Below are 144,179 nucleotides of genomic sequence, written 5' to 3'. Positions count from 1 at the left end.
CACAAGTCTTGGATTTCATCTCTAAAACAGACAAGCTGAATGGGAGGTGAGGGCAAAGCAGTGGCCAAAATAGCCAAGTCAAATTGTGAAAAACATAGGGTGCCGTTTCCTGCCAAAGGGTTGCATCTGCAGGCAAAGTTTCCAACAGGAAACCATTCCAGAAAATCACGGCTGTAGAGGTTTCCAGCAGAGCAGCATTGAGGGATTCTCAGTAGGAGAAGAAGAGAAGACTACCTTTGCAACCACATTCGAGGTGTCAGCCCAGCTCTCACAGAGGCAGCCAAGGGCTCTAACTGAGGACTGGCGCAGGGCCATCCGTGCTGGGAACCCCCCACCAGAACAGGCACTGTGTGAGCTCCCCCGGGGAAGACTCCTGAGTGAGACCAGTATATTAGAGAGTTTTCCCAGGGAAGCAGGTAGAAGGAAGACATCTTTGCATTTTTCCCCTGACGAGATTTAAAGCAAAAATACCAAATTTCCACACCCACTGTCCAAGGCAACTATGGTACATGTAACAAAAGCTATGCTAGTGCAACTGATCTCCCATACGTCTCTTGTGCACAAGTCAAGGCGTCATCAGAGCCATCCTCCAGACCATACTCTTTGCTGAGGGGGTGTCAAGAAGATTCCCATTTCAAAACTGGTCTCTTTTTCCCCTTTGAAAGACATTGCAAGAAGATGTCTATATTTAAAATGTTTTTTCAGGAGTAATTTCAAAATCGGGACATTTTTGTGCATTCTGTAGAGGAGCAGCTGTTGATGCCAAAGTTCATTTTTAAATTATTGCTGCAGCCAAACACAAACTTTTGTACTCAAGTACTTTGTACTTTGGAGTTCAATCTCAAGCGGAGAGTGGCAGCCCAAGCACCCCATTTCTGTGCCAAGAGCACCACCCTGTGGCCTCTCCGGCCATGGCTCTCTCTCCCCCAGAAACCATAATAAAATTGAAACATTTTAAGGGGAAGGAAAAATCAAAAGCCTATAGCTGTGCACAGAGCTGTATGGATAAACTCGTTATAATCTCTAGTGTGCTTATTGAATGAAACTCCACAAATTAAAAAATCCTGCATTACAGGTGTGTTGAAGAAGAGGGAAGAGCCACAGGGTGGCTTTTTCTGGGACCAGGTGAATGTGCAGGGCTGCAGAGGCTTTGACAGAGCAAGCTATGGTCCTACTATAGCTGGCACTTACCTCCTCCTCCTCTGGCACCCCGCCTCCCAGGACAACAGCTCTGCTGCTCATAAGGGGTGAGTAGCAGCATCCCAAAAGTGCTGCATTGTACAGCAGTTGTCCCTTCTCCCTGCACAGCTCTCTGCACTCTCAGCAAGCTAAGACAGGTCTGGTATTGCTCACCTGAGCAGTAATGGGCCACCACCTCCCATTTTCTACCCTCCCATCACTATCCGTTCACTTCTATCCAGTGTGTTTCACAGGGGCACTGAAAGTTTTTCTGAAGCCTCGATGATCCTGAGGCCTAAAAGTGAGGACTTAACAAGTGTTCATGAATATTTTCCCATATACTCTTCATAGGCTTTGGCTGGGGTTGCGCACTTACTGGGTTCCCTGGGGCATGCTCATCAGAGAAGACCTCCCTGAGCACTGTGGGGTTTCTGTGTGTATCCTCCTGCTGCTTGAAGCAGGAATATATTAAACAATTCAGTCCTGGAAAGGAAGACAGCCCTGTGAGAAGCAATTTATACAAGTGCTATTGGCTGTTAATGGAAATCTTTGGGAAGTAAAAGAAAATGTACACTTCTATTAAGATGAAAAAGGATGTGTCCATATAACAAATAATTCCCAGTACCTATGCCTCGAGGCCCATGTGCAAAGGATAAGAAAGGTCCATTGCTTTTAGTAGTCTGTTCTGAAGGTTTTATGTAAGAGCTGAATGGATCAGAGGGAAGTTGAGGAAGGTTGAAGAAAGTCATGCTCTGCCTGGCGCTAAAGACCTTGTCAAGCAGGCAAGTGAAGTCACCAGTTACCAGAAGTATTAACAAATAAAAAGAACACACAACATGAGTGTGAAGGAGGCAAGGGTCAGACATGGCTAATTTGGGAGTGAACAGCCTACACCAAACACCTGTGGGCCCAGCCTGGCAGCACAGCCTGATGTGTATGATCAGGTCACCCAAGGCACCTTTAGCTCATGCTAAACCATGGTTCCATTCACAGGAACCATGACAAAAGCCTCCTGTTAGCTTCACCTCTCTTCCTCTCATTTCTTTTTGCTTTCCTGTCCTTTCCACTTTCATTTTCCCTTACAGGTTTAGGAAGAGCACTTTCTCTCATCTCCAGACAGACCAGCTGGCAGGTCACACAGCCATAGCTCTGGCAAATACTACACATGTGGGATGAATACATAGAGCATATACTTGTTCTCTTTATCTTCTGGATGTCACTTTGCCTAAATACAGTCACACCATGAGAGGTGTTTTCTTGTTAAAATATCAAAGTTTCTTTAGTAAAGATAATATTACTGAAAAGGTTCTTCACTTCAAGAGACACTTCAGGACACCACAGCACTGTAAATCTTTATCATTTTGGTTTATAGAAAAATCAAGTGTCTTGTACTGCGAGCAGTATAGTTTCTGGGACAAGCCAGTATCACTGGAAAAAATGAGGTAAGTACACATGCATGAACATGTTGTTAACAAAACGTAGTGTCACTTTCATTTCCTAGAATTGCAAGGGCCCAATTTTATTGAGAGACACTGAAAATTGAAGCCCATACTAATTAGAAACTTTGAGTAATACTACCTGTGTACATACTTTTTTCCAGGTTTAGCAGATGTTTGATGAACATCATCTAAATTGCCTGTTTTATGCTTAAAGCTCTTTGGAAAGGTATTTTTTGCTTCAAACCACCCTTCCTTTGTTCATAAGAAATGGGTGAAAAAAAAAGGAACATCTGTGTTTAAAACATAGTAACATTATTGGATTTTATTTTGACCTAAAGGTTCTTGATGTTAACACTTGCAAAGCAACACTTTTCACCAGTTAATACAGCTTCTGGAGTCATGTCATTTTGTAGACATCTTTTTTCAAATTTTCTTCTTTTTTTCTGTCTGAAATGAATTTCATATTGCAATCCTTGTCAACTTGAAACTACAGCCATATCTCTTTTTCAAAGCTGTTTGCAGATTGTAGAAAGGGATGCAGGCAAGAAGATGGTTTTTTGCAGCAACTGCAGAAAAATTACCTACTATTTACTTTCACTGTGGATTTCTACAAGGATTGCTTTCAGTAGTGAAATTTTGAAGAATGGCATTGGATTTTTTGTTTGTTTCTAAGTAGCTCTTTAGACTCTACTTATACATCACCTACCACAACAAAGAAGGTCTCTGCATGCTGCTCCAGAGAAGATATTTTCAACAGTCTTTGTAGACCTCCATCTTCTTTAAACCTCATAGCACTCATCTAAGAAAAGTAGCTAAAATATTCATATAAAGTACCACGAAAATTGAGGCCTCAGAAGTATTTCTCCAGCAGCAATGTCCCAAGTAATAAAGGTTTGCTTGTACTTGAAGCCACACAGAAGGGAATAAGACTTGTGCAAAGTAGGAGGAAAGACCCAATCTGGAAAGTAGCTGACACACAGCTCTGTAATGAAGTATGGATAGTGAAGGAGAATGAAACATTGTCTTGGATTGAAAGACAGGTGTTTGCTAAGGAAAGCAGAAGCTTCCCTTTGGACTGAAAAAAAAAAACCGTGATTCTTCCAATTATTATAATTTTGGAATTAAGAGAGCTCTCAGGCAAAGATATGGGGGTAGGAATAACAGTTCTTTACTAGTATATCTAACAAGACAAACAAGAACAACAACAGCTATGAAATTACCCACAAACAGAACAGTAACTCAGTCCCAGTGTTTTTTGGCTGCAGGCACCTTTTCCCTGAGCTGCAGTTACCGGTGCTGGGGGCGGGCGGGTCCCACAGAGCCGCAGGAGGGCTGGGGGTGGTGGCAGCGCTGTCCCATGGGGAGAGACAGATGGAGAGAGAGCCCTCCGCTCACGGTGTCGGTCCCGGTGCTCAGCAGAATGCTGGATGGTGGTAGTTCACAGCGAGAAGACAGCCGGACAGGGTCCGATAGTGGTTTCCCGACATGGGGATGGCAGGGATGGGACACCAACGGCGATCGTCCTTCTCGTCCGAACTCCGCGGGGGAAATGGAGTGAGGCCCAGCCTTCTGCTTCCTCTTCTGGCTGTTTGAATCTCGCGGGGTTTCCCTCTTTCCTCCCGTCCACTCCCCCTTGTCACCAGGACCCAGTCAACAGGTATCTTAGCATGACAATGGGGAAAATTCCACAGAGGGAAAAAGGGAGAGAACTAACCCTCAACATTATCCACCCCGAATTTTCCCCTACCATCATGCCAAATCAAATTAAGATCTTCAAATTATAGACATCCATACAGTTACAGATACAGGCACAGTATTGTAGGTAGTTCACCCTAAAACAAGTTTTCCTTGGGGTATGCATCTGGTCTTTCCATCCCTTTGCATCACCCACCAGGTACACCCTGGCCCTTGAGCAAAAACCACCCCACGAATTGGATTGTCTTTGCTGGAGGCAGGGTTCACCCAAACAGTTTTTCCTAGCATACCTCTCATATGCACCACTGGAACCTTGTCCCCATCTGGTGTTCTCAAGGGCTCAGACTGGGCAGGGCCTGCTCGATTAGTGGAACCTCGGGTGTTCACTAACCATGTGGCCTTTGGTAGATTAATATCCCAGTTCTTGAAAGTCCCTCCACCCAGTGCCTTCATGATGGTTTTAAGCAGCCCATTGCACCGTTCCACTTTCCCAGCCGTTGGTGCGTGATAAGGAATGTGGTACACCCACTCGATGCCGTGTTCTCTGGCCCAGGTGTTTATGAGGCTGTTCTTGAAATGAATCCCATTGTCTGACTCAATTCTCTCAGGGGTACCATGTCTCCAAAGGACTTGTTTTTCCAGGCCCAGGATGGTGTTGTGGGCAGTGGCATGAGGCACAGGGTAGGTCTCCAACCATCCAGTGGTGGCTTCCACCATGGTCAGCACGTAGCACTTGCCTTGGCGTGTCTGAGGCAGTGTGATGTAGTCAATCTGCCAGGCCTCCCCATACTTATATTTGGACCACCGCCCCCCATACCAGAGGGGCTTCACTCGCTTGGCTTGCTTAATGGCAGCACACGTCTCACAGTCATGGATAACCTGGGAAATACTGTCCATGGTGAGATCCACCCCTCGGTCTCGTGCCCACTTATAGGTAGCATCTCTGCCTTGGTGACCTGAGGCATCGTGGGCCCATCGAGCCAGGAACAACTCTCCCTTGTGTTGCCAGTCTAAGTCTATCTGTGACACCTCTATCCTTGCAGCCTGATATACTTGCTCATTGTGTTGGTGCTCCTCATTAGCCCGACTCTTGGGGACATGGGCATCTACATGACGGACCTTTACGGGTAGCTTCTCTACCCGAGTGGCAATGTCTTTCCACTCATCAGCAGCCCAGATTGGTTTTCCCCTACGTTGCCAGTTAGCTTTTTTCCATCTTTCCAGCCAGCCCCACAGAGCATTGGCTACCATCCATGAATCAGTGTAAAGGTAAAGCTTTGGCCACTTCTCTCTTTCAGCAATGTCCAGGGCCAGCTGAACAGCTTTGAGTTCAGCAAGTTGACTTGATCCACCTTCTCCTTCAGTAGCTTGTGCAACCTGTCATGTGGGGCTCCATACGGCTGCTTTCCACTTCCGGTTCATCCCCACGATGCGACAGGAACCGTCAGTGAAAAGAGCGTAGCGAGTTTCATCTGCTGGCAGTTGGTTGTATGGCGGGGCTTCATCAGCCCGGGTCACTTGTTCTTGCTCCTCTTCATCGGCAAGACCAAAATTTTCACCTTCTGGCCAGTTTGTAATTATTTCCAAAATCCCAGGGCGATTTGGGTTTCCGATACGGGCGCGCTGTGTGATGAGGGCAATCCACTTGCTCCATGTGGCATCGGTGGCGTGGTGGGTAGAGGGGACCTTCCCTTTAAACATCCACCCCAGCACTGGTAGTCGGGGTGCCAGGAGGAGCTGTGCTTCTGTGCCAATCACCTCTGAGGCAGCTTGAACTCCTTCATAAGCAGCCAAGATCTCCTTCTCTGTTGGGGTGTAGTTGGCTTCAGACCCTCTGGAACTTCGGCTCCAGAATCCTAGAATTCAGCCTCGAGTCTCACCAGGTACCTTCTGCCAAAGGCTCCAGGACAAGCCCTTGTTCCCGGCTGCAGAGTAGAGCACATTCTTCACCTCTGGTCCCATCCTGACTGGGCCGAGGGCTACAGCATGAGCGATCTCCTGCTTGATCTGGGCAAAAGCTTGCTGCTGCTCAGGGCCCCAGTGGAATTCGTTCTTCTTGCGGGTGACCAGGTAGAGAGGGCTCACGATCTGGCTGTACTCAGGAATGTGCATTCTCCAAAAGCCTATGGCACCTAGGAAAGCTTGTGTTTCCTTCTTGTTGGTTGGTGGAGACATCGCGGTGATCTTATTGATGACCTCAGTGGGGATTTGGCGCCGCCCGTCTTGCCACTTTACTCCCAGGAACTGGATCTCTCGGGCAGGACCTTTGACTTTGCTCCTCTTGATGGCGAAACCGGCTCCCAGCAGAATCTGGATGATCTTCTCTCCTTTCTCAAATACTTTCATTGCTGTATTCTCCCACACAATGATGTCATCGATGTATTGCAGATGTTCTGGAGCTTCACCCTTTTCCAGTGCAGCCTGGATCAGTCCATGGCAGATGGTGGGGTTGTGTTTCCACCCCTGGAGCAGTTGGTTCCAGGTGTACTTGACGCCCCTCCACGTGAAAGCAAACTGAGGCCAGCACTCCGCTGCCAGAGGAATGGAGAAAAATGCATTGGCAATGTCAATGGTGGCGTACCACTTTGCTGCCTTGGACTCCAGCTAGTACTGGAGTTCCAGCATATCCAGCACGGCAGCGCTCAGCGGTGGAGTCACTTCATTCAATGCACGATAGTCCACAGTCAACCTCCATTCTCCATCAGACTTGCGCACAGGCCAGATGGGGCTGTTGAAGGGTGAATGGGTTTTGCTGACCACCCCTTGGCCCTCCAGCTCATGGATCATCTTGTGGATGGGGATCACGGCATCTCGATTTGTCCTGTACTGCCTGTGGTGCACTGTCGAGGTGGCAATTGGCACTTGCTGCTCCTTCACCTTCAGGAGTCCCACTACAGATGGGTTCTCTGACAGTCCAAGCAAGGTGTTCAGTTGCTTAATGTTTTCTGCCTCTACAGCAGCTATTCCAAAAGCCCACCTGAGTCCCTTTGGGTCTTTGTAATAGCCATTCCTCAGGAAGTCTATGCCTAGAATACATGGTGCCTCTGGGCCAGTCACAACTGGATGCTTCTGCCACTCCTTCCCAGTCAGGCTCACCTCAGCCTCCACCAAAGTCAATTCCTGTGATCCCCCTGTCACCCCAGCAATAGAAACAGGCTCTTCCCCCACATGTACTGATGGTATTAGGGTGCACTGTGAACCAGTATCAACTAATGCCCTATGTTTTTGTGGCTCTGATGTGCCAGGCCATCAGATCCACACCGTCCAAAAGACCCGGTTTTCCCGTGCCTCTCCCTGGCTAGAGGCAGGGCCCCTCTAGCACTGGTTATTATTTCCTTCCTGGGCATACATGTTGGAGGTTCCCTCAAGGGGATCTGACAAATCATCCTCCCTTTTGTAGTAGCCTACATCTTGGTTATGGGAAGTTGAGGCTACCTTCACTTTAGTGGAGCTCCTTTGGTTAGTGTTTCCCTCCCTGAGTTGACGCACCCGTGCTGCCAGGGCAGAAATGGGTTTCCCATCCCACCTCCTCATGTCTTCCCCATGGTCACGCAGAAAGAACCACAGGTCAGCTGGTGGGGTGTATCCTCTCTCCTTAGCTGGGTGGCGTTTGGCTCTAACTCTGGCATCTGTGACTCGCACTGGTGCTGTACTGACCTTCTTCATCTCCTCCCTCATCTCTCTCATCTCCTCTTCGAGTTCCCTAATCACAGCAGAGACTTGAGCCTGCATTGGTCCGTTCATTATACTCTCAAAATTCCTGAGCCTATTGGCAACAGAACCCACTGTCTTGTGGTTGGTGTCAGCATTAATGGCTGCAATGAATGTGGTTTATTGAGATGGCCCCAGGTGTGCCAGATTCCACAACATCTGCCCTGTGCACCTGACCTTGTCGGGGTCATTGTCATGTTGTCCACCCCTCCCAAAGAGTACCTCCAGTATTGCCACTTCTCTCAGCTGTTGGATCCCCTCCTCAGTGGTCTTCCAGTGCATTCTATGGTGGTGCTCCTGCATTCTCTCTCTATGGACAAACCTCTCTCTTACACTCATTAAAAGCCACTCCCAGAGGGAAAGGGGGCCTGGTTCCCTTACGAATATGTGATCCACACCTGAGTCCTGGGTCAGGGGTCCCAAATTCCTTGCCTCAGTACCATCCAGCTGCACACCTGTACCCATAAGGTCCCAGACCCGCAGTAACCAAGTTGTAAAAGCCTCACGGCCCCTTCTTTCAACGTCTTTACACAGATTACGGAGACTCTCGTATGACAGGGACTCCATGACGATCTCAACCTCTGGCTCCCCTGCTGGTTGTGAGGGCCCTGCTTTCTGATCCTTATTATCCAGGTGCTTTGTTTTCACCTTAGACTTTCTAGTTTCCACAGGAGCAACTACTGCTGGCTGTGAGTTCCCTTGCAGTTCAGCTGGAACCTGGTGAGATGTAACATCTGTGGGTTCCACTGCTGCACCATCAGGTTCTCCCTCTTTAAGGCAGGGGGAGAGTTTCTCAAGAGCTGGGGAAAGGTACTCCTTCAGCATTTGGCCTATCTCCTTCACTAGAAACCCCACCCACTCTGGATGGTTCCTTTCTGAGGTGAGCTCTGGGGCAGAATCAGGCTCAGGGGCAACATCCTTAGCCTCTGGGGCAGAATCCTTAGTCTCTGTGGCAGGGGCAGGGTCAGGCTCTGGGGCAGGATCCCTATTCCTTGGGGGATGTATCAGGGTTGTCATCCAAGTCAATCTCCCCTCATCTCGGAATGTTAAATAGAACAGGTTTACAAGGCCTATTAGCAATGTCAGCCACTGTATGATATCATTACTACTTAGAAGAGATTTGAACCCCTCAAAAGCTGGTGGAGCAGACCCAAAAAACTGTCTAAGGGGTTGGGACAAAATTTTCCCTGGTGTCATATCCTCACAGTATGTACCATTATTAAAGTAACCCCAAAAACATACAGTTAGAGTGTGATAGCTCCGAATCCATGTGCCCACTTTCCAGAGGAAGTTAAAAATCCATGAATTTCTCACTTTATCAGCCCACAAAAGGAACTGGATAATAGCTACAGCAGCCTGAGTTATAGGACCCATGTTCAAGTAAGGGATTGCAAATGGGAGAGATAAAGCTGTGGCCACATGGAGCCCAAACCACGGTAAGCTGGACAACATGATGCCACCTAACACAAAACGGAGGTAACTCAAGAACTGTTATTCCTTTTTCACCCTTTTCTCTCAATGCCCTCGGGCCCCACATTGGGCGCCAAAATCTGTCTTGGTTTGAAAGACAGGTGTTTGCTAAGGAAAGCAGAAGCTTCCCTTTGGACTGAAAAAAGAAATGTGATTCTTCCGATTATTATAATTTTGGAATTAAGAGAGCTCTCAGGCAAAGATATGGGGGTAGGAATAACAGTTCTTTACTAGTATATCTAACACGACAAACAAGAACAACAACAGCTATGAAATTACCCACAAACAGAACAGTAACTCAGTCCAAGTGTTTTTTGGCTGCAGGCACCTTTTCCCTGAGCTGCAGTTCCCGGTGCTGGGGGCGGGCGGGTCCCACAGAGCCGCAGGAGGGCTGGGGGTGGTGGCAGCGCTGTCCCAGGGGGAGAGAGAGATGGAGAGAGAGCCCTCCGCTCACGGTGTGGGTCCCGGTGCTCAGCAGAATGCTGGATGGTGGTAGTTCACAGCGAGAAGACAGCCAGACAGGGTCTGATAGTGGTTTCCCGACGCTGGGACTGCAGGTATGGGACACAGGCGGCGATCGTCCTTCTCGTCCGAACTCCGCGGGGGAAATGGGCCGAGACCCAGCGGACTTCCGCTTCCTCTTCTGGCTGTTTGAATCTCGCGGGGTTTCCCTCTTCCCTCCCGTCCCCTCCCCCTTGTCACCAGGACCCAGTCAACAGGTATCTTAGCATGACAATGGGGAAAATTCCACAGAGGGAAAAAGGGAGAGAACTAACCCTCAACAAACATGTACTCCAGCACAGACAGCAGTCCCGCTCTAGCCTTGATCAACACAAGCCATTGTCAATGACTGAGAAAAGGACAGGATCCTTTTCCTTAAGCTTTTAAACATCAGGCTTGACAGTGGCCATAAGGAAGGCCACAGGAATCTTACCTTGGAAGAAGATAGAGGTGTGACTTCCTAAAACACTTGCTAGTCCCCTGAAGTTTCAGTGAAAATATCTGGAGGAGACCATAGCACAGAAGACCACAGCACAACATCTCTTTGAGCTTGGGTGTTTCCCTTTGCAACACCTCTCAACTCAGGTCAACCATTTGTAACTTCTTCCCCTTCTCCACACCCCCATGGCAACCTGGGCCTGCAGCACACTTGGACACTAACTACCATTCAACACCACAGTAAGAAGTGTTAGAATCACAGAATGGTTTGGGTCAGAAGGGCTCTCTAAAGTCACCTATTTTCAAAAGGCCAAACTCCTGCAAGATGCAGAGGGCAGCTGTCATTCTTTATACAAAGTACAGATGAGAGTCAGAACTCATGCCCAGAGTAGCCTCCCTCAGTCCTTCACTACTCTTCTGATACTAGTACTCATTGCTGCTACTAGGGATTTTCTCTTTGAATTTCTTCTTTTGAAACCAAGCCATTTATAAAGAGTGTTTAATTCTAGGTTATTTGAGCCTCTTTGAAGATACTTTGCAGCATGGAAATGAAGAGGAGAGGAACGCAGGAGTCAAGAGATGAATCCTCATGGAGATATGATCAAAGCTCCGTTTATTATGTGCTAACAGTAACAATGTATAGAAAAGTCCAGGGTACCTTTGATGCTTGGCATACAATGATTGGATAAAGGCAGCTGTCCACATGCTTGCAGAATACATACGATTGGCTATAGCTCATTGTTCACGTGCTTTTATGGCATCTTCCCACCCCTTGACTCAAGCAGTCTAGTAGCCTAGTCTAGTCACATCCGTTCTACCTGTTTGCTACTTTGCTGTACTTTCCCTGCACGTCTATCTATTTATTTGCTACTTTAATGTACCTTCCCATCTGCTTACTGTTGTTAATGTTCTTTCCCATCTGCTTACTGTTGTTACTTTATGGTTCTTTCCCACATATTTCATTCAGGGATAGCTCAGTGTCACCATTCTCCCAGTCATATACAGGGTTGTGCATTTTAGTCTCAATGAGGATATTATGTCCTTGTTCGGCCATAATTTTCTCTACATGGAAAAATAGCTCCCATCTCCCCAGCTGCTTTTAAACCCATCACTAACAGTTGTCCTTGCCTTTCCTTGGCTAAAGGTTTCCTCTTGCAATGTTTTTCTCCCCAGCATAAGAGAGGAGGCATAAGCCTCTTCCCAAGGCTAACCTTTCTTAAACAGAACTTGTTTGTGGGAATCTACACTATTAGACAATTAAATCAATTAGGCTGATGGACAAGAGGATTAAGTCTAGCATATTCTTTCTAGCATATTCTTGATTGCAGACACAAACACCCAGCTGGAATAAATACCTGCCTCATAAGGACTTGCTGAGGCTTAATTAGTTGATGTTTGTGAAGAGCTTTGAACTTATGAAGTGCTGTACCTTCACTGTCATTCTCTCAATTCCTAGTAATGGAGGCTTCAAATTTGGACATGGCAAAAACAAGGACAGATGGAGACTGTGACTCAAGGCTACTGGGGACCACAACTACAGGGGAGGACACTGATATCTGTCAGGGCTTTGCTCTAACTAAACATCACTGCTGCTCTGTGCTCACAAAGCCTCTCATTCCTCTGCAGAATGGCAGCAGCCCTGACCTCCAGACTTCACAACTTTTCCCCACACTGGAACCACACCAGCATCAGATCAGCAGGCAGGGCATGAGTGAATTCTGAATCCCAGTTGTTCTGCACCCTGTTCTCCAGCATTCTGCTCAGGAAGGAATTCAGGTTGTTTGTGCTTTTAAAGAAATGCCATTCATTAAGGCATCAAGGCACTCACTCCTAATTAATAAACAAGAGCTCAAGTTCATGAATGCGTTTGAGGCTGCCCAAAGGCAGCACTGATATTATTAAGAGCTAACACACACCTAGGAAATCTTCACATTAACAGAAAATGTCCACACACATCAGAAATACAAAGGATCTCTTTTCAAAGAAGCATACATAAAGGGTCACCCTGAGAACCGAAATTTCTCTGGTTGTATGGGGTTAAATACAGATTCAGTTTTGCAAGTTGTATGTTTCACCAAAAAAGACTACACCTGAAAATCAGTAAAATAACTAAGTATATTAACTAATATACCAATTAAAGTAAGTAATTTTTTTCAGCCCACACAGAACTGTCCTACTCAATTTGCAAACGTGTGCACACATGTGAACTGAAAAACTCTAACAAACTCACAAAATATAGTTTGGATGGGCATCAAAAAATAAAATCCTCAGAATCCAAATTATTGTAGACTGCCAGTAAGGAGGTTTCCAACTGAAAAACAAAGCTATCCCATGCTTACCTTTCCTCTTTCAGCCGATTTGACATTGAAACGTCATTGAAAAACAGTCAATCCTAAAGATTTACCTTGCCAGAATGAAGCTGCTGAATTATTTGTCTGTCCACCTCCCAGAATGCTTTGTATAGGATCCGTCCAAAAGTACATCCAAAGTATCTTCCTGATAAAGGCTCTTTAGTTTCTAGTACAATTCATAGCAGCCCCATCATTAATGCATTAAAGCAATGACATGATGACGGTATTTTTGCCAGCACATTTTGAATAAGCTTAGGTTTTCTTTCTGCTGTGTGGAGAAGTACCTACACTGGCAGTGTTTTTCATGGTCATTAATGGATTTATCTGTACATCGTTGTTCATTTTCCTCATATATCCTGCTTCCTTTCCCCAGGTAACTCTGTACCTAAACAGTGGTTTTGGAAATTCTGATTTTATAACCTTACCAGTTATTAGCCAATAGTATATGTAAGGCTTCAGCTGTTAGGAGGAGTTTATTACTGTCATATTCTAACATCCAGCTCTAACTTCTGTCCCTTGAATATTAACCGTGTGAGTTATGAACGCACGGAAAAATAAACTTCAATAAAATTCTCCTGTGGATGAATACTTGCTCCAAGTTACTTACATGATGGAGCAGTTTTGCTTTTATTTCTTTTAAGGGATTCTTCTCCTGTCCTGTCACTAGAAAACTATGATCCAGGTGAGATAATCTAGTGGTTGCCATAGTATCTGCTTGGAATCAGCTAAGTAACTGGGGAAACACCACAGGAATGTTACACATCAGGAAAGATTTTTGATTTCACTGATAAAGCTCTGTTAGATTTGTCTAGAGTATTGATTTACTTAAAAAAATAAAACATTTTGAAAAAAATGCTATGTTTTCCTTCAGCTTTTCCTCCTCTTATTTCCCACTTTTTTCTGTCAGAATATTTTTTGTTTGTTTCAAATCACAAGGGGCTACTTAATATGGTGTCTCTCCCTCTTTATTTGAAGAAATACCACCTTACCAGGACACATGCTGGCTTTTAGCCAAACAGCCAACATGCTCTCAATTTCAAAAACAATTCTATGCTTTCATTGGAAATACTGGTCAATAATATAATTTTCATTCCCCACTCACCATGTGAACAATATTCTGGCCAGTATGTTTCCAGGCAAGCTGTAATTAATAAAATGTATTCAACTCATTTAGTTCCAGCCTTACACTAGGCACAAATGTTTTCCCCGAGCTGTTAAATACAAATTTTTTTTGCTGTTGCAGTGAAATGTCATTGAAAGCCTCAACATTGCAAGTTGGGTAGTTGCAAATGCTTAGGATCACAAAATTATACTCTTTTTGAAACTCCAGCAATAAGGTTTTCTTGACAACTTACCATAGGGGTTAACAATCATACACTTCCATTCTCTAGGCAAATCATCTTCATTGCTGGAATCCTTTATGTTAAACATAACCTAAAATGTTCTATGCAATTCTTCATGGAAAATGCCTTCTTATGGCCCAGTGATTGCTATTGAAATTTAGAAAGCCTTATAAACACAGCAATGACAATACAGGATTAATCTTTTATGATTCAATACATTTTTTCAGTGGTTATAAGGAGCACCCCTTTTTCAGACCTACACTCCTTATCCAATCTAGCAATCTCACACAGCTCCTGTTGCAGCATCTGCTCAGACCTACCAAGGTACTTCATGTTCTCACTGCACCAAACATTTTTACTATTTTAATAGCTGAAACACTCCGGGAATAATTCTTGTATTTCCCTGGGTTTTAAAATACTTCCAGCTCTTCATGTCAGTTTCTGAATTTGGAAAACAAAATGTATTTCCAATGACAGTTTATTTGCTTTAGTTTTTCTGATTTTCCAATTGCTACTTTGTCAAAACAGTTCTAATTTAAAAAGAAAATAATCTGCAAGAATATAATGTCTGACTTTAATGATAATCACACAAATTCATTGCACTGCTGGACTCTGCCTTCAACTACTTCTGACACAGGAAACACATCTGAATCCCACTCCTAACAGCAAAGTATTAAATCAGATTTAATTGGCTGCCTATACAAATTGTTAAAATTAGGTGCAATAAATTTGTGTGATTATCATAAAAGTCATTCCAAAGAGTTTACAGTTATTCTTAGAGTAATGAGGAGGCTGCGATGTCTTTAAGGACCAATATGCAATAAACTTTTATTACTGGTAGCCACTTTTATCACACATGCTCATATGAAGAGAAGGTAGCTTCTTCAAAAATACCTTCAATATCCTAGACACAATTTTATTCCCACTGCTTCAGATGATACTTCAGGCCCCTGGGAAAATACCATTTTTAATAACAGAACTGAAATATGCACATGCTACTAAGAAACAGTCTCCTTTGAAAAAGCCACTTTTTACAAGCAACTCAATTTCAAATAGAATGCCTGTTTCCATGAAAAAAACAAACCTTTTTCTAAACAAAATCAAATTTTACAGAAAAAGATTTAATGATAGGAGAAATCAGTCCTGTGTGCATTAAGCATAAGTGAAGCTAAGTTTGCTTGTTATGATCACTCTAACATCACAGCATATATGACTAAAACAATACAGGGCAAAAAAATGGTAGAATAAATCTCAGCTCCAGTTCTGCAAAGACTTGAGCATTAGAATGGGTTCTGCTCCTATATGAAGGTACACAGAATACTTACTGAAATTGCAAACATTTTGGAAAAAAACAACCAAACAAACAAAAAAACAAACTCAAAATACTTGGCCACGCATTTATTTCCTAATTTATTGGAAAGAACTGAAATATAACATTTACTGTATAATTAACCTTTATTGGAGATACACAGGAGGAATAACAGCTTTTCTGCTGAAGTCTACAATGTATTTTAATTTAGAAAATTACACCTTCAGCCTAGTTATAAATAAACCATGTTGGAGAACAAACAGTGCTATTATACACTGTAAGCCCAGTTAAAGTGCCCATAATTCCTTTCAGGAACAAGAATATCAACAGCAAACTATTACTAGTGGACTTAGAAAAGACAGAAAAACACATGCCCAGAAACATAAAAAGCATTTTCCTAACATTGCTTAAATTAAAAGAAATCCAGGTGACAGAAGAAATTATAGGAAAAATATTTAAAAGTGATACTTATGTTTCTTTTGGAAGATCACTTCATAAGCACAGCAAATTTACTGTATTTTCAAGAAGGCTGTATATATCTCCCCAAATCTGGGTACTTGCCAAAAAGCAAGCAGTCAACTCCTGAAAGTTCACTTAAACAAGAGGACCAAAATCCAAGAGCCAAAGCTCAAGGGAATAACATTCTGTTATCCCTCCATCACTCTACAGACAAAAATGCAGTAACAGAGATTTAGGAAATCCACCTGTAATTCCAGTCCAAAGCAAGCTGGCAGATTTGATGCTGTTTGAGTCCAGCTATTCCATACAGCTGTTAAAGAACCTTCAATTAAGAAGGTCCCTGAACAAAAGAAGTTAAAGTGTCTATGTCTCAGAGGAAACAGTCTCTGCTGTACTGCCTTCAATCACAAGTCTCCTGGGCACACATTTTTAAGTATTAGGAGACTAAATATATGAGCAATAACCAAATTCCCATTGTTCATTTTCAGGCAGTTATGCACCATGCAGCATGAAGCACCAATTTTTTGCACAGTTTCACATGGCTAAACACTTCCAAAATATTTTGCTCATTCCCATTTCTAAGGCCAGAATTTCCTGAAGAAAAACTTATTAATATGTGAAGATTTAACCATGTTTCAATAATGGGAGTGATCCAAGGGGATAAGAGGCCAATGACAGTAGGCAGATGACAGGTGATAGAAAATATGTAGGCAAGGTCTACGACCAATGAAATGCAATAGCATATGGGAAAGTAAAGAAGTTGACCTTGGTGGCAAATGGACAGGATATCCAGGGACCACTTTATCTTCAGGCAGCTGAAAAGCTAAAAAAGCAACTCTGTCTATTACACACGTGTTTCACTACAAAATGAAATATTGATGACTTGATTCTATATGCTTGGATCTTTGTGCTTGCTTCAAGTCTGAGAAATATTACATTTAGGGTATGAAAATACACAAACATACTTAAAAGTTGCAACAAACTAAAGAAGAGGCAAGTCAATGATTAAAGATGATGGAGAGCCTCTGGTTTCTAAAAGGAGATTATTTTTTTAATAGTTAATACCAGATAGTAAAGAATTAACCCTGAAATAACTAGAACTTGATCAGGATCTCCATTATGAGTTAGGAACCAAACAATATCTTTTAAGAGGCTTGGAAGGATTCCTACTCAGCTGATTTGCTAAAGCTTGCCGTAAACAAACAGGTTCTCACCTTCTATTGCCTTAGACCCAGCAAATCCTCTAAAAGTGGAACTTTCCTGTTGAGGTCTGCAATAATTTGCACTTAGCTCTTGGGGGGAAGGTTGTTTTTCTTGGTGATATATTCAGACTCTCTTCACTGTTAGCATTTAAAGAGATGAGGACACCATAACTTGTTTTATTTTCAGTGGAATATAAAGCCATATGAGAGTCTAATCCATAAAGACTTAAATAAGAGCAATTTGTTCTGAGTCTATAATCTCTCCCAGCTTTGAGCTTCCTCAGAGTTACTGTAGAGAAAGGAACCATTCAAGAAATGAAAACATTAAGGGGAAGATGGCTCCAGAACCCAAGGATACAAACCTCAGGAAAGGAAGAACAGTGATAATTCTCAACCACAGAGTGTGAACATGGTTCATATATTAGAAACCCTCTTACAGAGCATAAATATCAGGTCTGGAATGTCACACAAAGGGAAAAGAAAAGACATTAGGGGATGAGAGGGGATTTTCACCATTTTTTGTCTTAGTTCTGCCTAATATTACTTTCAACATCAACAAGCAAAGCTTGAGGCTGAGCTCTCCAAAATCCTATGGGTTTTCATTGCTACAAGTAACATAAACCATAATGTTTGGGGACCTGGACTCCCTTGGTCAACACAGAGACGAAGCAAGAATACTGGAAGCAACAAGAGAAAAGAAGGAATAACGCAGTAGGAAAGAAAGAGGTAAAAACCCTGAGAAGCACCTGGAAGCTTTTTCAGCCTCTAACCTGAAGGAGGAGGGCCTAATGCCACACGTCTATTAGCAACAGTGACAAATCCATGCCTCAGCACTGCCACAGCAGCATCTGTACTTAAAGGTGCCATGCAGTGACCCCCTGGCACAGTCCGTTTATCCTGTCTGGAACACAGAGAACTTGAAAGAAAAACAAAATTATTGAAAAAATAACTATTTCTGTAATCATTACAAGCAAATTCTCCATCTTTTGCACTATGAATATGGCTGCAGATAGGTTCTTAAAGGTGAAAAAGGCAACTTGTTACACAATCTCCAAACTTTCAGATTCAGTGTTGATCACATATTTTTTGTCACTTCAGACTTTATTCCTAAACAACTATATTAAAAATAAGGTAATTACAAAATATAGTATTGCCCATCAGAAGCCATTTTTCCACAATTTCCTATCCAAAATAGACTTAAATTAACAGAGGATGCATTATTACTAGTACTCAAATACAATGTAATGTTTTTATAATAGTAGGTTACATTAGGTTACCTTAACTCAGGGAAGCACTTAAATCCATTCTTGTTTTCAGGAAAAGGAAAAGTTTTCCTGACTCAGAGACTCCAAAGCAGAATTATGAGATATCATAAAGCTACTACTTGGGCATACAGTAAAGATTTGATTGGTTTGTTTCACCAGTTCTTGAACTCCACAGCAAGTCTTATTCCAGTAAGTATTAGAAATAGGGCAATTCAATTTAAACTGCAATTCTCTTTTAAGAGTCAAGTGATCTCTACTTTTATACATAAATTTTGCACAAAAGTCACAAGATGAAACAGAAACATGATGACATCACCCTACACTTTTTTGTTATTCAGCAAGTTCACACAAAATATTAGCACTCACCAAAAATAATATTCTGGTTCATACAGTTGTGAAAATGTTCCACTAATTCTGAAATGCTTCTGACATTTCTCATTATGAAATACATAGGCAGAGCAGCAGTTCTCCAAGTGTACAATACTCCATTTCTATAGGCTGTGTATTCAATGCCAACACCACTGATATTCTAACATCAATTATTATTTGCTTGCCTATGAAACTTGAGAACAAAGAATTATAAAATGGAAAACTCAAGTGCTTTTTGAATTTAATTAGTTAATCAAAAATTCTGAGATTCAAAAGCTGGTCTAGGTCATGGCCCCTCTCTGGGCTGTATTTTTCCCCCACAGGATTTCTTTAAAACTGCATCCAATAAAGATATTAAAAAACACATGCAATAGAGCATGATGATTCCCTGGAGAGACCTTTCCACAGATAACAAGTTGTTTCTTCCCAAGCTGGATTTTAGTCTACTTTTACCCCATAGTACACAGCACCACCTTCTTGCAATAGGAACATAGTACCATCTATTACCCTGCACAACCAATGAAAGATGTTGCCAAGGGAGATATCATAAAACATCAGATTTAGTCAATAAGGATTTGTATTCTCTCACAATTTAATAAATACAGTATTTGGCTTCTTATTTAATATTTCCTACAGCTAAAGAATATATTTACTTTTTATTCTTCCTACTCTGTGACTAGAAGGAATTAGTGAAAAGACTGGTTAAAGAATTAGGGCAAGATGTGTATGCAGATAGCTATTTTGAAAACATTACAAACACAAAACTCCTGGAGGATATCATAAAAAAAGGATGAGAGAAGACTCATCACTGGTGTCAAACACAGAAGCAAACATTTGTAAAAGACGTAAAAGTACTTAAAGAAAAGTATTTAAAGAAAAATAATAAACATCCTCCAGAAGTTATCTAGTCCCCACTGCTCTCAACAGAGAGACTGCCAACATCAGAGGAAGTGGATGTGAATTTGATCTCTGTCCTTCAGAATCTCAGAATCAAAAAAAAGGCATGGCAATAGCCACCAATAGCTACATATTAAATTCCCAATTCATTAAGAAAAGAAAACAAAAATGATTTGTTGATCAATAAAAAGAAGACAAAATGAGCTTGAAAGATTTCATGTGTCCTCATCAACAACTTCCCTTCGGCGCTGGGCCCGGAAATGGCGCTCAATGTTTATTGTCACTTCCCTCTGCAAATTCCTGCCGTTAGTTTTCCCAGCTGTTCTGATCCAAGGGTGCTGAAGTACTTGACGTGCTGTGTAGCGCTTCTGGGGATCTACTATCAACAGCCTGGTGATGAGGTCTTTTGCTGCTATTATGGAAGAAATCAAAGGAGATATGGGTGAAGCACAGTGGTGTGCAATGTGCTCTAGGATGTGCAATCCTGTGCAATGTGATCTACAATGACCCTGCTCAAGAAGGGTGAAACACATCACCCACCATGTTCACTTCCAGCCTTACCCATTCTGTTATCATGACAGTTACACCCACATAAAATGTCCTTCTTATTTTTTACATCAGTTTTATAATGGTTTTTGTAACTATCCCCATGAGCTATTCTAAAAACTGCAGTTACTGACAGTTACTGACAGAAAATATTCAATCTCCATGCTTGATGCCATTCTCCTGCTCAGAAACAAAAGAAAAAGTGAAGGGAATTTAATCTCAAGTATGCTGAAGGCATCACGCTAAGTGTTCACATTCATAGGAATGAGTGCTGGGTGTCTTATCCCTTAAGGGGCATGAATGTTGTAAAATGCTGTGGAACATGTTCTTTAAAAGACTGTACAGGGAGTAAAGGAGTTTTAGAGTTTCTGATTTTGAAGAGTGCACAAAAGACACTGACCTAGTCTGTGAGAAAGAAAAAAAACTACTACATGCAGACCCCATTGTCAACAGGAAATCAACATGGTGTTCTGAAGGGCAAGGATTTCGTTCTCATCTTTTGCGATTTTTTAAAACATCTTTAAATCTAATCTTGAGATTATTTTGAAACCTTTTTCTACAGAGACACATAAACAAGATGAGGAAAATCCTTGCTTTTGCTTCAAAAGGAAATAAATAACTGATGACTCCATTAAAGCATTCAGAACTAATACACAGAAACATAGCCATCCATAGTACCGGAGGACTAAATTCACATTTAAAGCATTAAAGATTCACACAAGAGAGACCTATAAAACACCCCAAGTTGATCAAACTCACTGCCCTGAAAAAAGATTTTTTCCTACTTCAGGGAAGAAGACTGCCACTTCTCAGATCTGCTATAAGTGCAGAATCTTACCTGCAGAAATATTGTCCCAGTAAGGGGATAGGAACTCATAGTGACCCAGCTGTATGATTTGAAACAGCTCCTCTTGATCACGGTCCTGACTGCGGAAGGGGGGGAAACCACAGAGCAGGATGTAAAGGATCACACCAACTGCCCACATATCTACTTCGAGGCCATAGCCTAAGGAAGAAGGGACAAACTGTAAGTCTTATTTTAGAAAGAAAACTCACAAATGCAAGGGAATTTTGCATTGTTTCTTGGAAATAGAATGAAAAAGAAATGCAGAATCTCTGCTCAGTTCCTCAAGAAGATGAGGTGAGCAAAAGAATGAGTGGCTGGTACACCATGCTTAAAAGCTGCCCGTTATTAACTACAGCTCTCAGAGAGTCTCTTTTCCACAACTTGTTTTACAAACACTGTCTCACAAGGCTAGTGTCAACTGGAGACTAATTGAGAAAAGAAAGAATATATTTCTAAAATAGCCATCCTCAGATTGTCTTCACAAAAGAACTAAGAGTGCCAAGTTTTTATTGAAATTGGATATAACTGGAGATGTGCAACCCAGCTCCACAGAACAAAAACCAGAAACAGATTCACTTGAGTCACCAACAAAACTGACTTCTTTCCAGGTCTGAATATTTTTTCAGATGAAATCTTCAAAATTCCTTGTGATGTGAAACATGTTTTGAATTGTTACATAAATTTAACGTACATGTTCATAACAACTTTGCATCATCAGGGGCTGTGGAAAGTTGTTTGGATTAGAGTAATGAAATGGGACTGGCTACTCTTAGGTTGCAACATGAACTTTTGGTCATTTCCCATCTTCAGCTGTTATTATCTATGATATTTTATGGCTTATCTGTTTGGAAGTCAGTGATATATTAGCACAGATGCTAATAATGTAAATAGAACTGATGTCATGCTTGTGTTAAAAACTAAGAGGTTTCCTTTCCCAAATTACACTGCTAGCCAACCTCTTATCTTGAAAAGATATTTGAGTAGGTTTAAACATTCTGGACTATTTCCATTATTAGAAAGTTCAGCATAATTAAAAGATTTATGAAAAATTAAAAACATATATACTCACCCTTCTCAGCAAGTATTTCAGGAGCAACATATGTTGGTGTTCCACAGACAGTAAATATGGGTTTTGTAACCTGCTTAGCAAGACCAAAATCTGCCAATTTCAGTGTAGTAGATTTATCTGCATTGTGCTGAACCTATATCCAAAAAAAAATATATATATATAAATATATATGCATATATGTGTTTAGTCCAGATGTATTTTCAAGCAGCTAAATATAAAGGAAGCAGAAAATAAAACAGGAGGGAGTTCTAATAATAGTACTAATAATGGAAACAGTCTTTAGAACATGGTTCTTTTCCCCATACACTAAGAGGGTGCATTTATTTAAGAGGATAAGAAATTATGGAAAAAAGAAAACTTTGCTCTACAAACTCTGGTGCAATTTCCAAGAAATTAGTAGAAGGAACACAAAAATAATCAAGAGTCAATTAAATATTATTATTTCCTCTTGAGAAAAGAAATGGGTTTTTTTTCCCTGGAAAAGCAAAGAGGAATGCTGTGCATGTCCTTATGCTTGAATGCAATGAGCCCAGGTAAACTACTGAATTTATCTTTGTGTTTTAACCCCAGATAGGAACTAAGTACCACACAACTGCTCAGCCACATATCCCCCATCTGCCCACAGTGGGATGGGAAGGAGAATCTGAAAAAACAGTATGTTAAGAACAATTTAATAATTGAAATAAAAGTGTAATAATAATAACAACAGTAGGAATGGTAACAACTATAATGTGAAGGGGGATGGGGAGAGGGAGCGAGAGCAAGAGAGAGAAAGGACTAAAACCCAAGAAAAACAAGTTCTGCAAAATACTGTTCACTGCCCACTGCCCCCAGCCCAGCCCAGATCATTCCCCACCACAGAACAGCAACTCCTGACCAGCTCTCCTCAGTTTATTTACTGAGCATAATGTTCCATGGCATGGAATATCCTTTTGGGTCAGCTGCCCTGGCCATGCTCTCTCCCAGCTTTTGGCACGCCCACTACCTGGCAGAGCATGGGACACTGAGAATTCCTTGACTTAGGATAAGCAGTGCTCAGCAACAACCAAAACAAAACTGTGTTATCAATGTTATTTTCATACTAAATCCAAAGTACAGCACTGTACCAGCTAAAACCAAGACATGTGGAAAGTGTATCTCCATCATACTGGTCTAACAACAAAGTACAAATCAACAAAAGCTTTACGTTCTTTCCAAATTACTCTGCTAATCTACCTGCTGCCCTGAAACTAGATTAGTAATGGTCACCACACAGCAAGAGTTGTAGAAATAGGTCCATGTAGAATCACCTCCTAACTGGGCCTTTTCAGCAGTTCTCATCTCCTACCTCCACTGGGAAAGTAGTCAAAACACTTTCTCCAATTCTGATTTTGTATGCAGGGGTCTTTAGCTTTACTTTATAATGCAGTTAATGAAGGGTTATTTTAAGACATGAAATATGTTAATGACAGTGGGATTGAGCAGACCCTCAGCAAGCTGGCAGGCAGCACCAGGCTGAGTGATGAGTTAGACATGTCTGAAGGATGTGATGTCATCCAGAGGCAGCTGAACAAGCTCAAGAAGGTTGAGGCTCATGAGGTTCAACAAGGAAAAGTGCAGGGTCCTACACCTGAGCTGGGGCAATCCCTGGTATCAATACAGACTGGGTTATGGACTGACAGCAGCCCTGTGAAGAGCAATTTGGGGTAGCTGGTGGATGAAAAACTGGAACGAGCTACCAATGTGCATTTGCAGCATTCTGCATTGCAGAAAGCCAACTATATCCTGGGCTGCATCCAAAGCAGTGTGGCCAGCCAGGCAAGGGAGGTGATTCTGCCCGTCTGCTCTGCTGAGAGCCCACCTGCAGTGTAGCATCCAGAACTGGGATCCCAGCACAGGAAGGACATGGACCTGTTGGAGCAAGTCCAAAGGAGGGCCAGGAAAGAGGGATGGAGGACCTCTCCCATGAGGAAAGGCTGGGAGAATTGTGGTTGCTCAGCCTGAAGAATAGAAGATTCCAGATAGATCTTACTGTGGCCTTTCAATAATTAAAGGGGGCTTAAAAATAAGATGGGGACAGGATTTTTAGCAGGGCCTGCAGCAACAGAACCAGGGGCAGTAACTTTAAACTGAAGGAGAGTAGATTGGGACTAGCTAATAAAAATAAATGTTTTATGATGAGGGTAGCAAAACACCAGTTGCTCACAGAGGTAGAGGATATTCTGTCCCTGGGAACATTCAAAGTCAGGTTGGATAGGGCTCTGAGCAACCTGGTCTAGTTGAGATGCCCCTGCTCATTACAAGGGTTTGGACCAGATGACATTTAAAGGTCCCTTTCAACCCAAACCATTCTAGGATTCCATATTCAAAGGCTAAGTCATAAACAATGCAGCAGTATAATTAAATAAATCAGCATGCTTAGTGACTGACACCCAAATATTCTTTTAGAGGTAAAAAAAGTCATTAATTTCCTTTAAATGAAAAATTGTTTGTCCCTGGAACTACGGAGAACAGATCAGCAGCTAAAATGCCTACAAATAAGTCAAGTAAACCTGGACTTAGTTTTGAATGGACTAACTGGAATATAATGATACAGGTATACTCTGTGCTTTAACAACTCATACTTTGCCATCAGATATCACTTAAGAAAGCCAAAAATTCAGGATGGCCTCTATTACCAGAAAACTAAAAGCACAGATGTGACAAAATTTGCTTTTGTACATTACAGTTGACCAATACCCATTAATCATCATTAAGCAAAATGGGTTTGGAGTTTTTAGTGAGGTCTTTTTTTTTTAAACAAAAAGTATTGCATTACAAAATAATACAGTAAATCCTAATAATCCCTTTTCACCTTCTTTATAAAAAAATGCACAAAACTGGGAGGAGTGACTGATGCCCCAGAATGCTATGCTGCCATTTAGAACTATCTCAACCAACCTGAGAGACAGGCAAGCCAGAACCTTTTGAAATTTAACAGACAAGTGTAGGGTCCAAAACCTGGGCAGGAATAACCCATGCATCAGTACAGGCTAGAGACTGACCAGATAGAATGCAGATAAGGAGCCATGGCTCCTGGGGAACAACAAGTTGTTCGTGAACCAGCAGTGCCCTTATGCACTCTTCTAATTTTCATTAAGTAAAATACTTGGGGGAGTTTTTTTTTTGCTCTTCCACAAAAAAATATTTTTCAGTATGAAACTGGAAATAAAGTTTACTACAACCATGCAGTCAAAACTTCTGCAAGAAGCTAAAATGCCCAGCCATTTTCTCTATTATATGAGGCAAACTATGTGACAATCTTCTGCCATCATGCGCTGTGGACACAAACTGAAAAAAATGACAAAAAAAATTATAAAAGCATCACTTGCTTTAGAGAACAACATCTATCTATAGAATTTATATTCTAACAATAGGGATAATAGTGGCAAGATGTTACAAAAATTCACAATTTAAGTGCTCAATTTTATAAGCAACACAAAAACATAAGCATGAAAGTATTTTCCTATTCTATATATATGTTTTTAATTATATATTAAAAGTATGTCACATGGAATTTTAATTACCCTGCATGCTACTGTACTAAGACAAAAAATACTGAAAGATTTATATACATTTTCAGAAAACAGTGGGGTGGTGGAAAGGGTGGAGAACACAGTGGTCTTAATCCCAGTCCCAAAATTTTCAGGAGATTTCTTGCTTTGTAAAATGGACTGTTGCACTTCTTTTCTCAGGATGCCAGACTCCTAATTTCCCATTACAGCACAAGGTGGCAACACAGCACCATCTGTTCTTTCAGGACAAAACCACTGAGCTTCCACTTTACTTAGCAACGGAGCAGGTAGGAGCAGCAGGCACGGTGGGTATATTTTCACAGCTTGGTGACAATCAATTCAGAGACAGCATGTAACCTGTCAGCAAGCCTGGAAACCTCAGCCCAGAACTTCTCAGCAGCTTCACTAACACTGTGCTCAGAACAACTCAGTCAGCTCAGAGAATTCCCTTCATCCCCAGCTTCCTACTGTCCCATCTACCTTTCCATCACCTGGCTTCACCTTGAGCATGCAAATACACTTCCCTGTAGAAACAAAAGCTTCTCATGTTCTTTTTAATCATTCCTGAGGCCAGACTACTTCCTCATAGCAGTATTGCAGAAATGTACAACCTGCTCAAGAGAAATCTAACTTCTGACATCTACAGTATGTATTCCATGCAATGGTGAGAACAAAGCAAAAATAATGCTGCCTGCCTATAGACTTAATTGAGGTAAGAAAGAGCATTACACTTCAATACACTTTCTATAGACAGTCAATTTAGGCCATACAAATACTTGCCCTTCAAATTCCAGCATCTGGTGGTCTTGGACTAAAGGCAGTCAATTCCACACTACTTCCTCAAATACAGATGACATGTCAGAATATTAGAATATTGTCTGAGGATTTCTAGCTATCCCAGCCATACAACCAGAAGATTTTAATATAAGGCCAAATTCATCTTCAAAAGGAAAAAAAAAAAAAATCTTTCTCCTTCTCTCCTGTCTGTGGATGACTCCCAGTACTTTATGCTCTTATTTGAGTTTGTATCTACCTTGTGTAATCCATCAGTGTGTTTAAGATGATGATTTACAACATTAGTATTTCTGTGTAACCGCCTGTATATGGTAGCACAGATTCTTCTTATGGGCATCATGAAGGCCAGTTAGCCCATGTGACATTGTGTATATGGGAAATAGAACTTAAGAAAAATTACTGCTTATACTTTTTTGTTTCAGACATCCCTTAAAGCTTGCCAGAAGAATCTCTATGAAAATTCCGGAAGTTATGACAGGTAAGTGGTTAAACAGGAGTTCAACTCACATGCACTCAGAAAATTGGCAGTGCTTTGTATATATGTAAATAGCGTCAGAAAATTGATAGTCCTTTGTATATTTGTAAATAGTGTCACAAAGGGCAGAAAGGCTACACTTGTTCTCACACGTACATGAAAACTTGAGAGATGGAAAAACGGGCTGGGGGGTAATCTCAAATGCATAAAAAGCTATAATATTTATGAAGATGAGTGTTGAAAAATTACCACGTTAACATGTGAGGGAAATGCACAAGGAGATGAGTACACAGCCACAAATTGGAAGGAGCCCTCTCCTTTCCCCCAGCAAGAGGTGACTTTATGTTTTTTACAGTTACAACCTGGAAAAACACCACCACATTTTGAGCATTAATTTCTCACTCACAAGTGAAGAAATGCCAGCAGCTGTAGAATTAAACAGTCCCTTACCAGCAAATCTTGTTCCACGAGGTAGCATGAAAGAAGTGACTGGCTTCATTTGTGAGACCAAACACACCACATTGCCCATCGTCAGCAGCAAAGGTTTCCTTGCTGAACACCTAGTCCTAAATTAGGTGATTCTGTTAGCAGATGGGAGGGAGTTGTAGCATCTGTCTTCACACCAGCTGTCAAACAGACTTTGTTTTTGTAGTGCAAGTCTACAGAACTTCTGCCTCACAGCTATGCTACAAGGAGCCTGATCAATGTGGGCAGACACAGCAGTGAAAGAGGGAGGGGGAAAAGCAGAAAGGATGATGGTGTCCCAGTAGAGAAGTTTATAACTAGAGGACTATTCCATTAGAGAAACTGAAGTGCAGAGGACTAATAGTTAAACCAGATTTCCAACTTTCTCCTTTGTCAATAATTTTACAATTTACTAGATATCAAAGTATATTTCTACCTTTTCTTCCGTGGGGACAGAAACTGCTTTCTTTCTTTCTTTCCCCAGTTGCCTATTTTCATGAAACTTAGAGAAATATTTTTTTTTCCCAAACTGCCACTTCTTTGTCATCTCTTATGACAATTAGCCAATGTGTTTAAAAGTCATTAAGAACAGGGTTAGATTCTCACACAAAGCAGGTTCAGAGTAGAAACACATATTTCCTTAGTAAAATAGACAAAGGATCCTTTCTCTTCCATTTCCCATTTTCTTGAAGGGGAAAAACAGTAGATAAAGATTACAAGGTTCACCTGACCAAAAGAAGACACAAAGTAGGCCGAACAAGTCAATAGCCTAAAAGTACATACCTGAATTTTGACCTCTGTGTACAAAGTCCAGGTAGAGTAACTCTGATTTAAACATCCTCACTGTAACAAGAGGTATTCCACAAACAGGGACATCTCTGCAGGATACTGGAACTTGAAGCACTTTGCTTCATCTCCTGATGCTCCTGCTCTATCAACAGCCAATGATCCCATGAAATTTGCTTCAATACTGTTAGTTACTGTTTAGCACTGACTGATGCTAAGACTAGTGGCAGCTCTCCTTCCTTCCTACCTTGCTGCCCCCGACACTCTAAACAGACAGAGGCAGCATACTAAAAAGACAGAAACCCCAGAATCTTGCTCAGTTGGCCAGTATTTATAGGAATACTTACTAGATAGTAGGTGACCTATTCAATACTATCAGGACCTTAAACTCATTTGCATGGTTAAACAGACTTGCTTCTCAAAAGGATTCTTTTGTATGGTATCTAATACTGGTGTGCACAGAAAATTAACAGCAAGTTGAAACTAGAAAAGGTAAAATTTTATTTCCTGCAGTGTTTAGGTAACAGTGTTCTTGTATGACAAAATACCTACAGTCTGGGAGCTGCTCTGCCCCAGAGTGAAAAATGTATTCTGACTTTCAGAATGGGCAACATGATTATTTCAGAGCTACTGCCCAGCATTCTCTGTTTTGCGGTTCTGTGAACTAAAAGTGAAAACAACCAGAACAGACCTTTATCTTGCCCTTCTTTGCTTACCTACATCACTGTGAGGATTACTCATTATAGAGGGAAATGAAGCATCAGATCTCAGGTGTTTCACATGCACTAGCTTATTTTCAGCAAATAGGAAGGAGCAGGATCTGGTTTATAATGAAAAATCAGCTTCTGGAAAAAGCCATGCAGTTCTACGTGAAGTTTTGTTCAAACTTGGTGCAAACAGAGCACAAAGGCAGGGCCTACAAGCCCACTTCTTCCTGCAAACCAGCCAACTGCATTCACTGCATTCAGAATTGCATTCATTCTTTTACTTACACAGAGATCACAGAACAAAGATTTTCATGAAACTAAGCAGGATCCATAGCAGGACCTAATAAAGATGTTACTGCTTAAAGGCTCGGGAGCAAACTGTTCCAGCCCAGCCTTGTGCAACCTCTGCACTATCCTTGAGGCGACACTGCTGCTTTTCTCCAGAAATTCATCTCTGTGCAAAATTAATTCTCTTAAAAGCACTGAATGGCCCACAGGACTAAATAATCTATTACTTTTTTTGTTTGGTTAACCCTGAATTTCCACAAAAGCTGATAAAATCCAATTTGTTAGAGACTGGCAAATATTTGCTATTTATCTGTTTATTAGGAAATCTGGATCCCTAGTACAAGAGTGTAACACACACTTAGCAAGGGAGAAGTGTTTACTGTTACAGTTCTGCAATAGGTATCTTGTGGAGTGTCAATACTACAAACATTTCTATGCATATTCAGACATGTCAGTAACTCTACTGACTTCAGTGCTGGATGCAAAGAATGCAGCCTCAGAAATGTGATGAAAACAATAATTTTTCTCTTTGGCATGATGTTACTATTTGAGCTGACTTTAATGCTGTATTCACCAAAACATTTTACTATCAGATTATTTCAATCAACTGCATAATACTTCTGCTTCTAAGCAAAGAAATTATCACAAGATAGAAATCACTCTAGTAGAGGACTAGCACGCCTATAAGTCAGATGCTAAGGAACAGGTCTGATTTCTGAAAAATGCTAATGCTCAGTACCCCTTGAAAGTCTGATAATTTTTACCTGAATTCCTTTCTGCAACCACTGCTATCTTCAATGTACAGCAGATCTATGTAAAGCAAACTGCAACTGTAATTTCACTTCAAAATTGTACCCATTTTTTCAAACAGTCCTGTCACAGCACATTATTTTTGCATGGGATTTGCTTAAAACAATTGAAAGAACCATAATTTAAAGGAAAATCAATTCCTGCACAAATGCAAATGTTTCATGATACTTACCAAAAGATTCTCTGGTTTGAGGTCCCTGTGAACAATGTTCTTGCTGTGAATATAAACCAGTGCTTCACACAGATCAGTGATCATGACAGCAGCATCATGCTCCGTGAACTTCACACTTTCTATGATTGCATCAAATAAATCCCCTCCTGGGACATACTCTAAGATTAAGTAGATCTCCGCTTCTGTCTCATACACCTCAATTAAGCTTACTATATTAGGATGAGAGAGACTCCGAATAATCAGGATTTCACTTTCCATCATGTCCTCCTTGCCTTTCAGCTTGGATTTATCGACAATTTTCATTGCATAGATCTGACTGGAATCACAGTGGCGACATTCCTTCACCACTGCAAAGTTCCCATCCCCAATAGTTCTGCCAATCTCATAATGTTTTTCTACATCAGTTCTGCTTTTAATGGCATGCCTCTGGCTTGTGCTTTCCAATCCCTGAGCTTTATTGTCTTCTTTATTCACGCTCCACTCCCCTGTTTTTCCTCGTCGAGTCATGTCACTCTCTCTACATATGGCATTCCCTTCTCTTTTGGCAGCTTCCTCTTTAGCCCTTTGTCCCTCTCTGCCCTCCCTATATGTTTTAGACATTTTCGCAGCATCCCTCAGAGTGTCTTTCTTTAGCCAACCACTTTGGTTCATTATACAGCTATTTCCATTATCTCCCTTCACTTCATGAGATAGCTGGAGCCCTTCTACAGCATTCTTCCTGAATTTTACTACTTCCTTCCCATGATTTTCATGCTTCTCCACATCCCTTTCTTTCTTAATGCTCCTTGTTTGCTTCTCCAGCCCTTCATTAACAATTCTATGTAGCGGTTTCCACATCATCCTACTGCCCTTATCTTTCCAGCCAACTTCCTCACCCTCCAGATAAGTTTCAGGGGATTTTCGGCAGTTCCTGACTTTTGTTTGTCTTTCTACATGGTACCTCTGACACGCACCTGTGTTCAAGTCTCTATTCTCAAATGACACCTCAGCCTGCCTTTCCCTCCGTAACTTTTCTCTGGCCTGCCTTTCCTGTTTGCATTTCTCACACCTCTGCACCTCCTCCAAATTCTCCTCTAAGCCATCCTCAGAACTCCTCTCATAGTTAAGGTACCTTTCATTTTCTCGCGTTTTTCTAGAAGGTTTCACTCCACGTTCACCACCCCAGCTCTCTCTAGTCCACTTTTTTTGGGTTCTCATTTTTTCCTCTTGCTCTGTCTTGGCTTGACTTTTTCCTTCATGTCCAGCCACCAGTTGGGAAGACAAGCCATCACTGCAGTTCTTGGTCATTTCTGTCTCATCAAAGCCACTGTCTACTTTCGAGGCCTTGTCATACAGCCTTCTTTTCAGTTTTTGGGACTGCTCCTCATTCTGCTGAATGACAGCACTGGCAGCATAAGGATTTTCAGGATAAAGTTCTTGTAATACCACCTCCAGGTCCTTGACAGTGAGGGGCTCCTTCCCCATAGCTATGAACGCATCACCTTCCCTGAAGAACTCAGAAACACTTTGGATTTCTCTGCCTCTCAGACTGTACAGCTTTCTCACACGGTCATTCTTCCAATGAGGAAATCCCAGAGCTTCTGAAATGTCAGCCATCAGCTGCTCAAAGGTCTGGACTGATCTCCTGTTGAAAAGTAAGGTTATCCGCCTGAGTGTGCATCCCCCAGGTTTCACCACTGTGATTATCCTTGGTTTCACAGGACTGTGCTCTGAATGTATTGTGTGAAAACCATTGCGGGGACTGAAAAACCTGTGGCTGCTTTCACCCAAACATGGTTTTCCATAGTTTTCATGAGCAACAGGAGGACAAGTCACATGTAGTTTCCTCTCTTTTACTTTTGAGTCTGTATTGTGTGGTGAATGATCCAACAAGCCTTGGTGTCCTAAGGCAAATAAAAAGCAGGAATATTAATCATTTTGCCTCATCAGACCTCTTGCAGGAAGAATTTTCTACATGCCAGTGCATGTGACCTCAGAGTGTAAGGGTAGGTGACTTAAAGGCTTATAAAGAACTTTTAACTACCACGACAGAGTATCTCCACATAGTTGCAACCACAAACATTGTCAAGCTTGAGAGAAAATCTAAATTCAATTTGTGACAGGGTAATGTCATTAAAAAAATAATATTGAGCACGAACAGATTTTTCTCCTAAATCCTCACACCTTTCAGAAATCCTCAAAGAATAGCAGGATTGCATCCAGATTGTTTAGTATTCTCTTATTAATATATCTCCCATAAACTCACTCAATTCCTTTCTGAACCCAATTGCAGTTTTGGCCTCTGTAAACCCTGTGGCGACAAGTTCCACAATTACAACACATGAGGTAAAATAAACTAATTACTTGTGTTTTAAAATTACTACCAGATAGTACTCTGTGTATAACCTTGCATTTTTACAATTATCTCCTCTTCATTTAAACTGGACCTACTATAACAAATTAAATAAATTATTTTTAAAAGCATTACTTCTGCCATAATTTTTACAGTCATTTTGTAGGTCATCTAATAGTAATGCCTTAAAGAAAGGCCATCTTAGTTTTGTTTGATAACTGGAGTCAATACTTTGGGTTGACTTTTTATTTCTAAAAATTATTTTAAATCACACACAGTTCTGAGTATTCTCTGGGGACATTGACATTTCATCTTAGAACATTTTCAAAGAAAATGGCACTTTTGTGCCATAACATTTGTTATGCGCAATTGTGAAAAGGACAAACTGAAAAGATAACATATGGTTATGGACAAACCAGGCTGTAACATACATTGTCTACCAACAATCAGCTAAGAATAAAAATGTCCCCCAAAAGTATTCTGAACTGTTGTACTTGCTAGGATTAAAACCTGCTTACAATGCATTTCTTTTCAGCCTCAAGAAATAAACTTTGAGAATGAGATCACAGAGTGTTTCCAACTCCATTTAACAGCCTTGCTCTTCAGTTGGGAGCAAACATTCAATATATATGAACTAACAGGACCAGGACAAATGGAAACAGCCAGAATGGTTAACAAATCATTACAAGGAAATTTCTGTAGACCAATGGCTTATGTCCCAGAGAATCAGGTCCATTTTTGTACATTACCATGATTCCATAGTCACAGTGCAGTGGCCAAATCTTCAAAGGAAAATCTGCACATATCAGCATTTCTCTTGGCGTTAGGCTCATGCCTACTACAATTTGTGTTTCAAGTGCAAGTGAAGCCATTTTCAGTATTTCATGCAGCATATTTTTATTTGTCCTTTCCATCAAGGCATAATAGAGTGAAGAAGAAATACACTTCCTTGACTAGAACAACAAACAAAAGGGAAAACTGCAGAAGTGCTGCAGCAGAGCATTCACTTGTTCTGCCTCAAAAAATACCCAACAGGCCAGGGCTTCAGTGCGGAAAGCGCACAAGGGGACACCACTACAGAATCCACTCTGCTCTTGGCTCTGCTTGATGGAGGATGATGGACATTTCTTAGTTGTAATACTCTCACCAGCCAAGCACTGTGTACCCCCAGCATGTCTCTTAACTTTTGGCTTCATTTTCTCCCCCTGCCAAATAAGATAGATGCTTCTTCTCCAAACAAGTATTACAAAGAAGCCCAGCTGACTAAAGATGTAAGCATTATGTAAGTGTGACTAATGCTTGGTGGTTGTACAAATTATTTCTGTCTTCATTCTGCTTTTTAAGGATGATCTCCTATTATCCAAAGATGACTACATACATGCTAGTGATTTTTCAACAGTCACGTATTTGCATTCCACCCAAAATAAAGCTTACTGTGAACGGTAGGAAAAAAAACCAGCTGTAATAAACAGTTCTCTGAAATAGAAATCATCTCCACAGGAACCGAGGAAGTTCTGAAATTAACCAGCATTCCCAGGTTCTTGTATACTCACTGTCATCAAAGCTTTATCTTGTTTATGGGAACTGTGAGTGACATTTTTATTGCTTATAATCTTGGTACAACATAAACACAATAATGCACTAATAATGACTCTTCCCAAAGATTATGTCCTTCCCAGTTATGCTGTTATTATCATAACTTTTTATGAACCATTGATTTTAAGTGCTTGGTTGTATTGCTGATTGTTTCAATCAGCCGAGCATCAATTATGTTTCCTTTCTTCACTAAATCGGCTAAGCCTGAAGAAGACAAGCTTGCTTTTTAATTCTGTAACTAACGGAATAAGAGCAGTTTTATGTCATTATTAACAACAGTACAGGAATGCTTTGTTCTTTTTAAATTGACTTGATTCCTAGCCAAAAAAAACTTTGACAAAAGCCACAAGTTGATATGTAACAATGTTTGCTTATAAAAGTAGAATCGCAAATTCTTCTATGATGAGAAATGCTTAAATCAGTGCATGAAAGAATCTAATATTTTCCAAGAAAAGGGGAAGTGTCAAATTTTGTCAAAGTGGTGGTCACAATGACATTTAATTACATACAACTAAAATTCACTTCAGTTGCCTGTTACAACTATTTCAGTCATAATTTCTGTTATTTTCCAGTTATGCTATATTTAAGTAATACACAAGAAGCAAGCCTCAATCTGTCAGGAAAGTGCATATGCTTAAAGCAGCAACAAGCATTTCTAGAAAGCCTTCAAAGGTCACACACAAACCCAAATCCTATAGCTACAATTTATATGACTTCAGAATCTTTTTTCCATATTTATATACAAGTGAGAAAAGGAAGAAGAGGGAGGTGGTATGAGAAATACACGTCAACGAGTTCAAGTACTGTCAAATTATACATCTGAGAATAAAATGTGCTTTTTCTTTTGCTGTCCTCCTGAGAGCTAATGATTATTAAATATAAACATTCCTTAGAAATGTCAAGATGGATTGATGAGTGCATCTGTTTTATCTATATACACATCTATCCATATATTCTAGTGTATTATGGTTTATCAGTGGTGCAGCACAGCCAAGGAGGATGCTGCTGCTGTGGACAGGCAGGGGTGAGGCAGCACAGCTGGTTAAAGGCACCCAGCATGCCACCTAAACTGTGCACATGGGCACAGGGAAATGAAAACTAGACCCCACAGAGCAATACAGACCTCCACATGATGAAGATACGATGGTCTTATAGGGCAAACACTGACACCAACTCTCTAGAGAAGCATGGAGGATGGAACTAGGATTTGGGGGCTCAAACAGGTAGCAGAAACAAGAAATTCAGCACCTATGTGCAGTACCAAAGCACAAGTCTCCCTAGGGAGAAAATGTGCTCCCCTGCAGGAAGCACAGCTTCTGTGATTCGTTTTTTAATTTTACAAATCGCTTGTGATCATCACAGTCCATCCCACTGTGGTTGTAGGGAGGGTGGGAAAGCATGAGGGAAAATCACAAAAATTCCTTTGGACGACATTTCCATGGAGTGTTTTAGATCATATACTGGACATGGAGTAAAACTGAATTAATCTTAAATTAATCTTAAATTAAGTGAATCTTAAATTAAATGAGACTTAAGCTCTGAAGAAGTTGTGTATACAGAGCATCAACATCTATATCTTAAGGAATTGCCCAGCTATACCAGCTAAAACAGCAGAGTAACAGGGTTTTGCAGAGGTCACACATTGCAACTAAAAATGTATTGCTGTCATTTGTATTTCAAAACTGTCCTAGGTTACAATGTAAAGATGTGTCCAGAAGTATGTATTCTATCATCATCTGTTGAAACCAGGTGGGGCACTGGGAGATATCTCTGTGGGAGATATCCTCTGCTAATAGGCCATCAGTTAAAATACAGGTGGGGCAATGTTCATTATCTTTCCCAAGACCCATCCTTCCTCCAGGAAGGGATCTTCTGTTAATGCACCATTGAGTCTCACTGCATGACTAATAAAATTACATCATCCCATTGTGAGATGCTCCACCCAGGGGGAGAAGCCAAACAGTTTTACCTAGATAAAAACTGAGATTTGTAACACCAAGGTAGCCCTTACCCACTGGTTTCCAGAAGACAAGAGCCACCAGACCTTTCTACAAGATCACTACTTTGACAAGACCACTTCATCTGGACTGCTACCACCACTCTAACTGGGATGTCAGGTTGTATTCTGACTCTGTCGGTGGTTTTATTTTGAACTATTGCATGTATTTTATTTTTCTGTTTTTTCCCCCCCTATTAAACTGTATTCCTGACTTGGAGTCTCTCACTGGTTTTACTTTCAAACCATTACAAAAACCTTTCCTTTCCCTTGGCCAGTCCATCAACTTTTGTTCATTAATTAAAATATTGCCATTCAGCTTGCATTCTTCTTCACTCTCCTGCTGGAGATCACAGTTTCAGTAATTAACTGAAAGGTGAAACCATTCTGCTATCAAGTCACATGTTGAAGGGGAATTAAATTTTTACAAGGACTTTTACAACACAATTTAAAACAGAAGGCAGCAGTGAAATAGGACCTAGGTATGGCATTGCTGTGAATAAGATGGTGTTATTTAAGTCCTCCAATTTTTTTAGAAGGCTTCCACTTCCAAAAGCAACCATGAAAACACCCCAAAACATTAGCAGCAACTAAACTGGGAGTTGTTTTGGTATACTGGTCTCAATATAGGATAAACAAAACACTGTTTAAGTGGGCAGAAAAAAAGACAGCACTACAAATGTCTGGTTTTTCCATAAGAAAATTCCTCCTGAAGGCATGTAAAACAAAGACTATGGGGGGAGGGGGGGTGGGGGGAAGAATAATTTTACTTGGAACAGAAAATATTTGATTCATTTCATAGCACTAACAAGCATCTTCAAGTACTTGAGTATGAAGAATGCCTTTGGCGCTGAACTCAGAGGAGCCAAGTACATAGCTCACACAGGTTACCAGTGTGCATCAGCAGTTGGCTCCAGGATGCAATCTGAGTCCTCCAGAAAAGTGCTATCTTTATATCCTCTCCTTGCTGTAAATTATTTAAAGCTGCAACTTCCAGGGCACTGTTAGTGCCCAAGACCGAAACAGTAATATGTCAAGTTCCAGTTCACTAGATTAGATGCACAGAAACAAAACATGATCACAGGCATCCTGTTACAGCAAGTAAATTTCACATTACCTACAGCCCCACTGTTGGAAACACTACTGGTGAATTTTTCTCTGAGGAGCCATACCCTCTCTCTCCTCCCCTGCTGTTCATCCTTGCCTCCTCTGCCGTGTTTTACACCATTTTAGGGCAGAGGTGTTGCTTGACTCAGGACTGGTGGTTATTTCAGCAACAAGAGGCAGACACACTGCATCAGTTGTGACCAGATAAAATCCTGTGTAGAAAAAAGAAAGTTAAATTTTACAAGGACTGGATCAAGACAGTGTCAAATGTAGCATGACAGTTGCTGTTAGTTCCAGCCTGAGCAAGCTCCAAATGCTCATTCAGCTCAGAGGTATGGAACTGAAAATGGAAGAGGAAACCTAGTGAAGAACTAGACTACGAGGATAAGAGAAAAAAGGAATTGTGGCAGACTGCAGAGAAGGAAGCAATAGTACCACAGTCAGACATTGACTGACACACAGCAGTTCCTATGAACTTTTATACTAGCTGATAGCAATTTCCCTGAACTTTACTGACACAGTGGAAGCAGATGGAGACTGTAATAGGAAACCAGTAAAATATGAGAATAAGAGTGGATCAAGAAGTCAGGTAGAATGCCAAACTTAGACAAAGAGATGGGATTAGAAGTCAGCAACAGAATTATCCTCACATGGTCTACTCCTTTGCAGTTCTCCATAAAGATCATCTACCTGCTTTTGTTGTCACTTGCCATATTAGCTTACAATTATTTATATCTTTTTTAAATAACAGGAAGAACTACATGCACACAAAGAGGGAATACATTAAGAGAACATTAGCAAGGTACTCAGTGAGACAGGAGAAAATTAGAGTTATCACCCATTAAAGTTATCCTGCATTGCATCAAAAGCAGTGTGGCCAGCAAGTGAAGGGAGGTAGTTCTCCCTGACTCTTCCATTCTCATGAGACCTGGAGTGCTTCACCCAGCTCTGGGGCACTTGACATATGAAGTATGTGGACCTGTTGGGGCAACTCCTGTGGAGGGCATGATGGTGATCAAAGGGCCGGAGAAGTCCTATGAAGACAAAGCTGGGGATGTCCAGCCTGGAGAAGGCAGCAGCTCTGGTGATACCTTAGAATAGCCTTTCAATACCTAAAGGGACCTAGGGGAGAGCTGTAGAGGGATATTTACAAGGGCATGGAATGGTAGGACAAGGGAGAATGGCTTTAAACTGAAAGAGAGACTTAGATTAGATATGAGGTAGAAATTTTTACTGTGAGGGTGGTGATACAGGTTGTCAGAAAAGCTGTTGTTGCCCTACCACTGGCAGTGTTCAAGAGGGGCTCTGAGCAAGTCAGGGTAGTATAAGGTCCCCCGGCCTGTGGCAGAAGGCTTGGAACTAGATGATCTTCAAGGTCACTTCCAACCCAAATAATTTATTTTGTGAATTCAGTTCCTCCTTGCATATAAGACAGTTTAGATATACATACAATTTTTCTTGTGTCTACTTCACGATACACTGGACCCTCCTTTTCAGGTAAACTGCATTAAGGACTGTGTTGCAGAGAAATATAGGTAACCAGAAGAGCGGAAAAGTGTGTGAAAAAGTATAGGAAGATCAGTTTCTCTCCTTAAGACACTGCAGCCCTGAAGAACTGGATTTTGTCTCAACTAATTCCATTGACTTTCAAAGCAATTGACTTAATCTATACTTTTCAGAGAGGATCAGTCTGGTAGTCAAAACATTCTGAGACCTGATCCACAAACCTGATCAGTGGTCATAGCTGCAAGGGCATATACTGGAAGAGGTACTTCAGACCACAAAGTAATATAACACAACATATAGATAACATTAAGTCATCCCAAAATTCAGAACCTGGGCATCTCAAGTTGCTTTCTTGCCCAGATTAAAGTACTTTTGACTTTATTTTCTGCACCTTGGCTGCCACTGAATGTAGTACAAGCCCTCCCTTTGCAGCTATCAGAGGTAGGCTAATCCATATTTGTTACTGTAGAAACAACCATGACAGAAAAGCCCAGAACTGAATAAGCTTGTATTAACAGCAAGATCCAAAAAACACACAGCAGGAGGCATGAAGATCCAGGGTAAACAGTAGAGGCTCACTAGGAAAGCTTTGTCCATCACATACACGGATGGAGAGAGAGCCCATGGGGTTAAAAAAAGCAGCATGTGGTAATGTAATTAATGTGCCTATCTTGCTGCACAAGAACATGGGTTGGGGGAACAGCAGTGCTAATTAATAGTTATAAAAGCTTGACTTTGTAACCTGAATAATAGATTTTAACTACCTGAACTCATAGAAATACATTTTTAGTACATTGAAGAAGTACATTGAACAAGCCCTTTGTGCTCAGAATGCAGTTGATGATAAGGCAGTTATAAACTATACTATGCAACAAAATATTATTGTAAAGCATATGGTATTATAACCATGGTTTACAAAACCAAATAAAATAAGCACAGTCTTTTTAGATGACCAAAGTGTATTTTATTCAATTAAATTAACTGAACTTGAAAAAAATTCAACAACAACAACAACAAACTCATCATGGTATTTGCATGAATTCTTGTCTGCATTAGCTACTGGAGCAGAAGGAAAACAAAATTATGTTCAATATCATCTATCAGCTGGATTCTTTCAAAAACAGCTTCAATACTGTCACAATAAAAAAAAAGGAGGGGAGTCAGTTATCAGTTTAATTTTTATAACATCCTTTCCGCTACTCTAATGGGCATTTCCAGTCATACTCATGCCAGCATTTCTATGTCTGATACGCACCAGTGTAAGGGAAATCAGCTTCTGACCCAGCCTAACCCAATTTGTAGAAAATTAAAATCACTCAGCAGTTCAGACAGTGTTCTAAGTTCACTGAAGAAAACCTAATTTGGACTCACATATGAAAAGAAAAAGAATCAGAATAATATCTCTAATTCATAAATATAGTCTTAGCCCTAAAAGATAATATAAAATTAGCATGATGGGATTCCAAGTTCTTTATCTTTCACAATTTCACATCAAGCATGCTTAAATTTACATGCAATATTATTTTTCCTTTAACTGTCAGTCCTGCAAACTCAGCTATGGGTCAAGTTGAGTTCCTCTGTCCCACACATCACCAGCAGAACTAAAGTTTCTCCCGGCCAAATGTGTCTGGTCCCATTAGGTGAGTTTCCAAAGTGTCAGATGCAAGGAAAGAAAATACCCTTAGTAGTTACCCCTGGACTGAAGGACTACAGGAGACATGCACCTCTGGACAGTCTCTCTGGCCTCAAGAGGGCAAGCAAGAAGACTTCAAAACTTTGCATTGTACACCTTATCTTCAGCACATCTGCTTTTTATTTTAAAAATAACCATTTATTTTGTCATGCAAACTGCAAAACAGAGATCCCCAAATCTTTCAGTCCCATAAGTTCCCATTCTCATACTTCCCCTCTCTCACACTAGAAAGAAAGAAAGAAAGAAAGAAAGAAAGGTCTACTCTCTTCCCCCTGGCCATTTATTTCACTCCCTTTTCACCTTCCATTGTAGGAGACACACCTCTGAGTTAATGGGAGATCCTAGAGGACAAAGAACACCAGGGCAGTTAAAATCAGGCAGATGTTGCAGCAAATGAGTTCCTAAAATGAGAAGAACTGTCTAGAATGACAGTCTCATGGAAAAACTTTGCAGCTGTCTGAACTTCAGCAAAAGGAGGGAGCCTGAGGGATGCCCATGCTGGAAAACTCTCCCCTGTGGCTAAGGGAGCTCTGGACTTCTCCATTCTGAGGATGGATGGTGCCTCTGTGACACCCTCAGCCCCAGTGCAAGTGCGATCCCACAGCAAAACACATGTAGAAGACTCAGCATGCCACAATATATGACCATGTTTACTGTATGAGAGTCACGATGGATAAGTGACATTTAGCAGCCACCTTTCCTTCTTTCTCCTCAAAGGTAAGATAAACTTAAGAGTTTTCTCTGCCTTATTCCCCTCACCCCCTTCTCCTTCACTAAATGTTCAGAGTCGGAACACTTGCAGTCTGTGCTCGTGTTCTCCTGTCCAGCTCCTCCAAGAAGGGGGCAGCAGGGTCTGGATTGCTGTAGGGTAGCCTGGGTTGCTCTCTGTGTTACACTCCCCTGTCCAACCAGACACAGCCCTTGGGCAAAAATTACCTTCCTAGGTACTTAACTTCTTCCCCTGCAGGCCCACAACCACCCCACTGTACCACTGCAGGTTTCTAAATCAAGCCATTTGCAATTAAAAAGTAAAATATTTACAGCAAACACAGATGGTTACTGCCATGTGCTAGTGTTAAACTGAGCTGAATCACACCCAAAGCAGCACATGAAGATAAAGATTTCATAGAGACTGGTAATGACTCACAAGTGCCATATTTTTTACTTTTTTGGGAGTAGAACCCCACTTTCATTATCTTTTCTGACATTTTAATGGTAGCAAATTAAAAAGCGAGCATAAAGAAGAGTCCTATATAGAAGTATACAGATGCATAAGTTGTAAAGAACTAAGTGAAATATGTAAGGGTGCACATTAAGTGAATCAGTGCCTTTAGAGGTGTGAGGCTTGGTTTAAGCTGCATTAAAAAAAATATATAATGAGACTTCTAATTTATTTAATTTCTTTCAAAGATGACAGGCTGTGTGTTTTACTGAGAACAACCATGGCCACTTTTTGCAGTTTGTCTGCTTTAGGGTCTGTCCCAGTAGCCAGAGAAGTCAGCTGGTACAGTCCAGGACCTTCCATCAAGGATGCTTCAGGAGAGGGACACAAGTGACAGAGGGAAACAAAAACATCTTACAAAACTGTGGCATTTGCCCCAATCCATATGGCAAAGTCCCCCATGTGCTTCTCAAGGCTCACTGTAGAGGGAGTCTCACTTTCATGTTGATGTTCTTGACTCCTGAAGTACCATATATTTCAAATTATTTTTTCATGTTTCATTAAAAAGTAATCTTTCAACTGTTTTTAGTCCTGTTAGCCAACAATGCCTCAGTCAAAGAAGTAGGATTCTGTTTCTTCTTGTGGGAGATTTTATTTGCAATTCTTCCTAAATCTCTACTTGATGACTAATCAGTTGCAATGAGCAAACCCAGTGAAAATAAAAGAGCCTGCAGAGGTGTCACTGAGAGTTTAATTAAGCTTCCAGATCCTTTATTGCCAATAACCTTGTTGCATAACTAAAGGAAAGACCCACCCAAGTCTGATTCTCCATATGGTTTGCAAAAGGGGAAATCACACAGAAGCTTTTTTTGTAAATATAACACATTTAAGAGATGTTAACTCACACACAGAAATAGAATTCCCAACCCCATTATTACAGAACCACTTTTTCAGAAGAGACTCATCAACATTGCAAAACAAATTGCTTTGCAGGACTTACAAAGAAAGATGGGTTTCTCATGGAAAACTGTAACCCAGTGCTAATTAGGCTCAAAAGCATGATGACAAGGAGAAAGATTACGATTTTCACATCACCAGACATTTCCCAGCATTTCCAGTAACTACTGTCTGGGGTGATGAGAAAACTAAAAGCTGGAGAATATGTCCAGGCTAGCACTATTGATGGAGCGAGAGATGGTGTTTTCAGAAAGTCTACTGGGTTTCCTCCATGAATACATGGCGTATTTGTTTTGCATTCTTACAATAATTAGACTGCATAAAGAATACTAGCAACAGAGAGAAAATGGTAAACATGCTTGACTTTAATTTGCAGTGAAAGCCAACTACTGCTAGGTAAGATGGACAATATGTAAGTATTATCAAAACTCAAAATCTACATTAGAATCAAAGCAGTAGCTCCCACTCTTTTCTCATTGTTTCCAGAATCTAGGGAACATTCCAAAAGGAGTTTTCCCATTTCCATGTTTTTCTCAATTTCAGGATAACAGTATGCTGTTACAAAGAGAAATGTCACATTCACCTCTCCAACTCCTTCTTTTTCAGCTCTGATTCAAGTTGCACTGGAGCTAATTAAAAGATTCACATTAACTTCAGTGAGATGTGGATCAGATCTGAGGCAGCTAAAATCACCATACTGTTCTGATTCTAATTATATTTACAAGAAAGATTCTAATTTCATTTGCAAGGAAATCTATCTAACACTAATTTCAAATGTTGTTAAATGTAAAGGAATCACAAAGTTAAAGGAAATGAGAAAATCAGTGACAGAAACCAACTCAACTGACCCTAGAGCTGTTGGAAGAGAAGGAAGGATCGCAAACTTCCCTTATTTTTACAAAACTATAGATGTTTCTGCAGAAAACAAACCAACCTAGGTAATCTTAGAAATGGGGAAATGAATCCCACACAACTTCTCTTAGTACACTATAAGTCCAGCCAGTGCCAAAATTGTGATGCTTTGCGGAACATGACCAGAAAAAGCAGCAGTGAAAATAGATACAAAGCTTGTAGTGATACTACCAGACAAAGATACATTCAAAAGTCAGGCTAGCATCCCCAAGGTAATTAACTTGAGTATTAAAAAATATATATACAGACAAGGTAATTTAAGCACAGCTCAAATTCAGAGGTTTGAGCAGCTGCCACTAACTTGAATTTAACCAAGTTATCTTTGCTGACAATTTAAGCCAAATTAGCCAATTCAGGTTAAGCCACAGATATTTATCAGACACTAACTCTCAGTTGATGTGTCCAAACATCCTACAAAAATTTTTATGGAAAAGGTCATGCTATTTCAGTAGCTCCACTCCCATTATACTACAAGAAAGGGACTAATTCAGCAGGATCAGTTTTATCTGGAGAGCTGAAGGGTGGCTTCCTGAGATAAAATTCAGTCAACCTCTTAAGAAGAGCATGAGTTGCTATAATAACTGCACTTCCACTACATAAAGCAGCTGTAATATGTTTTGCAAGCTTCATTTCACTTGCTGTTCTGGGAGTTTGCTAATTTCTCAACATTTCAAAGTGTCAAAACTGCATTCCAAGCATACAGAAAACCACGAGAAGCATCCAAAAAAAAAAAAGGGGGGGGGAGGCTAAATGAAAAGGAAACAAGGAGGTGGAAAGACAAACTTTCATGCAAACTTGCATATACGCAGGTTTTCATGTCTCTGTAAGGTTATTAACAAAAGTATGCATACAAATTATGAGGTTCAAGGATAAACTCTTAGTTTATACCCTCACACAGGATGGGTTTCAATCTAAACATTCAGAGGAAGGAGTTAGAAACTCTATTCACTATTGCAAGGCATTGTGGTTTTTTATTGGGTTTGTGTTTGCTCTTTTTTAAAAAAGGAAACCTTTTAGTATTCGGTGTAGCAAAAGTTCAGTTTACGGGGTTGTTCCCAAATACTGTGTCTCACAACCTGAAAACTACTCCATTAGCTCAAACCAGTGGCCCATCCAGTCCTGCCGACATTGCATACTGAATGTACCCTGAGGAAGGCAGAAAATAATGCTGCACAGGGAAAAGTTATGAAGTAGTTCTCCTATAAATATCTGTCCAGTTATTACAAAGGAGCAGACCCAAGTGATATAACTACAGAAGCCAAGGGTTGCAAGGGCACAGCCAGCATTCTTCCCAAGAGAGATCTGGCTATCGCATGCCACAGCATCTCCATATGACAAAAGAGCCCTCCTCACCCTTTGAGCTCCTGCCTGTAACCCGTGTACCTCCAGCTGTTGAGATTTCACAGCTGAGGGAAGATTCATTAGCCTCAAGCATATTTTAATACACAGTTGTGCGATGGTTTAAAACCCTTACACTGCATTCTGGTTTTTTTTGTTGTTTTTTTTTTTTTTTTTTTTTTTTTTAGAGCACCAGTGTGCTCTGAGCAGCCCACAAGCATTCGCTCCGAGTGAAGTACTCTCATGCTGACTATTAAGAGTGCAAGTTACTTCAAATCTTCGATTTTTATGGCAGCACAGATGACACCGCGCGTGCCTCCCAGAGCGGCAAACGGTGATTTCACACTCAGACTTCAAAGCTTGCCCCGGTACGTGCGCGGCTGCCGCGGTGGTCCCTCAACCTCGGTAAAGGGGCACAGGCGGCGTGACCCGCACGCAGCAGCAGGGACTAGCTCTCCGTGCTGCAGCAGCCCCTTGTTCTGCTTCCCTAAGCAACCCATTTCCCATCAAAGCCATTTTACTAGTCTCCTCTACAGCACTAAACAGTGGGGACAAAGGGGCTCCTCTTTAATCCAAAATACAGGTAATTAAAGGAGCAGAGTGAAATAACCACCCCACCTTCGGACCCTCTCTCCTCTCCCAAAGCTCTCGCCTCAATCCCACGGCCGAGAGGCATCGCACCTTCCTCCGTCAGTCTCCCGCCCATTTTTCAGGCCCCTAAAGCTTCCCCCGCTCCTCGTAGACAGGCAAGGACCTGGGCAGGAACTTTCGCCGCCGCTGCCCCATGTCCCCGCTACAGCCGGGGAGCCGCGCCACCAGTTCGCCCCTCCTCCCGGAGCGAGCTGGCAACCTGTCGGAGCAGAGTCTTGGTGGGGTGGCACGGGGGCCGCCCGGGGATAAGGTGACGAGGGAAGGGGCACTCACCCTGACAGTGGCAGCAGGCGCCCGCCGTGGGATGGAGCGGGGGCGGCGCGGCAGCCGGCATGGTGCGGGGGCTCGGCTCGGCTCGGCTCGGCTCCGCTCAGCTCCGCTCCGCTCCGGCCACGGGCTGCCCGCACAGCACCGCACACTCCCTCCCCACCACACCCGGCCTGCGAGGGCAATCGAGGAGCTGGAGGGAGGGGACCCGGCGGGGAGGCGGTGCCGCGCACCAGCCACACCGGCGGTCGCACTCCCGCCTCCCTCCCTAGTCTGCCCTCAGTCGGCACCACCCAGCTGCCGCCTCAGCGCCCGCCCGCCTCCCGCCTCTCCCCAGCGCCCAGCTCGGCCCTAGCCGCCGGGATGTCCTCGTTTGCCCCCCAGCCGAGCGTAGGTGTTTCTTACGAGCCTAGGGGCTCCATGCGTCCCCGAGGGTGTCCCCAGGTGGCAGGATGTGGGGCACTGCTGCCAGTCAGCTCCTAAATGAAAATGCTTTTATTGTCGCCCTGTAGATGCCAAGTAGACTTGGTAAATCACAATATGCTGGAAGGGATCCTCAAGGACCATCGAGTTTAACTCCTGGCCCTGCACACCACCATCCCCAAGAGTCACACCATGTGCCTGAGAGCATTGTCCAAACATTTCTTGAACTCTGTCATGCTTGGAGCTGTGACCACTTCTCTGGGGAGCCTGTTCCAATGCCCAACCACCCTCTCGGGGAAGAACCTTTTCTTGATACCCAACCAAAACCTCCCCTGACACAACTTCAATTTCGCTTGGATTAAAAAAGACAAGCACTAAGCAATGTAAATAACGTACACACTGGATGCATGAACAACTGGTTGCCCAACATCTACTTAAAATATGAGAAGGGAATTTATTTTATCCAGACTGCCCATGTGATGCTGGCTACCTGGCCAGCACATCTGAAAAATAGGCAAGTGATGAGCCATAAGGTTGATTTAAAGGTTGTAAAAATAGAGATTGGTCCCCATACCATGCTACAAAAGGAGATACAACTTGATAACAGCACATACATACCTTCATAGGGGAAAATACTGCAAACTAAAAGGCTCTTCAACTTTGTAGTTAAAATGGATATGAAAGTCTATGTCTGGAAGCTGAAGGTGGGTAAATTCAAATAATACATGTTATCAATGGGAGTGAATAATCACTGGCACGAATTGTAGAGGGAAGCTGTATTTTATTCTTCAGAAATTACCTAAGAACACAAGTTGTTTCTGTGGAAAATAATATCTAAATACTGTATGAATAACTGATAAATACAGTATCACAAAAAAGAAGCTGGACTTACATGCAAAATTTAGTGGCCAGAGATATCCAATAGGTCAGACTAAAAGTTGTAGTGTTACATCATTCTGGCCTCAAACTGTATGAAAAGGTGTCTTAGTTTGAAAGACAGGTGTTTGCTAAGGAAAGCAGAAGCCTCCCTTTGAACTGAAAAATGGGATCCTTCCTTCCTACAGATTATTATGATTTTGAAATTAAGGGAGCTCTCACGCAAAGATATGGGGGTAGGAATAACAGTTCTTTACTAGTATAACTAACAAGACAAACAAGAACAACAACAACTATGAAATTACCCACAAACAGAATAGTAACTCAGTCCCAGTCCTTTTTTGGCTGCAAGCACCTTTTCCCTGAGCTGCAGTTCCCGGCACTGGGGGCGGGCAGGTCCCGCAGAGCTGCAGGAGGGCTGGGGGTGATGGCAGCACTGTCCCACGTGGGAGAGAGAGATGGAGAGACTCCTCCACTCACGGTGTCGGTCCCAGTGCTCAGCAGAGTGCTGGATGATGGCAGGTTAAAGTGAGAAGGCAGCAGTGCAGGTCCGACAGCAGTGAGGATGGCTCTTGGCGCTGGGATGGCAGGGATGGGACACAGGCGGCGATCGTCCTTCTCGTCCGAACTCCGCGGGGAAATGGGCGGAGCCAGAGCCTTCTGTTTCCTCTTCTGGCTGTTTGAATCTCGCGGGGTTTCCCTCTTCTCTCCCCTCCCCCTTGCCACCAGGGCCTAGTCAACAGGTATCTTAGCATGACAATGGGGAAAATTCCACAGAGGGAAAAGGGAAAGAACCAACCCCCAACAAAGGACAAAGCAGAACATGCTAAATATGTATCTTATACTCTGATTTTTGTCTTTTACTGAAAGTATTGTCAAACGTCTCTATTTAATGGATTGTATTCTATGATTTTATTTCCAAGGCATTTAATAATTTTGGGGGCACCAGCATCTAACACAAACAACTTTGTAAAAGTAGATGTTGAACAATATTTTCCTTGAAATGTATTTCACTGTACTTATAAAGAAATCAGTATAAAGCTCAAATACCTTTACTCACTCTTTAACATGGAGAATTAGTATTTGGCTAGATATGGGGTGAGTGAAACTATGTAAAATAAAAGAATAGACAAAAGCTGTCTTATAAACTAGTCAAAACTCAGGTTGTCAAAACCCTGCAACATATTATAATACCAAAAAGGTAGCGTAATTTTACCATCTTTTGAAATTTTCATGTTTGTTTAAAATCTCAGAAACTTTCAAAATCCACGTTTATTTTCTTATTTTTGCCTTACTCGTTCATCTGTATCTTGTTGATTGCTCCAGTCCTGCAGTCATCATTGTCTGTTTGCCCTGTGTATCAGTTAGCTTCAAACAATAGATCTTCAGGATTAGAACTGCCTGAAGAAACTCAACTAAGATGTTGCTTTCTAGTCATTTTCGCACACATGGTTTGTGTTGTATGATAGGTCACCTCTTGTGACACACCTGCTACCAATTTGAAATTTTGGCTTCAGTAAAGGCAATGGCAGGTCTCTTCTGCTATTCCCCCTATCCTTTATATAATGTTACAATTAATTTCTGCAGTTGTTGGCATCTCAGTTATTAACCCTGTCTTAAGAAATCAGGGACTGTGTTCAGTTCCTGTCTCTGGGCCTCCTCCACCAGGTCATTCCACTTTTCTTTGTGTAACCTTTTTGAACGTGAAATGTCAATAACAACATCAGTTAAAGATATTTGCTATTGATAGATGCAAAGTCCTTAAAACAGCTAAGTATCACTCTTAATTATCAGCAGCTAGCATCCAAAATAAGAATGCAACAGGACCCAAAAAGAAAAAACAGATCAGTAGTACCCTCATTTCTTATCATAAAATGAAAAACAGATGAGGAGTGAATACAGACTTCTAAAGACACCTCATTTCTACTGGCCTATGGAAAACTGTCACCTCTGCCTTCGTAAGTCAGTGAAGTGGTTTCTCATTTAATCCACTTTTTAACCAACCAGGCTTCAACCACTCCATTCCTCTCCTAAACCATCTGCTACTTCCTTTCCATTTCTTAATAAGTATAAACAAGAACCATGAGATTTGTTTCTCAGTGATACCTTTTTAACCTGTAAGAAGTCTGAATTTCACAGATGAATCAGCAGGAAGTTCTCAAATACACATCTCTGTGTTTTGCACACTAGCTCATACGTATTACCTACTGACAGCTATGACTGACAACAGATATGTTGGTACACCCTTGGAAATGGGATGTTCAGTCTGTTTTAGTAAGAAATCCTACCTTATTTTGGCCTTGTCCTAAAATCAGCAACTTTCTTCTGCCTTAGAAACCACCTCTTTGTCCCACTGCTCTTCTTGCTTGAGACCCAGGATTCTGCTGGCACCTGTTCTGTTTGAAGGTCTGTACTTAAATTAAAGGAGATATGTAAGACAAAATTTCCACCTGATCTTCTCGAGGAATTATTCTCTCTAGATGATCATGCTCAGAAATTGCATTTTGTTTATTTCTTGTCATATTCTTAAAAATATATCACTAAAAATGAATCCACGTTTTTTCATGGTGGACCAGTTAACTTATACCGCAGATAGGATCATCCCTTCTGCTGTAATAACAAAATGTTTTGAAAATTATAAATCATCTATACACACCATACAAAGTGAGGAAGAAGTAGCAAGAGCTACCATATATGTTTATTTGACTCTGTTTTGCATAATTTAAAAGAAATTATAATAGGTTTGTGACAAGAAAAAATCAGCTACTTTAAACTTAATCAGTTTATTCACAGAGTCTGATGAGAGCTTGTCTTCCTATTGTCTGAAAATGTAATCTAGGATATTGAATAAATCAGCATAGAAATAGCAGTTTCATAATGTGATTTCAATAACAAAAATGTTACTCTGTCATTTTTATGTGAAAGTCATTCATACATAGTGGTTTTTCCAACTTGCTAATAGTCCCTGAGGTGGCAAATTAGGCTTGAAGTCTCAGAGTCCTGTGCTATAATGTAATTTTTCTATAGTCTACAAAGAAAAGTGTGTGTATCATTTTCAGATGAATATGAATATCCCATGTAGTTGGGATATTCCAAACACCCAGGAGCCAACAGTTGCTTGGGGCACATTAAACTTTCTCACATAATGTGGTGTAAAGTAGCTTCCACTGACACAGAAGCTGAAATATAAACGTGTGACAGGCACCTTGACACTGCTGCTTCTGGCAGAACTATGAGGAATTACATCATATTTGATATTCTAAATAAGACAGCAGTTAATATGGCTCCCTTTAAAAAAAAAAACACAGTGCATTTAATATAAGAATGGAAGACAAAAAAAAACTCCTGACCTTTACAGAGGACTTAAAATAAGACTGAGTTCTCTCTAAACCACATTTCTATCTCATCTTTATGTCTTGAGTATATTAAATACAAGGGGCAAAAGATGAAGGAATTAATCTGAATGAAGGTGATGGTAGCTAACAGTCTGCTGCTGCTAGAGCTCCACAAGCTACTATTTCAGAACTCTTCAATAATATTTGCTTATATTTGGTAAAATACCAAAAATGACAGGTATTATTCAAATGATAAAAAACAAATGTCAAGTTATGGGTGAACAACACAAGATTAACCCTCCACTTTGAAAAATATTTTTTTAAAAAAATCAAATAGTTTACATCCATTATACTCCTTAAATGCCATGAAGGAAAGAGTTCCCAAAAGAAACCAACTTCTAATACCAGAGTGTAATCAAGACAATGTATAATTTTACCAGAATAGTGATATTATGGGCATTTACATAACACCAGCACTGAACAAATTCACAAGATCAAATAAAAAAGGATCCAAAGCTTCCTCAGCCACCGTCAGCAGGCCAGAAGATATCTAAAGCGAAAACCAGACTTTGGCAACTTATTTCCTAACCGAGAAAGAAGATAAAGAACAAAACTAGCTACTTCTTTCCAGAATTAATTTTTTGTTTAAAGAACATATTTAGAAAAGATCATTGTATTCTCACCAAAGTAAGGTCTGTTATATTCCTCTAACATATTGCCTTATTTCAGCTTCTAAGTCATCAAAATACTTAATCAGTGTTAAATTCAGATAATCAGAAACTACAATGGAAAAGGGCACGGATAATAAGTGTATTATAAATGAAAATATTTTGATGATGTGGGATAATTCTCCATGACTTGTTTTAGAAAGTGTTCCTTATTAAAGAGACACTCATTGGTATCAAATGAGTAGAAATTGTGACCTCCTGACATCCCCTGACATTCCAGATTTAAGCTTTACCTATGCTAAAAAATGCATACAGAATTATGATTTCTAGTAAGATTCACAGAGTGGCATGCTTGTTATTAGGACACTTCTCTAAGGAGATATTTTATGTTGTATTTATATTTATTATATTTGTATTTTGCATTTAATAATATCTTTTATTCAAGTATCACAAAGGTCATCAACATTCAGTGAAACCTTGCACAATTATATCAGCCACATAGGAACTATTAATGATGTTAGATAGATGACCTGATCAAAACCTAGAGCTGGAGAAAAATGGTGAATGTACATAAACTGTATTTAGGTACCTTAAATGACAATTAAAAGAAAGAAGTTTCAAACAAGGAGGGTTTCATTCAATGAGGGTCACATAGCAAGTCACAGAAGTAGAATCCAAACCCCGTCTGCCTGACTTTGTGTGCCTCAATATTTGCCATTGTTGTTTCAATAGTTGATGCTGGAAGTGCTTTTTTGAATGTACCCTAGGTATTTATGCACCTATGTAAGCTCTTTGTGGATTTTTTAGAATCTATATCCCCTCACTGACAGTGTAGTTTTAAAAATACACTCCTCTCCTTGCTTAGAAGTTTCTCTCCCTTCCTCCCTTTGAAGTTTTGAACATAATTCCTGCTGTGAATACTTCTATCTGCTACAGATCATCTTATTTCATGTCTCATGTAAAGTGAAGAGGAATCTTAGCTTCTCCGAGACACTCATTTTCACTGCCACTGATGGCTCAGGCAACAGAAAATTTAACTGCAAACAGTGTGAGACATTGTTTGTACAGACACATTTTTAAATTACACAATTCAGTAGTGTTTGGAAGCAGGTAGTTCATACTTATTAACCATGTCTATATTGTCACTGTAGAAATGGAACACTACCAGAAAAACAGAGATGGATGGGAAAAACAGACCAGTAAACTAGAAATAGCAATACCAGTCTGACATCATCTTTTACCCCAAGGTCATTTAATCTAGCACTGGTCAGTAGTGATTAACAGGCAGGAGTTTTGAGTGATGCCAGAACAAAGGGGCTGTACTGGGAAGCCCAGAGAGGCATCACTGATTTCAGGTCAACTCTTCAGGTAAACTGAGGGGCAATAAATGTTTCTCTCCACATGTTCAGCAGCTTAATGAATAAATTCAATGCCTCACTTCTGTACTGAATGAAAAGGCCAGATCAAGAAAGGTGTTTCTGTTTTCAGGAGTGGGTGAATAGGACTCAAGCTGCCCAGCCTCTGCTGCATCTCTGGGAAAGGTGGCAACAACCTGTTGTGTTCATATGTAGAAAAGGATGGGGCCAAAATACTGCAGTCAATCTTCTGTGTAATATAGCTGTAGATCTTCCTTAAATTCTTTCTCCCTTCTCTTTTGAAATAAGGACTTATCATACAAACAATGCCTGTGGTTGGTGGGAAAATAAAGAATTTGAAACTGCAGATTTTATCTGAGAAACTTCCCAAATAATACAAAATGTGGACTTAAGCATCATTATAAACAACCTTCTATTTTGTGCTTCCATTAAGAGTACTTGAAAACTGTCTTTTGTGCAAGCTCCAGTGAGATTAATAATGCTTATGATTCTTAGGAAAAATGGATAAAGAATATGTATTTTCCTTACCACGCTTGCATACATTACACTGTAATTAAAATTCAGACAGCAAAAAGGTTACTAACACCTCTACTTTCTGCTTGCTTGCATCGCCACTTTTGCATTTCTTACCCAGGACAGAACTTGTTTCTTGCTCATTCTTTTGCAGAGTCAGACATAGCAGCATTCCTGATGGCCATCTCCATCTCACCATAAAAAGCACATGTCATGGAGGGAACCTAGGCACACAGGGATTCAACATTTTTAAACTTCTCCCCAAGGAGAGATAATGAGGAAAACTTACACAGGTGATGATTTCATGGACAAGAGACCTCAGCAGGACTCCTAAGCAATCACATCAGGCAGATGAAACCATTTAGAAAGATAGGACCAGCCTGCTCTTACTGAGAGCTGAAGAGAGACAGATGTCTCTATATATGGAAATATAAAGTCCCTGCAAAAGAGCTTTGTACTCAACAGGGAGGAAAAATTAGAGCATGTAACTTACCTTCACTTTCATTACACTAACCCCCAAAAGACAGACTTGCAATTCCAGTTATTCAATTCATTATTGTCACAGTACAGTAATATTAAGAGGTGACAATGTAAAGTGGTATCTGGAATTATATGAATGCATTGCAACACACAGTTCTGACAGTCTGATGAGCTGGGTCCAAATTTTCACTTCAATTAATTGATGATTATCACTTATACTAGGAAGAAAATACAAGGTTATGCCACACAGAATAAGAATGTTTCTAATGGATTACAGCATGCACAAGAAATTAACATATTTTTGTTTGTATGATTCATAACCCCTTTCACATCCACAGGAACTTTCATTTAGCTATTTAGTTCAGAAGAATAGGGAAATGAAGACCATTTGTGATCCAATCACTAACAAAGAAAGAAGCATTCTACAAAATAGAGAAGTGTATTAAAGAGCAGGATGTGTTGGGGGGAAAACCTGTCACTTTGACAAGGCCAAGAGACAAGACAAGCCTGTGCACGGTAAATGCATGGAGTGTTCAAATAGTTATGCTAATGACAATGTAAACACAAGTGTATTTATTAGGAATGTAATTCATGATAAGTCACAGCCAAATGACCAATCATGAGTGTCTGAAAAGCACACAATGAAGCAGAATCCTTGAAAACAAATTACTTTCCCACCTGCCTTGTCTCAAAAAATATTTTAACAACCTTGCATTAAAGGGGATGAATACTTCTCCGCTGTACCCAGAGTATTTCAAGTGTTCTCTAGAGTTGTTTATGTTTACAAAGTTTTTATAAAGTTTCCTTAAAACTTTTGAGTTCTGTAACACCATATTAGAAATCAAACACTTTATTTGGGGCCTTGAGATGCAGCTGAGTAATCCAGGGAGGAGATTTCCATTGGACAGAGGGAGACTGAGCTCTATTCTCAGCACACACAACACAGATCTACTCTGGAGCCTGGCACAAGGCATCTGATTTTGTGGCACCTGCCTTTCCTCTTTCAGCTAGGACATCTTGGTATTACTGAGGTATAAATAATAATACCACATTGCAACGCACTCTCTAATATTTACACTATCACAGCATAACTAGGTGGGACATCCAAGATCATCAAGTCCAATCCATGCCCTAACACCTCAACTAGACCACGGCAACAAGTGCCACATCCAGTCTTTTTTTAAATACATCCAGGGATGGTGACTCCACCACCTCCCCAGGCAACGCAGTCCATTACTTTATTATTCTTTCAGTGAAAAACTTCTTAATATCCAATCTATATCTCCCTTGGTGCAGCTTGAGACTGTGTCCTCTGGTTCTGTCAGTTGCTGCCTGGTGAGAGAGACCAATCCCCAAGTAACTACAACCACCTTTCAGGAAATTGTAGAGAGTGATAAGGTCACTCCCGAGTCTCCTTTTATCCAGGCTAAACAACCTCCAACTCCCTCAGTTGTTCCTCACAGGGCTTGTTTTCCAAGCCCCTCACCAGCCTTGTTTCCCTTCTCTGGATATGCTCAAGCGTCTCAACGTCCTTCCTAAATGGAAGGGCCCAGAACTGGACACAGCACTCAAGGTGCAGCCTCACCACTGCCAAGAACAGGAGAAGAATGAGCTCCCTGCTCTTGCTGGCCACCCTATTCCTGATCCAGGCCAGGATGCCATTGGGCTTCTGGCCACCAGGTAACAGTTCTGGCTCATGTTCAGTTGACTGTCAACCAATACCCCCAGGTCCCTTTCTGCCTGGGCACTGTCCAGCCACACCATCCCCAGCTTATAACATTGTGTCCAAAATGCAGGACTAGGCACTTGGACTTATTAAAGCTCATTCTACTGAACTCTGTCCATCCATCCAACTGTTCCTGGTCTCTCTGTAGAGCCCTCCTACCTTCCAATATATTGACACATGCTCCCAGCTTAGTGTTGTCTGAAAATTTACTAATGAAGGACTCAATACCCTCATCCATTTCATCAGTAAAAATATTGAACAGGAGTGGCCCCAGCACAGATCCCTGGGGACACCACTAGTGACTGTTCACTAGCTGGATGCAGCACCATTTACCACCACTCTCTGGGCCTGGCCATCCAGCCAGTTCTTAAGCCAGCTAAGAGTATTCCTGTTCAAGCCATGGGCTACCAACTTTTCCAGGAGCATGCTGTGGGGGACAGTGTCAGAAGCCTTGCTGAAGTCCAAATAGACAACATCCACAGCCCTTCCCACATCCACCAGGTAGGTCACCTGGTCATAAAAGGATTGGTCAAACATGACCTACCCCTCCTACACCTATGCTGGCTGGGTCTGATACCCTGGCCATCTTGTAAATTCTGCATAATGGCACTTAGTATAAACTGTTCCATAACCTTACCTGGTATTGAGGTCAGGCTAACTGGCCTGTAATTACTAGGATCCTCCTTCTCACCCTTTTTATAAATGGGTGTCACATTGGACAGCTTCCAGTCATCTGGAACCTCACCAGTGAGCCAGGACTGTTGGTAAATGATGGAAAGTGGGTTCGCAAACTCATCTGCCAGCTCCCTCATCACCTTGGGATGCATCCCATCTGGTCCCACAGATTTATGAATATCCAAGCATCTCAGCAGTTCTCTGACTGCCTCCTCTTCAATAACAAAGGGACCATTCTGCTCCCCGACACCATCTGCCAATCCAGGAGGACAGTTATCCTGAGGACAAACCTTCTTCCCACTAAAAACTGAGGCAAGGAAGGCATTAAGCACCTCTGCCTTCTCCTCATCTGCAATTACTAAATTCCTTCCCTCATCCAATAGAGAACAAAGGTTGGTCTTATTCTTCCTTTTACCATTAATATATTTGCAGAAACATTTTTTATTATCCTTTACGGAAGTCACCATTTTAAGTTCATACCGAGTATTGCCCCGCCTAATTTTTTTCCTACATGCCCTAGCAGCCCCCTTAAATACTTCCTGAGATACCTGACCCTCCTTCCAAAGATGATACAACCTGTTTTTATTCCCAAGTTCCTCCAAAATCTCGTTGCCCATCCAGGCTAGATGTTTGCTTCATCGACTCATTTTTTGGCACACAGGGACAGTCTGCTCCTGTGCCCTCAAGACCTCTGTTTTGAAGCACATCCACCTTTCCTGAACTCATTTGTTTTTAAGGGCTGCTTCCCAAGGAACTCTTTGAATAAGTCTCCTAAACAGGCCAAGGTCTGCCATCCAGAAATCCAGTGTAAAAGTCTTATTGATGTTCCTGCTGATATCACCAAATATTGAGAATTCTGTAATTTCATGATCACTGTGCCCCAAGCGGCCTCCAACCACCACATCTCCCACCAGCCCATCTCTATTTACAAACAACAAATCTAACATAATCTCTCCCCTGGTGGGCTCACTCACCAGATGCGACAAATGTTATCCTTGACATACTCTAAAACCTTCCTAGACTGCCTTTTTTCTGCTGTATTAAGTTCTCAGAGATGTCTGGCAGGTTAAAGTCACCTACAAGAACAAGAGCTCATGATCCTGAAACATTGTCTAGCTGTTAAAGAATAAGCTGTCCACCTCTTCTTCCTGGTTGGGTGGACGATAACAGACTCCCAGTAGGATGTCATCCTTGTTAGTCTTACCCTTAATTCTTACCCATAGACATTCAGCTCCATCATCATTAGTTTTAATACCTATGGCATCAAAAGCCTCCCTAATATAAAGGGCCACCCCTCCACCTCTTTTCCCTTTCCTGTCTCTTCTGAAGAGCTTGTAGCCACCCAGTGCAGTGTTCCAGCTATGTGAGTCATCCCACCACGTTTCTGTGATAGCGACTACATCATAGCTCTGCTGTTGCACCATGGCTTCCAGCTCTTCTTGCTTGTTACCCATGCTGTGTGCATTGGTATACATGCACCTCAGCTGGGCTACTGACTTCATCCCTAGCTCAGGCTTACCACCCTTGGGCCTGCTTTCAGACAGCCCAACTGCATCCCCTTCCCCCTTTGAACCTAGTTTAAAGCCCTCTCAACAAGTTCTGCCAATTCATGAGCTAAAATCCTTCTGCCCTCAACAGAAAGATGGAGCTGCCCATCCTGTTTCAGCAGGCCAGGTGCCATAAATTTGCCCCATGATCAAAGACCCTGAAATTCAGCCAATGACACCAACACTTGAGCCACTTGTTAATAATGGGAGCTCTCCTATTCCTTTCATTGTTTTTCTCAGCCACCAAAGGGACTTGGGAAAAGACTACCTGTGTCCCTGCTCTACCAATCACTTGACCCAGTGCCTTAAAGTCCCTTTTAAGTGCCTAAAATTCCTCTTTCCAATCTCATCACTGCCAGCCTGGAGTGTCAGCAGTGGGTCATAATCACAGTGCTGAATCAGCCCAGGAAGTCTCTCAGTGATATCCCTTACCCAGGCCCCAGGGAGGCAGCACACCTCGCTGTGGAATGGGTCCCTGTCAATATATGGGGCCCTCTGTATCTCTCAGAAGGGAGTCACCCACCATGACTACCCTTCCTTTCTTTTTTATGTTAGAGATGGTGATCCATCTCACATATGAAGCATAATTAGGAGGTTCACTGCTCAGTAATATTCTTCTAAATCATCTGGCTGACTCTTTAAATCCAGGATCTTGCATCTATTCTGAAGTGTCACCTGGCTAGGGGATGGGGTTTGGGAGGAATTTTTATTATGGCCTCCCCAAACTGAGACCCACTTGCACTCCCCTTCATCACCAAGTGTCTTCCTGTTGCTTGACAGTGGGAGGTTTAGGAGTCCTCTGACTCCTGGTGGACCTCCCTCAAGGATGGGAGGGCAGAACTCCACCAATATATTTTCTTTTCACTTTCCCTAATACTCCTTAGTCTTCCAACTTTCTCTCTAAGCTTGGCCACCACTGAAAGGAGATCATTCACCTATCCACACCACAGGCAGGCTTCATCTGCAATGCCCCCTCATACCTCTCATAAGCTCAAACACTTCACATAGGAATGGGTCTGGACAGACACATCCTTTTTGGAGGATTCTATTTGGTTATGCACACTTGTACTTACTACAGTTTTCAATCATGTACAGACCATTAGTAACAGAAATCCCAACACCAACCAACCAACAGGAACACAGTAAAGAACACACAGCAAGCCTTGCTAGCAGGAAGAAACCTGCAACCTTACCAACTTGCCCTGCCTGCATGAACTAAAAAAAAATTATTTTTTTTACATTCCAAAGGGATATTTACTGCCCGAGTGATGCCTGACCTGAGATTGTTTCCCTCCAGCCACAGCAGGGCCCCTGCCCCCTGCTCTGTGGGTTTTCTTCCAAGAGGAATTCCAGTGGGAATCACAGCCTGGGTTCCTCCTTGCCCGCGTGGTAGTCAGGGGGTGTGTGCTTCCCTTGCCCAATCATCCTGTCCCACTGCTCCAAGATGACACGGTGCCGTTGGGCCAGGTTGGTGCACGTCATGCACTCCATTAAATCCTCGAACTCGAGCTGGCACTCGTGGCAGGCACAGGTCTGGCCCAGCCCATTCCCTCACTCCACCCACTCACACTCGAAGGCGTGGCAGTCTGTGGCCTGGCCGCGTGGCTGTGGCACACTTTGCCGCGCCAGCCAGATGTCCACATCAATGCCCAGCTGTTTCTGCAGGGCCCAGAACGGCATGGCTGTGCTCCTGTCTCAACACAGCTGCTGTCACGCCGCCGACACCTCCTCCCCCTCCTCACGGCCCGCTGCCATGCTTCATGGGCCTTTGGCTTCCAATTTAGAGGAAGATTGTGTGTAAAAACAGTCACCAGCTGTTCCTTCTCTGCATGCTTAGGTCAACTGGTGCTGCTGGTGCCACTGTTGCTGTAACTTTTGGGAACCCCAGTTAGAATTAGCTATTTATTCTGGACTGTTATAAATATATATTAAGATATTATTTGCAAATATTAGGGTGGATAATATATGTGTGGTGTTGAAATGGTTTTTAAGATACAGTTTTCTTTAGGAGTAACATAAGCTGATAAAGTGTCTTTGTAGTAACTGAACTGCCTGTTTGGTTGGATAACACCCAATAAAGACACCTGCTAGTGATATACCAGCTACTAGCATGAATGGTCTGTAGAAATTGAAGATCACAGCCCAAATTAAGTCTGATAAGAAAAATAAATTAAAACTGCAGTCAAGAAACACTCATGCTCTAAAAAGGCGGCCTCAAGGAGTGGCCATACAGAACACTTCCTGGAATAGGGAAATTAGTTTATAGAAAAGTATGAATATGCATGACAGGTCTATGAATATGCAATGGGTTGATGAATTTAAGGGGTGTCTCTAAAACAGCAGGTGTGCTCTTGGCTAAATGTCAAGCACCCAGTCATATAACCTTTTGCTTTATTGTTTGTCTCTTATTGTCTTTTATTAAACTTTCTAAATTTTACCAGGAAAGTGGACCTCATTTTTCACATGGACTTTGAAGAACAAGATATCAAGTCAGCAAGAGAACCAAACCAGGAGAAGTTGTTCTGGCTACTCTGAATACTTCATTAATCTCACAATCTAGCAACTTTTTTTTTAAGCCTCAGCTACAGTTCTATGAGATTTTGCATTATCATAAAAAAATGCTTGGCTCTCTTGGATGAGAAAGAGTATCTTGAAAATACCAGCATTACTGGTTAAAGAAGCAGCAGAGAACTATGCAATACTGTCATTAACTGCTTCAGGCCTGAATTCCCAAGAAAGAAAGAATTTTGAGGCTTGGATTTTCTCTTTAATTTCTCATTTGTCTCTTTCCCTCTCTTTGCCCAATAATTTTGACAGCACTGACTAAATTCTACCAAAATTGGCAAGTGAGTAGACATTTGAAATATAACTGCCTTTTATACATTTTGTGAAAACTTCAATTTGGCTAGCATAGAGCGAGCCAAAATATTTTCCCTCATGAGAGCAAAGCAACCAGGATGTAGCTGCTCTTCACATATGCAACTGCTGACAACCCCATGGCAGTAGAACATGTGTAGTCATCCATGAGCAGCCTCACATTAGCCCTGGTCCTATTTTTCTGGGATACCATTGACAGCTGCTGCATCAACAGCACATTGTGGAAGGCTGACATTATTCAAATTGGAGAAAAGCATAAAGGAAGAGATAACAGACTGGAGGCAAAGGATAATTCATAGGAAACCAAGATTGATTAGTCACCTGCTCACAGAAAAGCTCACTTAAATTTCACTGACTTTTGCATAGGGACCACAGCACAGACACACTGTCAATCTTAGGACAACACAGTAAAATGAACACATGACATTAATTTTGACTCCTCAGAAAAGCACCTTAAAAGCCTTGTCACCTTTTTTTGCTAGCACTTTCTTTGCTTCCCAGGCCAATATGATGCTATTTATAAGCTTTTTAGCTCTATATGCAATAATTTTGATGTTTTCCTGACTTACCCTCCAAAACAAGAGTGCAAGAGATGCAAGTAACTGGACATGGTGAAAATTCATGAGAAAGTGTGCGGTTTTCCACTGGCCTTAATGAACCCAAGAGAAAGCAGAAGTACTAAAAGTGCTTCTATGTAGCTACCACTATACTCGTAGCCAAGTAAAGGAGAAAGATGTAAAAGTCAAGAACAGTCAGTTAATGCTTTATTAGGATTTTTGATGGGTATATGGATATGGTGCTTTAGCACAGCCACATGGTCAAAAGATATTTTTTTTCGAGTTTTGTCCCTCTCCTCATGGTATGGTAAAAGAAAGCGGAGAAAAATTTTAGGGGCATCACAAACCATGCTTACTCAGACAAGAGGACACTGCCTAGTATAGACTTTCCTCTGCCACATGTCCTTCAGACACATTATGAGCTCACAATATCAAATGGTGTGGGCATAATCCATCATTCCACCTCCCAGATAGGCAGATCAGAGCTGCTCCTATCTAAGAGACATTTTGCTGGAACAGAACTTGACACAAGATGTTCTGTTAAAGTTTTCCATCCCTCCGTCCCTGTTGCCTCTCGAGAGGCAAGGCGACCCAGTTCGAGAAAGACACGACAGCAAACATACAGGCCGGTCGGGCCAATCACTCACAAAACACCAATATGGTGGATGGTGAAAAGGCGTTTATTTCCTCTTTGTGTTGCCTTATATAACTACGGTGTGCTTATGTCACCACTATCTTGCTATTGGTCAACAAAACTGGAGAGGGGTGGAGCCCTATCTTCCCGTACATCGCGATATTCTTCCGATTGGATTTTCCTGCCTACCCACATTCCCCCCGTCCATGACTTAACAAAACTATATAACACATTGTCTTGGTTTGAAAGACAGGTGTTTGCTAAGGAAAGCAGAAGCTTCCCTTTGGACTGAAAAAAAACGTGATTCTTCCGATTATTATAATTTTGGAATTAAGAGAGTTCTCAGGCAAAGATATGGGGGTAGGAATAACAGTTCTTTACTAGTATATCTAACACGACAAACAAGAACAACAACAGCTATGAAATTACCCACAAACAGAACAGTAACTCAGTCCCAGTGTTTTTTTGGCTGTAGGTACCTTTTCCCTGAGCTGCAGTTCCCGGTGCTGGGGGCGGGCGGGTCCCGCAGAGCCGCAGGAGGGCTGGGGGTGGTGGCAGCGCTGTCCCAGGGGGAGAGAGGGAGATGGAGAGAGCCCTCCGCTCACGGTGTCGGTCCCGGTGCTCAGCAGAATGCTGGATGGTGGTAGTTCACAGCGAGAAGACAGCCAGACAGGGTCTGATAGTGGTTTCCTGATGCTGGGACTGCAGGTATGGGACACCAGCGGCGATCGTCCTTCTCGTCCGAACTCCGCAGGGGAAATGGGCCGAGGCCCAGCCTTCCGCTTCCTCTTCTGGCTGTTTGAATCTCGCGGGATTCCCCTCTTCCCCCCCATCCCCTCCCCCTTGTCACCAGGGCCCAGTCAACAGGTATCTTAGCATGACAATGGGGAAAATTCCACAGAGGGAAAAAGGGAGAGAACTAACCCTCAACATTATCCACCCCGAATTTTCCCCTACCATCATGCCAAATCAAATTAAGATCTTCAAATTATAGACATCCATACAGTTACAGATACAGGCACAGTATTGTAGGTAGTTCACCCTAAAACAAGGTCTCCTTGGGGTATGCATCTGGTCTTTCCATCCCTTTGCATGATCCACCAGGTACACCCTGGCCCTTGAGCAAAAACCACCCCACGAATTGGATTGTCTTTGCTGGAGGCAGAGTTCACACAAACAGTTTTTCCGAGCCTACCTCTCATATGCACCACTGGAAGCTTGTCCCCATCTGGTGTTCTCAAGGGCTCAGACTGGGCAGGGCCTGCTCGATTAGTGGGACCTTGGGTGTTCACTAACCATGTGGCCTTTGGTAGATTAATATCCCAGTTCTTGAAAGTCCCTCCACCCAGTGCCTTCATGATGGTTTTAAGCAGCCCATTGCACCGTTCCACTTTCCCAGCCGTTGGTGCATGATAAGGAATGTGGTACACCCACTCGATGCCGTGTTCTCTGGCCCAGGTGTTTATGAGGCTGTTCTTGAAATGAATCCCATTGTCTGACTCAATTCTCTCAGGGGTACCATGTCTCCAAAGGACTTGTTTTTCCAGGCCCAGGATGGTGTTGCGGGCAGTGGCATGAGGCACAGGGTAGGTCTCCAACCATCCAGTGGTGGCTTCCACCATGGTCAGCACATAGCGCTTGCCTTGGCGTGTCTGAGGCAGTGTGATGTAGTCAATCTGCCAGGCCTCCCCATACTTATATTTGGACCACCGCCCCCCATACCAGAGGGGCTTCACTCGCTTGGCTTGCTTGATGGCAGCACACGTCTCACAGTCATGGATAACCTGGGAAATACTGTCCATGGTGAGATCCACCCCTCGGTCTCGTGCCCACTTATAGGTAGCATCTCTGCCTTGGTGACCTGAGGCATCGTGGGCCCATCGAGCCAGGAACAACTCTCCCTTGTGTTGCCAGTCTAAGTCTATCTGTGACACCTCTATCCTTGCAGCCTGATCTACTTGCTCATTGTGTTGGTGCTCCTCATTAGCCCGACTATTGGGGACATGGGCATCTACATGACAGACCTTTACGGGTAGCTTCTCTACCCGAGTGGCAATGTCTTTCCACTCATCAGCAGCCCAGATTGGTTTTCCCCTACGCTGCCAGTTAGCTTTTTTCCATCTTTCCAGCCAGCCCCACAGAGCACTGGCTACCATCCATGAATCAGTGTAAAGGTAAAGCTTTGGCCACTTCTCTCTTTCAGCAATGTCCAGGGCCAGCTGAACGGCTTTGAGTTCAGCAAGTTGACTTGATCCACCTTCTCCTTTCAGTAGCTTGTGCAACCTGTCATGTGGGGCTCCATACGGCTGCTTTCCACTTCTGGTTCATCCCCACGATGCAACAGGAACCATCAGTGAAAAGAGCGTAGCGAGTTTCATCTGCTGGCAGTTGGTTGTATGGCGGGGCTTCATCAGCCCGGGACACTTGTTCTTGCTCCTCTTCATCGGCAAGACCAAAATTTTCACCTTCTGGCCAGTTTGTAATTATTTCCAAAATCCCAGGGAGATTTGGGTTTCCGATACGGGCGCGCTGTGTGATGAGGGCAATCCACTTGCTCCATGTGGCATCGGTGGCGTGGTGGGTAGAGGGGACCTTCCCTTTAAACATCCACCCCAGCACTGGTAGTCGGGGTGCCAGGAGGAGCTGTGCTTCTGTGCCAATCACCTCTGAGGCAGCTTGAACTCCTTCATAAGCAGCCAAGATCTCCTTCTCTGTTGGGGTGTAGTTGGCTTCAGACCCTCTGGAACTTCGGCTCCAGAATCCCAGAGGTCGGCCTCGGGTCTCACCAGGTACCTTCTGCCAAAGGCTCCAGGACAAGCCCTTGTTCCCGGCTGCAGAGTAGAGCACATTCTTCACCTCTGGTCCCGTCCTGACTGGGCCGAGGGCTACAGCATGAGCGATCTCCTGCTTGATCTGGGCAAAGGCTTGCTGCTGCTCAGGGCCCCAGTGGAATTCGTTCTTCTTGCGGGTGACCAGGTAGAGAGGGCTCACGATCTGGCTGTACTCAGGAATGTGCATTCTCCAAAAGCCTATGGCACCTAGGAAAGCTTGTGTTTCCTTCTTGTTGGTTGGTGGAGACATCGCGGTGATCTTATTGATGACCTCAGTGGGGATTTGGCGCCGCCCGTCTTGCCACTTTACTCCCAGGAACTGGATCTCTTGGGCAGGACCTACTTTAAGTAACAGGTTGAGAATATCTCAGATTTCAGGTGTTTTTAAATAGAGATCTACATATACCAATGCACACACTGGTCATACATCAATACTGTCCCATGTGTGACAAACTCCCAAGAACTGGAGATGAGGAACTGAACTCGGTCTGTGCAGAGTCTATTTTAATATGTTTGGAAAAGAGTGTAGACTGGCTGTTCCCCTACCCTTTCCACTGGAAGATTTACGGAAGCTACACCCATTATTGCTTTCTACTCAGTGCTTCATGTCCTGTGGTGAGTGTGAACTATGCTTGAAAATCAAGATTGTAACAAAAAATTACTGTCCCAGTGAGCTGATAAGGGAAAGAGCAGGGCTATGTCAACAAATTCTTGCTTTATATTTTAAAATGGGGGGGGGGGGTGTTTAAGGCTGTTTTATGAATTAATTTATTTTAGACATATGAAAACAAGGTTTTGATCACATTTCTGTGTTATGTAATACAAGCAACTATATTGCAAGGAAATAGAAAATTTCTGGAGGCAAGATTATCAGCTTATTAGTTTTGAATGTTCAGCAAGCACTCCAAAGGAGGACAATTTAGAGAAAATCATGCTGTGGTAAATACTGAAAAAATTCAGTAACAATTCTTTCAGAATAGAGTCTATGTGAGCCTAGGATGTTTTATGTCCACTTTTCTAAGAGAGAATTTAAAGGAAAGCTGAATCTCTTTGAAAAGTCCATGATTAGATGCTGTTAATAACTCCAGTAGGTTGGGGGTGAATGCACATGACTTACAGCTTTGTTTATTCACTGAATGTTAGATGACATGACATAAATGCAAATGGAAATACAATTAGTATTCATCTGCTGAGAAACAAAGTGGAGCTTGTTCTTTTACTTCTAAACTCTCAGAGCAGTGACCAAAGATTAGATTTAAGAAAGAGCTGAAAGTCACAGAAATTTGACTTAAGTTCACCAAACCAAAATCACACTCTTAAGCATCTCCTCTCCCCCTCAGCCATGCCTAAATTTTGTCAGCACCTTTGTTTTATCCAGAAGTTGTTTAGTGCAGAATTCATAACCACAGAGAAGTGATCAGGCTTCACCACACCAGCACAGGATAAGATCTTGGTCCCTGGATACCCTGAGTTTTTTAAGGGACCCAAGGAGTCCCTTAATTACTGTTTACATGAAAGGACTAGCATTAAGAGGGAACCTTGCCCCTAGTTTACCTTTGTGTTATCGTCTCAGAGTGGAAGATCCTGATAGTCATAATATTTTGGGTGAGAAAAGGCTCTCTGTGCTATCATTTTGTGTACAAATGCTCCCACCATTTTGCTGTTGTCTTCAAGATGGAGTTCTGGGAAGCATCTCAGGAAGATGGATCCCACGTAGACACCAGAGCACCTCAGGCAGAGATTCATTCTTCTCTCCATTATTTCCAAATGCCTAGCTTGAGGCAGCTGTACATTTTAGCTGATATCATAAAATAAATGTAATGGCTCCACTGGATTGCATCCTGAAGAGTTTTATTCTCTACATGAATTATATATATTTCTGAACAGATGATTTTGGATTTCATCATGGAGCCAAGCATCAGGCATTTGAGTGCTTAACACATTCACTGAAGACATTTCTCTTAATGTGCTTTCACTCAACAAAAAAGAAAGATGTACATTTGAGATCTGTGCACCATTTGAAGTCATCTATTAACTGTTTATTACTCAATTGATACCAAAAAGAAAACCTAAAAAAAAAAAAACCTCACAAATGCAGCTACCATCAAATACACAGCAACCCTACAAAAGCTCAAAGAGAAAGGTAACATATGGGTAAGGCTGGAAAAGCTAATTTTAACATGATTTATTTCAGCAAAGAACACATCCTGATTTAAAATGTAGTTTTATTCTTATCTCATATTGGTTATACTTAGTTATTTTTCTGAAGATTGATTCTCACTTTTAGCAATTATTGAGGAATGCTGTTTTGCAATTAAGTGAGGTATTATTACTAAATTTGGTACCTTTCATTTGGTAACTAGAAGAATGTATATTAGTGTTCTGGTTTAGGGCAAATTTAGGTAGGAAATTTCTGAAGAGGTCTCTTTAGAAAGGAAATTCTAGCAACCCTTCCACCATCCAGTTCAGGAGACAAAAATCTCCTTTGAGAAAAGTGGGGGGGGAAAAACCACAAGTGTTTATTTAAAAAGTGAAGTATTCACAAGCATTAAAAAATAATAATAATAATAATAATAATAGTATTAAACAATAAAACCTCTTGCTGTTCTGAAGAGACGACAAATTCAGAAAGTCCTTTCATGGGGTGCAGCTCGGCTTCCTCAGCCTCTTTTCAGTCCCTCCAGCACTGGAAAATGCCACGTCTCAGGCCCCAGTGGAACACACGCGTGAGCTCTCGGAGTTCTTCTGGGTTTTCAGTCCAGAGCAGGGCTGACCAGTTCCAAGAAAAGCCACAGTCTGGGTAACTTCTTTGCCTCAGCTAGCTAAAAGAAACAACTAAAAAGCAAAGGAGATCACTCTCCCGCTGTCCGTACTGCAGACAACACTGTCTGTGAGAAAGAAAGCAGGGGAGTGCAGCTTCTGAAAACAAACTGTGCGCTTCTTCTCCCCCACTTCGCACTCGGAACCAGTCTTAAAGGTGCAGAAGTTAATATTGCGATAATTGATAAAAGATTTGTGTTAATCATAAAAGTATTGGGGTTTGTATAAACCAGAATAGTAAGGTCTGAAATGAAGCATGGACATTAGCTAGAGAAAAATATATTATTAAATCATTCTGTTTAAATCCCCCATTATGAATATTATTTTTTAAAGTAAATTGTATTTGATACCAGTTTGTAAAACCGGGGGTTTCCCAAGGCCTGAAAGATATTGCAAAATCAGACTTCCTGCCTTTGTATAAACAATTGCAACCTGAAAGATTTTGCAATACCAGGTTTCCTGCCTTAGTGTAATCAGTCGCAACCTGTTAGGACCAGACCCCCCATGTCTACTGTTCCTTATCTACCAAGACCACGTGGCTACTTGACAAACTGTCCAGAGACTACAAGGAAAACCACACTGTAAAAAGGAGCTGAAAACCAAGGTTTGACGGAGCGTGGAGTGGGCAGTGACCCCTCACATTCTCCAGCACTGCTTGCTCTGTCTATATCAAATAAAGCAATTTAAATTTTGCTAAATATCGAGACTTTGTTTCTCATTTATAACAATATCCAGCATAAACAGAACAGGCAATTGGAGATACAAGCATCATAAAGTCATCCCAAGACAATTAGCTAAATTAGTTGTTAGACTGTATTCTACTAGGAAAAGGCAGATAATGCTTTTTTGTTTCTAAGGGGTTTCCTTTCTATTCAAGCTAATTTGGATGGAAATATCAATTTTATATAATAAACAAAAACTTGATTAATTTATAAATAAATATAAATTACATGGAATAAGAAAAATAAATGTATTTACACGGAATACTATTAATAACAACACATTTATTGAATTCTATTTTGAAGTTAAAACTATTTGAGTAAAGACTTCGTGGTCATGTCATTCAAGACATTTAGAATCAGAGAAGGTTAACTCCCGCCCTTCAAGCTTTGTCATTAGGTTGTAAATTCTCTTCAACCCAGGTTTCAATACCCAGTCAACTTGTCAAGTTCTAATGGTCCTTGTATTGTATTTAGCTTTTCATGCAGAAAAAAGCATATAATTTATTCCTTCAGCAAATCCTGTGCACCAAATCATGAGATGTGTTTTCACCTATTACGCTGGCTGGACTTCTGTGACTGATAGCAAATACAGACATTCTCCTTGGTGTAATTTACAGGGATTTAGTAAATAACTCTAATCTGCAATATACGTTTTCATGGCAATATTCAGGACATAAGGAGTAAACATATTTTACTAGAAAATATTCATGACAGTGGGCCCCATTGCATGCCTTTTTTGAAGCCACTGTTGTTTTATTCTGTCTTTTCATACCAAGGGAGAAAAATAATCCAGCAAACATATGTTTTAGTTTCTTTGTTAACCTACTCATAATTTAGTCTGGAAATGGGTCAGTTAACGCTCTTTCATTCTGCTTAAGATATTTTTCTGATACATGAAGCAAAGTAATTCTCTATCAATATTTATAAAGCTGGTTTTGCTCAAGGCTCCTTATCTTGTCATATCAGTCAGCCAAGGCTAATACATGTGACAGAAAGTAGGACAGAGAACCCCAAAGAGGGACCAAAAATTGGAATGAGGAGCTGGAAAAGATGCAGGGTCATTTCCCTTTCAGCCTCAGTGAAATACCTTTATGAGTCAGCACGGAACATATAAATAGTTTGCAATTATAAATATAGTTGGATTATGAATGGCAGACATTGGCAGAATGTATTTTGTTATTTCAATCTAGCAAGGCAGGAACAAACAGGACTGATTGATCTGAGATACCACAGTTCAAAAGCATAAACCCAGGGGATGAATTACTTTATCAATCAGCCAGAACACCAGGCCCTTGTGCAACACAGGAAGAATCACCTCACAAAAGCTGAAAAACAGCAGTCTTTACATTTGAGAACATCAATTTAGGAAATCCTCCTATATACAGAGACACACTCTCCCAGCCACAGCAATAAACACTTTCCAGAACCTGAGAAAGCAAGAGGTTCATTGTCCTGCAGCCTTCTATTCAGTAGTATTGACATCCAGTCCAATTGGCAAGAGAACATCCCTGTTTTGATTTCCGACTAGATGAACCGGTCAGAAAGTCCAAGTAGTTCAGAAAGTACACTTCAGCTATACATTGAGACCTGACTGCCCTTGCACCTGAAGAATCTGACTCTGGTTTTGCTTGTTTTCCCTTTATGGCAATGAAAGCAATCTGATTTTTACCAGGTTTACTCCATTTTTCTATAAGTATGAATAGGATTAAGATGTGTTTGGAAGCATTTATGCTGCGTGCAAATAAAGTTCCTTCCAGTGCAGGGGCAGGGCAGCAGAACTTCCAGCTCTCTCTGAGCTCATGTTTAAACATTTCACCCAAACAGTGTATCTACATGTAACCATGGTTTTGACCTTGTTTTAAAACAGCAGCTCTTTTCTGAGGACATGTGGAAAGCTAATTAATTCTAATTGCAACAAATTATCAGAGGTGATTTTTCACTGCCCCTCCCCCCTATTTAAAACAAATGTTGAGGAAGGAATATGGAAATTTTGCAGGTGGAAACAGTACAGATACTCTTGGCTCCATTATTATCTCCCTGCCATTTTCAGATGAGAACAGTTCCTTTCCAGGAGAGTTTTAACATCATCAGTTATAATGAAAATGACAGGTAAATTTAGCTTGATCATGGAAAGCAAATGGCAGTGTATTCCAGGGGTAGGCTGGGTCAGGCAGAATTGTCTGTGCTAATCCAGGCAGCTAGTGAAAGTCTGAACAACATACAGGGAGTGAAGTCCTGCACTAGAAGCAGGAGATAACAGTTGCATGAAGTCCAGCCCTACAAATCAATATTCTTTGCACCTAAAATCTTGTCAGTACTCACTATTTGTGAATTTCTTACTCTTGAAATAGGAGTGATCAATACCTGTGCACTGGGATATCACAAAGCTCAGCTATCCAGTGTTTGTAAAGCATTTTGATGGTCCCAGATGGAAGCTGCTCCATGGAGAGTTACTGCTACCTCCTTGATGCTGCTACACTTTTTAAACCACCCTTTTATCAACTGGTATTGTACGCATGCTCCCTTACAGACGAAGCAATAAATGAACAGAAATGACAAGGTGCACTTCCAAACTTCCCTCCCACTTGCCTCTCCTCCATCTGCTGGAGAGAGAGATTTTATTTGCTGCAGAACTTCTGTCTGGCTAAAAATGTGAGCACTTTTTACAGCATGATCCCACTCTCTCCTCCACACACACCCACTGCCCAAGTGCTTCATTTTGAAATATGACATTGCTTCTCAGCTAATCCCCTGTGTAAGAAGAGGCTTCTACAGCCCATATTTTAGGTGATGACTAAAAAGCTGCTGTAGAATCCCACATGGTGTTCACTGCTGATCACCTCCACTCTACCTATTAGGAACAGAAAGAAACAGAGGATATCTGAGATATCTGAATAAAGACTGTTTTTCTTCCTCTTTTCCCTGTCACAAATAGTCCAATTCAGTAATATGCCCCATTGTTTCCAAATGTTGAGGATTAACCCTGAGTCTTATGGCAAATTGGTATTTATCTTTAATACCTAGCTCCTGGAAGCAAGTGGTCACTTCAGATTTTCTGTTTCTTTTAAATAAAGCAGTAACTCAAATATTCCTGGATAGGGAGGAAAAGTAGGTTTGGCTGAAGACTGTTGAAAAGACTCAGGAAATAAAGGTATATAAGAAAATAGCAAATTTCAATAAACTCACAATGCAATCCTTTGGCGTTAAGCCCACAACTGTGCAACAATTCTAAATTGTGGATCTGGCAGTATGAGGTGTGGGGGGAAGTTCGTGGTCCACCATGTGTAACCAAGCAGAATATAAAAATCTGTGTTTGGACAGTATTTTAGTCCAGACCTCAAGGTCTGGACTTGAGATGCTGCTGAAAGAGAAAACATAAGATAAAATGGACAAAAAAGAGAAACATTGTCTCATTTATCACTGAGGTGAAAACTCCTAACTTCGAAAACCTCCCAACTTCATTCTTACTTTGGATATCATAGCTTTCATGAAGAGAAAGGTTTTTATGGTTTGGGACTTTTGAGTTTTCATGGTCAAAGGAACTATTTTTCCCCCAAGTAACTATAATAGTCTATCTATCAATCAAACTAGGTAGACAGATACTTTTATTCCCCATTTTCAGGTAATTTTTTGTACTGTTGCAGAACAAGCCACGAAATGGGGATGGCTGTGATGTCCAAGCATTAGAAAGGTAAGTTTTTTTTTTCATTGAATTGTCTTGTTAAGATTTAGGGCTTGAACATTTCAGTGATATCAGACTTAGAGGAGAAGCACATACTACTATAGTAGCCTTAAAGAATGCAGAATTTACAGGCCACAAGGACATTTGGAAAAACTCCCAAGATAAGGAAAAAACTGACAAGCTAACTCAAGCAATTGTGCTGAAATCAGCTCTGAGTGGGAAAAGGTAATTCTGGCAGGGGCAGTTCATGACCACTGAGTCAAAAAACCCTCCACCTGAAGAGAAAAACTGAGCACATGGACTAAGCATAATAAGTGAGGGACTCAACCAGTAGAAGACAAAATACTAAGAGGACTGTGAAACTTGAAGCACGTGAACATTAATGCTGTTGTTTTCTAAAATGTATAAATAGTGAAAAGTTTTGATAGCCCTTGGGATGGCTTTGTGGATTTGCCACCCAGCACCCATTTTATGCACCAAATAAATACCTCAACTCTGCGTGTGGAATGACCTTACGCATGCTGGGTTAAAGAACTATATTTTGGAACAACATTCAGAAGGGAAGATAAGCATCAGACAAGACATGGCATTTTTCTCTTCTTTCTCACCCCAATTTAGTTAGAAGAAATACGAGGATGGAGATCCATACTACAACTTTGAACTTGTCTGAATAACATTGGCTTTAACGGCAGAGACGTTCAAAGTGATAGGGTCAAGGAAAAGCAAGAGTTACCAAGCATGTTATTTACAGAGGCAAGCAGAGCAACTTGGAAACTGGTTTTTGGCACTTATTTCAGCTTGACCTTTCTGTTCTTCCTGTTCTCTATCCAAGAGTTCCTTGTTAACTGCTCAAAGCACATCCTTTAAAGAAACTTGACCATGTTTTATCTAGCAACTGTGGAAAACATGGTTCTGCATTATTTGTTAAAACTGAGTATTTACATGCTTTATATTTCCCCAGTAATTGTGGTTCAAATGCATTCAATAGCACAGCTAACTTACTCCAGTGAAAGATTATCATACAAGATTGAAAAGTACCAGTTGCCCTAAGATCTCTCGATTCCAAAACTGATGGAGTTATGTGTATAATGTTAGTATGTGCATTTATGGGACACAAGGGCAGAAGTAGCCTCATCAGTATGGGGATGGCCATCAGTATGGGAGGGAGGCAGCACTTCTTACCTTGAAGGTAATGTCACTTTGTCATTTGAACTATGACAGCAGCAGACTGACTGGGGGAAGGAAAAGGCTTCAGAAGAAAATGGGTGGGATTAGCAACTGGCCAGTGTCAAACCCAAGATACTGGTCTGCACACTTGGTTTGACCCTGTGCCTCTATTATATGCCCAAAATTGCTGTATTTGACAAACACAGTAGCTCAGCATGTCACCTACCCCCCCCAAGTCCAAACAGGATCCAGAAAATAGGCAGCTCTTTCTCATCATCCACTTCAGTTTAGTAAAGCACTCCCTAGGGTTATTGCATACCAATGGCATCTTCATAAAACTACTGTTGAATAGCTCCTGAATCACAGTGTTCTCCCACGGAACAGGAGATCCAGGCTTAATTCCATATCCATCTATCACTTAACAGTGCTGAGCCTGGTTGGGGGTGCTGCTGGTAAACCCATCTCTCCTACTGAAACTGTTTCACTGCACATTGAATTCAGCAGTGATTCACCAAAGGAAGGGTACTCAACCCTGCTCTGGAAACCAGGCACCACCAGCACTGGAGGTGCAGGTTGACTTCAAAGATTGGGTGGATCTTTTTCACATGTAGGACTACTGTGCTGACACCTGCAACTTGAAAGCATGTATTCCCTTCCTGAATGGGTCCCACTTCCATCCTCTCTCTGGCCCCATAATATCCTGAATTAGGCATCCTCAGCAGTAGCTGCAGTTAATGTTTTCTAGGCAAATTGGCATCTGACAGCTCAGAGCACCTCTTGGAAGGGCTGAGTTTGAAACCTGGCCAACTCAGCAGCCTAGAGAAGTATTCCAACCACTTAGCTGTTACATAAGTATTCATCATCACGTATTCCTCCAAGCAAACTTTTTCTGTGTCCTGGTGAAAGTAAAGAACTCTGGTCTATTCTTGTGACAGAGAGATGCCTGAAGGTTTCCATGGTCCACATTTCAGACACTCCTTCACCAGACTTCTCTCTTAGAGAGAGCATTAGGGAAGATACTCAAAAATTCTGCCATCTACCACACTAAGATAAAGAGTAGGGGTGTTGCCTGGTACTTTGCTGATGCATTTCTGAGTTACAAGCTAACAGACAGACATGCCATAAATCTAATACCAAGGTGTCTCTGGGTCTTGGTATATAAATGTAGGTGTGAAAGTTTTAACGAAAACTGAATTATAGAATAGTCTGGACTGGAAGGGACCTCAAAGGTCATGTAGTTCCAAACCCCCTGCCATAGACAAGGACACCTTACACTAGACCAGTTTGCTCACAGCCCTATCCAACCCGGCCCTGAACACTGCCAGGGATGGAGCATCTACACCTTCTCTGGGCAAACTGTACCAGTGCCTTATCATCCTCACAGCAAAGAATTTCTTCTAATCTCTAATCAAAACCTATTCTCTCTCAGTTAAAAGCATTTTCCCTTTGTCCTATCACATGTTCTCATAAAAAGCTCCAGCTCTCTTGTAGGACACCTTTAGGGAGATACTCTAAGGGGCCTCCAGAGCCTTCTCTTCTCCATGCTGAAAAACCCCAACTCTCTCATGCTTGCTTTCACATGGAAGATGCTCCAGCCCTCCCATCACCTTCATGTCACTCCTCTGGACTCCTTATAGCAGGTCTACACCCTTCCTGTGTTGATCAACAATAACCACTTCAGTGAATACAGATAGAATAGTGTGTCCCTGTCTATCACTATTTTAGCTGCCATTTTGTTATTGCTGGTTATATTTTTTTATCTCTTCTTTTCTGTATTTAACTTTCTAAATACTCCAACAAAAAAGGTTGAAGATCAGTAGCAACAGCTGTGGTCCTTTTCATGTAAGGATTAGTGCCTCCAGATTGGTTTTCAGCAAATACTGTCACAGGGGTTTCTGGCAGGAAAACCTTTTCATTTATTTACACAGATAAGACAATTTATTTCTCCCTGTGTTTTCAGTAAGTACCGAGGTAAAAGGCTTCTCTTTAGGAATGACAACAAATGTTTAAAAAATGGCAAATGTTTAAATTATTTGCTGAGTCAGAGTTTGTAACAGCTGACTGTTAGGAAAGTGTTTTCGAATAAAACTGTGGGCAGTATAATGAAAAAAAAATTTAAGAGAAATAAAGGAAAAAGGTGAAAAGTACACATCATTTACCACATAGATCTTTGTATTAATATGAGGTTCAAGGAAGCAAGAGATTTTTTTTCTTGGGGAGTCTGAAATTCAGAGACTTGTCATGTTTAGGACTACACATTCCATCTTTCATTCTTTTTCATTTAGGTGTAAATATTGTATCACCAGGGAAGGAGATTTTAAGTCACCAGTTTCTGAGCTTTTGAAGCCTTTTCAAAATTCTTTTCAACATGGCTTAGACAGGCAAAAGTGGGTGGATTAGCTCAACAATCTGCATCAACTGCTTAGTTCCAAGGTTTCAGTGCAATATGCATCTCACACATTCCAAGGCACCTGTCATGGGTCCAAAGCCCTTTGAGTCATAGGCTTTAGCTAATGCCAGAACGCTGGGGTTTCCACCAGAGGTGTGAAAGATTTTTTTTAAAAAAATAAGGAAAAAAAACAGAACAAAAAAAATCCCACAACCCAAGGGTATATCTGGACAAACTAATTTTGCTAATGTAATATGTAAATAGGATTAATACTGAGATCATTATTAGCTGAAAAGACTGCCATAGAAAAGGAAGATTTACGTTTATTCATGCAAACCAGCATAGGGGAAAAAATCCTTAAAGCTGTCATATTGGTCTGGAGATCCAACTAGACTTCCCATCTCTGCTTGAACATTACTGAAATCTTGACCTAATATATCTCTGAAACTGTAAGCTCTGAAATTTGAATCACCATTATTTTTGTTTAGCAGTCAGTATTTCATATGTTATTGAAATAAGTTCCATCTGGGAGTGCTGATTCAAAGTCAGAAAAAAAACAGTGGGTTGCATGGAACCACATCAAGAATCACAGGACCCTGCTCCAGGAAAAGATACCTAAGATTAAGTTCTTGGTAACTTCTGTTGTTATTTGTTTTTATTTGTTTCCCCTTTGCTTAGTATTTTTGAGATAATGTTTAAGTTGCTTTTTTTTCCCATAAAGTATATTAATTCATTCTTTAAAATGTGGCCATTCTTTAAAATGTCCTTAAAAAGTTTAGGTAGTATTTACTGCCACAAATGTAAATAGTGAAGATGGGAAACTAATCAGGAGAGTTTCTGCAAAACACCCATCATTACAGAAAACAAAGCCAAATAATTTACATTAATGATCCAGCTTCCTTAATTCTTGACTTCTATACAGTGCAAGTGACTTGCATTACATTTCATCAATGTATGTTTCCAAACTATATTCTAATGCTTGCTTAAGGAACAAGACTTCTTTGAGAAAAAACATCTGGAAAGAGATTTTCACAATGCATTAGAAAATTATTACTGCTACCCACATAGCTCCATTCTACAGCACCATTTCATTCTTACCCATGTAAAATATCCCATTTCCACAACACTGAACTTAGTAATAAGTGATTAAGTTTTTGACAAGAGGTATTTATTGAAGCAATTTGTTATGTATACAAAGAGGAATAATTTTAAAGGCAAAATATTTCAACAACTAAATAATATTCTAATTATGTTTAACACACAGATATTTTAATTAAAAAGGTTACTGAAGGAGACTACGTGTTGCAGTTTAACCCCAGCCAGCAACTAATTACCACACAGCTGCTCACTCACACTCCAACCTTCTCTGTGGGATGGGGAGGAGAATCAGAAGAAAGGGCAAAATCTGTGGGTTGAGATAAGAACAGTTTACTAACTGAAATTAAGTCAAATGCAGTAACAATGACAATAATAATATTTTTAATGAAAAAGAAGGTAAAAAAGAGAGGGTGGAATAAAGCCTGAGAAAAACAGTGATGCACAACACAAGTGCTCCCTCCCCCAACTGATGCTCAGCCCCTCCCCAGAAGTGATCAGCCCCTCCTGTCCGCCTCCACTCAGTTTATGTGCTGAGAAGATATTTTATGGTATGGAATGTCCTTTTGGCCAGCTGGGGTCAGCTGTCCTGGTTATGCTGCCTCTCAGCCTCTTGTGCACCTGCTCTCTAGCAGAGCATGGGAAACCAAGAAGTCCTTGATCTTTGGGAAGCACTGCTCAGCAACAACCAGATCAGTGTTTTGTCAACATTATTCTCATTCTAAATTAAAGTGCACAGCACAATACCACCTACTAAGAAGAAAATTAGCTCTATCCCAGTCAAAACCAGGACACTACAATATGCTGGACACACTGAGACCCCAACAGAATGAACTGATATTCTGGACCCAATTTACAAATCTCACTCATGCAGTCACATATGGCTTTCAGAAAGCATTCAAAAAGTAAGACAAGACCAAGTGATTTTAAAATTTTTAAAGGTTTTATAAAAACATTATATATTACAAAAATGTATCAATTCAGCCTTAAAATTAAATCTTACATAGTTCTTAAAATGTGTAACATTCTTTAAAATTAAGATTATCCATTTTTAATAGGTACAAGTAGAAGTTTATATCAAACAAAAGACAACCCCTAACTCTCCTACCTATCCAATCAGAAGAATACATACTATCATAAATACGAATGTGTTTAGTTATTTCATGTCTATAAAAACATAAAAGAGGGATACTGTAAATATCTCACCAGAATTCTCAAAAAGTTCTAAACATGCCAATACTCCTAAATCAGAGAAATTATCAACCTATTTTTCTGAGGATTCCAGCTCAGAAGAATGATGACACAAATTTACAAGGAAGAAGAAAAGAAGACTGAGTGGAAAAATACCCCTGAGATAAGTCAGAACATTAATATTTTTCTACTTGCTTGTTTCTTTGACTTTTGTTACTTTTAAACAATCACATAGGTTTGAAAGGAAATTGGTCCAGTCACAGGCTTTAACAATTACATTATTATGACATAGGTAATTATTCTGATACAATACAAGCAATAAAAAAAAAATAATAAAACACAGCATAAGTTGCTCTTTTTCTTCAGACTCTTCTGATTTCTGATCCCATCCCTTTATTTTTAAAAAGAAAATTTCATTCTAAACTTAGATTGTTAAGAGGATAAAACAGCCATCTGGAATAATTTTTCTATTTGTAGTTACCCATGTCTTCCTTTTTTCCTTGAGTGTTTTTTATAGACAAGTTCTTCAAAAGCCATAATTTCATGTTCCACTTCATTTTCCAAGTCTTTGTCATGCACCAAGCCTATATTAAAAACAAAAAATTAATGCAGAATGGAAAACCCAGCACCTTTTTCTTCTAACAGCATGACAATCTGTCATTGCTATTTTATATGTCAGCAATATACCTTCATACGTGCATAATCATGTTTAAGAAGCATTTAGCTTTAATATGACAATGTACTTAAGAGCTCTGCAACAAAGCAGCGACTGCTAAGCCACTTGCTGCTCCAGTAATTAATTTTCACACTGAAAATCTGTTTCTATTATTTCCTTCAACTTTTCTAAGTCTGTCTCATGTCTCTCTCAAGATTCACTTTCAGCAGACCCTACACTGCCCTGCTGACTTCCAAGACAGTCTATAAGGTTGCTTTTGAGACAAGAGCACTCCCACTCCTATTAACTGTATCTGCTAGAACAGGCAGAGGCAACACAAGGCTTTATCACAACCAATTTTTCTAAAATTGAGCTACTTAGTCCATTTTGTAAGTCTAATTGCTTCATTGCTGCCTATTTCTGCAACTGTTGCAATCCCACCACCTAACATATTTTTAAACATGAACATTCAGGGAGGCAAAATGAAGTCTTAAACTTGCCCTTAGAGATCTGTGATGCAATAGACTGTGTCAATATATGCTACTTTTTGTATTAAACCAAGAGAAATGGAAGTGAAAATAAAAGAAGCAAACACAAGCATCCTTTATGAGGCTGGGATGCACCAAGGACCAGGGAGAAGACTTGCTCTGCTCTGGCCACCCTGCAACCAGCTGCTCTGTTTTGAAGAGCCACTGAGGAAAGCCTGGTTATCTCATGTTTTCCAGAGTGCCCCTGTAGGACTGCGTCTCAAAGGTCAGTGAATATTCACAATGCTGCTGACTGGGAGACTGAAGTGATGCTTAGCAACCACTACTGAACAGTAGTGGGCACAAAAAACTATGCAATTTTAAAACATACCTTCTTCTGTTATCCTGTGAGAGTCCATTTGCGTCAGCCACATACGAGCGTCATCAGTGATGTCAACCAATTTGTTGGCATGCATGGTCATTACTTCTTCAGCTGAAATGGAGCACAATTAACGTTCTGTGAGAAAACTTAGAGAGAAATGGACAGCAGCTACAAGTCAAGCACAAAATGAAGTTACACAGGGATGATGATGCTGCAAACCAAGAAGTCCATGATCACCTTTGAGTGCTGAGTCATGAGTTGTGATCTCATGTGGGGAATAATTCACTAATGTGGATGAAGATGATGTATGTATTACTCCCCATTCTAATGAACAATACTATCACAATCAGAGCAGAAGTTCTACATCCCATGTGCTGCCCTTTTTGAGTTGCATCTGAATCCTGAAAACATTCTACTTTATTTTGGGGTTATAAAGTTCCTGACTTTCATTATCTCTCTGAAATTATATAAATCAAAGTAAAACATGGACCTAAAATGCTGCAGCCTTTGCTGAACTGCACCATTAAGAACCTGGAAAATGCCTGTTACAAAAGAGAGGGAAAATTAATCTCAGAGACAAATAATTTCTCTATATATATTTTCACCGAGTAGAACAAGGTAACATTCATCAAGCAATTGTCATAATGAAATCCACTATTACCTACTACAAGCCTTATAATTAAGCCCACTATATCCATCTTATTCATCACTGTCATGGTTCACTGAGCAGAAAACCAAGTAAACAATAAACTAAACTTCATGGACCTCATCCATATGTAAAACTTTCCACTAGGTGTAAAGATATAGCTTACACATGAAGAGCACAACCTAACGTTTAGTTACAAATTTAACATATTTCACTGATCGGAGCTGATGAATATAACAAATTCTACAGTTTTTCACTAATGCAGGTATCAAAGGCAAAATGACAATTTGACACAATTGGTGGATTTCTACAACTGAAGCCAGTTAAGATTTAAGTGGTCACTTTCCCAAAGCAAGTATACTAAACAATTTTGCTTCTAGGCCATTCATTCACTAATTCAATTTTGCTTGCAAAGATCAGCACAGAATAATGCTTTAAGCATATAAGGGGAAAAATTAATATCAAAATATGTATCTCCAGCACCATCATTTACTAAACTTTTTAATGCCAGTGTTGCCTTTGAGTACTTGATACACCATAGATTTGTGGTTAAGTATCCACTTTAGTTCAGCCCTAGCAAAATTACAAGTTCAAGGGCAGAATAATCAGAGATATCCTCAGCCAAAGGCTCCAAGTACTCCTACCAGGCTACCCCTGCATATCCAAATTACTATGGCTAGCAGAAGTAAATAAGAAACAGTAGAAACAATATAAAAATTAGTAAAGATTACCTTTGCAGTAAAACTGCAAAGTTGCTGTAAAACTGTGTAAGTTCAGAGAACACAGCACATCTCTCCATGTGCTTAAAATTCACTTTACTATCTGTAAAAATTCTCTACTATTCACTTTACCTCTACTATGTAATTCATTAAGTTGGAAGAGTTTATAATATATTTTCAGTATTTCCAGCTCTCTCAGTTCCTCTTTCCCTCAGCTGCCTGAAATACCTGGAAATACCTTTCTCTTGACCACATAAAGATTTTCAAATGGAGCATTGCAGGTCTAGCAGTTTGGCCAAAAATGACCTATTGCTTAAATTGTTTAAAGAAAGCAGGAAAGGTCCTACCTTTAGCCCAGGCTTTTTTCTCATAGATTTCGTCTACTACATCTGAAAATCTTTTAATATTCGCTTTGATTTTCCTCTGGTGTAACTTGGAACCTTCTTTATATGCTAAATGGTCTCGGGTGTAATCCCTTTCTGTAATGGCTTCCACTGCTTCAAGTTCATCATGTATTTTTGGATCTATCTTCTGAAAAATTTGGCATAGTGTCTTGTAAGGCAGCATGGTTATTTGTGTGTTCTTCTGTGTTTCTATGCTCCATATAGGCCTCACTGGTCACAGAAACTGCATTTCCTTCTGCATGCAACTTTTCTTCCCCACTGTTCTCTGTTGGTGTCAGAGGTTCAGAAGTGTCTGCCTCCATGCTTTCTGACTGGCTGAAATAGTTCTCAGAATTTAGGATGAATCTGACTCCACAGAGGTCACACTGGGTTTGGTCAATATCTGCTCTTTTGAATACATCGGATAAAAATGCTTCTTCTTTCATTACAACAGGATGAACTCTGGAGTGGCCCTTCCTTTTCTACTTCATATATAGGGAAATAAAATGGAACACACAATACAGCTGATGTTGAGCAGATTCTTTCTGTTCTTGCTTCTGTTGCTTGCTGAGGGCAATGACTTCTAGGGGATCCTTTTGGTCCTTTAAGCAATGAACCTCTTCAAATTCCTCTTCCACCTCATCAACATATTGTGTTTCATCCAAGGAAGTTATAAATCTGTCAAGGTTTATGTGTTCAAGCTGGATGCCCTATATGGGTGGATGCCCCTGAATGTAGGCAGTGTCCCACTTCCAGCAACAGTCAACCAAGTGCTCTTCATCCTGCACTGTCATCAGCTCTTGCAGGCGTGCAGCAACTTCTCTTACATTACCCACTTGTTCCACGACCTTCAGCAGTCCTTCAGGTACTTTAGAGGGAGTGTCTTTTCTCATTGATTCCAGCATCGCCTTGATTTCAGGAAAGAGGTGGCATAAGACGGATCTATCTTTAGAACTCTGCACCTGGTCAGCATTCAGTAACATCACTAAGCATAGCACTACTGTCCGCTCAGCCTCCCCTAAAGTTATGCAGTCAGGATCCCTGAATGCATCCAGGAGGATATTGAACCTTCCACGAACACCACACAAGACTTCTCCTAGATAACAGAGATGAGATGAGATCTGAAATAGTATACAGCTACATTTGTGTCCTTTGGTCTATACTCCTGTATAATAGAAAATGTGTCTAAGTTCTTTGTAACGGTCCTTGTGGCTGAACAAAAACTCCCAGTAATGAAGGAGAGCAATGTAACTCTTTGGAAGGCAGAGAGTAATGTTCTTGGCAAGACGCATCAGGACAGCACAACATAGAATATACTGGAATTCCAGCAATATCACAGTATTTCCCATGCTTGGAATCAGGTACCTTGTGCATTTCTTGATCAGGACATTCATGAAATGGAAAAAAAAAATCTTTTACAGCTTTCCGGGTTCTTATGAACATAGAATTGCTCAAGTGAATTTTCAAGAAGTCAAATGAAGCACAAGTGTGTTCTTCCTGCATTTTTTTGGCATTTTTGCCAGGTAGCAACATACCCTGTCTGCCCCCTGTTCCTTTGATCTTTTCTCCCTGGCCTTTATTCTTTGGGCAACTTTTTGCCTTTGCCAAAGCAAACATTAGCTCTTTGTTATAATTACCCTCTTCTTTAAAAAGAAGTTTCTCAAATTCTTCAGGATATCCTGAAGATAAGATAAGGACCTTCATAGCACTTAGCCACAAGTCTTCTGGCAGCAATGTCTTAATTATTAAACTTAAATGTGATGTACTTCTTCAACATTGCTCTACAAGGTTTGGAAATAACACTACTGAATTGCAGTATTTCTTTGCATGCCTTTGGGTTCTCAGACAGTATTCTCAAATGAAAATGGTTAGGAAAAAACATTCCTAGGAGAGCTTTACATGATGCATATTTGTCAGAAGTCAAAATGTCCTCAAAGCTTTTGCACTGATTTAGTAGCTCTTCAGGGAAAGTGCATGTGGCTTCCAACAATAGTCCATTTATTGCCACCAGATGCATTTTACACTGAAATATTGTCTTTGCTTCATGACACAGCAAGGGCCTGAGGTAACCCTCACAGGTTTCATCTTCACAGTTCAATCCAGCAATGAACCTCATACAAATATGAAGGTACCTCTTGCTCAGTAACTCACGAGCGATAAAGTACAACCTGCTTAACAAGTGCTGCTTCAAAGCTGATTTTACTTTCTCTGTGCTTACTGAGAGATCACCTTTTGCCTTCCTCTTCTTTAGGCTTGACTTGTCTAACAAAAACTTGATAATGGGTTCAGCTTCATTTTGAGACATCTGGCGACTGTCACCTATTGGGACAATCCCAAAATAGCCAAAGCATAACTTCACCATATATTTCTCTGAATTGGTGGCTGCTTTCTTCAGACTGCTGACAAGACTCAGAAGAGCCATTAAGCCACATGTTGCCATGAAGAGGATGTTCTGGTTGGGAGTGCTGCAGCGACATAATGCAAAGAGAGCTTCAACTGCACCAGCAGAATGATTCAGAGATAGGAACTGACAGTATGCGTTGCTCAGCTTCATGAAGTCACCTTTCTGAGCTCCCTGCAAAAGCACAGCCTCAGCAGTGCCAGACTTCTGCTCAGTTTGTTCACAAAGTTCAAGGGCTTCTCTTAGGGTGCTCTCCACGTTCCCCATATGCAATTGTGAACCACGACTCAGCCTGGCATGTGCTTCAGCAAGCAAACACGATGCACAAAACTCTTTTACAGCTGTGAGGTTGGCCGCTTTCAGAACAAACCCACGTTGTTTCATTAACTTTGCAGCCCCCTCCTGCCGATCCTTCCTTTTCAGTAAGTCAGCTCTTTGGTGCAAATATCCATAAGACTTCAGAAACTCAAGCTGATCCTCTATATCAAGTTTTGAGAGGACTTGCATCATTTCCTCAGTCCTGTTCATACTCAGGTACTTTGCAGCTGCTTCCACATACAACTGATTTGCTGTACAGGAGAGTTTGGAAGCCATTTGTCCTTTTGCTTTGTATCTGAAATAATAGATACACCAATTTATGCCACAGATGACAAATCTGGACAAAAAAAAGAACTGTAATAAATAAAAAGAAAACCATTAAATTAATAGTTTCCCCTAGAAGCCCTTCCTTCATAAAGGCCAACTGTTTCACATGACATGCCTGTCAGGCAAAAGAGGATCACATCATCTTAAAAGATCTATAGAAAAAGAATAATTACAACATGAGGCTGTGAGAATCAAAATTATTAAAACTTTTGGTACAAACAAGATCACAAGGTTTACAGCATTAGTGAAGCATTCTCCACACTGTCAAATCAATGTAAAATAATTTTAACACATTTTATCAGCATTAATCTTCTATTTATAAAAAAATATGAATTTCAGTGAATTCTCCACAAGTCAATATATACAATACTCTGTAAAATTTACATAAACTTGTCAGTTTACAGAGAATTCTTTCAAGCCTGCTCTATGTATCTGCATATACTTTGTAGCTTACTGAGTGTCTGCGCAAAACAACTGGTTGCATCCTTCATAACATGCACTTCAGAATATTCAGTAATTAATTATTAATGGCTGATGTAAAACCATTGAGGTATCCCCTAAGCCAGTTCTCTGAAATATTCTCTCCTGCATGTTGAGAATGAGTTATTTGTTCTGTTGGATGAGTAAATTTTCATCAGCTTTTTGTTATCATCTTTCTCATTATAAATTTGGCAGTGCAGATTTTTTTGTGTCTTATGTTGATAAATTTCCATGAATGTTTTTGGGGGCAATGATTTAAAAACTTGTCTGTTGGTAAAGTTACTTTAATTCTTGAATTTTTTGATCCATCTCTACATATTAAAGAAGCCTTAATCATTTAAAAAAGCAGTTACCATTACTAAAGGTACATCACAAAGGATTTATGTAAAACAAAGGCAGTAGACAAAACCCGTCTGAAAAAATTTCAGTGAACCAGCTGCATTATATGGAATTTGGAAATGCAGAAGAGAATTATAATCCAATACCATCTTCCAAGACATACCTTTCAACTGCCTTTCCTGCTTCTTCATAGAGTTCTTCCTGACAATACATTTTAATGGCCAGATCAAACTCCTCAATTAGTTCATAACATTCAGATGCCTCTTTGTAGCACTGTCTTTTCTGATAGTAAACTGCAGCATCTTTCATCTGCAATGCGTAAGTCCATAATGAAACTGAAGTGCTATAAACAGTCAAAATTACATGAATGGAATAAATCTTGTAATTCCATCATGTGTCTCATAAAGAAGTACACTTTAATAAAATGCTATTAAAGTATCTGAATAAAATCAAATACATATTAAAGTAACCATCACTAAAACTGAAGAGATGTGTCTGAAAAACTAGAGTATAAAATGAAAGGCATTGTACAGGATTTTCAAAATAATTTTATCCACTCAGCTCTGCCAGTTGTTAGAAAACACTACACATGCTTCTGCTGATTTACAGATTTCTCAGAAGAAACAGTACTAAATTACAACACTTATGGATGCAGAATGAGAACCCTAACATTGTATCTGTAACTTCAAATATTTGGGAACAAACCTTTACAATTATTTTAGTGGAAATACACTGAAAATAAAAATATTGCATATTGTTAGCACACTACTTTAACCCTTCCATGTTTTAAGGTTCCATTTAGATGGCTGTTATCAACGAAGTCTCAGTATCATCAGAGTACCGAATGAAGCAGCAGCTTAAGTTTCATTACATCAGTCATTCACTAATTTTTGACTGCAAATGACTGATAACGACATTTGAGGACAGCCAAAGAAATAAAGCCAGCCTGAATCATTCTCCACTTCATTCCTCTTCTGCCTATTCTCTGAGAAATAATTCGTTTCGAACAGCCCAGCTTAAAGAGCTTGTTTAGTTTAGCTACTACCATGACACAAAACGATTCTCTTACTTTCTGAGGAATATGAGAGGAAAAAAAGCTGTAGGAAAAGGAAAGTGATAAGGTGAGGATTTAATACCTTTTCTAATTTTTTACACAATTCTGCAGAAAGACAGAACTCCTTTGATTGAATCAGACATTTTAGCGATAGTTTTGGTTCTCCACATTGCAAGTACATTTTAGCCAATGTCATATATTCCATCTGTTTTTCCCTGTAGTATGTAAGACAAAATTACCAGTAAAAACCAAATTAAGTTTAGGATCATGTGAGCTGTCACTGAATCCAACCAACACTGACATTAGACATTATTCTCTATACATTACCTGATGAGTTGTGATTTTGCAATTAATTATATTTTGGGCTTACACTGCTCTGTCCAGAAGTCTGTTCTAAAATAGGATAGCTCTGGCAGTCAAAAGACTCTTTTGAGGTGGTTTTTTTTTTACTAATGTATAGTATTCTGATTTTGTACTGCTTCTCTTTTCTTAGCTTGTTCTCTCCCTTCTGCTCTTTAGTGCCAGTGTCATTAGAGACACAAGCAAATGTGTTCTCAGCCTTTGTTTTGTATGACTAAACAATCTCATCCTTCGTGGTATCACTGCAGCATGGTCTAGATAGAATTCATGATTCTCAAGCCTGGAGAATCAGAACTGTACAGAGCATTCCATACAGAACACACAAAAATCTTACTTAGGCTTCTTACATCAGCATTAATACCTTTATTAAAAAAAAATCAACTTTGGCAGCTTCATTATTACATATGTTCTGTCAACTAAACATATCCTAATACACCAAATTCCTTCTCCTCTAATTTTATGCAGTTGACAAGCTCAGTGAACTGGAAAAAAGTTCTATCAGTCATATCAACAATTTCTCTGTAATAATGAAATTTTATGAACAACCTTATACTTCAAACCAGGGCCACTAATGTAAAGCAGGTAACTAAAACAGATTAAATCTCTACCAACTTCAGTAACTGCATTTCTTCAGATCTTCCCTCTTCTCCCTTGTGTGCCAGCTCCATCTGATCTAGTCATTCCTTCCCTATTCTGCTATCATTGCTAGCTTCTGTCTCTGCAGCATGAACAGGAACTGAGTTCACTTAGTTCTAGATCTTTCTCCAATGAGTTTTTTCCTGTCTTAAAATTGAGATGTCTCAAAGAGTTTCCAAGCCTCTTCAGGAAACTGCAAACTCTCTCCCCTGTCAAACTCTTGAGCTATTTTACTCAGATGAAATAATGAACTAAATGATTAATCTCAAAACCTGTTCCTTTAAGACTGTCCTTTGGTTCAGGTCTGGTTCTGCTTGTTTAGTTTAAATTGACTGTAACACTAATCTTACCCCAAGGCTCACTTTTTGCTAGCAGCTTTTCTTCCTCAATTCTCCTTTGCTGAGTGGGATTAACTGAAGCTGAGCACTCCTGATGGCATATGTTCTCCTATCTATATCTAAGGATGTAAAGCCTCTTGACATAATGCAAATCCTGTGGCTTTTCTCTCACACAAGCAGTAAGCCCTTGCAAGGGCAAATTTCATTTCATCTAGCTGGTGCTAGACCTTCCAATTTCTTAAATCTTTTTTTCCAACTACTAACACATAAAGACACTCCTCCAGCACTGTTCTCAGATGTCTCCAGTCCGGTCCCACAGCTGTGTGAATCTTACCCTCATACCTCCAAGGGGTCTGGCACCACAGTGACACTCACTCAGCTGCCTGACACTTACCTTGGGCTGCATTTCTTTGCATGCACTTTGAGAACAGCAACGTGTGTCAGGGCCAGTTTTGACTTCTCAGCTGCTCCTCCCTTTTGGTAACATCTGGCAGCCACCTGGGGTGAAATCACACATAGCATTCACAGATGTACATCCAGCCCATGGCTTAGTCATATGAAAGCAATACTTAATTTTACAGTCACTGGAATGGAAAGCAGAAAGACTGGCAGGATGCCCAGAAAAAGGAAAAGGTAAAACATTGTGGTATATTTTTAGGACAAAAAGAAAATCTTGAAAGTCAGTCCATGTGCAACTACTAAAATTAGAATATTAATTGCAATATTGAACATGGACGTAGTAAAAGCAGAATTCCTGGTAAGCTGATAGAACAAATAGCATATGCAATTTGAATGCTACCCTAAACCATTAACTGGTAAGTGACCAGGCATCTACAATATATTACTAAAAGTGAGGAAGATTGATGTGTGAAAAGTGAAATTGAAAAGCCAGGAACATTTACTCAGTGCTTTTATCATACCAGCCTCTTTCTGTGAAAACTAAACAGAAACACCAGGACTTACCATGCTCCTAGCAAGCTTTGCTTCATTACCACCCTGCTTGTTCTGCAACACCATGATTTCTTTATTCTATCCATTAATTTAGTGCTGCTTCTGTTTGGAAATTGCACACTGCAAGCCACTCTTATAACTGCCTAAGTCACCAGATAATGTCATCTTAAGATAGCATTGATTAGCAAAGATCAGGGTTTGATAAAGAAAAGCAGATTTGCAGATAATATAGCTAATAAATTCCAGATTTCAAGATGATGTTTTTACCTGTGTGGGTTTTTTATCTAAACTCTTTTCTATCCATTTAGAAAATTGCCTTTTATTTTCAAGGAGAGATAAAGACTATCTGTATAGTGGCAGTTGATTATTTTGGTTTTTAGCCTTGTTATAAATATTTACTTTCCCTTCAAAGAATTGTATGTTGTTACCTGCAAAACACAGCTGTCCCTCTGCCATGATCAAAAATATATCTAAAGTATTATTTAATAGAATCACAGAACATCCCAAATTGAAAGGGACTTACAAGGATAATAGAGGCCAAATTACTGCTCCCTGCAGGACTACCTAAAACAAGCCCACACAACTAAGAATGTCATCCAGATACTTCTTGAACTCTGAACTCATGGCTTAATGCCATGACCACTTTCCTGGGGTGCCTGTGGCAGACCACTTTCTCATTGAAGAGTACTATTCTATGTCAAATCTGATCCTCTTCTGATCCAACTTCATTCCTTTTCCTCATGTGCTGCCACTGGTAACCAGACAGAGATCAGGACCTCCCCTTGAGGAAGTTGTAGACTGTGATGAGGGTATCCCTCAGCCATCTCTTCTCCAAGCTCAACAAGACAAGTGACTTCAGCTGCTCTTCTTAAAAACATGCCCTCTAGAGCTGCCCGTGGCAATGCCAGGAGGTTGGGACTGGATGGTTCTTGAGGTCTCTTCAAAACCAAACCATTCTTTTTCCATCATTTTGGTCACTTTCCTCTGGACACACACTAATAGTCTGATGCCCTTCTTATATTGTGGTGCCCAAAACTGCATGAAGTACACCAGGTGAGTCTGCACCAGCACAGAGCAGAGCAGAACAATCATCTCCTTTGACTGGCTCACAATGCTGTATTTGATGCACCCAGGACACCGTTTGCCTTTTTTGATTGTGCTGGCTCATATTCAACTTGTCATCAACCCAAACTCCCAGAACTCTTTTCATGGGGCTGCTTTCCAGCCTCTCATTCCCTAATTTGAATGTATAACCAGGATTACTCCATCCTAGGTGCAGAATCTGGCACTTGCCCTTGTTAAATTTCATACGGTTGGTGATAGCCCACTAGGTTGTCAAAGTGTCTCTGCAGCTCTCTACCGCTGAGGGAATCAACAGCTCCTCCCAATTTAGTGTCCTCCTAGTTCAGTACAGTTGGCAAACATATTTAAAGTACACTCCATTCCTGTTCCAAATTATTTTTAAAAACCTTAAAGGGCCCTAGCCTTTAAATTGAGCATTGGGGAATTCAACCAGCTTGATATAACCCCATTTACTATAACTCTTTGAGCCTGACTTGTCAACCAGCTGCTCACCTAACGTATTATGGACTTGTCTAGATGTGTGCTGAACCTTCCAACCAGAATAAAGAGAGATTGAGAGAAACTATTAAAATCTTTCCTAAAGTCAAAATATACCACATCTACTGGCTTCTCTTGGTCAACTACATGAGTGGCCTTGGACTTTCCCATAGTGAACTCATGCTGCCTATGACTAATGACCGCATTGTCACTCAAAGGTTATTTTCAGTAACTCCCAGAACAGCCTTCTCTGTAATTTTACCAGGCACCAAAGTGAGACTGAAAGGCCTGTAATTACCAGGGTCTTCCTTTTTACCCTTCTTGAAAACTGGGACATTTTGTGGCATGTCAGCTTCCAATTGACTGGGACCTTTCCAGACTTCCAAGACCTTTGAAAAATAATGGAAAGGGATCCCACAATAAAATGGGCAAGCTCATTCAGTACCTGGAATGAATCCCATCAAGCCAAATAGATTTAAGTGCATCCAGTTGCCACAGCAAGTCTCAAACTACTGCAGAGTCCATTGGGAGTTTATCATCCTCCAAATCACAGTCTTCCAGCACATCATCAGTGTTAAAGACACAGGTGAGGAAGCCATTAAATGTTTTTGCTTTGCCTGTCCCTATTTGTGAGCTAAATGACCTCATCAAGTAATGGACCAATGTTTTGTCCAATTCTTCTTTTGCTGTTAATGTGTTTTAAATTACCTTCTTCTTGTCCTTCATAGTGTTGGATAGCTTTGGCCACATGAGTTTTCTCCCTACAGTGAGTAACAGCATCTCTGTTGTCCTCCTCCAGTGTCATCTCTCCTAGCTCCAATGTCCGCACACTTTCCCTTTTCCCCTAAGTTCAAGAAGAAGATGTCTGCTCAGCCAAGCCAGACTCTGTCCCACTTGCTTGACTTCTGACCCATTGGAATGTCCTGCTTTTACACTCTTCAGATATAGCCCTTAAAAGGTGCCTATCATTAATTAGCTCCTTCCACAGCCCAAGTCTAGTCTCCCCATATCTAGGATCAAAAGTTTGCAGGACTTTTTCTTCTACAGCCAAAAATTTGAAATTCAGTTACTTTGTGGTCACTGTGACCAACACATTAATCCCTGCTTTATTCACAAACGCCTCTCTGTTTACAAACAAATTTAGGAGGTCACTTTTCCTTAGTCAGCTCCCCTAGTAACTGCACCCAGAAGTTATCTTCAACATGCTCCAGAAATTGCCTGGACCTGTTTGTGTCTGCTGCATGATTTTCTCAGTTGATGTCTGGGAAGTTAAAATCACCCATAAGAACAAGAGCATTTGATCTAGAGATATCCCTTATCTCCCTGTAGAGTATTTCACTGATGCTGCTGTACTGGATGAGTTTTGCCTCGTTCCCATTAACTGTCATCCTATATCTGGACTGTATTAACTAGGAAGCTAGGAAACAAAAGACTGTAAAATCTCTATGTTCTTTAAACAGAAAGGGAATGAAACCATCATTTCCCTACCCAAATTAATACACTTCCAAGAAATGCTTTCATTTTTCTACAGTATGTGCAATGATACTGTCAAGAAGATGGTTTAGATTCACACATATAAGTAAATTCTGATGGATACTAATATTTGTTTTTCCAACTGTCTTTCATTTGTGTTCATTAAAACGTATTTCCCTCATGGGACTGCAATTTCTGGGCAGTGAATTTGAGACTACAAACAAAAGGCTTGCTTTCCCTGCTCACTTCTTATAAGTAATTTACAAGTAGACACATAGCTACAAACCACAAACTAAGGCAGACTGCTACAGAGCAACTGAAGGTTTGCAGATGGTTTATAGATACAGAGCAAAGAAAAGGTTTCAAAACAAGCAAGAATGCTTACTTATTTCAGATAAACATATGTTCCTACCTCCCAGAACTGGTGTTTGGCATAATAGTCTCCCTGTGCAATCCATTCTTCTGGAGTTAAAGTTTTAGCAAACATGCTGTCATCTAAGTCTATAAGGGCAGGGGTGACCATTTTATATTAGAATGGATAAACCACAGAAACCACTTATCATGTACCAAAACTAAGCATTATCTCACAATGGTCCAAGCTCTATGTGCTTACACCAGAAATGGTAACTATGAATCAAGTGTAGTAATACTGCTGTGTGAAGTTACCAGTCAGAATACAAAAAGCCACCGAGTTTGGCTGGAGACTGGGCAGGTAACATAGCAGAAAATCTGACTACAAACTGACCACTTTAAGCCATAAATATCTGCAGCCATCAGGGTCCATTGAGCTCTCTCCACGGTAACTGGCTGAGCAGCAGTGACCTGATCTCCCTGTATGTAAGAACACCTCTTAAGGTCACCCCTTGAAGCTGAGGGATCCCTTACTCAACACCACACATCAGTGGGCTGGTAAATGACAATTTTGCATGTGTGTAGTATTTAAGATAGGTATAGCAAGCTTATGTAAAAAGTAGAGCATTGACCAACAATCCATCCATACTTAATGAATATTTTACATATCTGAATGTAAGAACTCAATAAACTAATTACAAGATCAGATCTGTCTAAGGGATCACTGATCTTCTCCTATGACAGCAAGAAAACTTAAACTAGTGAATTAGCAATAAAGTTATACTTTAACATAAACAGCTGATCATTAGAGACAGAATAATTAAGACCTGCTGAAATAAGTGGAAATTTGCAAGGTCAGTTACCAATGCATACTGTTAGAAGGAATAAGAGATTTAAATTTCTGTATTACACAGACTAAAAGCAAGAAAATATGAGTTTTGACTGTTTTACAGTCTTTTAAGAAAGTTTTAGGACAACTTTACCTTTCTTTTCATCTGTTTTGACAACCTTAACAAATTTTCTTTTGATGAAATACTTAAAAGGTGGAGTCTGTTTATCACAGTCTTTATCAAAGATCCAAAGACTGACTCTGGCTCTTGTGATTGCAGTATACAATTGCTTGAGTTCTCCATTCAGCAACTGAAGCAGAACAAAAACATTAAATAAAATAAATGAAATGCCAGATGAGCTAAATTGTTAGAAAGAAACACACTTTGCAGTTAAAAGAAAACAGAGAATTTATACAGAATGAATAACAAGTAAGAAAGTACTTTTAAGTAAGAAAGTCCAAATATTAAACATGGGATTTCAATTACATAAGCCATTGTCCAGCTAACTTAAAAGCAACTACTACTACAAATCAGTTGCAGGCTGATGACAGACTTTTCCTTCTAATCACTTGCACATATAACTATTAATTTACCATACATTCCTGAAAATATCTGACTCACCAGATTCTAGGGAACTTCCTCAATTTCAAGGTAGTGACATCAATCAGAAACCAGACTACAGGAATAATGAGCACTGACAAGCTGAATTGCTATTTGCTTTAACCACAGTTGTTCTGTAAATATACCCAAAAGTCTATGACACATGTTTGTTCTCTAATCAAATTACATTTGCAAACAACCTTTTATCTTTTAAAATCAATATTATATTACATTATATTTATATTATACAAAAGTGAAAAAACATGAAAGGTAAAGCAACCTTGATAACCATGGAACTAACAGGATGAAAGAATTTAAGAAATTTCCCTACTTTTAAGATTTAAGAATTTAATTTGTCCTTCCTATTCCCAATGTAACAAAAAACTCACCTTGTACATTTCTACATTAAATGGAGTCCTTCCCTGTATACCAGTCGCCTCCTCTAACGGCACTTCAATTAGCAAGTTGCTTTCCACTGGCACATCCAGACCAAGACTAAAAGAAGAAATTATCTTCCATTCTTTGCTAGCCTGAAATATAAAGAGAATAAGGTTTATTTGTATGTACTAATGACTACTGTCTATATATGCACGAGATAAGGTTGTATGGTGTAACCTGTTCATCCCTATAAGAGAAGAAGGCTCAGAACACTGGGGCACAAAATTATCTCAGGGAAGAATGTAAAGAATAATCAGCAATTTTCAGTGAGAAAGCTGAACTTCATCTCAATATAGCCTTTGCTTGAGATACTTGTCTGTACCAGGTGGTCAGGCATATAAACAACCTTCCCTAAAACAGCAAGTACAGAGTTATACCTCCCTGAGCTGCTGAGGCAAAAGCAAAGATGTACCTCAGCCCAACAGACTGTGGAAAATCTGAGGAGCAAACAAAACAAACCCTTAAGAGCGCAACTAGCTTGAGCTGGCTACAAGCTGCATATTACTTTTCAGGGACTGGGGATGGCCAGCATCATGATGGAGAAGCTAATGGGAATACATACATACATATATATTTTTTTTTTTTTTTAATATATATATATAGGGAGCACTAATGTGAATCACATCTGTATTGTGATTCTAATGTATATTGACCTTATTATGCTTACAGCAGAATTTCAGGATCCTGCTGTTATCACTCTTCTAGATTCAAATAATATGCAATGCTCAAAATATCAAATAAGTAATTTGATATTAAATATGAAAACCTCCTTGGGTGAACTATACATTTTCATCTAAACACCCTTACAATTATCCCTCTGTGGAGGAAATCAGATTACCTTCACCATGGAGGAGAGTCAAGTTTTAGTCCCAGAGACAAGGATTCTCCTACAGACCCTCAATACCAAACAAAGTCACTGAGGGGGTTCTGTTGATTGCTCGGCCAGGCAGCTCCCTGCCAGCCTGGGGCAGAATGAAAGGTAAATGGTGCTGGGAAAAACTCACAAGATGCAATCTGTCATACTAAAATCTACTATATAAGACACATTGGAGAGAACTTGGCCTGCAGGTTAGGATGGGCAGCCACTAAGTCGCCTTGATTCTACAAGACTGACAAGCTTACTGACCTGGACCCACACATATCCCATGCTGGCATATATTCTCATCCGCAGGGTTCCCAGAAAAGATCTGCCTGGTCATTCATGTGATGAATGTATTAAGCTTCATGTTGAACACCAATAACTGCTAGTGCTGTTCTCAGCCAGGGGGTGGAATGGCACCTGCCAACAACTTCTCTTGTAAGAATACTCAGAGGCGAGCAAAAAAACCCACTCATGGGGAAGTCTAAAAAGTATGGTCAGAAAATATTGGATTCCAACACAGAGACATGTGAAAGTTGTCTATAAATACACACAGACACTCTTAACTGTAAGTTATATGTGGCAGCAGATCAGTGCTCTGCTCTCTCACGCCAAGTAGGGAATGCCAGCTCCTGATCACACTGCTCTGCAGGTTCCTGATCCCCTGCAAAACTAAACACCTTAAAATCATTACTATATTCTAAATTATGTTCATTTTTCTCTTTTGGTATTTAATTGAAATGTGATTAAATACTGTCAAGTTTCTGGCACAAAATGAAAAATACTCATAATAAGGCTGAAATAACATTTTTACAATCTATAAATTTCTGAGCCTTGAGCAATACAAAACAAGTTAACTGTTTTCCTGCAGGAAAAAAAAAGCAGGAAACCTTTCCTGCAAAATGTATCTTGAAGTTAAGATTTAGAAAAGTCATCAATGAAGACTTTCCAAAGCCTGTCATAGATTTTAACATGACAACCAGTGAAAGGTATCAGTTTGGTCAAGAGCTTGCTGTGTTTTGGGGGCTTGGTTTTTTTGCCCTCTAGATTTTTCATTCACATCTGCTTCTTGAAACAAGACTTCTTAAATCTCATTTTCAAGACAAATGAAAACCCAACACTTTACAAAGTTCACAGGGCCACACTGTGTTTATAATGGTTCACAGATTCAGCTTTTCTAAATTAGAAAACCTCAGTGTGAGCTGCTTTCTTGCCTGTTTGTTTAGCTGCTCAAATCAACTCAGTTACTCATGACTCATAGGAACATGGAAGAATTGTATGAAAACAGGCCTGACATACATTAGTCTAAGATAAAATGCTCTGCACAACTCAATTCTGCTAAACTGATTCTGCTAAATTCTGATAAATGATTTTTGTTTTTCTGATTACAACTTGCATCACCAAAAACAAATCAACTTTGAGAAATCTACCATGACAGCCAGTATTTATCTCAAGCTCCTTCCTTCTGCCCTCATCACATAACATTCACTAACCTCTGTGAAGAGCCACTAGTAAACTGCCCTCAGTTGTCTTGTGGTTTTCATCTGCTGAAAGCCACATGAGACACTGTTTTGACGATAGAAGCAGAGGACATTAGCAACACAGCTGTTCACACTGAATGTTTAACCACAGAGTAACTCAGTCGTGGGTACATAGAGTGTCTGCAGGTATGTTCAGTAAGAACACTTGGAATACCTGCCTGGTTGGGGTCAGAGTAGTTTAGTTGTCTTGGTGTGCAGCAAAGTGTGTGTGTGTGTCTATGTGTGATGTTGTGTGTACCCAAAGAGCTCCCTTAAATTTTAACACTAAACCTGAAGGAAAATGCACTTAAGGAAACACGTTCCCAATTCAGAACAATTCTGTCTTCTACTGTGATGAAACTACTCATCTTCAGAGAAAAGAGGGAATCTTTCCCCAGCTGAACCACCAATTAGACCACAAGTAAGATCGACTTTAGAAAAAATGCAGGAAATGGATACGAATTAAAAACCTCTGAATCTGTGAAAAAATTGTAAAGGAGGACATCTTCAAATTCCAAGCCCTTTGCTTCATAAATTGTCAGTACAAGTGCCAAACTAAGCTCCTCAGGTATCTTCTCCTTGGCAGTTTCATTTGTCACTAATACCACCTGCCAAAAAAACACATCTTAACAAAGAAAAGCAAAGAAAGCAAAAAAGGAGAAAAAGTAACAGTTGTGCAGAGAAAAACTAACATGATGCTATTGCAAGAGCCTTCTAAAAACTAGACAACATTCCACAGAGACATTTCAGCACACTCCACAAAAAAAGGTCACAGAGCTGTCACTAGAAGACTGACGAATGCATGGTTCACGCAGACAGTTTTAGATCTGGTGTAAGAAAATTTGGAGTTAGAAAGGAACAGGTCAGACAACACCTCACACCAAAAAAAGAACAGAAGGAACCAGACGTATTGAAAAGAAACAGAAACCAACACAATAAAGGTTTCTAAGTTTGAAATGCCTAATTTATCAGTGAGACAAGGGTTTAGAAAAGAAAGTTGTGGGCTGTTCATACAAGAAAATTATTTATCAACAGAACTGTCAGAATCCGCAAAAAGCCAAAGAAAAGCAAACCTGAGGTGCTCCACATTCTATGGGTTGTGTTTTCCTTCTGTAGCCCCCCAGCAGAATTGCTAAGTTGATAACACTGCAAGACTCCAAGACAATAGATTTTGGCCCATCAAAGAGACCATGATCCTGAGGAAGGTAATCAAAAAGAATCTGGAAAATAATACTGAAGCAAATCAACCACTCCAGATGTCAAATGGAGATAACTGCAAAAAGCAGAATACAAGTTTTAAACTTCAGCCTGAAGTCCTTGCAAACATGCTTTTAAAAGATTCTGTTAGAAATTTGGAATCAAAAAATAGAATGACAAAAACATTAATCAGGGAAGGCTGAAGCTGTAAGCTTCAATTTATGTTTCTGCCAATTTGAGTAGATGTCATTATTGGGCCTCTAAAGATCAGAAAACATGCTACAATGGCTTGGCAGCATTCTCACAACATAAAGATCATAAATGAGAAACAAGAAAAGCAGAAGCAGCATACCAATGCAGCAAAATCTAGTGCTTTGGGGATAGGACAACAGAAATGGGAATGATAATTTCTTAAATTTTCTCTCAAACACAGCCAAAGCATCCAGTAAGCAAGAGAGTTCAAAAAATTACAATTTAAAAAAAAATTTATTCTTGGTTTTCCAGTTGAGATGCCAAAAAACAGAACTGACACATCAGAAAAAGCTGTCTATCTGATCTTTTTGAAAAACAGGCCACACAGAGAGTGGCTTTGAATTGGCCAGCAGAAAACTACAATTATTAGTGACATCTGAAGAGCACAGGTTCAGTTCATAAATAAATTTGTTACTTTACCTGAATGGGACCTGTAGTTCTGGTACAACTGATATAATCCTTTTGGATTTCCTAACACACTGCTTCTTGTTCACAGAGCTCTTGCTTGCATAATGAAAGAGTGAGCTCAGGTCACTAAAACGAAAAGCAACTCCTTTCATTATGCTCTGGGCAGTGTCACCATTAAAAATATGGCATTAGGGTCATTCATGCATTTCATTAACAGGGCTAGCTCAGCTTGCGTGAAATCCTGTATGTCATCACCACAAAACTCATGGATAGACTATGGCAGCTCCCTGAGCTTTGAAAGCCTTTGAGATAAATTATACAGGAAATCTTCCTCATCAAAGTAACCTCTCTGTGATCGTATCTGCTGATAAAGATAGAAGAGGTGATAGATCTCATTCCTGTCTTACATGAAATTTGGTGATCTCTTTCAGCCTAGCTTTTTGTACTGTTCATCAGTAAGCTTGCCCCCAAAGCAATTCAGTGCTTCAAAAGACCCTTTCAGAAATGATTTTATTTCTTTCCAAACCAGTGCTCAATTCTACAAGCTTTTACCTTTTATAATTTTTGGCCATATTTCATTTGCAAATACATTGTAAGTCACAGAAGTCCAAAGATCCCTTTCCTTAGAGCACGCATCTGCAGCTTTTCCATCATCACCACGTTCTGCTTCAAGATTACCTTCTTTATCCCCATCCTGCCAATTTGGTACAACCAAGTCTTCCTGAGGACTCCAACCAACAATCACTCTTTTAAGACTTCCATCTTCATTCCTTGGAAAAAATGGGTTGGGCGTGGATGCATCTAGTAACAGCAACAACTACTTGGAGGTGATAAATAGTGGAAAAATTTCATCTTTAATGTCTTGTAGCCTGTGAATATTTGGGTCCAGAGGCTTGAAGTGACTAGTTACCTTGGAAGACTTGCTAAGTTCAATGAAATTCTTCTGAACTTCTCAGCACAAGACATGATTTCTTGTTACAAAGATCTGGTGTGGGTGCTCCAGCCTACTTGATGATTCTGCACTACATGTTTGGTCTTCTTCATCCTCACCACATGAATTTATTTTTGCATCAGCTGTGCCTACAGGAACCTTTTCATCCATGCAGCCCTGGTTTTGTTCATCGCTCACCTGCTCCTCACTCGAATAATCACTCTCATGTTTTAGTTCACTCTCTTCCTTCCCTGAACTAGCTTTTTCAACATCACTGCACTGTCTCTGCTTCCATGAATAGAATTTCTTCCAAAGCCTATATAAGCAGCAAGTTGTCTTCCCTGTCCCACTTCGCCCTATTAAAATGATTGGTTCCATAGGCTTTGGATTGAGATCAATCACAGTGTACTCCAACTCCCCAATCGGAAACGGTAATCAACAGAAGACTGCACATCATTTATAATGTTAAATGCTATGTTAATACTGAAGCTGTGAAACTTCATTATATTGTATTCCAGTTCTGCTGCACTAGCTGGAGGGAAATACTCAGGTTTGCTATGTTCTTTTGATTTTTCTGCCTCCATGTCTTCAATGTAACAACGTGGAACACCCTTCTGTGTTGTCACACTGGTTCTGATATCCTTCGTTTATACCCTTGAGCTTTTTCCTCAAAATGCAGGATAAGCCACGGTTGTAGGAAATGCATATATTTTCTAAGGCACAGCTCAGCTTGCAGCAATCAAGAACAATGGCCCAAATTCTAATTATTTCTGTGCAAACTCTACCTGATTTTTCTAGATTACTTTTTGTCTGTTCTCTCTCCATGATCTTTTCTGGACTCTCACTGCAATGAGGAGAAAAGTCAATGGCAAATTCCCATAGCATTCTTCACCTTTGCCCAGTTTTGCTTCATACTGCTGATATCAGCTGATATCAGCTTTCAAGTGTTTCAGTGGCTTCTGCAGGCCCCTAGATCATTCCCCATTGCCAAGCTCCTTAATTGTCATTATGGTTTTAGCTTTCAGATAATGAGGTACAGCTTTACTGCTCAAAGTCTTCAGCATTTCCAGAGTGCACTCTATTTCCCAAGTCATGTTATCAAACTCCTGCACATATGCCTCAATATCCAGACTCTTCCCCTTTTCTTCCTCTAGTTCTTCATTCTCTCCATTGGGCAAGGCCATACTAAATTCCCCTGTTACCTTTTTTCTCAATCATCCCCTTTTCTTTCAGAATGAGCTATGCTTCCACAAGAATGCAAGGAACTTGTTGGGAGTTGGTTCTTTCCCTTTTCCCTCTGTGGAATTTTCCCCATTGTCATGCTAAGATACCTGTTCATTAGGCCCTAATGACAGGGGGAAGGGGAGGGAAGAGGGAAGCCCTGTGAGATTCAAACAGCCAGAAAACAAGACAGAAGGCACTGACTCGGCCCATTTCCCTGCGGAGTTGGGATGAGAAGGACGATCGCAGCCTCTGTCCCATCCCTGCCATCCCAGTGCTGGGAGCCATCCTCACTGCTGTCGGACCTGCACTGCTGCCTTCTTGCTTTAACCTGCCATCATCCAGCACTCTGCCGAGAACTGTGACCAGAGGGTTCTCTCCATCTCTCTCTCCCATGTGGGACAGACAGCACTGCCATCACGCCCAGCCCTCCTGCAGCTCTGCGGGACCTGCCTGCCCCCAGCACCAGGAGCTGCATCTCAAGGAAAAGCTGCCTGCAGCCAGAAAGGACTGGGACTGAGTTACTGTTCCGTTTGTGGGTAATTTCATAGCTGTTGTTGTTTATCTTTGTCTTGTTCGATATATTAGTAAAGAACTGTTGTTCCTACCCCCACAACTTTGCCTGAGAGCTCCCTTAATTCCAAAATTATAATAATTTGTAGGGATGAGGGATCACATTTTTCAGTTCAAAGGGAGGCTTCTGCCTTTCTTAGCAAATACCTGTCTTTCAACCTAGGACAGAACTCCTTCCCTCTTCCAAATGAGTTTGGGCTGAAGATGTCTTTTGCACCAAAGGTTATTTTTTTTCAGGGTGTCGATCACTTTCAATTGCTGAATTAAAGCTGTGATTGCCTGCACTAGACTTTCCTGCAGTGGTAAGGGGCTGTTTATTCCTTCTGTTTTTGCTTTGCCAACTGACCTTTGTTTGTTTTTGTGGAACACAGGGTTTTTAAATCATTATGCACTGTGTTGCCAGATGGTGCCTTTAGCAGAGCCCAGATGAAGAACGCCCCATGGTCTTTGACTGTGAAATCTCAGAGGGTGGAATGGGTTTAGATGTTTTAACCAACTGCCCTGCTCCATCTTAGCGATTCCTCTTCTTCTCATGTGCAGCATTATTCCAGGCTTCTAGCAGTAGATCTCTCTTTTTAATTCTATGCATCACATCTTTTCCCGATTTGTTTTTTATGTTAAAGTAAGTGTCAAATTTTGCCAATAACTCTGTTATTCTCTTAGTCTGCTTTGAAAATCCTCTCTAGAAAACAATATGCATCACTGTATTTCCATTGTCATCTCGTATGTTTGGATTAAGATATGGAAAGGCAGATGGCCTTGAATCAAAGAGGTCAAGTAGATAGTTCAGGATGTTTAAACCAGGGCCATCTGAAAGCAGGAGAACAAAAAGAAAAGAAACTAACTTCTTTTACAAATCTGCATTGTATTCCAATAATTCCAATACCCTTTCTTTCTGCTGCTATTCAATTAAAATCAGTTGCTTTTAAAAAGAAAAACAAAATCTACATTTCATGTTTACAAAACATGCTTATGTGAAACAGCTCAAAAACTGAGCTTTCCCAAGTTTCAGGGAAAACAATACCAAGGCAGCATAGCTTTAGAAATTCCTAGTGCTGCAATTATTCCCATAGCATCAGTCAATTTCATTCCTTTTTTAACTTCCGGGTATAGACAGATTTGTTCATTTTCCAACATCAGCCCTGACTGCTACCCAAGAGACACTGATGACCTGTCATCCAGACAAGCAGCAGCTCAAGGTAGCACTCTGGGGCCATTCGATTCGCTTTAATAAGGCACCCAGAAGTAATCTGCTGCAGATAACTTTGCTTTACTGAAATAACCTGCAGAAAAGCCCAATTATTTCCCGATATTCAAGGTCTCTGGAGCAATTCCCACAAAATTAGCTACCTCCCCGGGGGGAAAAAATATGTATATATGCTACAGCTTTCTGGATTTCATCCAGATAATGTATGTGATTTAAATGAGACAATATATATGTGAAACATTTCTTTTCTAGTTGTAAAATAGTGACACGTCAAAAATCATTGTAAAGAAATTGTACATCAAAAACTTCACACAGTGAAAAACACTTCAGAGAACATATTGTCAGGGGACTTCCTAATCTTTTGAATTAAAAATTAAAACTGGCATTACCTATGCTTTTAATCTCTTTAAAGCCATTCAGTGAAATGTTTGTGATTTAAAAAATAATAAATTCAATATTTTAAATAATTTTAATCTTTCAACTCAATAATACATTTTTTAGTTAACCTATAATCAAACTTGATTTTGACTAATTTCATAGTTTATCCTAACTTTTTATATTTTTACATAAGCCCTTCAGTTCTTTCACTCACTTCTCCCCTGAACAAAGCTTTACTTGGCTTATGACTGAACAAAAACTGATAAACAGATTTCAGATGCCATGCAGGACTTCCTTCAAGGTCTGCTGTCATTGCTCTAACTTCACCTTTGTGTCTTCCAACCTATGTCCCGTTTACTTCATTCCCACCTAGCACTCATTTTAGAGAGCTTCAGAGAAGAGCCTTCCTTGATTCCCCCATGTCACCAGAGCTGCCATTACCTCTCCTCACAGTCCCAGCCAGCGCAGCCACAAAGCAGAACACATCAGCTTAACAGACTGTTGTTTATCCTCTGGCCTGCAGCAGCAGAATGGGCAGGTAAGGAATGGAGATGTTTTCAACAGCAAAAGCCTTATCTTTATTATTCAAACAGATGAAAACTGCAGCATGCAAAGGAGTATCTCCTTGTGAAACAGATAGGTTTCAAGGGTCTACGCCTTTGGTCAGCAGCAAATATGCCATGTCAAAATTATTCTTTCTGAGGCATATTTTCAGTGGTATTTCAGAGCTGGTCCCAATACCATCAGGCAGAGCTGGTGTGAAGGGCAGGAAAATATCAGGGTTTAAATCTAATACACCAATCTGCTAACTACTAACAGCTCTGAACAGATGCAGTCAGATGCTGATTGCCAGGCAGGTGACAGGGCTATTTTTTGCCAGCTTTTCACATGTATCTGTTAAAACACTTTTTGACTAAGAGGATCTTCATAATTTCCCTTTGTCTCCCATTAACCTGAGCAACCACTCCTGTTCTGACAGGACAACATCAAGGCCAGAACAGATCTTTTTTCAGTCAGTCAGTCAGTGAAACAAGAGGCTTCCTTGCTCCTCTGTCATTCATAAGGCTTCAACAGGACCATGTGTCCGCAGGTTATAGCTAATGTCAAGCTATAAGATTAAATGAAATATGCCAGAGGGATCCTAGGAGTAAGCTCATGCAAAACAAGAAGTATGATGATGTCTACACTAGTTAAAAAAGAAAGACATATGGTCATCAATTAAGTAGTCCATTACTTGTAGCATAACAGCAGACTGAACTCAAAGGCTGTGACTTACACTTTCTACCAGGATAATATTGTGACTGAAGACAGAGATTAAGACATTAAGGCCCAAAGACAGACATTAAGGCCCAAAAGAAACTACAGGTGCAGGAGCAATGTTAGTCCTTGGTCTGTTACTAATCGCAGCAGATGAATTTCATTTGATAAACATCTTCCACCCATGTAGCCTTACTAGCTTTGCCATGTCCCACACAGCAGATGAAGCCAAAGCATTGTACTCCAACAAGCTGCTGCACTTAACACAGAGCCACAAAAAACCCCATCTGCTGGTATTTCTGAGACTATCTTGCTCCCAACATGTAAAATAGCATACTGTATCTCTTATAGCACATTAATATTGCAGCTTTTCACCTCCTCGCTCAAGCAAGCATCTTATGAGGTGCACTTGCGCATCCAGTCTTTCAAACTGTTGGATAATGTTGCCAATGTCAACATCTGAAAGACTGCAGGTTTTGAAGAGTCTTCCACGTGATGGATTTTCTGCACTAGCTTTCCCTGTTAGAAGCAGCAAAACTTTGTGCCTCATTTGCTTCCCCAGCAACTGTTTTTATGAAGCTGTTAGCACAGGCACTGGAGATGTTGCATGAGGTTTCTTCAGGGATTTCTGCAAGACAGTCAAGACAACATAACTCACTCAAAGTCATATAATGAAATCCAACTCACTGTAAACTAATTCCAGAATAATTAACTTGTTTAATTGAAAGTATGGAACAGCAAAATATATCTTTACATCCTTATGCTGTCAGACAAGTAAGTTTGAATATTTTGACATATCATGAATTTGTGTGTATATTCCACTGTTTCTAAGTGCAAATCACAACATTAAACATAATTAAAATCACATTGTTCCAGTCATAAAAGTTACAGAAATAGATAGAGAAGGAAGGGTAAAAGGACAATAAAGTTTATGTTAGCACCAAACACATTTTTCACAGCAATTAAGTTTTGTGAAAGGGAGAAATGGGAACTCACTGCACCTTTTACAGAAGACAACCATTTCAGAACTTCAGATGCTTAATTGCATCTTCCTTCAATACATTTTTATTATGTGCTCCATTTTCACACCTATATAACTGGACAAACAGTTCCAGAACATCATGGAAAGAATCTGTATCAGCTGTGGCACTTTGATTCTCTCCTGCAAAACATTACAGAAGCTGAAAATCCACTTCCTTGCCAGCATGTTTTAGAGCAAGACATGCATTGCATGTTTTGCATTCCTGGCATTGCATACCAGGACTCTAAGAAATGTGTAGTGGCAGATTAAAAACAGATGGTTGAAATTCTTGCTGCCAATGCCAGTCCTGTGATGGATTTCTGATCCCTAAGGAAATTTGATACTTTCATCAAATACACCCTTCTCCTGGCTTTGTCTGGGATAATTATTTGTCTTCTTGCTACAATGGTACAATGCCATGCTCTGAATGTAGGATGAGGATACTGTTGATAGTACAGAGATGTTTTGGTTGTTGCTGAGCATGGCTTACCCTGACACAAGCAATTTTCCACATCCAATGCTCTCCCAGTGAGAAGGTGCACAAGAAGGTGGGAGGGAGCATGGCCAGGATAGCTGGCCTGAACTGGCCAAAGGGATATCCCATACCACAGAATGTCATGTTCATTATATAAACTATGGGGAAGTAGCCATGAAGGGATTGTTGCTGCTTGAGGATGGGTTGGGCATGAGTTAGTGTGGAGTGAGCAATTGCAATGTGCATCACTTGTGTTTCTTGGGTTTTATTCCTCTCTCTCTCTCTCCTTTTCCCAACAATACTAATACTACTACTAATAATAATAGTAATAGGAGTGGTAGTAATTTACTTTATTCCAATTTTTAGACTGTTCTTATCTCAACCCACTATGGGAGGGACAACAAAGTGAGTGAACTGCTGCTTGGTACTTAGTTGGCAGCTGAGTTTGAAACCATGACTCCATCTACCGTAATTCACTACGCTGAAAACTGAAACAGCTTCTGTATGCAGGCAGGAAAATGCTGCAATTATATAATTGTTTAGAATTTCTAGAGTAGATGACTAAACCCAGTAATGTTTGCAGCATACACTTTTAATGAGCTTGTCTGACTCCCCAGTTCCACTAAAAAAATACAGCCATAAAAGAACTTTTTGGATAAAAGAATTTGTCCTCTTAAAACTAAAAAGCCAAAAATATATACCACACCAAAATGTTATCTACAAGTTTAAGAGATATTTATGTAATGGGAATTAGCAGATTTTAAATAATGTCCCAATAAATGCCCTTAAACAAACACAGAAAAACTTGGCTTGGATTTCCTAAATGCTTTAAGGAATTCAGATACATGAAAGACCAAACAAAACAGTAGCTTCATCTCTTAGGACAAAGAGAGAGACAAGGTTGGTCATCTTTCTAGAAAGAAGAACTTATCTCAGAATACCTGTAAAGCAGAGGCTTACTGTCCAGCCTCTCATTTGCACCAAGTTTAGAAAACTGTTGAGGGCTGTGCATCACCAAAAAAACCCAAAAGCCAAAGAAACCCTGGCCACAAAAGACAGTGCAACCAAATACCAACCATTATTCAGCCATTATTACCACAGATACTGGTGTTAGCCTTCTAATGGAGAACAACTGTGCTACAACCTTCTCAACAGCAGAGATCTCCACAGTAAAGAAAAAAAAACCTGTGGAATTTCTTTGTCAGAAGCCATAAGATGCAAGCACAATGAAACCCAGTGTTCACCAATAAACTTATAAACAATACACACATGAAAACTGAGCTGTAGCCTAAAAATTCTGATTTATGCCAAGCTTGATCTGAACATCACCTGGACAGCAGTTGCTTTCAAGCAAGGACAAAATGTTCACTATTGACTAGCAGGAGATCACAGTGACAGCTCACAGGGAAATTTACATAAACACACCCACAATTACTTATTTGAAATAAAATTATTTTGTACCTAGCGATTATAATTTTAAAACAGGAAAAGCACACACGCATGTAGTACCTGTCTGTTTCCCAGAGGAAGCGCGTTTCTCAATGTGCTTGCTGACTTCTTTTAGAGCATCAAAATTTTTCTTCTTTTTCAAGGTATCTATGACATATCTTGACCATGCATCTGGAACAGTGGGATCAACACCAAAATTCAGGAGCATGATCACATCTTCTGTTTGTCCTAAAGAAATACATTAAAAAAATTGGAGAAAGAATAATTCACACTGTTCAGGAGGTTTTTTCTGTTTTCTTTTTTTCTTTTATTTTTAATTACCTAGCACAATTTCTGGCATAATTTTAACTTTAAAAAAATCTAAATTCTTCCAGTGGCACAAGTTGAGAGGGTAGAGTCAGTCAAAGATTTGGCTTGAAGATCTCAGAGGCCTTTTCCAAACTTAATGATTCTGTGATTTTATGATTTATAATACTTATTATATATATAAAGAAATAAACTTTAATAGATACATATAATGACACATGTTTTTGAATATTATATAATATATAAAGACATAAACGTTAATAAATAAATATATTTTAAAAATATGTGCTCTCTATGTTATAAATACCATATGAATATTACCAAATAAACTTTAAGCATCCAAAAGTCTGAGGTTATATTGGTATTGATGTTTGTCTCCTGTTGCCACCTCGTGGGTAGAGTAAGAAATACAAGAAAAAAAGCCAGGGCAAGATAAAAGAAGTCCCACAGAAACTGTGAAGGAAAGCATTTAGTTCTCCTCTTCTGACAAGGCACACTGCTATCTAGACCTTAAATTTCCACCTATTTAAAAGAACAGGAGAGGCCTCACAGTAAGCTATATCTTAGTTAGCCAGGAATTTTGTGGTCCTTTAAAAGTTTTGTAATGAACTATGTTTACTTAGTTAAGGAATGTTCAACTGTTATTTTAGCTGGTTTTAATTTAGATCTGTGCTGGCTGTGGCAGTAGAAAACCCTGATAAATTACCTCACCAACCTGCAGAAAGAAGCTCAAAGGACCCATACCCCTTAGAAAATTTAATCAATAGCTGAAGAGCAAAATTCACTAAAGGATTGTTTAATGCTGTCCTATAACTAGAGATCAATTAAATGCCATAGAACAAGAAAGATATCTTGAGAGAGTTAAGGATCCAAAGGCCTATACACCCCAGAAAACTTGCAGGTGCAGTATAATAAAAACAACATAAGAATTGTACATTGAAATAAAAGGACTACCAGGAGTTCAATAAAATAACAGGAAATAGAACTGGATTTGAGAGAGAAGAAGTCATGCACCCGTAGCCCATAAGAATGTCTTGACATAATTAGTTTTAGCTGAGCTAGTTAACTGTACTTCGGTATCCATTGTGCAATGTGTAAAAAGGTTCTACTGATTAGGCAGAGGTTCATAGGTCAAGATACAGCTGCAAGGAAGAGGAGTCTTCTTCATTCCAACGACCACCAGAGGGCAAAGTACGACCACCTAGCAACAGACAGTGCAAGGGCAGACACGATTGTAAAGGGACACGTATACCAGAAACAAGATGTATAAAATCCAAACGACTGAGAGAGGAACGTGTGTGCCATTGGTGGAGTGCTAACTCCCGGCCTCCCAGCGCTGCTTTTGCTTGTTACCGCTTGCTTAACAAATTCCACTTGTTGATGTACAATTGGCTCTGAGTCAGTGTGTGTGACAAACATTTATAACATGCAGTAAGGGAGCCACTTCATAGGCTTTATACACCCCAAAAAACTTAGTCAATAGTAACTGTCTAACCAGGACAGCAAATTCAATAAAGCACTGTTTAACTGGATAAAACCTAGGTTATTCATTAGAAAAAAAAAGATGAGATGTTCTCATGGTAATTAAGAGGAACAAAATACCATAATGCAATAAATTGGATAGGCTTTTGGGAGTGTCTACAAAAAAATGTTGGATGCTATACTGTATATAAATGACTGAAAATTCTTGTTTTGTTGAGCATGTCTGTGGCAAATGAATTCCCATTATGTTCACAATTTTGAGTCAAAATTGTTAATAGGAACGTTAAAACTCTTTGTTTCAGGCTCCCAGGTGGTCTAATGTGATTTTAAGGGCACAACAAAATTCAAAAGGCAACTTCAATGATTCTAAAAACTGAAGCATACTTGTTGTTGGGGGTTGGTTCTTTCCCTTTTCCCTCTGTGGAATTTTCCCCATTGTCATGCTAAGATACCTGTTCATTAGGCCCTAATGACACGGGGAAGGGGGGAGGGGAGGGAAGAGGGAAACCCTGTGAGATTCAAACAGCCAGAAGACGAGACAGAAGGCACTGGATCAGCTCATATTCGCCCGCGGAGTTTGGATGAGAAGGACGATCGCAGCCTCTGTCCCATCCCTGCCATCCTAGTGCCGGGAACCATCCTTACTGCTGTCAGATCCTGCACTGCTGCCTTCTTGCTTTAACCTGCCCTCATCCAGCACTCTGCTGAGCACTGTGACCGACATCATGAGCAGAGGGGTCTCCCCATCTCTCTCTCCCATGTGGGATGGCGCTGCCATCTCCCCCAGCGCTCCTGCAGCTCTGCGGGACCTGCCTGCTCCCAGCACCGGGAGCTGCAGCTCAAGGAAAAGCTGCCTGCAGTCAAAAGGACTGGGACTGAGTTACTGTTCTGTTTGTGGCTAATTTCATAGCTGCTGTTGTTTTTCTTTGTCTTGTTCGATATATTAGTAAAGAACTGTTATTCCTATCCTCATACCTTTGCCTGAGAGCTCCCTTAATTCCAAAATTATAATAATTGGTAGGGAGGAGGGATCACACTCTTCATGTTCAAAGGGAGGCTTCTGCCTTTCTTAGCAAATACCTGTCTTTCAAACTAGGACACTTGTGAGAAAATCCTAACCAGACAAACCAAAGAACAAAAAAAATGGTCACACATCAGGCATACAAACTTAAATAGGAATTCTTGGAATATTTAAATATCTGTTGCCACACTACAAGTCTACATTCAGACACTTTTTCATTTCCTTCCTTAGCATGAAATAGTTAACATCGGGGTCTGAAACTTTCTTCCATTACAGATTTTTTCATATGAAAACAAAACAGTACATACACACACAAAAAAAGTATTTACTGCATTTCTGCACATATTCACTGGAAGAGGCCACAATATGCAGCAAGGTCTGTCCATCTCGTCTTTCTGATTGATCCTGTCCTTCAGCTCTGGCCTCCAAGCCAGTAACCATCTGAAGAGATGGTTCTTTGCTGAAATGATAAAAAAGCACACTTAAAGAAACAAATCCTGAAGTTTTTTCCTCTTTGGAGTGGCAATATGCAATTGGAAGGCTGACTCATGACTCTGCTACACACAATGAAATTGTTGCTCCACACTAAGATGGCGGAAAAAAACACTGTACCTTTTTTAAAACTGGTTTATTCAGGTTACAAAATACCCATATCAATCACACTTTTTCCTCAAGAAAAGAACAATTATATTAGGTTTCCACCACTATCAGGCATGGGTGATCAAAGTGAGTGTTTACAACATTTCTAAAAGAGTGCTTTATTGGCATGTGCAAGGTGATGATCTGACCTGAGCTGTTGGGATATTTTTTTTAATTTAAAAAAAGGTCTAGCTGTCAGTTCTCTGATAAAAGCCATCATTGTTTCATTTTAGCTGTAGGTGTTACTCACTTGCTTTGATACATAGTCTGATAACAGCATGCAGCAGATACAGTCCAATGGACTCAGCCTTCACTCCAAATGGATATCAGCCACTTCACTAACTTGGCTACTTCCTACAGCTTCTCACCATGACCATATGTACTGGTTTGAAAAGCAAAACCAGTGAGACTTCAAGTCAGTAATACAATTCTTAATAGGGAAGAGAAAAAAAAAGGAAAAACAAAATACATGCAATAATAAAAATAAAACCACTGACAATGTCAGAATACAACCTGATACCCTGTCAGTCAGGGTGCTCGTGCAGTTTTCCTCCAAAGGGTCCAGCGATGATGTGGAAAAAAATCTGGTTCTTCCTCTGGCATCCAGTGGAAAAAGTCTGCCTTCGGTGTTCTAAACCTCAGTTTTTAACTAGGTAGGAAAGGCTTGGCTCGTCCTCCTGGCTGGAGCATCTCCCAATGGGATGATGCAATCTTATCAGTTATACAGTAGGACTCAATGGCCCATTAACAGAAGATACTTCCCACAGAGATAAGGATGATCACCCTTCTCAGATGGTAATAGAATATGTATCTTCTATTGTAAACCAGGACACCATACAACTCAGAAGTCTGGTAGAAAAGAGAACAATTACAACACATTATTTTTACATACACATTACTTTCTCAGTATCTTCTGTAATGTCATGACAAGAATCAGAAGAAAAACAACCAAGACGTAGCCACAGTAAAATAGAACTATATATTCCATAGATTTTCACAGAATAGCTTGGGTTGGAAGGGACCTTAAATACCATCTATCATCAACCCCCAGCTGCAGGCAGGGACACCTTTCACTACACCAGGCTGGTCAGAACTCCATTCAACCTCAAACACTTCCAGGGATAGGGCATCCACAACTTCTCTGGACAGCCTGTTCAGTGCTTCAGCACCCTCTGAGTAAAGAATTTCTTCCTGGTATCTCATCTAAACCTACTGTCTTTCAGACTGAATCCATCCCCCCTGTCCTGTCATCATGTGCTCTTGTAAAAAGTCTCTCACCATCTTTCCTGTGGGCTCCTTTCAGGTTCCGGAAGGCCACAATTACATCACCACAAAGTCTTCTCTTTTCCAGGCTGAACAATTGCAATTCTCTTAGCCTTGCCTCACAGGAGAGGTGCTCCATCCCTCTAATCATCTTGGTGGACTCACTCCCAACAAACTGATGACAGGAATAGTGTGGCCTGCAGGACCAGGGTGGCAATGGTCCCTCTGTACTTGGCAATGGTGAGGCCACATCACAAGTCCTGTGCTCTGTTCTGAGCCACTCACTACAGGAAAAACATTGTGGTGCTGGAGTATGTCCATAAAAAGGAAATGGAGCTGGTGAAAGGTTCTGGAGCACAAATCTGACGAGGAGAGGCTGAAGGAACTGTGATTGTTTGGCCTGGAAAAAAAATGAGGCTGAAGAGAGACCTCACTGCTCTCTACAGCTTTCTGAAAGGAGGCTGTACCCAGTTGAGGGCTGGTCTCTTTCATCATCTCCCAGGCAAAAGAAGAAGAAATGGCTTTGTGTCAGCAGAGATTCAGATCAGATATCAGGGAAAAAAAATTGACTGAAAGAGTGGTTAGCACTGGAATAAGGTTGCCCAGGGCGATGATGGAGTCACCACCTCTGGAAGTGTTCAAGAGGCATCTGGATGTGGCACTTGGGGTTTAGGGGTGATTATGGTGGTGCTGGGCTGATCTTGAAGGTCTCTTCCAACCTCGATGATTCTGGGATTCTGAAAAAGCACAGCTTGAGCAGAAGCCAGCTGAACTTTTAAAAGTATGATCTAAGCTAGGACTAAGGAACATGAAACAGAGTCTACAAGGGGTATATTATAGGGTATAATATAGGATACTCTGGAGGTGTGTAGAGGAAGCTCAGATGGAAATTGAGACAATATGCCAGAAGGATCAGGACATGAGAAGATGGTTGGTAACAGCATTCAGACAAAACTTCTCCATTTGTGCCAGTCATCTTTTTAAATAGCAGTCTTCACACATGCTTCCATCATTTACAAATAATTTCTTTTTCTAATACCTCATGCCAAATTTTGACTGGCAAGAAATACATTTTGAGCACAGTTATCAAATCAAAATACAATAGATTACAGGGAGAATGTAGCAGCAGCAGGGGAAGTTCAAATTGTCAGCTACATTTACTAAGTTTTGCAAAGCAGAATCAGTACTTAGGGATTTTTCATCTTGATTCTTTCAGCCTTCCATGTGTACAACAAACCCACAAGAACAGGTAAGATAGGTTGGGCCAATTCAACAAAAAAAAGGGCTGCACTGCTTTATAAAGCCTGTGCATTTTTCCTGTCTCAATGAGGCATTTTGCTTTGCTGGAAGATACTTGGCCAAGACACTCTGCATGGGTCTTCTGCTGTGTTGCCACACTTCATTGCAAGTGTGGAGGCACTGTGCAAGCATTAGCACAGCACACCTGCCTAATGATACTCAACCAAGACATGCCTTCATATATCCATTCACTAATTCTTCTGCTATCTCTAAAAACAAGCCTGTGAGGAGATACAAATTAATTTCCTTTATATTACCATCAGAATTACTTTTGCTCACTCTGTCAGGCATCTAACTGAAATACAATAATTGAAAAAGCACCAATTTGAAATTATCACGATCAAAGTACCATCAGAACTGCAACAGCCAAATGGAAGATTCTAATATATTCCACCAATATGACTTAAAACTTTGTGAGAAACAGCAAAGCCTAACGATAAAGAAAATTCCTGGGAAGCACGAGAGAAAGCACACACCATCTGAGAACAGGAAAGGAGTCCTGTTTCTTCAAAGCCTGCAAACCTTGAGAAAACTAACAAACCGTGAGGTCAATGGATTTATTACAGGCCTGCAACCGGGCTGCATGCAAAGGACTGAACAAAGATTCTCACATTAAGTGTGTTAAGTATTGTCTTAATTCTGCAGTTAACAGATTCATTTTGCTCTCAGCTAGTGAGTCTCACATTCATATGTCAACAAACCTTAACTTGCCAGCCAGTTAATGCCAAGCAGAAGTACTGTGTAGCCTACAGCTAACATCTTCTGAAGTTCCTGTCAGGAAATAAATGGTAAGAAATATAGAAATTCTTTACGATGAGGGTGGTAAGGCACTGGAACAGGTTGCTCAGTGAAGCTATGGGTGCCCCACTCCTGGCAATGTTCAAAGCCAGCTTAGATGGGACTTTGAGCAGTCTGGTCTAGTGGAAGGTGTTCATGCCCATGTGTCCTGGTTTGAAAGACAGGTGTTTGCTGAGGAAAGCAGAAGCTTCCCTTTGGATTGAAAAATGGGATCCTCCCGATTATTATGATTTTGAAATTAAGGGAGCTCTCAGGCAAAGATATGGGGGTAGGAATAACAGTTCTTTACTAGTATATCTAACAAAACAAACAAGAACAATAACTATGACATTACCCACAAACAAAACAGTAACTCAGTCCCAGTCCTTTCTGGCTGCAGGCCCCTTTTCCCTGAGCTGCAGTTCCCGGTGCTGGGGGCGGGCAGGTCCCGCAGAGCTGCAGGAGGGCTGGGGGTGATGGCAGCACTGTCCCAGGGGGAGAGAGGGAGATGGAGAGAGAGCTCTCCGCTCACGGTGTCGGTCCCGGTGCTCAGCAGAATGCTGGATGGTGGTAGTTCACAGCGAGAAGACAGCCGGACAGGGTCTGATAGTGGTTTCCCGACGCTGGGACTGCAGGTATGGGACACCAGCGGCGATTGTCCTTCTCGTCCGAACTCCGCGGGAGAAATGGGGCGAGGCCCAGCCTTCCGCTTCCTCTTCTGGCTGTTTGAATCTCGCCGGATTCCCCTCTTCCCCCCCATCCCCTCCCCCTTGTCACCAGGGCCCAGTCAACAGGTATCTTAGCATGACAATGGGGAAAATTCCACAGAGGGAAAAAGGGAGAGAATTAACCCTCAACATTATCCACCCCGAATTTTCCCCTACCATCATGCCAAATCAAATTAAAATCTTCAAATTATAGACATCCATACAGTTACAGATACAGGCACAGTATTGTAGGTAGTTCACCCTAAAACAAGGTCTCCTTGGGGTATGCATCTGGTCTTTCCATCCCTTTGCATGATCCACCAGGTACAACCTGGCCCTTGAGCAAAAACCACCCCACGAATTGGATTGTCTTTGCTGGAGGCAGAGTTCACCCAAACAGTTTTTCCGAGCCTACCTCTCATATGCATCACTGGAACCTTGTCCCCATCTGGTGTTCTCAAGGGCTCAGACTGGGCAGGGCCTGCTCAATTAGTGGAACCTCGGGTGTTCACAAACCATGTGGCCTTTGGTAGATTAATATCCCAGTTCTTGAAAGTCCCCCCACCCAGTGCCTTCAAGGTGGTTTTAAGCAGCCCATTGCACCGTTCCACTTTCCCAGCCGCTGGTGCGTGATAAGGAATGTGGTACACCCACTCGATGCCGTGTTCTCTGGCCCAGGTGTCTATGAGGCTGTTCTTGAAATGAGTCCCATTGTCTGACTCAATTCTCTCAGGGGTACCATGTCTCCAAAGGACTTGCTTTTCCAGGCCCAGGATGGTGTTGTGGGCAGTGGCGTGAGGCACAGGGTAGGTCTCCAACCATCCAGTGGTTGCTTCCACCATGGTCAGCACGTAGCGCTTGCCTTGGCGTGTCTGAGGCAGTGTGATGTAGTCAATCTGCCAGGCCTCCCCATGCTTATATTTGGACCACCGCCCCCCATACCAGAGGGGCTTCACTCGCTTGGCTTGCTTGATGGCAGCACACATCTCACAGTCATGGATAACCTGGGAAATACTGTCCATGGTGAGATCCACCCCTCGGTCTCGTGCCCACTTATAGGTAGCATCTCTGCCTTGATGACCTGAAGCATCGTGGGCCCATCGAGCCAGGAACAATTCTCCCTTGTGCTGCCAGTCTAAGTCTATCTGTGACACCTCTATCCTTGCAGCCTGATCTACTTGCTCATTGTGTCGGTGCTCCTCATTAGCTCGACTCTTGGGCCCATGGGCATCTACATGATGGACCTTTACGGGTAGCTTCTCTACCCGAGTGGCAATGTCTTTCCACTCATCAGCAGCCCAGATTGGTTTTCCCCTATGTTGCCAGTTAGCTTTTTTCCATCTTTCCAGCCAGCCCCACAGAGCATTGGCTACCATCCATGAATCAGTGTAAAGGTAGAGCTTTGGCAACTTCTCTCTTTCAGCAATGTCCAGGGCCAGCTGAACGGCTTTGAGTTCAGCAAGTTGACTTGATCCACCTTCTCCTTCAGTAGCTTGTGCAACCTGTCGTGTAGGGCTCCATACAGCTGCTTTCCACTTCCGGTTCACCCCCACGATGCGACAGGAACCGTCAGTGAAAAGAGCGTAGCGAGTTTCATCTGCTGGCAGTTGGTTGTATGGCGGGGCTTCAACAGCCCGGGTCACTTGTTCTTGCTCCTCTTCATCGGCAAGACCAAAATTTTCACCTTCTGGCCAGTTTGTAATTATTTCCAAAATCCCAGGGAGATTTGGGTTTCCGATACAGGCGCGCTGTGTGATGAGGGCGATCCACTTGCTCCATGTGGCATCGGTGGCGTGGTGAGTAAAGGGGACCTTCCCTTTAAACATCCACCCCAGCACTGGTAGTCAGGGTGCCAGGAGGAGCTGTGCTTCTGTGCCAATCACCTCTGAAGCAGCTTGAACCTTCATAAGCAGCCAAGATCTCCTTCTCTGTTGGGGTGTAGTTGGCTTCAGACCCTCGGTAACTTCAGCTCCAGAATCCCAGAGGTTGGCCTCGGGTCTCACCAGGTACCTTCTGCCAAAGGCTCCAGGACAAGCCCTTGTTCCCGGCTGCAGAGTAGAGCACATTCTTCACCTCTGGTCCCATCCTGACTGGGCCGAGGGCTACAGCATGAGCGATCTCCTGCTTGATCTGGGCAAAAGCTTGCTGCTGCTCAGGGCCCCAGTGGAATTCGTTCTTCTTGCGGGTGACCAGGTAGAGAGGGCTCACGATCTGGCTGTACTCAGGAATGTGCATTCTCCAAAACCTATAGCACCTAGGAAAGCTTGTGCTTCCTTCTTGTTGGATGGTGGAGACATCGCGGTGTTCTTGATGACCTCAGTGGGGATTTGGCGCCACCTGTCTTGCCACTTTACTCCCAGGAACTGGATCTCTCGGGCAGGACCTTTGACTTTGCTCCTCTTGATGGCGAAACCGGCTCCCAGCAGAATCTGGATGATCTTTTCTCCTTTCTCAAATACTTGCATTGCCGTGTTCCCCCACACAATGTTGGCGTTGATGTATTGTAGATGTTCTGGAGCTTCACCCTTTTCCAGTGCAGCCTGGATCAGTCCATGGCAGATGGTGGGGCTGTGTTTCCACCCCTGGAGCAGTTGGTTCCAGGTGTACTTGACGCCCCTCCACGTGAAAGCAAACTGAGGCCAGCACTCTGCTGCCAGAGGAATGGAGAAAAATGAACTGGCAATGTCAATGGTGGCATACCACTTTGCTGCCTTGGACTCCAGCTTGTACTCAAGTTCCAGCATGTCTGGCACGGCAGCACTCAGCGGTGGAGTCACTTCATTCAATGCACGATAGTCCACAGTCAATCTCCATTCTCTGTCAGACTTACGCACAGGCCAGATGGGGCTGTTGAAGGGTGAGTGGGTTTTGCTGACCACCCTTTGGCCCTCCAGCTCCCAGATCATCTTGTGGATGGGGATCACGGCATCTCGATTTGTCCTGTACTGCCTGTGGTGCACTGTCGAGGTGGCAATTGGCACTTGCTGCTCCTTCACCTTCAGGAGTCCCACTACAGATGGGTTCTCTGACAGTCCAAGCAAGGTGTTCAATTGCTTAATGTTTTCTGCCTCTACAGCAGCTATTCCAAAAGCCCACCTGAGTCCCTTTGGGTCTTTGTAATAGCCATTCCTCAGGAAGTCTATGCCTAGAATACACGGTGCCTCTGGGCCAGTCACAATTGGATGCTTCTGCCACTCTTTCCCAGTCAGGCTCACCTCAGCCTCCACCAAAGTCAATTCCTGTGATCCCCCTGTCACCCCAGCAATAGAAACAGGTTCTTCCCCCACATGTTCTGATGGTATTAGGGTGCACTGTGAACCAGTATCAACTAACGCCCTATGTTTTTGTGGCTCTGATGTGCCAGGCCATCAGATCCACACCGTCCAAAAGACCCAGTTTTCCCGTGCCTCTCCCTGGCTAGAGGCAGGGCCCCTCTAGCACTGGTTATTATTTCCTTCCTGGGCATACATATTGGAGGTTCCCTCAAGGGGTTCTGACAAATCATCCTCCCTTTCGTAATACCCTGCATCTTGGTTATGGGAAGTTGAGGCTACCTTCACTTTAGTGGAGCTCCCTTGGTTAGTGTTTCCCTCCCTGAGTTGACGCACCCGTGCTGCCAGGGCAGAAGTGGTTTCCCATCCCACCTTCTCAAGCCTTTCCCATGGTCATGCAGAAAGAACCACAGGTCAGCTGGTGGGGTGTACCCTCTCTCCCTAGCTGGGGGACGTTGGGCTCTAACTCTGGCATCTGTGACTCGCACTGGTGCTGCACTGACCTTCCTCATCTCCTCCCTCACCCTTCTTATCTCCTCCTTGAATTCCTCTCTGAGTTCCCTAATCACGGCAGAGACCTGAGCCTGCATTGGGCCACTCATTATACTCTCAAAGTATCTGAGCTTATTGGCAACAGAACCCACTGTCTCGTGGTTGGTGTCAGCATTAATGGCTGCAATGAATGTGGTTTATTGAGATGGCCCCAGGTGTGCCAGATTCCACAATATCTGCCCTGTGCACCTGACCTTGTCGGGGTCATTGTCATGTTATCCACCCCTCCCAAAGAGTACCTCCAGTATTGCCACTTCTCTCAGCTGTTGGATCCCCTCCTCAGCGGTCTTCCAGCGCATTCTATGGTGGTGCTCCCGCATTCTCTCTCTATGGACAAACCTCTCTCTTACACTCATTAAAAGCCACTCCCAGAGGGAAAGGGGGCCTGGTTCCCTTACGAATATGTGATCCACACCTGAGTCCTGGGTCAGGGGTCCCAAATTCCTTGCCTCAGTACCATCCAGCTGCACACCTGTACCCATAAGGTCCCAGACCCGCAGTAACCACATTGTAAAAGCCTCACGGCCCCTTCTTACAACGTCTTTACGCAGATTACGGAGACTCTCGTATGACAGGGACTCCATGACGATCTCAACCTCTGGCTCCCCTGCTGGTTGTGAGGGCCCTGCTTTCTGATCATTATTATCTAGGTGCTTTGTTTTCACCTTAGACTTTCTAGTTTCCACGGGGGCAACTGCTGCTGACTGTGAGTGCCCTTGCAGTTCAGCTGGAGCCTGGAGAGATGTAACATTTGTGGGTTCCACTGCTGCACCATCAGGTTCTCCCTCTTTAAGGCAGGGGGAGAGTTTCTCAAGAGCTGGGGAAAGGTACTCCTTCAGCATTTGGCCTATCTCCTTCACTAGAAACCCCACGCACACTGGATGGTTCCTTTCTGAGGTGAGCTCTGGGGCAGAATCAGGCTCAGGGGCAACATCCTTAGCCTCTGGGGCAGCATCCTTAGTCTCTAGGGCAGAATCCTTAGTCTCTGGGGTGAATCCTTAGTCTCTGGGGGAGAATCCTTAGTCTCTGGGGGAGAATCCTTAGTCTCTGGGGGAGAATCCTTAGTCTCTGGGGGAGAATCCTTAGTCTCTGGGGGAGAATCCTTAGTCTCTGGGGGAGAATCCTTAGTCTCTGGGGGAGAATCCTTAGTCTCTGGGGGAGAATCCTTAGTCTCTGGGGCAGGGTCAGGCTCTGGGGTAGAGTCCTTAGTCTCTGGGGCAGAGCCAGGCTCTGGGGCAGGGCCAGGCTCTGGGGCAGGATCCCTATTCCTTGGGGGACGTATCAGGGTTGTCATCCAAGTCAATCTCCCCTCATCTCGGAATGTTAAATAGAACAGGTTTACAAGGCCTATTAGCAATGTCAGCCACTGTATGATATCATTACTACTTAGAAGAGATTTGAACCCCTGAAAAGCTGGTGGAGCAGACCCAAAAAACTGTGTAAGGGGTTGGGACAAAATTTTCCCTGGTGTCATATCCTCACAGTATGTACCATTATTAAAGTAACCCCAAAAACATACAGTTAGAGTGTGATAGCTCGGAATCCATGTGCCCACCTTCCAGAGGAAGTTAAAAATCCATGAATTTCTCACGTTATCAGCCCACAAAAGGAACTGGATAATAGTTACAGCAGCCTGAGTTATAGGACCCATGTTCAAGTAAGGGATTGCAAATGGGAGAGATAAAGCTGTGGCCACATGGAGCCCAAACCACGGTAAGCTGGACAACATGATGCCACCTAACACAAAACGGAGGTAACTCAAGAACTGTTATTCCTTTTTCACCCTTTTCTCTCAATGCCCTCGGGCCCCACATTGGGCGCCAAAATCTGTCCTGGTTTGAAAGACAGGTGTTTGCTAAGGAAAGCAGAAGCTTCCCTTTGGATTGAAAAATGGGATCCTTCTGATTATTATGATTCTGAAATTAAGGGAGCTCTCAGGCAAAGATATGGGGGTAGGAATAACAGTTCTTTACTAGTATATCTAATAAAACAAACAAGAACAATAACTATGACATTACCCACAAATAGAACAGTAACTCAGTCCCAGTCCTTTCTGGCTGCAGGCACCTTTTCCCTGAGCTGCAGTTCCTGGTGCTGGGGGCGGGCAGGTCCCGCAGAGCTGCAGGAGGGCTGGGGGTGATGGCAGCGCTGTCCCAGGGGGAGAGAGAGATGGAGAGAGCCCTCCGCTCACCGTGTCGGTCTCGATGCTCAGCAGAGTGCTGGATGGTGGTAGTTTACAGTGAGAAGGCAGCAGTGCAGGGTTTGACAGCAGTGAGGATGGTTCCCGGCGCTGGGATGGCAGGGATGGGACAGAGACGGCGATCGCCCTTCTCATCCAAACTCCGCAGGGGAAATGAGCCGAGGCCCAGCCTTCCACTTCCTCTTCTGGCTGTTTGAATCTTGCAGGGTTTCCCTCCTCTCTCTCCCCCCCCCACCCCTTGTCACCAGGGCCCAGTCAACAGGTATCTTAGCATGACAATGGGGAAAATTCCACAGAGGGAAAAGGGAGACAAGCAACCCCCAACACCATGGCAGGGGGTGGAACTAGACAATCTTTAACATCTCTTCCAACCTGAATCATTCTAGGACTCTATGGTAAAGCCCAATGGAATTTTTCAATTTCTCACAAACATTTCAAGATGCCTTTTGAAAGCTGGTATGTCACTACTATGGAAATTGGCTGCTCCTGAGCTACAGTGCTGGTGAACTCCCAGCAGCTCCTGGCTCACAGACAGTGTCCAACTACACCTTCATAATACTAATATACCTTAGAAATACTGAATTTCATACAGAAACATTACATAACATGAAGTTAAATTTTCAAATAAATAGATGATAAAGTATAATCTTATAATGTCCATGTATTATTTTTCATTTTATCTTTCTTGGTTTGAGATGAAAAATCTCTTACTAAAGTTGTCAGGAAGAAAAGAAATAGATTCAAAAATAAAATCATGAACTTACCTCAAAGAGATTCTTCAGAGATACCTGGTAAACTCTGAGATCACAGGGCAACTCTTGCTTCTCAGACAACAACAACAGACAAGCCTGCAAAAATACCCCAAACATTAATGCTCTTATAAGCACATTTAAAACTTCATTTTTCACTGCCTCATCAGGTCTTGTCAGAAAGCCAAAACAAGCTAACGGTATTTCAGACCTTTTTGTAATATCACAACTGAATCTTCATTTCTAATTTTCAACTTAATTAATGTAATATACAGTGGAGTGTAGGAAGCTACAAGCTTTGAAAGTTTCCTCAGAATAAAAACCATGCTAAAAAGGTTAGGCCCTAAAAGATTCTCAGATACTTGGAAGTAACCCTTTTTTTAGGAATGGACCTTTACATTGGGAACAAGACTGCCCAGCTAACATCAACATCCCCAGCAGAAAGCAAGAAATGAATACTGTATATTCTTCTGCTTTCTTCTGTTTTATCAGTTTCTCTAAAAAACTTTGCCTTGATCCTTGAAAATCCACCTAGCTTTACCAGAAGACAAAGGAAGGACCATGAATGCCATCTACCTGGACTTCTGTAAGGCCTTGGGTACAGGGCCCTACAACAGGTTTAGCTCTAAATTGAAGCAATATATCAGTTTAATTAATGGCTGTTGGATGGATAAGGAATTAGCAGAATGGCTGCATACAAAGAGCTGTAGTCAATGGCTTAGTGCCCAAGTGTAAACTAGTAGTGAGCGGTGTCCCTCAGGTGCCTGTACTGTGACCAGTACATTCACTCTCTTCATCAATGACATTGCCAGTGGGATCTTGGGGTGCCCTCAATCGCTCAGGAAGTTTGCAGATGACACCAAGCTGAGTGATGCAGTTGATAATGCTCAAGAGAAGGGATGATATCCAGAGGGACTTTGACAGTCATGAGGAGCAGGCCCACTGGAACCCCAGGAAGTTCAGCAAGGCCAAGTGCAAGGTCCTTCATCTGGGTCAGGGCAATCCCCAATATCAATATAGACTGAGGAAGAAGGACCTGTGGGATAATGGTGGATGAAAAATAGGATAAAAGTCAGCTATGTGCGCTTGCAGCCCAGAAAACAAACAATATCCTGAGTTGCATGAAAAGTAGCATGGTCAGCAGGTCAAGGGAGGTAACTCTACCTCTCTGCTCTGCTGAGAACAACCTGGAATGTTACATTGAGCTCTGGGGTCCCCAGTACAGAAAAGACACGGACCTGTTGGAATGAGGCCAGAGGAGGGCCACAAAAATCATTAACAGGATGGAGCAACTCTTCTATGATGAAAGGCTGAGAAAGTTGGGATTATTCAGCCTGAAGAAGGTTTTAGGGAAAACTTATTGCAATAAGGTCAATATAAAAAGAGGGCTTAGAAAAAAGACAAGGCTTTTGTGACAGGACAAGAGGCAACAGTTTTAACCTGAGAGTATGTTCTCATTAGACATATGGAAAAAAATTTTTATGCTACAGGTGGCGAGGCACTGGAAAAGGCTGCCCAGCGAAACTCTTAAGAGGATGGCTGCCCCATCCTTAAAGAGTATTGAAGGTCAGGCTGAGCTGGCCTTTAAGCAATCTGATCTAGTGCAAGATCCCTGCCCAGAGTAGGAGCTTGGATGGGGAATGTGGGGCTCTAGTGAGTCCATAGCTCTAGTGTGGGTCCTCCACAGGCTGTGGCTACTGTCAGAAGCCTGCCCCTTCATGGTGTCTCAACAAGCTGATCTGTCTAAGCAGAGTGTAGCAAGATACTCTACACTAAGTGGTAGTAAAACAGCTTGAACTTTACCTTATTTGCAAAGTGATGGATAGAGAAAGGCGGGTCACATTGCTTATAGTCTTGGTGAATGCTGGGACCAGCCTGACTCATCAATCCCAAAGTTAAAAGTTCTGAGGATGTCAAAAACAATGTTTCCAGTATGGTACCAGTGACAACACAGCAAAGTTCCTGATAAAGCAAAAATGTTTCAAATTGGTGAACCAAAACCAGGACAAATACCAATGCTTCAGTATTATTCAACTATTATATAGCACATATATTATTATATAATATTTACTAACTGTTATAGCTATCTGTACCATGTAGTAAATAATTCTGATCAAGTATTTTAGTCTGATCATTATAATAGGTTTAAATAAGTTATTTTATTCATCTAGATATATTTAGGTTGCCATCCTTAATCCTGTGGGATAAAGTCATATAAAGGCTCAATTACACGTATATTATCCTTTAAACATAAATCATTCACTATGTCCACGAGTAGGATTGGATCCAACTGCACTCAGGGCACCTCACAGTAGTTTAGGAAACAAGTGAGTCTTGTCTGAACCTTATTACTCAACAGGAGAGTTTCCCTGATAAACCTCAACTGAAGCTTCCATTTTGCCTGCAACAGGCTGCACCCCTGGGGCTCACAGGGCTGTTTCTCTCACTCTTTCCCCCTCACTCTCCCAGACAGGGTTTGGCCCTTTTTAAAAAACACTTTCTCTGAGGCACCACCACCTCGGCTGAGCCACGCCCTAGTAAAGGGCTGCCAGAGCCAGCTGGAAATGACACAGCTGTGGCCACTCCTCACAGGTGCCCCCCTACCCCTACTGCCAGCACCTCACCACCAACACTCTATACAGGTGTAACTGTGACAATGATCAATTTTTTCCACAGTTACTTGAGAGGGGACTACAATAATTTCAGATGATCCCCCTTCTGATTTTTCTAATTTGTCTGTTTTGGTCCAACAACCATGTACTTCCACTGAGATGCTCCTTTATTGTTGGTCTTTCACAGACAGTTTCAAATATTCAGCTTGTCATACAGAAGGAAAAGTTAAAGGGGCCACAATAAATTTGTATTTTTCCCTTCTAATTTTAATATTATTGAATAGTGACTCTAGGTGGTACTGAAGAGAGAAAACACACAGCAGCAAGAGACCAGCAGGATTTCAAGTCCATCATATCCCTTCAAAAATGAGTTTCAGAAATCATTTATCACAAAAAGCATTTTCCCAAGTCTTAAAAATCAAGACATTTGACCCAGGCAGAAATACATATTCACAGTTTTGGCTTTTAAAAGTAACATGAGCTTATGCTGAAGTGGTAACACATGAGCACCCAGCATTCAGTGGGAGGTGACATGGCAATGTGATAACACAGTGACACACCCGCCACTTCCCTTTCTGGGCCAACCTTTCTACCACTGCTTGCCAAATCAGTGCATCAAAATATGCACTGAAAATATAATCATACGCAGGGTGGAAATTTGGTGACAAGATTCATTCACCTGCAAGAATAAGCAATAGAGAGAACTATTTAGTATACACAACACTTCAAAGGTTGGAGTGTCCAACTGAATTACTTCATTGTACAGCAATAATTTTAGCACTGGTTAATACTCAGGGAATTACCCAGTGGGGGCTTAAGAAATGCTGCTCACCCAACTCATTCAGTACCCTGTTTCTCAGTGGCCAGACTTCATTAAAGAAGGGGGGGAAATTAATCCCTGCTCTCAAGAAACACCTCAAAAGCCCCAAGCCATTGTGAACCTCATGGCAATTCTTCCTCCTACTTATGGGTCATCCAGCTACTGATTCTGCAACAACTAATCAAGGACCTTAACATGGGGCTACAGGCTCAAGAAAAGGCAGCAGAGGCACAAGCTGAAATCTCCTGGCATGCCTATAAGCCTATCATATAAAGCATGTTAAACAGACAAAAAAGCAAAGAGAGGAGGAGAGACTGAGGAGAAGGCAGGGAGTCAGACAATGGATGTTGCTGAAAAAAACCCATACAAAGCCAGAGAAAGGCCACTCTTCCTCTTTTCATTGCTGTCCATTACTAGCTGAGGGGAAGTCCTCCACACTGAAATACACTTCACTGTAAAAAAGTTTAAACTATCTTCTAATTATTTTCAAATCTACCTGGCTAAAAGAAAAGCAGGGCGGTCTGGACAAAACCCACTTAAAGCCTTTGGGATCTAGAGCTCCAAATGTACAATCTTAAAAGTTAAAATTTTGAGCTTTTCTAACTGTTCCGTAATTGACATGCTCCTGTGAGACAATTCACTGCCCAGCAGTATTTTGAGATTGCTGGCATCTGCTGTATACAAACTGGACCAAGTTCACCACATCCTTAATATATTCATAATCCTCAAATAGGCCTGAGGCACTAAAGGAATGAAGGAATTGTCTCACACAGGACGTCCTACTAAATGCCATCATCACTACTGAAAGGCTCTTAGTAAAATTCAGGACTTAACCTGAGTTTACCATTAACACTTATGCAGATTCCTGCTATAAACTCAGCAATATGAGATTGATCTGCAGAATTCAGGAGAACCAGACCTTTATGGAACATAGAAACTACCTGATAAGACTTTGATAACATGATGAATGAGTGGCCAGCTCTGTAATAAACCTGAAAAAATAAAGGAGAAAAAAGATTTTGGGAAAATATTCAGAGATATTTAGTACCAAAAAAAGAGTAATTTTTGTCAATTCTCTCATTATATTATTATTATGACATGTAGTACTATTTCTTATACACAGATAAAAAAAGTGAAATAAATTATTCTATTCTAATCCCTTGAAATTCACAATATGTTACTGATATTATCACAGATGCTAAAAGTGAAATCCTGAAATTCAAAGCCTGGAAAATAACTACAGAATGAAAGACATACTTTCAGCAGCTGTATGTTAACCCCCTCTGGATAAGACTGGAAGTTTTGTGTCACAAGATCCAGAATATATATTTATGCTTCCACATCACTGCATTGTGCAGTATTTCCCACAATGCATATATTCTTCAGCCAACAGTACCTGAACGGGTTTATATTCACCCTAAATTAGATTATACCAGCTCAGAGTCACAGTGAAGTTAATTTGTTCAAATCAGATAACTGGTATGTTGCAACACAGTGCAAGTTAAATGGGCGTTTCAATGCAATTTTACTGTATCTAAATAAAAAATCATTCTACTAAAGGCTCTGGGAGTCTTAAGTGGTTAGACCAGAAGACTGTTTATTGCACATAAAAACCAAAACAAGTGTATGACTCCATATCATAAATACTACTTATTTCTAACAGACTGCTCTTTGAGTCAAGGTGCACTTAATCAATGTGTATTTAATCAGAAGCCAAGTAGACAAGTGTAGCGTATTGTCCACTAGAAATACAATATGACCTTGATCACCAAGTACCACTCTCAGGAGCTGGAGACTTACTAGCGTATGATCCTTGTTTGGGATATTGATAGTCACATATCTTGAAAGCATTGGTGCCTCTCTCATTGGGACCCAGAAAGAACCAGCATCTCCTGTGCAAAAGGGAGCTGCTTAATTTCATTAAAAATACTATTACAGCTGTGAATCTAATGCTTATGTATAGAATCAAACACAGATTCTGGAATTTTATGCTATATTTACTCATCTTGGCCCAAAGCAAAAACACAATAAAATGAAGATAATGACACCATTATTAAATAAAGAAAAAAAAAACCAAAACCAAAACAAACCAGAAAAAGAAAAAAGAAAAAAAAAAAGGAAGGCATGCAAAAACCTGCCAGCTTAAGCATCTGCATCTGAATATCTTAACATACTCCATATCCCACTGTAAGCTTTGGTGGGCTAAAACCATTGAATTCTTCCATCTGCCCAGGTAGTACAAGGCAGTTGCGTAACAACACAGCTATGTCCCAGGAACACCTAAAGATATGGTTTACTGTTTATTCACTTGAAAAAGGATCATACTTTATAGTTAGTGATATGCATAAAATAAAAAATTACACATCTCCCACCTGACAAAATTAGAGGTAAAAAATGTAGTTATAGATAATAAAGATAATAAATATTTGAATATCAGCTATGAAATGTCTTAGAGACATCTAATGATACCATAGTGATACCCATAGTGATAACCTAGTCTCTTCTGAAGCAGAAAGCCAAGCCACTGGACTAATGAAGTACGAGGATTTAGCAAAAGTTCAGTCCACCTCAAAACACCTACATATGGCTCAGTGAAAGCCAGCAGCCAGGAATGGGGGAAAACAAACACATGAATGGAAGCTGTGGGATGGAAGGAGTACTAAACATATTTTGGTCACCAAAAAACAACCTCAATGCATTTCAGTGTATCACTACTTGGTGAAGACAACAGAAAAGTCCACATTTAAAACAAATGAGTGGCCAGTGTTAAATTAGGTTAACAGTAGTGTTAATATACAGTAGTAATTAATATTTAATAGTCAATATAATACTCAACTATTTAATAATTAATAACATTATCAACTTATGTTAACTGATGAAAAGAACTTTAACATCTGGAAAGAAATACCTAAAGGAATCTTCTTCTGAAAAATTATTTTCAACAAGTCTCAGAATACTGAAAATTATCAAGTAACAATAACACAGTAACCTGCATGAATCATTTTACAGATAATCAGATGATTTGTGTAACAGGAGGCCAGGACATGGCAAAATCTCAGCAGGATTAATCCACAACATGTCAACTAAGAAACGGAAGTAATTTAACAGAAACCAGTGCAGTTTATGGAAAATTAATTTGAGCTTTAATTGCACTACTTTATAATTGACGCTTATGTAAAAACATTCAGATTTAAGTCACTAATTAATCTCTCATATATATGTAAGGAACAGAATAACTATAAAACTGGTACACCAAAGAGTGTGAAAAAAGATGCAAGAAAAATCAAGGTCAAAAAACAGAGTTTTGAATTAACTGTGTAACTGTACATACTTACTTATTTCAGGCTTATCTTATGGTTTACATCTCATAATTCAAAAATATTTACAGGACACCTTGCATTAAATATCCAAGCATTTGTAGACCTTCATCATAGTTTTTGATGGTCAAAGAGTAATTTCCATTTTTTAAAACCTGGTTCCCAGCTTCCCTCTTCAACTGTGCATATGCAGTGGGATCCACACTAAGGAAAAGCAAAAACACTGACTCATGAGACATTTCTTTTTGCCTAAAATTGACTTAAATTTTCATCTTAGTTTTTGCATATTTGAAAAGGAGGACAAAAGAGCACATCATCTTTGTCTTCTGCAGTTGGACTAGTAGAATAGAGCTGTGGTGACAGCCTCATCTTTGCTGTTGATGCCTCCTCAACTTTTCATCTACTTTTTTTAATAACTTCAGATAACCAGATCTACCACTGGTATGCATGTGTTTTCAATTTTTATCCTCGGGTCTTAAACTGTGTCTTTTAAATTAAGATCCCAAATTACCACAATGTGTGAGCACATACTCAATGCAGGAGGAAATACCTGAGAAAACAAACAGCATTTATATGCTTAAGAAATACATGAAGCTATACATTTCAATTAATTAAACACAAAGCTCATTTACTTGCTTTTTATTTATAAGTCTAGATACTCAACAATCCAATGTATACAGGACTGCTTAGAACTTAATTACTGCAAGAAAATATTGCAACATAAACAGTGCTTGAGGACCTCAAATCAGACTTAAGACCGTTATTAAAATGGATACAGGATGTGGCCAAAGAAAACAAAGGCTGAAACTAGCATCAACTGTAATTTACTGAAAAACTATTACATCATTAAAATTCTAAACTCAGGGTCATTAAACAAAACTAATCACATGGTCAAGCAGCTAGATGATAGAAAAAAAATGCAAGAGGAAAACCAGCTACATGTATGAGAAATAGCACATGAGAAACAGCACGTAAGAAACAGACAAGAGAAATATCCCATGCTAAAGTGCTGTATAGAATCATTCTTCATAGATTGATTTTATGATTAAAAGCTGTTTCCATTACCTTTAAAAACCTGTGTGAATCTCACAAATCTCAGTGCAATTAAGTAAGATTAATTCACCAAATAGGAATGCACAGATTTACTTATTATCCAGGTATTAACAGTCCTGCAACAAAACCCATAAAATCTGCAACTTTCGTAACCCACCAACATAATGTCAAGGTTTAGTCTGGCAGGCAGCTAAACATGACACAGACCTCAGCTCACTTCCCCACTCCCTGAGTGGATGGGGTAGAGAATTATGGAAATAAAGTCAAATTTGTGTGTTGACAAAGATAGTTTCACAGGACAGAAAAAGAAGGGAAAATACTAATAGTGATACTACTAATAATAAACTTAGAATATATGAAACAATCAATGCACAGTGCAATTGCTCACTGCCCACAGCCAGTTCCTGAGGAGCGGCCCTTGGCCAGTTTTCCCTCCTAATTTATATGCATGACTTTCTATGGTACAGAATATGCATTTGGCAAGTCCAGGTCAGCTGTACTGGCTGTATCCCCTCACAGTTTCCTGAATAAAACTGAAGCTGCTGACAGGGCAGCATCATAAGCTGAAAAGTCCATGACTTAGGGCAAACATGGCCCAGCAGCTACTAAAATATCAGTGTATTATCAACATTATCCTCATGCTAAATCCAACACACAACACTACCAGCTATTGAGTAGAAAATTATCCCAGCTGAAAGCAGGAGTAAAATATCTGCAAGATCTCTTGACAACAGAGCAAACCAGATATTTTTAAGTATATGAATTTGCAGACAAAGCAAAGAAACCTTACTGATGTGTTTTCTCTATAGTAGTCCTCATGACAAGGCTGACATAGTGCTGTCTTGTGCGCAGAGGTATGATGAGACACGCTACGGATTGCACTGCACTTTGCATTTATCCAAGCACAAAAAGCACTTGTCAGGCTCACAAGTACCCTAAGCAGACAGATTAGCAACCCAATACTCTAAGGAGGCAACAGCAGAAAAATCAAGTGAAACCATAAAGCTCAGATCTGCACTGCTTCAGACAAACAGGGAATGACATGTCAGAAGTTATGTCTTCATTCTCCAAATAAACACTCCATGATGATGGCTGTAATCAAAACCATTAGCTAACTAATTCCAGGGAAGCACCAAGAACAGATGAAATCCTGGATAAACACTAAACTCAAGAAAAACAGGTCCCATCTCCTTGGGGAAGGTACAACAACTAGTCATGCTAGAGGGGCAATCTATATTTATTCCAGGCAAATTAAATCATCACTTTATGAGCAATGTGCATATAGTATATTCTTTAAAAATACTACTTCTCCAGCCAGCCAATCAAGTTTACTCATAACATATTCAGGACTTCTTTTACACTGCATGGGATGAGCATTATTAAGGTGAAAAAAAGGAAAAAAATAAAGCAACAGAAAAAAGGAAAAAAACAAGTGTTAAAAGATGGTTCTACCACAACTTTTGTGTATTCTTTCAGATTTCAGTTCTATATCAAAAGAAAGTGTGACAAAATATTTTCTCAAGAATAGTACCAAAATAGGTCAGCTACACAGAAGTTTTGTCAAGCAGGAATACACACAAACTGGTGATTTTCTAAATTATAGCTTAATGTCAGGTGTTTTGTTTTTTTTTTTCTTAAAGAAAGCTATGCTTCTACTCAGTACGATGTTTTTCCCAAGTATTGTATTTTTACCTTATTTTTCTTTGGAATATACTAAAAGTACAAGCACAAATAAAAGGTATTTAGAAGATATTTAAAAGATTGTTTTTTCCACTGTACAGCAGATGCAGCAATGAGCATTTTAAAAGGGCTTTCCAATATGTCCAGTGCTGAGAAATTTTGGAACTGAACTCCCTGTTTCAGATCAGAAGATGGCATGCCCTCCCCTTTCCAGGCAGCAGGAATTTTCACCAGAACACAAAGCTCTCATCCTTTTCCAGAACTGAAGTTTCCCAGCCAAACTTCAAATTGAAGATTATTTAAATAACTGGGACGTCTGCTGCAGGTTTTAGCAACTATATTCTAGTTTGTAGACCCGAGATACACTGCACATGCAAATCTGACATCTACCAAGTTAATGATCCAAAAGAATTGCCATGCAGACTAGCACAGTATGTCTTGCCATTGCCCAACATCTTCCTGCAGCACAAACAATTTTAACTCAAAACCAATGGACGAAGGGCCTATTATGCAAACTCTATCGAGTGTGAGGAGAATGAAACAAAACTGTTGTCTATTATATGGCTTAACTGGCACAGGTAAAAGCCACAGCTGTATCTGGATAAAACTGGATATAGAAAGACTTTCTGGGGATGAGTGCTGTGGATTAACCTTAGTGGGCAGCTAAGTGCTTGCATCCCCCCCACCCCCAGTGGGGAAAGAGAAAAGAAGTAAAATCAAAAAAAAATGTGCATTAAGATAAGAATTGCTTAGAGACCAAAAGATACCTGGAAGAAGAGAATAAAGATAACAAAGATGATGCAAAGGCAATCATGAACCACCTCCCTGACATGCAATAATGCCCATCCAGCTCCTAAGACAGGGAATGCTAACTAATCCTCTTAAGTCCCCTCCTCTCCATTTTCATTGCTGAGCATTATGCCACACAGCACGTACTATCCCTTCAGTCAGTTTGGGTCATCTGCGCAGTTGTGCCCTGTCTTGGTTTGAAAGACAGGTGTCTGCTACGGAAGGCAGGACCCTCCCTTGGATTGGAGAATATAAACCCCCTACCTCCGAATCATTATAATTTTGAAATTAAGTGGCTCTCAGGCAGATGTGAGGATAGGACTAACAGTTCTTTAGTAGTATGCATAACAAAGCAAACAAAACAACAAACAGTGCCCCTTCAGGACTCTGAGGAGCACTAAGCTGGAATGGAAGGAATGAGCAAAAGATCCCGGGCTGGTGGACGAGATGTATCAGAGAACTTTCCAGCAGTGGTTGGAACTGCGGGGATGTCCCGGCAGAGCAGGGCAGCGCGGGGTTACTACGCTGAGAAACCCAGAACGGCGCGGAAGAAGCGGAAGGCCGGTTCCAAGCAGGGCAGGGAGAGGCGGACTCAGGATTCCCGGGAACACGAGCAGATGGTGATAGCTCCCTCTTTTAGGGATGTTAATAAGGTTAATAAAAATGTTAATAAGGTCCCAGGTCAGACGAAGAAGACGAAGAAGAGTACGAAGAAGACTAAGAGGACGCTCCGGGTTGGGTTATGGCGAATTCCTTTCCCCAAGCAACAGCAGCCTCTGAGCATTCCCCGAATCCGCAGAGCGAGAGAGCTAGCAGCTGTCCCCTGCCCTCTCTTACCTGGGCCCAGCCAACCCTTTGTTTCCTCAAGTACGCATAAGTACCAGCAGTCAGCGTTTCCCAGCAACTCAAGGGAAAAATTCTATAGCTAAGAAGGAACAAAAGAAAAGAAACCTAACCCCCAACATGCCCCCTCCCAACCTCTTGTGCACCCTAAGCCTATTCACTGGGAGGCCCCAACACCGTGCAAACCCTGCTCAGCAAAGCAAAACCATTACTGTGATATCAGCATTGTTTTGCTCACAAATTTAAAGCACCATACTGGCTGCTATGAAGAAAATTTAACACCATCCCAGACAGTTCCCCTCATGAAGCAGGGATTTCTCCTAAACTATAGACTCTATGAAACACATAAAGGTGTGGGGACACCCTAGGGTCTGGGAGACCCTTCCCAGTGCATTGTTGAGACCTTACCATTCACAGAGAAAAAAAACAGAAACAAACACAAAATAAAATGGACAACATGATCTCTGTTTACTTTTTTTTTATGACTCCTGAGACCACCAGCACGAATGTGACAGCAAAATGAAGCACATTAATTTTTACTCACAGAATTAAAACAAACTATTATACAGCTAAAGCAGAAACAATCTACTCCAAACCGTACTCCTGCCAATGGTCAAAATTCCCATTTACTTTATGTGTCATCAACTCCTAGGTTACTGGGCTGGTCAGTGTCCCACTGAAGTGCTTCATTCAGACTGCTGTCAGAAGCAGGGCAGCTTTAGAGTGGTTACAATACTAAGTTTTGATTCCTCTCACTTCGAAGATAATTCTGAAAACACAAATGGAGACTGCCCAGAAAAGCCATTTGTCACTATTGAAAAGTGTTGTGTTCCTTACTCCAGTTATGGGTCTCAAGACCCATGTGCTTTCTGAACGTCTGAATCTCGCAGTGCTAAAAGCTGTAGAAATCTGAGAGTGAACTCAAGCCATTGGTTTTTCTATCTGCATCTGTTGTACACATTTTAAAAAGAGAAATTGCATGACACTGTTTAATTCACAGAAAAAATAATAGGTCTTCTGTCATTAAAGACAGACCTGTCTTTAATTATTTTCGATCCTGAAAGTTAAGCTTTAAGATCCATCTCTATAGCATTACTCAGTGGTAGAATAATGTTTTTATTCTCCAGGCACAGCCAATTTCCATAACGCAAGGAACAAATGAAGTATAGCAATGCTAGGAGCTCTGCATCTGAATTAAAAGAATGGTGACAAACAAGAATCATCCTATTTTCAGGAAATCTGACTTCTAAAGACTGTGCCTTCCTCAGTCCTATTAAGCAGGCAAATCATTCCTTCTTCCTCATTAACCCAAAAGGCAGACATTACAAACTGGCAATAGGTAGGGAGAGAAAAACCCCAACAACGCATTTACACTTGTGGCTGAGTTACAGCTAAATACATTTAATCAGCATTCGAATAATTCATGTTTTCTGAACAGGAAACCTCAGGGTTCCATTAGCTTTCGTTCAACAAAAGCATGCTGGCTCCAAGAGCATGATGCTCCAAGAGCATGATGGCTGGCTCCAAGAGCTGGCTCCAAGAGCAAGAAAGAATTGTCATGTCACCCCTTCTGCTGCACCAGAGGGACCCCTACAGCTGCATGCCCACCACTAGCATGATCCATGCAGGCAGTCCTACAGTCACCCAGAAAAAGGACATTGCATTCAGGTCTTCCAAAGGACATTTTCCTAACGACCTGATATAGACATATGTGAACATCAGGGCAGACCCAATAAAAGAAGAAAAATACAGGCCAAGAAGGCTGTAAGTAGCTGCAGCTATGGCAGTACTCTGCCTGATAGCCAGTTTTACCTGTTTTCCCAACAACAGCAGACACCAAAGACATATTTAGAGAATAGTCTCCTTTCAGTGTGCATAAACCTGACCTTGACAGTGAAAATCAGGGGAAAATTCACTTCTCAGTTTTCCATGGCATGCTGAAAATGAAAAATCAAATGAAAAAATCTGTAAATCGCCTGTACTTTCAGAGAAGGCCCTAAAGAAACAGCAGAGACAAAAATGAACAGCTTAGAACTGACTAGGCTACAAGCAGACACATTTGAAAATCTCATGTAGAAGAGAGGAAAGAAGTTGAAATTTAGACATGGACATCCTCATGGATCTGTTAAGTCTGAAAAAAGACATAATAGCAGTTGTGACTATGTGAACAGTATTTTAATTGAGTGTTCAGCCAGTATCTCATGAAGAGAGATATTGAAGAACATGACAGTGAACATGAAGATCTCATATTCAGCCCTTGTAAAATGTCAGCTCATGTTGGAGAAACTGGTCAACACAAATGAAGAGCCTCTAATTTAGACAGCTCGTCATCAGACATCCCTATCATTAGGGATATATTAAGATAGATAGAAAGAGATAGCCTTATCTATAGAAAGATTCTCACTCAGTCCTACAAAAGATGAAAAAAAATTCTGTAAGAAGTCACCTTGCCAGATTTGTACCAAAGTGGAAGTGCCAAAGTGGACTTTGGAAGTGCTAAAGACCCTTTGCTCCCAGTAAAAGCCAGCAGCACTTGGAAAACAATGAAAGAGATTCTACAGTAGATTTGGATTAGATTAGGGCAAGCAGAGAAGCCTAGTGATAGCTTCTTATCATAATGTTGTCCTGAAATCAGCACAAACTGGACCAAATGAAGTTTCTTTACTGCTTCTGGGCTCTATGATCCAGCCAGTGTCCTATAGATCACAGTACTCCAAAGATAAAGACAGCATGCACCTCTGGAGCTGTTTGCCTCTAAAAAGACAAAGAAAACCATTTCCCAGGCAAGTGAATTGAGAGAATATTAGGTTGTTTCAGTCTGAACTGAAGACCTGTAAACAAGCTCCACACAGGCAACCATCAACACCACTTGCAGAATTTTGCTTCTCTAGATACTCTTCCTTCCTAAGTTGTCAGGCAGAGGCAAATACTAGGGGACTTCAGACTCCTGTTATGTAGCTTCACCAATGCAGTACCACACTGAATCAGCACACCTTGACAGCACAAAGCATGTCTCACTATTGAGAATGAATTCTCATCTGAACTGGGTCTGCAGGCAAGCAATATTTCCATATTTTGAAAATCAGCTGTGAGACTTCTAAGTTCTGCCAATATTTTCAAAAGATGTTAAATGGCTCAGGTGAGAGAAACAGAGTGAGACAGAACATCTCAGGCTGCTCTTCATTTTATACCAAACTTTTCCTTGGAAATGTGCTCTGTAGTAAAATGATGGGCACAGACATTGTCTGTGAGACAAACATCCTTATCAACATTTGGCAAATACAGCACAGGGTGCAATTAGCACAGATGTCTCAAAGACCTGTTAACACCTCAAATGCCACATACAAACCAGAAAAGGGAAGATTCATGCAAGCTCTGAATAAAACAAGGGGTACAGGCAGAATACACACACAAGACTCTGAGCTAGGGCCCTTTTCTAGGCAGAACTGGTCTGAATGACCTCCCAAGGTCCTTCTTTTTCAGATTACCACTATATGTTGCTTTCTGTTTGTGCAAACTGTCAGAAAGGAATTGTTATTAATAACAAAGCCCAGCCACCTGATGTCTCCAACCAAACTCACAGCTGACACAGCTTGGCAGCTCACTTTTTCTTCAGATGCATGACCACCAAACAGGACTACAGAAACAGGACCCAAACCCAGACAGAAGTTGGGCCAGCCCTGCTGACAAGCAGAAATCCATGCAAAACTTCAAGAAGTGGACACTGAAATGTTACTAATCTTTAGAGCAGGGATTTGTGGTTTAAAAGGTACTAAGCAAGGAAGTGACATAGCAAGGAAATGGACATCAGAAGCACATCACTAGGAACAAGACAACACCTTTCACAAAAAGAGATATGTGCACACACCCCCAGCTTTGGGACACCAGCTTTGTACCTACTTAAGACCCTGGGAAATGAGTTTCACGCCCATCGACAAGGCAACAGAAACATGACAGACCGATATGACATTCTATGGTATGGAATAACCCTTCAGTTTGGGTTAGCTGTCCCAGCTGCATTCCCCCCCCAGCTTTCTGTGCCCTCACCCAGCTTCTCCACTGCTGTGACAAGCTGAAAAATACTTGATTTACGATAATAAGCACTATTTTGCAACAATAAAAACATTAGTGTTTTATCAACATTACTCTCATCCTAAATCCAAAGTACAGCACCCTACCCAGCTACTAGGAAGAAAATTAACTCTATCCCAGGCAACACTGGATGACACCTCAGAACATCCTTCCTCCTTTCCTTGCAAGCTGAACTCAGGCCAAGCACATGTGACTAGCTTTCCTTGAAGACTGTTTCACAGCTTGCAGCAGCAACAGGTCTGGCCTTGCTCCCCAGCACATCCTGTTTTGTTAAGGGAAACAAAATAGGCTTCTTTGCCTTCAGCTGCAAATGATTCTTCCCTCTTTGTAACCTACCAGTAACAAGTCATACCTAAGAAAACACAGGTTGAGCCATGGCTGGAGTTGCTTTTTCAAGAAACACATCTGTTTATACATACAAAGGATTTCCAGTAAATTAAGAAAATACTTGCATTTCCCATTTTTTATACAAAAAATTATGCAAAAGCATGTTCAATATTCTGTTTGCACAGTGTCATTACTGTGTCAACACAAAAACCACCAAAACCTCACAACAACAGGAAAAGTTAATATTTTTGTTTCTCTTTGAAATAACAACAATCTTGAAATCCCTAGCCTAACTCAGCCATACAAGACCTAACTCAGTCCAAGAGAGAGTTGTTTACACTCCTGCAGTTATTTGCTCAGCCTGGCAATGTTCCTGCCATCATTGTCCTGATCTTCTTTGCACTGCTGTGGCCTCACCTTGAATACTATATACAGTTGTGGGCACCACAAAATAAAAAATACATTAAGCTATCAGAGAGCATCTGAGGTGACTTGGTCTGTTCAGCCTGAAGGAGACTGAGGGGAGATCTCTTTGCAACTTCCTCATGAGGGAAAGAGGAGGGGCAGGCACAGATCTCTTCACTCTCGTGAACAGCAACAGGATTTGACGAAATGGACTGAAGCTGAGTCAAGGAAGGTTTAGACTGGGTATTAGAAAGAGGTTCTCCAAGGCAAGACAGCACCAAGCCTGTCTGAGTTAAGAAGCATTTGGACAATGTTTTCAGGCACATGATGTTATTATTAGGGTGGGTGTCCTGTGCAGGTCCAGGACTTGGACTCAATGATCCTGATAAGTCTCTTTCAACTCAGCATTTTTTATGATTCTATGACTGGGTAAGAGAAACGGCAACAAACAGCCTTCATAATTCCTTTGTATAAATTCACACCAGAGGGTATTGACTCTGGAATGAGGAAAAAGCAAACGAAAAACACCCCAAGACCAAAACAGCAAGACCGCCCTAACATCAAGGTTTTCAAGTTTGTGCAGTAGATAGATAGTGCTTGACAAATTTAATTGCACGTTGGTAAAAAAAACACTGATAAGAAATACTCCCTCTGGCAGGTTTTCATGGGAAAGCAAAACGGCTTCCCATTCGCAATAAATCTGAAGTTAATTCTCTATAAATCACTAAAAAAACCCCAAAAGCTGGAGAGAGAGCCTTCTGCGTTTATTCCTCTGCAGTGCACACTTTGCGCAAACTCCTTTCCAGTTGAAAAAGTGACCACTGTTAAGTGACCACTTCCACGACCTTGTACAAACGTTTTGCTTTTCAGAGAAAGGATCCAAACCCACCAAAGACAATGCTTCGCTCCGGGCTGTGCTAAAGGAGTTCTCCCTCTTCAAGCATCGGCACACAGCATCATATCTCCCCCAGCTCCTACGTGCAAAGCTTGCCAGGCCAATACACACTCCCAGATGCGTGAGGGGAGCAAGAATGCACTCTTCTCCTCTTCCTTCAACCACCCCACACATTCCATGGCAGCCTTCCCAACCAGCAGAGCCACCCCCGCTGCCCACACGCCAAATCCCGCACCCATGCTCCTCATCGGAGCAGCACGTCCCCTCTCCGGATCTGCTCCAATATGCAGGAAGCTTCCAACAGCTCCACCGAGATGGGAAGCCATCCCCAAGAGGCCGCGGCGGCCCCCGCGCTGCACGAAGCATCGATAGAGCAGCGCAGGAGCCGCGGGCAGCTCCCGACGTGGCGGCTCGCCTATCGCACCCCGGCATCCCGCACGGAGCTGCAGGCAGCCGACAGCGGTGCTCCCCTTACCGGGGAGGGCGATGGGGATAAAAGGGGTGGCCGAGGGAGCACACCTACCTGACTACCCATCCCCCGCCGCCAGGGCCTGCTCCGCTTGTGGCCCTTAAACTCTCCGCCCTGCGTCCCGCCCCCGCCGCTTGCGTCGCCGTGGGAGTGGAGGAATGGGAACAAATCCACGGCGCTCGGGGAATCGAGACGATACCTTCCTGGCCGTGGGGGATGCTCGCCCCCCCCCCCCCGACCCGTAGCAGGGAGTGTGGCGGGGGTGGGAGGTATCGGGCGTCAGTCTCCGTGCTGGAACGTTCAGGAAGAGGCTCTGGAATGGTTCTGGGCTCCCTCCGCAGCGGGAAGTGTATAGGGTGCGATTTTTAAAATTACGTAGCCGGGCCTTTAGGATGCTTGGAAAACCAGCGTTCGTCCGCGCCAGGAGCACCCCCGCGTCCTAAAGCGCCGTGCTGCCCCTCTGGCTTCTCACGACAGCCCCCGCTCAGAGGAAGCCGTGGCTCCTTTAGTCTTCCAATGTGCAAGGATCACCTGGGGAATGAAGGCTTCTCCTGCGATGCAATTGTTTGCTAATTTATCGTTTTCCATGGTCTTTTCACACCGTGAAAAGTGGATCAATAAGTCAAAGATGAATACTTCATCGGAGATCGTTCAGTAATTTGCCCCGTGTGATACACGTTTCCGATCGAGTTTTTCTCTGCCATTATTATTTTCTGCAAGTCTTCCTCTTGTATCTGGGCTGGCTGGGATGGAGTTAATTTCACTGCCAGCAGCCCCCATCGTGCTTTGCTTTGCTTTGCTTTGGGAGCTAAAAAGTGTTGGTAACCCACCAGTGCTTCGGCCACACATCTCTCCAACATTCCTCTTTCACCAGCAGGCTGGGTGTGTGCAAGATCTTGGGATGGGACACAGTCAGGACAGCTGGCCTAAACTGGCCAGAAGGATATTCCAGAACATGTGATGCCTATTCAAATATAAAAGCTAATAGAAAGGAGTAGGAATGTGGGGCATTCTTTATTTACATTTGCCTTCCACAGCAACCACTACACATGCTGAAGCCCTGCTTCCCAGAACATGGCTGGATGTTGCTTGCTGATGGGAAGTAGAGAACAGTATTTGGGAGTTTCTTACCTTTGCTTGAGCTTCTGTTTTGTTAAACTGCCTTTACATTGACCCGTGTGATAATTGATAAAAGATTCATGTTAATCATAAAAGTATTGGGGTTTGTATAAACCAGAATACTAAGGTCTGAAGTGAAGCATGGACACTAGATAGAGGAAAATATATTATTAAATCATTCTGGTTTAAATCCCCCTATTATGAATATTATGTTTTCTATGCAAGTTGTATCTACTACCAGTTTGCAAAATCAGACTTTCTGATAGTCCAATAGATTTTGCAAAATCAGACTTCCTGCCTTCGTTTGATCAATGCTGCCTATCTACAAAGACCAGACTTCCCAATTTTTTCCAGTTTTTATCTACCAAAACCATATGGTTATCTATAAGACTGACTATCGCCCAGAGACTTTATGGATGTCTATTCTACCACCAATACTTACCTGGCAGAATTATGACAACAAAAAAACAAAAATTATTGATGACAAACGAGAAACCATACTATGAGAGGAGGCTGCAAACCAAGGTTCAATGGAGCGTGGAGTGGGTGGTGACCACTCACATTCCCCAGTGCTGCTTGCTCTGTCTATATAAATTAAAGCAATCTAAATTTTGCTGAATATCAAGACTTTTTGTTTCTCAGTTATAACACCCGTGAGGTTTTTTTCCATCTTGGCTCCTTCCCCCGTGATCCTGCTGATGAGGGGAATGACAGAGCAGCTTGATGGCTTCTTGATTTCCAGATAGGGTGAACCCACCACAGTCCTTTTGACACCTAGTATGGGGCATAAGTTATCTCTTGTTTTGTGTGACGTGCACTATATTGGCTATTCAGCATCAAGCTCCTATGCAGGTCACAGAGATTATTGGCTGCACTGCTTATCTCTTTATGTATTTGAGCTTGAGAACATATTAATATAAACAATGGCTCTGTCCTTAGCCCTGGCATTTCTGGCCTTGCTCTTCTGTAGGAAGTTTCTTGAGTATCTTGTATTCCTCTCCATACCTGGGAATAATGCAGGTGTGTTTATTATGCAGGCCTCAGAGATCCTTGTTCATCCTCACATGAGCTGTTTAATACTACTTATTAACACTGTTAGTATATTGTGGGGTTTGTGGAATCTGGTGTCATCCTGAAATAGGAGAAGAAAATTTTTGGATGAGGTGATACTGTAATGTGCCCTGGGACAACTGGTTTGGGGTGGCAGGGTGTGTGGAAGGATGTGGGCAGATTCCTGGGGCATTACATTAACTCAAAGCAGCTCTTTCTCACTGTAAATAGGTTTAGTAACACATCAGTACTGCCAGTAGTATTTCTTCTGCTGTTGATATACAGCCAACCTTTGTAGCAGAAATTTTGTGTAAATGTTTTATTCTGCATCCTAAAGATGCAAGAAATTCACTGCAAGAAGAGTGGGTCTGTATTCTGCAATAATAAGGGTTAAAAGAACTGCCTGGATACTCTGGTCACCTGTCAAGGCAAGCTGAAAAGAAGCAGGGGTCTGTGAATCAAGGTTGTTTGCCTTCCTTCAGTTATCTCTTCCTTGGCAACTGGAGACATTTTTGAGAAACTGTCATAAACTATGCTGCAGTTTGACATTAAAAACTGCAAGAAGGGTGAAAGATGCCATTTTCCACTAACATGCACGTCATGGGAAATTATTCAATGGCAAATGAGAAGACATTTCCAGATACAGGCATGTTACCTAAACAAAAACCAGCTGTTTTTTACAAGGAATTCTATTAAAGTAATAGTGTACTTGAATGCTGTTCAACTTGCTTCTCTTTAAAAACAAGAAATCAGGCTCTTTTTTTTTGTTCAATCAATCAATCAATCAATCAATCAATCAATCCTCATCTTTTAACCTCCTTTTCTGCTTGAGCTGCAGTCTACAACCCTAATAATCCTAAGATTTCAAATTGATTTCATCAATCTTCAGTTCTTTCTTCAGTGTAGCAGATCTCTGCCTTTATTTCAGCCATGTCTTATGTTACAGAATGCAACAGAATACAGAATACAGTCTTGGATTCTTGTTTCACACAGAAGAAAAGTGTTGTGCCAGCCAGGCTTTATTTGCTTCCCCTTTGCTACAATCCCATGCTCCAGTTCTTTCTTAAACCTTATTTATGATTTCTTAATACTCTCTTTTAACTGCTCAAGGCAAATAAAGCAATGTTTCAATAACAACCTACAAATAAGTTTCAAATCTATTTTCTGGGGTTCCTAATATATTTGAGTTGGAATAGTAAGTACATGCTGCAGGTAATGAGTGGCTAGGACTTCAAAATGGTATAAACTATCATAGAATCAGAATAGTTTGGATTGGCAAGGACCTTTAAAAATCATGTAGCTCCCAATCAATGAGCAGAGACATCTTTAACAGGTTCCTCAGAGCCCCATCCAACCTGATCTTGAATGTTTACAGGGATAGGGCTGCCGCTACCTCCCTGTCCAACTTGTTCCAGTGTTTTACCACTCTGATTATAAAAAGAGACTTCTTTCTTATGCCTAAAAGAATGTATTAGATTAATATTATCAGATCCACAACTAGATAGATTTTTGTGTTTAAGAAAATATATTTTCTAACAGAAAACAAAGCATTCAAAATCTATATTGTTTACTGACACTTAGGCCACCTCTTCCCAGCATGAGAAAGATTTTGGTAAGATTGCAGCTCTTCTATTGCATTATTTATTTATTTTTAAATTAAATTCTTCTCTATGTCTCAAGGGAAACAACTCACTACACTTCTCTGATGACTGTGGGACTGTTTCAGTTTCATGTCTTTCTAAGAAACTAATTCTTGCCTTCTGAAATTTCATGGCATTGATTGCTAACTATATCAGCTTCCTCTCTGGGATCTTAAAAAGCATTAAGATTCCAACAGGCTTTTTCCATTCATTCTTTACCCCTTCTTCTACCCTAACACCACTTCCAAGCTCTGGCACCAAAATACACTGGTTATATCTTCCTAAATTATTTAAAATTAAATCTAAATACTTTGATTTTTATTTGCTTTAATAAAAACAAATTCATTATTTACACACTGTCACAGAAAACAATCCAAACTGGAATGGTTCAGAGCAAAGCTTGCAAGATATGAGTGGGCAGGACTGACCTCCAGTTGGAGCAGTTGCAATGCAAATATGAAGAAGTCTTTTGGTGGCTGCTTGCAGCCAGAGAAATAGACTTTTTCACACCTGCTTCCACACAGAAGTAAGAGTGTTGGCACAGACAACACAAAATTTTAAAGCTTTGTGCAACAGGCATCAGTAAAATGAGCTGCATCTCTGTGATACAACACAGGTGTAAGGAACAAACATGAAGATTTTCCTACTGGCTGGTCAAGGCAGATACTGACAGTGCAAATAGCAACAGCATGTACAAGGAAGAGTTGGAGAAAATGTCTTCTGTTCCTGACTGAGTACCGAGATCCAGCAGATTCGTACTCCCATTTCCAGCTGCTCTGGATGATGCTTGTGACTGTCCAAGACCACTGAAAACAGATTCCCCCTCTAAGTTCAGATCCTGGAGCAGAGCCAGAGTAATTGGATCTGAAGTTCAGTGCTCCCCATGCTCCTGCTCTTTCCCAGGTCAGTACACAGTCAATGTGAGTGCACAGTAGGTCACTCTCTCTTCGTCCCTATTAATCCTTTTCCACCTGCCCTACTCATCCTAACAATTCCTGAATACTTTCCTGCAAATCAAAACAAAAGTGCACCATGGCCAAGATAGTTGTCACTGCAACCTGAAGGTTCAGGAAGCCACAGGCAGGGAGGTGGTGGGGCAGGTCTGCTGTCTTCCAGGTATTTTTGCCAGTCAAAAACTGGGGAGCCTGAAGTCAGCCTCATAAGGGACTTTTGTGGAGATCTGTCGTGCTTGAGGGCAGTGCAGGCACCTGTACAAATGGACGGGAATTAGACAGAGTGAAACTTTGTAGCAACCATCCCAGACAGTGCTGAGGACAAAATGTCCTTGGAAGGCAAAGCACCTTATAAAGGTACCACCAATCAAGGTCTCAGACACTTTAACACTCACAGAAGTGGTTCTGCTTCTTGTTCTACATGTTCCTCTGAGGAACTGTATCTTCATGCCCTTGCTCAGGATCATCCTGCTTAAAGTGACACCTTCTCAGGATAGTTTTTTTCTTTTCCCTTCTGCAAAATGAAAACTGCTTTGTTTATTGCTGTCAGCATTTTAAAATTAAAATTAATTACAGTTTCAAAGATGAAGACAGGTGTTTATGAAGAGAATGAGAAGAAGCTGAAGTTACATTACACTAGATTAAGAAATGCCAATTGTACAGCATCTTCAAGTGGAATGATGTCCATTTCTTGGTGCTGCAGCTACAAGATATAAAAAAACATGAATATACTCTGGTGTTTTACACAGCAATACACCTGCTACATCACCCTAACAAGGCAGGCAGTGACACTGCCATCCTGGAGAAGTTTTTGCTTCTCTGAAGCCCCATTTACAGTGTGCCTGAAAGCAGCAGTGGTTACTGTGCTTAGGGAAATGCAGTGAAGAGCTGTTTCATACCAGGTGATGCTGGACTGCTACCATCCCAGTACTATCTCTTATTTGAGATGGAAAAATAAAGGAAGAGACAATATTCCAGATAATCTTGCATCCCTTTTGATACTGGGAGACTTAAGTTGTGAAGCCTTGAATGGGCCACCAGTGCACTGCACCATGCAGACCCTGTCTACAGAAAGGGTTATCTCATTTGGTCGTTCAAAATATAGGATTTTCTAGCATGAAAGAAAATCCATTCATCATTTCTGATGTCAAACAAATGGGATGTTCACATGGTAACTCCTTACTGCATAAGGGAAGGACCTCACAGGTGGTGTAAGTGCTGGTACGGAGGGGGGAGCTGCCAGGAGCTTCCTCCTTTACAATGGGCTGAGGTTCTTCTGTGAGGACAAGGTGTTTGTGCAGCACCACACAGGCCCAAAGCCAACCTGGGTGTGCAGCAGTTTAATCCATGTGTCTTTCACTGACTCCTTTGTGTGCAACCCTTCTGGTCAGGACCACTGCGAGACCAACAGGTTTTGTTGCACTGTGGCTATGGTCTCTTCCTCTGCTGCAAGGAAAGGAACAGTTTTCCATCTCCTGTACATTGATCATTCTCCAACCACAAGTCCCAGAACAATGCACAAGGTTGTACAGAATCATTCAGGGCTGAAAAGACCTTAGAGATCATCTAGTCCAACTTTTGAATGATCACCACCTTGTCAACTAGACCATGGCACCAAGTGCCACAACCAGTAGTTTCTTGTACACCACCAGGGATTTTGACTCCACCAGCTCCCTTGGCAGTCCATTCCAATAATTACCAACCCTTTCTATTTGCACTGGCAGAAAAAGCAAGAGCTCTGCTCAACAAGTGTCTCCAAACCTCAAGAGACCCCAAAACTTGGGAGTTGCTGCCAAGTTTTAGCCATTGCACAAATAAGGACCTGGTTTATATTTTTGAGTAATTACAGAGTAAAATGTGTACTGCGATTGCAACATATATCACAATGGATACAGGGACACTCTGGAAAGCATCCTGTGTTTGAAACCATGTAGTGGCAATAACACAGCCAGTGCAGTCCTGCTGTCATAGGGACAGGGCTCAGCCTTGATGGATGCCACGGTGCTCACAGTAGTTCACAGAATCACAGAATGGGTTAGGTTGAAAGGGACCACACTGGGTCATCTGATCCAACCTCCCTGCTTAGGCATGGTCAGCCTGGAGCACATGGCACAGGACTGCATCCAGATGGTTCTTGAATATCTCCAGTGAGACTTCCACAATCTCTTCA

The 144,179-nt window shown here is 41.3% G+C and overlaps 2 protein-coding genes across 2 annotated transcripts; both read right to left on the bottom strand.

Annotated features, from left to right (window-relative positions):
* Positions 1 to 15,583: 15,583 nt before the first annotated feature.
* DCLK3 (doublecortin like kinase 3) lies at positions 15,584 to 31,600 on the bottom strand. The gene is made up of 4 exons (XM_062509835.1): positions 30,122 to 31,600; positions 22,091 to 22,223; positions 21,013 to 21,180; positions 15,584 to 20,040 (listed from the first exon to the last, which is right to left on the bottom strand). The coding sequence occupies exons 1-4, from the start codon at positions 31,583 to 31,585 to the stop codon at positions 19,844 to 19,846; spliced, it is 1,962 nt and encodes a 653-aa protein (XP_062365819.1). The 5' UTR covers positions 31,586 to 31,600; the 3' UTR covers positions 15,584 to 19,843.
* A 45,620-nt stretch (positions 31,601 to 77,220) lies between these two features.
* Positions 77,221 to 137,210, bottom strand: TRANK1 (tetratricopeptide repeat and ankyrin repeat containing 1). The gene is given in 48 exon segments (XM_062497420.1): positions 77,221 to 77,806; positions 78,736 to 78,837; positions 80,439 to 80,624; positions 80,627 to 80,645; positions 80,648 to 81,592; positions 81,595 to 81,661; positions 81,663 to 81,883; positions 81,886 to 81,981; positions 81,984 to 82,197; positions 82,199 to 83,488; positions 84,503 to 84,648; positions 85,476 to 85,608; positions 87,122 to 87,225; positions 91,124 to 91,212; positions 92,046 to 92,202; positions 92,882 to 93,022; positions 95,780 to 95,917; positions 96,383 to 96,523; positions 96,525 to 96,583; positions 97,179 to 97,212; positions 97,214 to 97,341; positions 97,344 to 98,519; positions 98,522 to 98,727; positions 98,729 to 98,987; positions 98,990 to 99,310; positions 99,313 to 99,379; positions 100,058 to 100,116; positions 100,119 to 100,220; positions 100,223 to 100,309; positions 100,312 to 100,703; positions 102,055 to 102,229; positions 103,109 to 103,304; positions 103,306 to 103,361; positions 103,735 to 103,768; positions 103,771 to 103,895; positions 105,739 to 105,906; positions 108,817 to 108,876; positions 108,879 to 108,947; positions 109,377 to 109,443; positions 109,445 to 109,508; positions 109,968 to 109,975; positions 119,961 to 120,044; positions 123,118 to 123,236; positions 124,222 to 124,369; positions 125,548 to 125,629; positions 125,631 to 125,657; positions 126,764 to 126,898; positions 137,014 to 137,210. Coding segments are annotated over 48 exon segments (9,000 nt in total). The 3' UTR covers positions 77,221 to 77,699.
* Between the last annotated feature and the right edge of the window lie 6,969 nt (positions 137,211 to 144,179).

Source organism: Cinclus cinclus, chromosome 1, assembly GCF_963662255.1.
Source record: "Cinclus cinclus chromosome 1, bCinCin1.1, whole genome shotgun sequence".
NCBI classification, from domain to species: domain Eukaryota; kingdom Metazoa; phylum Chordata; class Aves; order Passeriformes; family Cinclidae; genus Cinclus; species Cinclus cinclus.
Note: the sequence above shows the minus strand (reverse complement) of the source record. Positions and strands in the feature narration are given on the sequence as shown.

Bases quoted from the DNA above. Each gene is read 5' to 3' on its own strand.
- DCLK3 (XM_062509835.1), bottom strand. From the start codon at position 31,585: ATGGGGAAGGAGCCCCTCACTGTCAAGGACCTGGAGGTGGTATTACAA. The intron at 21,181-22,090 runs GTGAGTATATAT...CTTCTTCCTTAG, and splicing joins TGAAATACTTGCTGAGAAGG to GCTATGGCCTCGAAGTAGAT. The intron at 20,041-21,012 runs GTAAGATTCTGC...CTTCCATAATAG, and splicing joins CTGGGACAATATTTCTGCAG to CAGCAAAAGACCTCATCACC.